Source organism: Centroberyx affinis, unplaced genomic scaffold (assembly GCF_046629955.1).
Source record: "Centroberyx affinis isolate AG114_WGS23_722 - 3 ecotype Tasmania unplaced genomic scaffold, CSIRO-AGI_Caff_v1 ptg000392l_1, whole genome shotgun sequence".
NCBI lineage: Eukaryota > Metazoa > Chordata > Actinopteri > Beryciformes > Berycidae > Centroberyx > Centroberyx affinis.
The window spans coordinates 98,105-216,842 of NW_027279060.1; the positions used below are offsets into that span (position 1 = coordinate 98,105).

General features: G+C 42.3%; 8 protein-coding genes across 15 annotated transcripts in view; 3 read left to right on the forward strand and 5 right to left on the reverse strand.

Annotated features, from left to right (window-relative positions):
• creb5b (cAMP responsive element binding protein 5b) overlaps positions 1-17,359 on the forward strand; it is a 33,138-nt gene extending 15,779 nt beyond the window's left edge. For both annotated transcript variants that reach the window (XM_071516142.1, XM_071516141.1), the window contains exons 5-10: positions 51-177; positions 1,576-1,686; positions 13,548-13,871; positions 15,193-15,420; positions 16,045-16,153; positions 17,205-17,359. In XM_071516142.1, coding sequence (XP_071372243.1) covers positions 51-177; positions 1,576-1,686; positions 13,548-13,871; positions 15,193-15,420; positions 16,045-16,153; positions 17,205-17,359 — 1,054 coding nt within the window. The remainder of the gene's footprint in view (positions 1-50; positions 178-1,575; positions 1,687-13,547; positions 13,872-15,192; positions 15,421-16,044; positions 16,154-17,204) is intronic.
• Positions 17,360-21,921: 4,562 nt separating this feature from the next.
• Positions 21,922-28,853, reverse strand: cpvl (carboxypeptidase vitellogenic like). The gene is made up of 13 exons (XM_071516105.1): positions 28,724-28,853; positions 28,382-28,560; positions 27,796-27,914; positions 26,473-26,587; positions 26,240-26,298; positions 25,995-26,074; positions 25,825-25,891; positions 25,336-25,458; positions 24,800-24,931; positions 23,659-23,757; positions 22,826-22,999; positions 22,466-22,648; positions 21,922-22,360 (listed from the first exon to the last, which is right to left on the reverse strand). The coding sequence occupies exons 1-13, from the start codon at positions 28,726-28,728 to the stop codon at positions 22,262-22,264; spliced, it is 1,434 nt and encodes a 477-aa protein (XP_071372206.1). The 5' UTR covers positions 28,729-28,853; the 3' UTR covers positions 21,922-22,261.
• Positions 28,854-30,478: 1,625 nt separating this feature from the next.
• chn2 (chimerin 2) lies at positions 30,479-54,503 on the forward strand. 4 transcript variants are annotated; one of them, XM_071516068.1, is made up of 14 exons: positions 30,479-30,964; positions 39,687-39,725; positions 42,175-42,230; positions 43,203-43,234; positions 43,541-43,654; positions 43,857-44,127; positions 48,524-48,535; positions 48,701-48,784; positions 49,914-49,998; positions 51,565-51,738; positions 52,048-52,125; positions 52,584-52,721; positions 52,818-52,923; positions 53,112-54,503. In XM_071516068.1, the coding sequence occupies exons 1-14, from the start codon at positions 30,916-30,918 to the stop codon at positions 53,281-53,283; spliced, it is 1,410 nt and encodes a 469-aa protein (XP_071372169.1). In that variant the 5' UTR covers positions 30,479-30,915; the 3' UTR covers positions 53,284-54,503. The 4 variants fall into 4 exon arrangements, with proteins under 4 accessions (XP_071372169.1, XP_071372168.1, XP_071372170.1 ...); XM_071516069.1 differs by lacking the exon at positions 30,479-30,964 and adding an exon at positions 37,737-37,773; XM_071516067.1 differs by lacking the exon at positions 48,524-48,535.
• Positions 54,504-57,452: 2,949 nt separating this feature from the next.
• Positions 57,453-59,181, reverse strand: fkbp14 (FKBP prolyl isomerase 14). 2 transcript variants are annotated; one of them, XM_071516138.1, is made up of 5 exons: positions 59,108-59,122; positions 58,839-58,980; positions 58,321-58,472; positions 58,096-58,223; positions 57,453-57,967 (listed from the first exon to the last, which is right to left on the reverse strand). In XM_071516138.1, exons 2-5 carry the CDS (start codon positions 58,895-58,897, stop codon positions 57,809-57,811), a joined length of 498 nt encoding a protein of 165 aa, XP_071372239.1. In that variant the 5' UTR covers positions 58,898-58,980; positions 59,108-59,122; the 3' UTR covers positions 57,453-57,808. The 2 variants fall into 2 exon arrangements, with proteins under 2 accessions (XP_071372239.1, XP_071372238.1); XM_071516137.1 differs by having other exon boundaries at positions 58,839-59,181.
• Positions 59,182-59,462: 281 nt separating this feature from the next.
• plekha8 (pleckstrin homology domain containing, family A (phosphoinositide binding specific) member 8) lies at positions 59,463-70,947 on the forward strand. Its single transcript, XM_071516065.1, has 13 exons — positions 59,463-59,586; positions 60,073-60,189; positions 60,364-60,519; positions 60,659-60,780; positions 61,130-61,288; positions 61,404-61,444; positions 61,726-61,844; positions 64,980-65,325; positions 66,150-66,235; positions 67,908-67,966; positions 68,472-68,673; positions 68,774-68,835; positions 68,960-70,947. Exons 1-13 carry the CDS (start codon positions 59,547-59,549, stop codon positions 69,155-69,157), a joined length of 1,707 nt encoding a protein of 568 aa, XP_071372166.1. The 5' UTR covers positions 59,463-59,546; the 3' UTR covers positions 69,158-70,947.
• Positions 70,948-74,882: 3,935 nt separating this feature from the next.
• Positions 74,883-81,792, reverse strand: colq (collagen-like tail subunit (single strand of homotrimer) of asymmetric acetylcholinesterase). The gene is made up of 17 exons (XM_071516104.1): positions 81,696-81,792; positions 80,945-81,054; positions 80,464-80,574; positions 79,566-79,610; positions 79,332-79,358; positions 78,315-78,386; positions 77,972-78,034; positions 77,792-77,818; positions 77,622-77,666; positions 77,390-77,425; positions 77,221-77,301; positions 76,978-77,074; positions 76,182-76,312; positions 75,561-75,680; positions 75,263-75,389; positions 75,054-75,156; positions 74,883-74,952 (listed from the first exon to the last, which is right to left on the reverse strand). Exons 1-17 carry the CDS (start codon positions 81,790-81,792, stop codon positions 74,883-74,885), a joined length of 1,362 nt encoding a protein of 453 aa, XP_071372205.1.
• Positions 81,793-82,755: 963 nt separating this feature from the next.
• Positions 82,756-89,927, reverse strand: hacl1 (2-hydroxyacyl-CoA lyase 1). 3 transcript variants are annotated; one of them, XM_071516099.1, is made up of 17 exons: positions 89,707-89,927; positions 89,275-89,379; positions 89,139-89,179; positions 88,951-89,031; positions 88,786-88,858; positions 88,631-88,708; positions 88,365-88,459; positions 88,155-88,267; positions 87,373-87,508; positions 87,070-87,175; positions 86,699-86,782; positions 86,409-86,510; positions 86,099-86,253; positions 85,119-85,277; positions 84,920-85,027; positions 84,616-84,802; positions 82,756-83,810 (listed from the first exon to the last, which is right to left on the reverse strand). In XM_071516099.1, exons 1-17 carry the CDS (start codon positions 89,755-89,757, stop codon positions 83,778-83,780), a joined length of 1,707 nt encoding a protein of 568 aa, XP_071372200.1. In that variant the 5' UTR covers positions 89,758-89,927; the 3' UTR covers positions 82,756-83,777. The 3 variants fall into 3 exon arrangements, with proteins under 3 accessions (XP_071372200.1, XP_071372201.1, XP_071372202.1); XM_071516100.1 differs by lacking the exon at positions 88,951-89,031; XM_071516101.1 differs by lacking the exons at positions 86,409-86,510; positions 88,631-88,708.
• An 883-nt stretch (positions 89,928-90,810) lies between these two features.
• Positions 90,811-112,753, reverse strand: ankrd28b (ankyrin repeat domain 28b). Its single transcript, XM_071516120.1, has 28 exons — positions 112,603-112,753; positions 103,412-103,495; positions 102,714-102,792; positions 101,984-102,054; positions 101,682-101,882; positions 100,915-101,002; positions 100,269-100,411; positions 99,835-100,047; positions 99,198-99,276; positions 98,972-99,086; positions 98,636-98,718; positions 98,135-98,198; positions 97,977-98,045; positions 97,743-97,883; positions 97,438-97,549; positions 97,285-97,311; positions 97,047-97,121; positions 96,725-96,926; positions 96,512-96,599; positions 96,302-96,419; positions 95,263-95,482; positions 94,769-94,856; positions 94,591-94,674; positions 94,191-94,336; positions 93,989-94,071; positions 93,779-93,861; positions 93,525-93,616; positions 90,811-92,469 (listed from the first exon to the last, which is right to left on the reverse strand). The coding sequence occupies exons 1-28, from the start codon at positions 112,627-112,629 to the stop codon at positions 92,186-92,188; spliced, it is 3,159 nt and encodes a 1,052-aa protein (XP_071372221.1). The 5' UTR covers positions 112,630-112,753; the 3' UTR covers positions 90,811-92,185.
• Between the last annotated feature and the right edge of the window lie 5,985 nt (positions 112,754-118,738).

Below are 118,738 nucleotides of genomic sequence, written 5' to 3' on the forward strand. Positions count from 1 at the left end.
AGGCAATCTTAAAGTTCCTTGTGTGTGTGTGTGTGTGTGTGTGTCTTCAGGCCTGTCCCTGGCTCTCTGTCCTCACTACTGCACCTACGGAACAGACAGCGACAGCCACTGCCAGCCTCCATGCCTGGAACCCTGCCAGACCCGACCATGCCCGGCTCCTCCGCTGTGCTGATGCCCGTGAGTACACAAAGGAGCACAGAGTACATTCACTCACGGGCGCAGACGAAAACTCACACACTCGCACTCTCAAACGTATGTGACGACATACCAACCAATGGACATTCACACTTGCTACTGCACATAAACTACAATGATTTGCTGTTCTACCACATACTACCACGATTCAAATGATTTATCACTGCTTATCGAGATAGACAACTCTGGTAGAAGTGTAGGATTCTACCTCCGAGTCTAGAATATACACTTTATTGTAATTAAGCCAAAAAGATTTAGAGGAGCCATAGTGGGAAGCAGGGAATGATAACAACCCTGAGAAAGCTCCCCGTATCAGGATTCTAATGATACAACATATGTTCTCATTGTAACACAAGAAAGCCTGTGTTTATGGTATGGAAAAAAAAACTCCCCATGTTTATTAAATTAAGAGCTAAGCGATTTTGGGGAAGATTGACGGTTCAGGAAAGGGGTGCAGGTTTGGGTGATATTTTTACACAAAACACACTTAGTGCAATTAAGGCTGTGTGTCAGGTTCTAGGCCTGGGTCTCTGTGGACAGGGGGGGCTAGCGGGGGTCAGGTTGTGCGGTGGGGGGCAGGGGGTTGGGTGGGGGGGCTGTTCCCCTTGGAGACCAAAACACTGGGGGCCCAGAGTTCAGCAGCTTGGAAGCCACACCACCACCACCTCTCTCACACAAAGCCACAAGTTCTCTCTTCTATACTGCTCTGCTAACACCACTCGCACAGGTGACCTTTCACCCCTGTCAGCTTACCCAGCTGATTTCCTCACATTCAGGTCTTTGCTGTGGATCCTGTGACACATCGCCACACTGACCGGGGTCGCTCAGGAAGAAGGGGGCTAACGGCATACAAATGAAGATAGACCTAATGCACTCACACACTTAACTCACACCTACTCACATCTCGTCCACCTTGTTAACACATCCCACACCAATGAGGCCAGGTTTTGATGTGTTAGCCTGACTGACACTCATTGCACTATTATCAGACACACACAACCCGGTTGCACTGGCTTCCTGTGTTAAGTCCCTCAGTGCTGGCTTCCTGTTTTGGGTCAGCTCCAGTTGTCATCACACGGAGCTGTGCACAGGGCAGCCTGTCGTGTGAAATCAGGCTCTCGTGCTCTCTCATCTCATCGCTCACAGCCTCTTGTGCAGGAGGATGGGTCTGACACTTTAAATGCTTCAAAAATAACAAGCTGCTTTTGTTTGTGCGGACAGCTGTGATTCCCCCTCTAGATGACCATAAATTGCATAGATAATGACCATTCAGTACAGATATATATACAGTATTTATCGATTTGTGTTGTATGCGTAGTATGTCTATACTTGTGGGTATGACTGTTGTATCCACGCAGCCTATGTTGTTGTGGTTTTCAGATGGAGAGACAGATGTCCATGGGCTCCAGTATGATGGGTATGCAAGGCCCCGCCCACAGCAGCTCCTGCTCTTCCACTCACGTTCCCTCCATGCACTCAGAGGCCAAACTGGTGAGTATACGCATGTGTACACATAAATACACACACACATTCACACACACACACACACACACACACACACACATGCTTAATGTGTTGCAACTCTCTTTTCCACTGGGCTGTGCCAGCAAAGCTGTGCTCTTAGGTCTGTGTGGATTTCATCATTTGGGGTGTAATCAAAGCTATGTCTGAACCTGCCAGTGCAGTACTGGAGACTCTGGCTGGAATAAAGGGCCCTTTATGTGGTTGTGGCTGCGCTGCCCACCGACTGCCTGATGTATATCTTAATGTACAGAACATGTTCTGTAGGTCCTGCAACTTGTTAGCACTAGTTTAACACAGCAGGGAAAAAATCAAATGACCTCATCCTTCACAAAGCAGGCAGTTAGAGCAGTGGGAATGAGACAGGGCTGGGAGAGCAGAGAGACAGAAAGGAGACAGGGTTTTGAGAGTTAGAGGGGGATTGAGGATGACTGAAAGAAGGAAAAAGCTGAATAGGAGGAGACCTTTCACACAGTGCAACTTTGCATAGTGGTACATACTGCCTGTAACACTAATGCCACTGACTAGCAGTGTACTTCTGGCTAATGGCAAGTGGATATACAGTTACACTCCAGGCAACATCAAGTGATTAATACTGTAGCAGCATGACCGTCAATAAACCTCTGTATTTGTTTTTAAAATCAGTAATAGAAAATAACTGAAAATCGAGATGGCTACACAGAAATCAGAACAAGTGTCATGACTTGGATATCGAAAAATGACAAACCATAATAAAAAGCACTGGCTGTTCTTTGTGTTTGGAACGGTTTGCTGATAGCAGTTTGCTGGAGAGAGAGAGAGATCTTGCAGAGAGGGAAGAGGTAGCAGAGGTCATTGGAAGAGTTATTGCTCTGATAGAAGAGAGCGGGAGCATTCCCAGGGCACTTAATTCTCCCTCTTCCTCCTGCTCTCTCAAGATTGATCGTCTTTGTAGTCTTTTGAATCTCTTCAACTGTTCCTATGGTAACACGCTGGGGTAACACAATATTAGTGTATTAGGCTTATCTCCCCTCTGGCTGTCATCCAGACACATCTTACTCTTTTTTCTCTCCTATCTGTGTAATTGAATTGTAAATGCTCTGTTAGGCCTCCCATAAACATATGCAGTCGCTAAATGGCTGAAGGCCCCACTGCCCTGCAACTTTCTGGTTAGTTGACCATTCGAACACGATGCACAGCAACCAAATGGGGATCAATTGAGATTCTGCTCCCTGATGTCTGAATGCACTGATGGAATTTCATGATTGTGGACAGAAAGTGAGAGACTAATTGTGTTATCAGGGTGCGATCTCCACCGTGGTTTTCATAAGCATGGACGGGGTCTCTAATGTCTGTAATATCCGCGCCCGGGCCCGGTCGATAAATACGGCCTCGCTATCGGATGACTGGGCCGTGATCAGGCCCATGTGTCCCCTGCGACGTACTCAATCCGGCTCTAATCGCATTACCCCAACCATGTTGACTTTCCGCCAATGGGAAATCTCCGCACTGTAACCCCACACCCCCGAGGCACGGACCTGGACGCACTCTTCTCCTCAACGTTTACATTGTGAGAGCGGAGAAGGGGATTGAGTGGGACTTTGATAGACATGAAGGAAACAGATAGACAGGCAGAGTGAGGGGGAGAAGAAAGGCGAGAGAAGGGTATTGATGTGATGAGATACTAAGAATTGAATGAGAGGGAGAAGTTAGAAGAATTGTGTGTGCTTGACATAAAAGGGCCTAGTTTCTTGTGTGTGAATGTGTGACACTGCATATATGTACATGCATGTGTGTGTTTCTGTGCATATGTGATTGTGTGTGTGTGTTTTGTGGTAACTGGAGGCCTCTGCAGCTGGGTTAACCCTCCCCTGCCTGAGGGAGCGTGCTGCGGGCCCAGAGCCTGGGCTAATGAAGGCTAATTGATTTTGTGGTGGGCCAGAGCAGCAGGGAGGCCTGTCTCTGGTGTAAATAGTTAATGAGCTGAAGGGCTGCTGTGGCCCCTTGGGGACTCATATCTCGCTCTAAGCTCTGTGTTTGTGCTCTCTGGGCCAAGGACTGTATCTCTGCATCACTGCCCATCTTTGTTTTCTCCTATCTCCCATTTTTCTCCTTTAAGTGCCATCGTGGAAGTGGTGCAGCAAAGCCTCGCGGTGGTATAACAACCGACTTGTATGTTTTTCCTCTTTTGCTTTTGGTTCGTAGTCTTGGAGTGTTTTAGCAGTTTTGGTTCAAGTGGTTTTATTCGTGAAGGACTGGGTGCTCATGGTGCCGGGTGTGGTTGCGCTCTGTTGTGTCTGGGGAATAGAGCGGTGTGTGTTGTGTGTTGGAGATGGCGGGATAGTTGACCCTCGCAGCGTGGAGGAAACGCCGCGGAGAGGAGGCCAAGTTCCACAGCACGCAGGCCAGAGCATTACATCACTGCTCAGAGACAGCTCTCCACATACACCGCCTGCTACAGCTCTGCGTCATCCTCCTAGCATGGTGTCACATAGTTATACAGCCACATGCAAAAACACACACAGACACACACACACACGAACACTCACATACATAGAAACATATAGACACAAGTGATAAATAACACCGATACACGCACAAACACAACCACATACGTACATGTAGAGATGCACACACACACACACACACACACAAACACACACACACACACACATGCTGTACACACATATGCACACAGCACTGTATTCTACTCCAAAAACCTTTTTGCTCCGATGGTTTGATATCTTTGTTTGGATGATGAAAGACATTCACTATCCGTTTCTGGGAGAGGGGAAGCCCAAACAAGCCCTTATCAAGTTGGTTCTAAATAACGGCTACGGGTGCCAACTATGGGACATGAGTCAGCTCATGTGAGTGGGTCCCATTTCAAAGTGGTGCACTTTGGCATTTGTTTGGAATCCCTTTTATATGAGGTTCATGCTTTCCACATCCCGTTTGCCTGCTAATTTTAATGGATTTAAAGAGGTCTGGTTTGGTGCTGGTGTATGAAAATGTGTTATTTATTATCTCCCCAATTATCTATTGTTTACATTGTTACTAAGGACAATAAATTTGTCACTAAGCGTCAGGCTAGGTGCTGAGTTTTTTATGAGGTAAACAATACTATATGTTCCTACACTGCAGCTCTTTTGGCTGTGGAGCTGGCACTGGATGGGCGGATGACATAATTCTTGGCTTGCTCTAAATGTACTCCTTTTTACTTGAGGAGGGAAAAAAACAGAGCGTCTCTTAAAGAAACATTTCATAATACACAAGAGGACCAATAATCAAAGTGTTCCTAGAGCAATAATATAGCTTTTTTACATTTCATCTATACAACCCTTATTGTTCTAATGTTACAGTATAGTTACAGAATTGTACAGGTATAAGAGTTAATAGGTTTGCAGATCACCAAAGACCAAGTTTTACCCAAAGCGGTGAACAAGTTAAAAATGAGAAAGTTACATACACATTCTGGCCAGAAATGCCAAGCAAAAGAAAACTTGTGAAGCAACCATAGCAGTGCCAGTTTTCATCTCCACTGTGCAGTGATTGATTGAGCGATTAGCTCAGTATGAAGTCATTTGTAAGTAGTTAAACCATTAGAGTAAATGGTAACCCTATTACGTGTTCCATTCATTCTCTTCCCCTGTAGTAGAGGAGCACCTCTGGCTAAATCTCTCGTTGTGAGGAGGAGCAGCATACAATAGGAGTCTAGCTCCAGGTTTTGTAAGCAACATCTGTATGAATGGTGGCATTGTCAAGGGATGATGTCATTGGAGAGGGACGGTGAGCTAAGAGCACAGCTGAATCTGCAGGCTGTAACTGTGCTTCACTGAGCTCTGGAGTATAGGGTTAAAGAATGTATGAGTGTATGTCTTTGTGTGTGCTTGCATTTGTGTATGTGTGCGTGCTCGTGTGCACATGCATTTGTGAATGTGTGCGTGCTCTTGATTGTGTGTGCAAATAACTCTTAGTGTTTCTGTCTGTCATTGTCTTGGCGCTCTTTCTGCTGCTCATTGTATTGTCCTTTGAGCCAAACCCCACACATTTGGCAACTAACCATGAAAAGAGTATTTGAAAATACTCTTTGATACAAGTCTGGCATGAATGTGTGTTGATGAAGTAAACATGTGAGTGTGTATGTGTTATAAACAGCGGTCAAACTGGGACGCATGGGACACATGAGATACAAGCTGAGAATTGCTGAGATACGGTGTTACAAAGGGAGGAGGGGCGTCAGTGTCTTGGATGCGAAGAAAGTTTTTTTGATGATAAACATATGATGTTTCTCTCTATTGCCATGGAAGTGAGTGGTTTCAGTAGAGTGGAGTGCAGGGCTGAGGAGCTGCGGTATCGGTGTGTGTCTGCCAGTTTATCAGTGTTGGACCCAGACCAGAGAGAGGGGCCCCTCTCTTGCTCCCTCCAGTGTGTTGCCAATGCCAAAGAGTTTGGCTCTGTCAGATCCGGAGACATGTGCTTCTACACAAACTACAGCACATTTCAAACAGTATCAAAGCTGGCTTGTCCCCACCTTTTACCAGGGCATTTTCATAATAAAACGCACTGCTACACTGTAGCTGAAGCTCAATTTCACATGTCAACAATCAATGAGTGACTCCTCCCTTATTGCTTAGTTGAAATGGAGGTATTAGATAGAAGCTATACTGATAGAGTGCTATACATTTGCATTTTGAAATGTGGTGAAACAACTTTTACAATCTACATTTGAAGTTCACATAGGAATGATGATATAGAGGGGGTTCTTGGAAGGACTGTGTGTATGTGTATGTATGTTTGTATAATTATGTGGCTGTGTGTGTGTGAGTGTATTCTTATGTCTGTGTGTGTTTGTGTGTCTGTCTGACTGTGTGGGGTGGGGTGATGGGGTGGACTAGGGTGGCAGTCGTGTCGCAGTGTCGCATCTGTTTGTCTATGGATAACTGCGTGTTATTTTAGCTGTGCGGATGGGAGGTGTATGTGAAGGCCATTTGGTCACGGTTCAGGGCCTGTGAATGGGACGGGGCTCCGGCAGGGCCAGGCTTGGGTAAACCAGCCCCCCATCACCACCATGGGCCAGACTGGACAGTCCAGCCACCATGAGCCCCCCTGGAGCCCGGGTGGTGACTGAGACACTCGTTGGACTCCACATTAACCACTCAAACATTGGAAGAGTGATTGAATCAAGTCTGTTAGGTCAGAGATACTCCATTTGATAGATTGTATTTGATATTTCACCTTCTTTGGTGGAGGACTAATATAAATGTAATGTGTGACACTCACTATCACTCATCTCCCAAACCAATTAATACTAACATGCTAGACCCACTTCTGTTTTCTAGAACCCTCCTTTTTCTCCAAAGCACTATAATCACTCATTAAACAGACTTTCGGAAGGAGATGTACTGCTTCTCACTCTTTTTGACAAGTTGGAGCAGAAGAGGAATCTCATACCTGTGGCTGTCAGCTGCTCTTTTCTAACAATGTGTGAGGTTAATCCAAATGTTGATAAGCATTGCTTGAATTTTGATTTTGATACATGATAGGTGGGCACGTGTGACAGGACAAATTCTCAATGAAAACACAATTAATAGACAATTACAGAGGCTGAACAAATATAGGGGCTTTTGTTATCATAAGCATACTGGTTACAATTTACATAAATAAACATTGAGAGGCTAGGCAGTGAGAGGCCTGTTTCAGCCATTCCAAAAAACACAGGTAATAGAGGTCTGTTATTTTAAGCGTCTTTAGAATTATGTTTGATTGAAATCATCATCACATTACTTCTCTTTTAGTCATATGGTGATGGTTTAGTTTGCCAGTAGGTAAAGTCACAGGCTCTGTAGTTTTTGATGGCACTAGTCAATACATATGTTAGTGTTTATCATTTTACTCTCTCTCTCTCTCTCTCTCTCTCTCTCTCTCTCTCTCTCTCTCCCCCTCTTTCTCTGTGTCTCTCTCTCACTCTCAGGCCTCCTCTGTATTCAAGATTGTGGCGGTGGGTGTAGTGATAACCATGTAGGCTGCACTAGAGCAGGGCTTTACAAGAGAGGGAACAGTGGGGATATACAGACTGGAGTCAGAGGCCCATCCATTAACTTGACAGGGTGGAGAAGCTGCCAAGAGTATGAGCGCATGCCTTGGAGCGTGCTCCTCGGTGGGCGTGTGTCTCGCTGCGCCCACACCACCGCGGCTCCTCCGAGCACCACCGGGGCGTCTGGCCCTGGCAGAACAGCCCGTCTGTGTCCATCTCTCCATCTGTGTCTGGGACCACAGGGAGGCTCTGTTCGGCCCGGCTCTGATCGGCTCGGCCCCCGAACCCGAGAGAGGAGAGAGGGGGCGACATTACAGCCAAGCGCTCCCATCAGACTGTCTGCCTCGCTGCTCCCTGAGGAAATCAGTTTAACAGTCCCCAGCTCTTGGCGAGCAGAGGGAGAGGGGGTGGAGGAATAGGGAAGAGGTGTGTGTGAGAGAGGGGGATGTTACTGCCTCTCTGGGCAAGAGGGAAATCTAATAAAATTGGACTAATGGGGGTGTGGAGTTTTAGGGGACAGAGAGTGGGTTTTGCAGGCAGGCACTGGTGGGTAGTGGTGGTGGAGATGAGGAGGATGGAATTAGATCCACTGAATGTTTGGCAAAGCAGCAGAGCCAAACTCCTGCTTTCAACTGCAGATGGTGAACCCATGCCGGGTTTAGAGTGAGAGTTAGGGGGCCTAGGCCCACAAAAAATATTGCCAGGAAAGTTACAGCTTTGATTTATTATGCAATTAGAAATACTGTGCGCATACAGTACTATACATGATCACTGAACATGCTGTGCTAGCTCAGTGTTAGCAAAAGGCTGAAACAGACGGAAGCTTTAATGTTGCTCCATGGACTCTTTAATGTGAGGAGGAAGAGATGCTTCTCCATTAGAAACTGTGATCTTTTTGCTCTTAGGCAATGACTCCACAGACTGGTTAAATCTTCCTAAACTGCAGTAAGGCGCCAGAGGGCCACAGGTCCCCTGATAGCCCACTGCTCCACTTTTAAGGGGAATAAAAGTGCTCACCCTGACCTCGCTAGGTTTGATTTACCCATCCTCAGGCGGGCGTGGTCTCTTCCCTTTGTACCTGCTCCGTGCTCTCTCTTTCTCCTCCCAGGGTTAATAGATATGAAGTCATCTGGCGAGTAGAAACCTGAGTGTGTTTTCAGGATGTGCCCAGAGCACTCACAGGAACATCACTCAAAGGCCCCCGTGTCAGAGAGGAAGTCGCCATTAATAAATATCATTAATGGGTGATCACCTGGTAGCCCTGAAACCACATAAATGAGAGAGACCTAAAAAAAAAAAAAAAAGGAGAGGGAGTAGAGAGGTCAGGGGGCAAAGGTCTGAGAGGAGATAGCTGCCCTCTGGGTGAAAGAAGGCTGGATCAGGGGTTTTTTAACAATGGAAAATCAATAGGCTTGTTCGGTAGTTTCAGTACACTGACAGAATGCATGAAATGTAGTGTGAAATGCATGTGCTGACAGATATCGAGGCTGGTAGTTTATAGATTTATCCTGGCAGAAGCTGTCCATGTCTTCATGTTGCTAGCTATTCATCTTTTCTGCTGCTTTACTACACCACCAGTCAAACGTTTGGACACACCTGATTGGATGTACTATGGTTTTCATTACCTTAAAGCCATTTTGATCTAAAGGCTTAAATGCTTGAAATTAGTTCTTTAGACAAATATAAATAGTGAAGTTGATGCCTGTGTATGAATTTCTTTCCAAAGGCTTTGCCTTTCCATCAAGGCAAAGGGCGGCTACTTTAAAGAATCTAAAATATAAAATAGTTTTGATTTAACACTTTTTTTGGTCACTGCATAATCCCATTCGTGTCATTTCATAGTTCATTCATTTCATTCATTTGATGTCTTTACTGTTATTCTAAAATGTGAAAAATAGTAAAAAATAAAGAAAAATGCGTGTCTCCAAACTTTTGACACACTTTTGGTAGTGTATGTTGTTTCCTGTCTTAGAGCGAATAACCCTGCGGGACAGACAGTGGTAGGCCAGACTCTGTGCCATCCCCCTGTGCCACCGCAGGCAAACACCTGCACTGACTTAATGACTGTTTTCTGTGGCATCCATGTTGCCGCCGGAGAAACGTATGTGTGTGTGTGTTATTAGAGGCTAATGCATGTGGTGGTTAAATCCTCATGCTTTGCACAGTCTGGGGAAATACAACCATGTGTTAAAGAGGCATTAGAGATCCTGATGAAGGTGTTTGGGAATCACAGCCCGCTCATCATCGCCCTGCTAACGTCCCTTAGTTGCGTCACTGTGGTTCTGGATATGCCGACTTAAGTTTTGGCCGAGCTGGGTTGATCTGAGCTGTGTTACAACCCCAGATGGAATTGTAGCAGGCACTTGTTCAGCAACAGTCTCAGGAATAAGCTCATATCACGGTAAGGGTTTTCTTTCTCTTCCACTGCCCCCTTCACACCCTGTCTTTAGATGTGTACCTCATTCTCTAACTATACTACTTGATGTTGTATGTGTTGATATAATAATAATTGATATAATAATACCTGGCATTTATTTAAGGACTCCTCTGTCCTCTCTTGTTCTCCTTCGTTGATGTTCATGTGTCATGTGGGAGGGTTTTTGTTCCAGATATGCTCTCATATCTATCACTTCATCAGTACAGTTCAACAATGTTAACTTTAACCTGTATTGCATCGAATTTTGTATAGTGAAATTGGCACGATCTTAGCTGGTTGGGGAGCTGGTTGAAGTATTTATGGATTTATTTGCTTTCACATCTCATTGTCATTGTCCATGTTTTTGCCCTTTTTACTGTTTTTACTTTGTATCTATTGCGCGCTCAGCCGTACTGGTGGGGGATCCTTCTTTGAATTGGCCCGCCCAAGGTTTCTTCTATTTATTTCCTTTTAAGGGTCTAAGGGTCTAAGGTTTGTGCAGCCGCTTAGGCTTGGCTAGGCTAGGTAGGTTACGTAGGCCAGTTATGTCTTTCCAACATGGTATTTTGTGTCCTGTGCTTTGTTTGTATTGCATCATTTTGTATTGTATCATTTTGTTTTGTGATTGATTGTTGATTAGTTAGATCTAGGTAAGTCCTTTGAGACATGCTTGTGATGAAGGGCTATATAAATAAACTTCACTTGAATGATGGTCTTCTCATCATGCATGGTCTTTGTATTTTTCTTTACTCCGGTAGAGCAGCCCCAGGCTCTTTGACCTGCCTCAGTACTCTGACACTCCTGGGCCTCCTCTGATGCAGGCTAATTCAATTAATAAACAGATAGCACTGCTCTGCCAGCTGGATGCCTCTCAGAGACACTGATAAATGAGCACTTGCCGTCCCGGGCTGATGGTGTGTGGGGAGGAGACACTAGAAGCCATCTAACCCCCCCCGTCTCTCCTTCCCTCCCTCACCGCCCCCCCTTCACCTCCCTTCACCCTCCCTGTCCTACTCCCCTGATGCCTGGTTGGCAGGGAGTCAGGCAGCTCCAGCCCCAGCATCTTACTCACACACAGACAACATTAGTAGGGCTGTAAAACCAGAGTACAGAAGACAGCGGTAGATAGGCAGGCAGCAGATTCCTGTGGCCTCTGCTCTGTTTTCACATGATTGCCTGCTATGATTGAGTGGCAGGAGATAGTCAAACCCTGATTGGTTTTCTCTATCACAAGGGGGAGGGCCTCACAGCCTGTTGCTGACTGACAAGCTGAAGGCTGAAGGGAAGGTGTTTGTGTAGGCTGTCAGCCACAGATTTCATCCTCAGACACATGGAAGATGTCCTTGTCAACACTGGTGACTATTTGATTAATATCTCTAAGCTCTCATAAGTCCATTTTCTGCTTTGGGTGCGGGCCAACTAACTATGTGTTGTTTATTACAGGAATGAAAATGATGTCGTTTTTTTCAACATATACATTGTTTTTTTTATGTCATGTCCAGATATGCAGATACATAGATATGCAGTACAAACATTCAGTGCATATAAAGAGAGCTAGATAGATAGTAACAGCAGCCTTACAGTAAGTCTCAGATCTGCCTGGTGCCCTCAGCATGTCTTGGTATGACGTGTGATGCTGTGGACAGCTGCAGGCCTGAGGCAGCCCGCTGTGTGTTAGTCTAGGCTCTGTGGTATTTTAACCCCTGTCTCAGTGGTCACAGAGAGGAAGGGCCGTGGCTCCTGAGAGATGAGCTGCTGAGGCTGTGGTAGGGGCGGTTACAGGGTGCCAGAGTGTGATCAGGCAGAGTTTAAGAGTATCATAGCAGAATTAGAATGATGTTCTTTAGCATTCTTAATTAAAGACACAAGAAAAATGACATTATGTAACTCCTGAAGTGTGTTGCTGTGTCACTATGTCAGGCATCCCTTGGTATGAGAGGCAGAAACTCCGCTCAGTCAAAACAGGCTTGGCAGGCTGATGGTTTCACTGCACTGGTTTCTATGTGGCTCTCTGTATCATTTGCGCTATAAATGGAAAGCGTAGTGAAGACAACCGGGCTATTGAATCGAGTTCTATTTTCTAATATTTTCAGAGTATGTTTTTTTTTTTGATTGTCCCACTTCTTAAATGTTTCAGTGGAGCGTGCCTCGTCCCTCTTGGTAGAAAAATGTCCACTTGAGGAGGGTGTGAGAGAGGAGAGGAAGGCTGATGTTGTGCTCTGATCGTGGCCTAGCATTGGGATCCAGGCCAGCTGGCTGCCATTCCCTATGGGAATCATGAATGTGAAGGTTGTTAAAAGATATGGAGCCCTGGACACAGCCTGGACTTACTGACAGCAGCTGGGAGAAGGGGGGAGGGGAGCTCAGAGAGGAGAGCACAAGTGATCACTGGGAAAGAGAATAGAAAACTTTGAGGAATTCACAACAGTAGCCTTGAAATGAATGCCTTCATGTTTTCAGTTTGGTTGCCAACGTGTTTACTCAGTGACTACTAGGATAAAACCTGAAGAATTACATATTGGACATTGAGATTCGACTTAAAGTATTTTGTTTAAGTACTTATTCACATACAACAGCGCACCTTTTACTAACCAAGCTGTGCATTAATCAAAGCTGCCCCTATAGACTCAACACTCTCTCAACGTGTTATTCCTTAAGGTTGTTAAAATGAAAACGGAGTGATCACATGAAAGGGTGCAGAAATGACTTTTTTTTTATTATGTCTAGGTCTGTTTTCAACAGATGTAGCCTGAAGACATATTTTGGCACTTGTATGTTTGGATTATGATTTTTTCTGGTCTTGGGGTTGTTTTTAAGTGATGCCCAGAAAAACAGACTCTTGAGGAGAGGTGGATCTGGTAAACATGAGGAACACAAGCGCACCTTGAGAGAGCCTCTCTCTGGTCTCCCTCCCCGGCCGCTCGGAGACACCGGCTCAGTCAGTCCTAAGTAGACCACACGGTTAAAGCAACAAACCTCCTGCTGGGTCAACAGTGAGGGAGCAGTCTGAGGCTCACACCTTGCCAGCGGGCTCATCTCCTGGGCAGACATCCAGGCAGGGCTGCTGGAGAGACACACACTTTCACATGTGCTCAGGAGAGGGAGAGGCTATTAGGGATATGAAGAGGATGGGCTAAGGGGGTGTGGGGGGGGGCAATGAAAGAAGGTAAAGAAAGAGAATGACAGGAGTGAAGGAGAGACAGAGGACAGCCTAAGTGGCTTTGATCTGTTCTCCTGACATATAGATTTATGGAGCCATTCATCATCTCAAAGTCAACACATCTACCCTTACTGTAATGGCTGATAATCAGCACACTGATAGATGAGAAAATGTGCAAACTTTTTTTCCCATTCACAGTAAACGATGTTAAACCTGTGTCGACCCATTTGTCTACACAGAGGCTGAAGGCTGCACTTTCACACCACCCGGGTGCCATCGCCAACGGCAACATGAACTCCATGGGTCACATGATGGAGATGATGTCATCGCGGCAGGAGCAAGCAGCCCACCATCACATGCACTCACACCCGCACCAGCACCTGCAGGCCCCTCCGCATGCTTACCAGCACCATGGCCATCACCACCACAGCCAGGGCCACGGCCAGAGTGGACACCACCACCCCCAGGCACACAACCCCCATCACAACTCCCACAATCCCCACCTGCACCCCGGTCACCCGCATCAGACCTCGCCGCACCCTCCACTGCACTCTGGTTCACAGGTAAGCCATCGACATCCGCAGGACAGCAGCAGCTTTAATACAGTCTCACACCGAAGCCACAAGTTCAATAACACATAAACTGCATCAAAACCACTTGTATAGCCATAGGTTATATGTGCCATGACTAAAACAAGGCAGCAGTTTAGTGTCCCTTTGAACAAACAGTTTTGGAGTCAGCTATTATTGGTGTAGTGTAGAAGTAGGCTGAAATGATGCTTCAAATTCACTGTAAGGGACTGGTCAGACACATATTTCCCTCGCTGCAGCCTCACTGCCAAGTAGTTTCCTGGCAACCATCTCAAAGGTCATTTTTTCCTTTGAGGTTGGTCAGCTACAGGTCAGTGTCAGAGGCCTGCTGTGGAGGGAAAGGGTCATGAAGAGGCCGTAAAGTGTCCAATATAAGAGATTCTCAGGACTGTCTTTTGGAAACTATGCCCCACGCCCTTCTACGCTGCCAAGCTACCATTATGTGGCCACAACATGCTCCAGGTGTCTCAGACAGGAGGAGGTTTATAAGTGCTAGTCCTGCTGAAGAACAGACAGCCTTGGCTTAATAGCCTTGGAACATATTAGCTGTGAAAATACTCAGATTTTCTTTTTAACTTTACTCTGGATTGAAAGTATAAAACTATTTCTCACAACGTTAAAGACATCACAACGTGAGAAACTTGTCCTTGCATTGTCTAACGTCCTCTGCAATGCCGTACCTATTAGTTGCAGGACCATTCGACATCAAGAAACGCAATTCATGTTCCAAATGTACCATTAAGGCATTAAAACAACACTCACTGTATGCACAGCAGCCATTAAAGCGGCTTGTATTTTCCATGGTTCTCATAAAAATGGTAATGATCTGAAGGCTGAAAACACTTGACCTTGCCAAGTATATGTCAAGATCTGTCAGAGCGCGTACAGTTTTAGAAACGGGCTTTTGACTTTGTCTGGTGGTGTTAGTCTGAGTGGAAGTGGGCGGTGGAAAACTCCCTCCTGACACCTCTTTAACAAGGTGGGTAGGCCGGTGAATCAGCCCAGTCACTCACTCACTCAGTCACTCCTGACGCCCACGGCCCAGCTAACAGGGCACGTGGCACGACCAGATGTTGTTTTTAGGGAAGCTGCCAGACATGGCATAGCTGCAGGAGGTAATGTATAGGTGCTTGTTTGGAGGCCAGTGGAGCGGTGACAGTAGACAGGTGGCTGGCTCCCATCCAGGCCTGTCAGAATGGTTACATGTCTGGTAGATGGTGTCGGACTCTCAGGCTCTGTCCCGTCATCCTATCAGAGATCTGAACGACCCCGGTGTCCTCTCCCTGTGTTTCAGATGTCACCGGCAGCCCAGCAGATGCAGCCCACACAGACTCTGCAGTCTCCGCCCCCCAGCGGCGGGCGCCGCAGGCGGGTAGTCGACGAGGATCCGGATGAACGCCGGCGGAAGTTTCTGGAGCGCAACAGAGCGGCAGCGACTAGATGCAGACAGAAGAGGAAAGTGTGGGTGATGTCGTTAGAGAAGAAAGCAGAGGAGCTCACCCAGACCAACATGCAGCTTCAGGTAAAAAATGAACTTCAGGTCTCAGAATATTCATTGGGTATTTGGTCTCACCCTCTGATTTTCTGAACCCATACACGATCCCTGCTGCCACTCACACCAGTCAGCATGCATTTTTGAACCAGTCCCTCATCTGGAACTTTATTTGTGTTGAAAATGAAGAAAATGGCATTAAGTTGTCTGGTAATAGGTTGAAGTCAAACACGAGTGGCCACAGACTTCAACTTCAACTTCCATAGCTGAATGGGCTTCCACCGATATGCAAACAATCTAATACAATATAAAAGTATATTCTCTGAAATTCTGTTTTTTTATATTTTCACCAATTTAATGCTTGATAAACTGTCGATCAATGAATCATGTTTAAGATAAAGAGCTCATCTCTTGTATACTGTTTGCTCTTATATTAAACCTAGTTGTAATAGGAATGCACAATGATTATAGTGAGGTTTTTAATAAAACGCCACCAGTGATTTTACTGTTCAAATCTGCTTAGTGCAATAACACTAGTACTGTAGTTATTAAGTAATTAGTGATGATAGATTAGTCTGCCTTAATCATGGATTCACTGGTGCAAATTGTGAAAATGGTTCTGTGTTAATGACTAGGATTTGTCTTGCATTTCAGAATGAAGTCACCATGCTAAAGAACGAGGTGACCCAACTCAAGCAGCTTCTCCTCACCCACAAGGACTGTCCCATCACCACTATGCAGAAAGAATCCCAAGGTTACCTCAGTGAGTAGTTCAGACACGAACACACATGCACACACACTCAAAGTTTTACCAAAACACACCTTCATCTGTGTGCCTTATCCCTGCAGTGCAGATAGCACTGCTATGGAAATGCTTGCCAGTTCTCTTGTTAAAGGAATGGTATAAACTCTGCAGACTGAGGGAGTCTGACGGACTCACAGTGACTGCTAAGACTCCTCACTCCCATGTGCTGCTATCCTGCTCCCATGCTCGCTACAAGACTCTTCCCTTGATATGTGGGTGTTGCACAGCCTAGGCAGACTAGGCTGAACCCTCTGGAAGTGGTGTTGGGCCTGGGCTGGGAGTTGGTAGTCTGGATCTCCTATGAGGCCTGTTTTTCCATCTGACTGTACCGCGGCGCACGGAGGCTGCGGAGTCTCAACGTGAGAAAGACGTCACAGGCTGCACAATGGCGTCCAAACTCTCATGGACGTCCCATGGATCTCACTGATTATTGGACTGTTCCTCGGCTCGGCCGCGCATGACATCAGAGCCCCACCCTCTGATACGGATACAAGTGACATTTCCATGTAATTAGGAGAAGGCACCTCCCTGTGCGGCTTTAGCGCAGGAAAATCAGGCTCACTTCCCCTTTGGCTGAATGGCTCTTTTATAGAGGAGAGAGCCGACTCCCAGACTGGGCCGGGAGAGACTTTCATTGATGAGTCTAGCCTGTGTACAGATGTCACTTCCAATGTGTCCCGAATTCATCAGGCATGTTTACGGAGTTGAATGATTCACTTTTCCATTTTTGTGTTATCCATTAATGGCCTGTTATGGGATGCCAGGTGAGAAATTAGGTGTAAATTCAGTGTGTTATTTGTACAGGGTGTTAGAAATCTATATTTTTCTGCTAATAAAGCTGCGTTTTTACAATAATCGGTTTTGGTGTGTGTTTATTTTGATAGAGCTTTTATGTATGGCTTGAAGGCTGTATCCAGGTCAGAGTATTTACACTCACACACACACACAGGCACACACACACACACACACATACTGTCCATCCTCAATAATTTGTCTGCTGTCCCCTCAGGTCCAGAGAGCAGTCCAGCAGGCAGCCCGGCCCCAGCGTGCTCCCAGCAGCAGGTCATTCAGCACAACACCATCACCACCTCCACCACGGCTGTAGGGGGCAGCAGCGTGCACGGACAGCCCAACCACCGCACAGACATTAACCCCATCCACTAGAGACAAGAGAGACTAGAACCCAGGCTGGAGCCCTGATTCCCCCCTGCTCTCTGAGGGCTGCAACCCCCCCCCCCTCCCTCCCTCCCATCAAGAGAAACCTCTGAAGCCTGCAAGGCTGCTCTTTATACAGTAGCTATGTATTTTTATAGACGAACCCTATTATTAACGCATAAATGTTCTATGGCTTGTTGTCTCTCTGTTTGTCTATTTTTTTTTTATCTGTGTTCTTTTATTTGTGCTTAGCTGAAAGGGAGTTTTGCTAAAATCATACAGCATTGACATGTTAATTTTTTTTTTTGGAATGGTACAAAACGGGCCGCTGTAGTCATGGCACCGGAGGAAAGGGACATTATGTCATCTCTGTGAGCAGGCCGTACATCTCTGTGTGACTGAGTTATGACTGAGTTACTCAGTAGTCATATCATACTGTATGTATCACATATGAACAGTCAGGGTGGGGGTCAATTCATGAATGAACTCATTAATTTCAATTCAACTGAGGAATTGGAATTGGAATTTGAAAAAACCTACAGGAAACAGAATTGCAATTTAGTTTTTTCTTACCACATGCCTGAGATTACACATAGTGTTATATATTATCAATACTGAATATCATAATATGTTAAAGGTACCTGTCAGGTGGTATTTGATGCATAACATGTAATCATAATACATACATTATGATTGAATGTATTTGATTTGTTTAACTGTCTTTTATTTGATTCATAATGTTTGATTTATAGTATTTAGTCAAGACAAACTCTCTTAGAAGTGGAATTTGTTTCCTGTCATTCTAATTCAGTTCCAATTCTGTTTCCTTAGAGCTGGGTGACATTCCAATTCCAATTCCAACTGCAGGAATTGAATTGGAATTTTCCATGCATTCTCAGTTCAGTTCATGAATGGCCCGACCCTGTGGACAGTATGTAGCATGTGTGTCATACAGGATATGTCATGGCAGATATACATGATCAAACTCTCAGTACATGTTGCTGCCTTTGGGTTGTTTCTGAAACCAAGTCAAACTGTTGCCATGATATATTTTGAAGACCGGAATATGCAAGCAGGTATTATGATCTTCTTTTTTTTTTTTTTTTCTAGAAACCTATATGACTGTTAACCTTATCCCTGTCAGTGGTATTCAGAGAGTGTTATGAAATATAGCATGATAATGAAAGTACCATATGATCAAATTGAAGCAATACATCCCAGTATTGATCATCCACTGTATGTCCACCTCATGATCAGCATGGCCAAGCCAATCTGGTCCCAAGGACATACTTTGCTGTTACAGCTATATAACTGTACACTGTGATACCAGTGAGGCAGCTCAGGAGTCGAAACAAACTCCTCCGCTCTCCAGGACCAACTGAAGCTTTAATGAATGAGGCCTCTTTTTGTGTGTTATTGCATCTAAGGATCCAATTTTTTGGATTCAGTGGCAGATTCCAAATGAATATAAAATTCCATTGTGTTTGTGTGTGTGTGTATGTGTGTGTGTGCATACTTGTGTTTATGCGTGTGGGCATACTGTTGTGTGTGCATGTGAATATGTACATAATGTGCTTGTGTTCTGCCTTCTTTGCTCTGCAGAACAAAGTTCAGCGGGCGTACAAAGAAAGAAGAACAGAAAGTTTGTGAGGAAGTTAATTGTGAGCATGATTTTCTTGACTGAGCGATTATCAGTGTGAATTGGAATGATTAGAAGAGGTTGTTTTTATCCCACAACTGGCATAGTGTTTTACTATTTCTAAAGAGGTGCGGTTTATGCCTATGCTTTCCAAAATGTCACAATGTGCCTGAATTTTTCTTAAAACCATGTGTTGGCTTACTATAGGCAAGAGAATGCCAGTTTTTTGATTACTTTAATTTTCATAATTTTTCCTTCAAACAATCAAGCCTGATCGATTGCTTTTCATAGATTCAGTGTACTATGAATCATCAAACTTTATTTGTTATTGGCTTTGTCAGGGATGTTTGCTGCAAGTTAGGGCGAAATCAGCTGACCGAGGAAAAAAAGACAAATTTTCCATTTGACCTCTGACCTCTTCATCAATCTTATCACTCTCTCTCTCTCTCTGTCTCTCTCTCTCTCTCTCTCTCTCTCAGGCCTCCTCTGTATTCAAGACTGTGCCAGTGGGTGTAGTGATAACCATGTAGGCTGCACTAGAGCAGGGCTTTTACCTTTTCTATCTCCCTTCCAGCATTCCCAGCCTTGAAACTTAATGCCTTCTTTATGTTGAACAGAACTCACCCTTCGTTTTTGGCCAGGAATGTCGGTTCGTTAGCATGACCATAATGCACTGTGTTTTCCAGTAGGAGTGATGAAACACACTCCACTGACAGGTGGAGCGATCACAGAGCTGTCTATGCACTTTGTCCTCTGTCATGCCAGAGGGTAGAATAGCCATATTAAGGTCTGAGTAATTCTCAGTGATCCCCCTTTTCACACACCAGCGAGACACGTACTGTCTTTGGCTTTATGGAGAGACTGTGCCTGACATGCATCACATGTCTATCTATATAGGAGGAAGGGAACCGAGGGCTCGCATCCTACACTGGAGCCGTTCATTGTAGGATGGGGCTCAATAAGGAACCCTGCAACAAATCAGATCTGTCAGTTAGTATGTGCCCTTTTGTCCTGATGAAATCCAAAAGCTCCAGTTTTGTCAAAGATGAAGGAAGCTTACATGTGAACTGGAAATGCTCTTTATTCTCTCAGTGGGTTACATCATAGTTTTGTAGAGGCTTTTGGACTGTTTGTGTCATGTCTTACCCCTGTGTCTGTGTGTACAGTATAGTGTGTGTGTTAATCAGAGAACGAAGAAATCGATTCTCTTCAAAAGGGCTTTCTTGTAGCAACCCTATAAAACGCTTAAACGAAAGCTTGCCTTATTTTTTGGTTGTTTTTTAAAGCATATCTAGATTATTAGACCATTCCAAATTAACCTCTTGCATGTGAAAATATGGCAATGACCTCAAAATACTTTCAACTGGAATCATCAGGAGGATGTTGCTATTTTAGAGTTAGACATGAGAGTCTCTAGTTTCATTTTTTTGACAGTGGATCCAGGTTGTGCATAAGGAAAAAAGATATTTGTCTACTGTATAGGCAGACGAACAGGACAGGTGAAAGTGCAGTGTGAGTGTGTCTGTGTGGATTTGTGTGAGAGGTGGAGAACAATTCCTACGCATTAATGATGTTATAATTGTATCATTTTAAATCTAAAACTATAAATATTGTATAGAATGTCATTCATTTCTGTAATCCTGTACATGTAATGCAACCACCTTTCTTTTTGAAGGGAGTAAATGTGTGGTACATGTTTGTAAATAATGTTTGCATAGCACTTGCTGCCTTTTGTTGTATGTCAAGGCTCATTTCAGCGCTTAAATACATTGTTTATATGTAATGAATTGATGAATCCATTCTTGCCTGCATAACTTTGTACATTTTTGTGTCTGTAATGACATTGTCTCCATTTTGTTTTGTTTTGCATTTGTACAGATGTTAAATATCACTGCAGCTACATTATGGTATGAAAATAAAGCACTTGTTCTGTAACATAATACAACTAACTGATGTAACTTGATGTCTATTAACAGAGTCTAGACGTAATGTATTTGAAACATTTAAACACCAAAGCAATAATTTACTGTGGAGATAACCAGGGTGCAAAAGTGAACCAAATGACCTGAGGCATTTAGAAACTCTGACTACAGCAAACTCATGTTCAAATCAAATAATCCATTGTGTCCCACTGCATGTCCTTGAACCGTAAATGCTCATTAAATAGTTAGATGTTTAAAAGGCTTAGAATACTCATTAATTATTGAAATGTCTAGACAGCTTGATAGTTGCCTAATGAAATAACATGGCGGTTAACTTTGGTACACAAACATCTCTGTGGCATTCTGTCAGAGAGCCAAATCGCTACAGACAATCGCAGTGTGTGAATCAAATTTTAGCCGCAAGAATGAATAAACAATTTAGGAAAGCATTTTGTAAGACAAAAAGATTTAACTATCTGATGTTGCAATGTTCACAGTGGTGGCTATATTTTCTTCAAAGATGTTAATGATAATTCCTAAGGACCTGAGTTCTCAGATGATCAAAGATTTAACGGTGCAAACCTCTTAAACTGCTCAGAATGACAGCTCCAGTTTGGTACAGTGCTGATCTTTTGAGTCTGTCTTTTGTAAGGAAGTTGGTATGAAATTAAATTTAACTGGAGCACAGTGACCTCTAGTGCACATCAATGGAACCACTAAACTTGGCATGCAGACTTAAGAGCAAAGGGACTTTCATCAGACTTTGGAACGATACCTTAAAGGTTTTTCTAGATAATACAAACAAAACAGTACTTTTGGAAAGGAAATGGAAATCCCCTAAAACAATAGGTGTTGCTATACTATGTTATCTGTAGCAAAAAGCCACAGAAATCACTTACAGAAAGGTTATCAATCCACAAAACCATTGTAATTTGCTCCTCACATTAAGACACAGTATCATATACAATGAAACATCTTTATGATTAATGTAAATTCTCTGGGCACTTAAGGTTTTTCAAAACTTTTATTGGCTTTACATGTAATCTTCAAAAATATACTGATTGTATGCAAAAAAAAAAAACTTTTCCCAAACAATTCTCATGAAAATAAACAAGAAATTAATTCATTCTGAAAATGTACAACTTACCATTTCATTTGCAGTGCATCAGAGAACAGTTACATTGTTACCAGTCCTATTGAAAAGCAATGCAGTTAATCCAAGAGTGTGCTGATTTAGAGTGGTGATGACAATCAACAGTCTTTGAAATGAGCAGTCACTGATCAAGAGTCTGCTCTGTAAGACAGAGGTGATCTGATCAAGTGTTTCAGTGCAAATCGCAGTGCAGCGCTTCAGTTCCAGCCTTGTGTCGAGAGGAATCTGTCAATCATATCGAAGGACCTCTCCGGTTGGTCATAAGGCAGAATGTGTCCTCCCCCTCGGATGATTACCTGCATGACAAGGGGACAGATAAAAGATTTTAAGCTGCCTTTTGTGGCATATTTATCACAATTTCAGGAACAGAATTGTTTCCACTGTCCCAAATATCTGCTTACCTGGTAAAATTCTCCCACTTGTCTTACATAACCCGCCACCTCTGTGTCAGTGGGCTGAACCTTCCAGTGGAAGCGAGGGGCCGTTTTGTAATCAGCAGCCCCGGTCCAGTTGACAGTGGGCAGGAACCTCTCAGTCAGCGGGGCAGCGACGATCACATCCAGCTGACCACTATAGATTAAGACCTGGACACAGAGAGGGCCCAAGGAAGTCAGGGGGGTTAGGGAGGGACAAGCGACATGCGTCACTTCAAATGTACGCAAGACGAAGACGCCATTCCACTCTCATCTGTGATCACACTGTTGTCATTGTGTGTTGCGAAGTTAATATCAGCCACTATATGCCTTCCTACATCTCCTCACCCTGTATTTGTCCATCAGCACCCCCAGCCAGGGCTTGATGCTCTTCATGACATCCTGCAGGAGGTGTTTCTCCACCTCCGAGCCGTCGTGGAACGTCAGGTTCCCCACATGGATGGAGCGCCGCACCTCTGCCAGAGTCACAAACTGGGAAAAGTACTCCTGGTCCTCAGGCTCCTGTAGTGCAGACGGAGGACAAACCAGCATGTTGTGTATTTCTCACAGACAGTCATTGGTAATAATTACTTCATTTGTATAGCATTTTTCTAAAACCAAGTTTAGAAAGTGCTTCACAAAAAAGACAAACAAAAGTCACACAAATGAGGCTGCACAAGCAGCAAAAACAAACACATAGCCATAAAGGTGATGGTGGGAAGGTGGAAAGGTTCAACTGATATAGGTTTTTAAAGTCCAATACCAGTACTGCTATTTTTGTATTGAAGCTGCCCTTAGCCAATATTTTGTGCCGATATTCAAAATCTATAAAAGTTGACAATTTTCATGCCAGAAATGACAAGCACTCAGTCTTGCCCCCAGGACTGTATTCTTGTCAGGGTGGAAAGGTCTCAGACACTGACTGGCCAATATCCGACATTTAATAAAAAGCCCATATTTGCCCAATATATCAGCAAACCAAAATATGAGTACTACCCTAACACAGATCCTAGTTACCGTAGAGGGTGGGAGAGAGGGGTAAGATTATACCAACAAGCCAATATATATAACAAGGTCTAAATCAATGGTGAACATCAACAAGGAAGGCAGATATGGGACAGAGGTGGATTAAAGGTGGTCAAGGCTTGAGCTCAGAAATAACTGCCAGTGTTTCCATGTACCTGACATGACAGGTAGTTGAAATAGTTGGTGCAGCCTGTGGCATTTTGGAAGAAGGAGGGGTACGGCTCCACATCACCATTCAGCAAGCTGTCGAAAACCTGAAGTGCAAGGAGGAAAGCATGCATGTAAGAGACATACAACATGGTTATCTCAGGCCACATTCACCAAAAACATTCTTGGACTTTGTCCTAAATTCCAATATTTGATCATTTCAGAAAATTCTGATAAGAAAATGCCATCTATGGCATTAATTCCTTGGGTGATTAAAAATTGGGTGGTTACAAATTTGTTTCACTTTTTATATATATCAAAGAAAATAAGTCAAAGAAATAATGTACCGTAAAACTTCAATTAATAGCCCAGCTTTTACTGAACTCAACCGGCCTACATTTGGGACAGGCCTTTAATTCCTTTCGCACAAAACTCTTGCTCAGCAAAGATGGGAAATACTATAAAATTGTTTATTTAAACCAGTATGAATATTACTTGTATAAAAATTAGGCTAGGAATAACATATCTAGGCCAACCTCATGCACTGAGAGAGAGAGAGAGAGAGAGAGAGAGAGAGAGAGAGAGAGAGAGAGAGAGAGAGAGAGAGAGAGAGAGAGAGAGAGAGAGAGAGAGAGAGAGAGAGAGAGAGAGAGAGAGAGAGAGAGAGAGAGAGAGAGAGAGAGAGAGAGAGAGAGAGAGATGTATCAAAAATACCGGTAGCCTACCTTAGAAAGGATGAAAGCCGCAAAAAGTTTATGGCAGCAAGAGGTTGTACTTTTTAACGGAGAAATGTCTTGCTGCTGCTTCTCCTGAGTTTTGTTCAGCAAATTTGACAACTGACAGCTTGAATTTCAGGTCGTACTTTTTTCTCTGTGCCGCCATGGCGATCAGCAAATGTGACTGACGTTTGAATGCAAGTAAAAAAAATAAAATAAACTGTTTCGCAGCGTCAATGGCAACCGGCTTCTAATTGAGACCAGCCTTTATTTGTCAAAACGTGTAGCCACACCCGGCCAGTAAAAGGGACTCGGTGTGTAATTGGGACTCAGCGTTTAATTGACGTTTTATGGTAAGCCACTGATTTTGATAAATGATAACTTGGATTTTAACCTCTTATTTTTACACACAGAAACACCCGGTGTCTCCTACCTCAAAAGCCTCCACCCACTTCTGCTGCTGGATGAACTGAACCCCCAGGTCTGTCTGCTGGACAACATACTGTCTCTGGAGCTCATCTATCATGCCTGTCTGGTACAGGAACTCAGCATAACCACCCAGCATCTGAGATGGAGGAAAAACAAAAACAGTCAAGACTGTCAGGGAGAAAAGTGCTCATTTTTCATCACACATCTACATTATATTAACTAGTTACTTTATTTTAGTAGGAGGAAGAATGCCCTCTTGGATTATGGATTTTAGACTATAGTTACAAATGTGTATTCTTTGAAAAGTATACAATACTCACAAAATCAGGAAAAAGGTTAAAGGTTGCTGACTAGCTCCCTGGTTACCACAAGAGCTAGCATAGCAACCAATTCCATTAATAGAATTCTCATTTGTACAGTTGAAACATACCTTTGATGCATCAGACTGCTTGGCTGAGGCTAAACACTGTATGAAATTTGTTCCACTATGAAACATCAAGCAGCTGTAGTTTATAGAATGATATAAAATGACACACATACCACTTCTGGATCACAGAGCCCGTCCCCAATGGCCATGCCCTTCAGGTTGATCTTCACCTTGGCAGTGGGGTTGTTTTTATGGATGTAGTAAGTAATGGCAGGAACATATTTCCCTGCATAAGACTGCAAGAAGAGAGAGAGAGGTTTACACGGGTGATGGCAAAATCTTAACTATGCTGGTTGTTTTAATTCAGGAGCCATCGGGTCTTCTTGCAGAAATATTTTAAGGATTACCTCCTTTGCCAGATGCTATGAAAAAGTGTTTTATGTCATTCTTAGCATTTTTGTAAACACTAATTAAAACGTGGTCATTAGGTATATCTAGGGGTCTTACATAACAAAGATTTCCTCTAATGAGCAAAAATGTGGGGGGAAAAAATGTCATTCTACTGTATGCTTGGAAATGAATAAACTATTTGTGTAATCCTACTTCTTGAAATCCTTAGACAATGTTAATTGCAAAGCTTAAAACGAAAAACCAAAGCTTACCTCTCCAGTTGCATAGAACTCATTGGACTGATACTCAGGAAAGATCTGGAAGAACTGAGTTAACGCACTAAGGAAGAGATATGAACAAGAGAGTTAGTGGCCCATATAACACCAGATTTACTGACACATATGACAAGACTTAGTTTGAATAAGACAGCAGTTTGTGTTACCTGTACAGGTCTCTGCCAACATCATCCTGGTTCTGAGCAAAGCCTCTGTCATTGTCCGTGAAACTGAAACCTGTTCCAACCTGGAAAAATAAATACTTGACCTCAGAATCTTGTCACTAAATACCCAAGTATGTATTCTTAAAATGATCTATGGTGGGCTGAGAAACTGTAACCTTGAATGATAAAAGTGTCTTATGTAATCAGTTCACACTTTTTTTGTTTTTGGATCAATAAGCAATACCTACTGGATTGTCAATGTACACAACTGAATATCTGGATGTCCATGGGTAATCCCTGAAACTGACTGCAAAGAGAGAAAAGATAAGTAGTTAAAACAAAAGGTAAACAATGCACTCAAACATAAACTATACAAGGCTCATGCTGACATACACGTGTAATTTCTTCCATTAATAGGAATCACAATGCATTAAAACAAGGCTTGCTCATGTGAACCGCTGAATGGCCAGCTTGGTTTTACCAGTCAGGTTCTTGTGCACCACATAGGGTCCGTGTTCCACAAAGAGACCAAACATGGAGGTGCCACCAGGCCCGCCTTGCAGCCACAGCAGGACTGGAGCCGTCTCAGGTCTCTCCTGCCGGACGGGTCAGGACACAAAGTTAGGATCTGAGCACCACCTTGTGGTGACTTTGCTTCCATGTTTAAAAAAAAAGTTGAATACCACTGAATTTCAGCTTGAAATAAAAGGATTTTGTTCACTTGCCCTACGACAGTTTCGTCTGTAAATGCAAAAACATGTTCATCACTGCTTACTGCTCACATCCTTGACATTCAATTGGCAAAAATTAACTGTGGCTTGGTGAAAATAACTTGTTAGCAGAAATTGTTTGCATTTCACAAACAATTTTTAAATAGATTTTTTTAACAACAGTTTGTATAATAGAATGCCATGCATATCTCCAATGATGTCACGTGTCACAAAATATGTTGCAATAATGTGGGTCATGTATTGACTTTCACTGTGTATTGAGAAACAGAAATAAAACAAGACTGAACTTCTTCTATTTCGAGATTGTCACGCGTCTTCACATTAACAGGAAGGATGAAATAAAGTGACTGACAGTATTCAGAGTGATTTTCCCAGGATAGATGTAGGTTTTTGTAGTTCCAAACTGATCACTGCTATAATGGGAAGCTCATTTGTATTTAAAAACTCAGACAAACATTTTACAAGTCCACAAAATCAAGTCTACCATTCAATACCAACAAAACGTCATGTGACTCTACTGTACCTCAGTATGAAATTACAGGTTAGAGTCTTGGTTACTGATTAATAGATTTGAGAGAGAAATGTTCAAGTTCAAAAAAATACATTGACGCTCATAAGAACTACAAATTCAGCGGTATTCCTCTTCAATATGGTAAGATATATATTGTAATATAAGCTACAATAGGGCTATATGTACAGCTCCAGTGGCATGTACATGACCCTAGAAGGAGAAGATAACATCTCATGGTAAATACTTCCATGTAGGCTTTGGTCCACAGAGACTCAATATGAAACCCAAAACAAATTCAAACCTCATAGCTAGCATTCCTTTAATGCAGCTGACTAAGATGCAAAATAGACATGTGGTTCAATTCCTTATCACATGTTGACTGAGGAAGTGAAGTTGGACTCCAAGTTAAATGAGCATAAGAGTGAATATATATGCTCAAAGGTCTGGGTTCCATGGTCCAAAAATGAAGCTCAGTGGTTCAATCTATCTGTGGGTCTGACCTGAAGAAGTGTGGGAACCTAACTTCTGGTGTAAAGAAGAGGCTTGACTGGAGGTGGAATACCTGTGCAGGGAAGAACCAGAAGTAGAGGTTGCTGTTGTATTTCTTGTTGACAGTGAGGTATCCAGCGTAACTCTTCACGTTGGCACCAGGTAGAGGTCCCACAAGACTCAGTTTCCTGGCTGAAACAATAAGGTGTAACTCCATAAACAATGAAAACACCCATCCCCCCCCAAAAAACAAGCATGGCTAAATCTTGGCTCAGATACAGACAACACTGTAGCCTCTGAATTCTGATTGTTATAAAATTGTAACTGAGCCATGCTGATTGCAGTATTGTAGTAATCATTTGTAAGTAACACTTTTATTTGGATAGTCCAATGTTAATACTCAACTATCAGGTGACAAAAAGATGTTCAGTAAAGTGTTACTTGCCTATTTGCTGCATATCTATAGACTAACCATGTAACTGTAACCCTGACTTTATGCTAACCTCAGTCCCAACCCAGACACTCAATAAACAGACTACTTTTCACACATCGACTTTAGTGACACATAGTCACTTGACAGTAAGTTGAGTATCAGCACTGGACTATCCAAATAAAGTGACCAGTTTGTAATGTACTGGAGGGTGACGGTGCACTCATACCTTCATCTATGGCGCCCTTCTCCAGGTAAGGAGTGAGGAAGAGGGGTGAGCCGGGGTCGGCTCCGTTAAGGCCACTGACACGACGAGACTTGCTGCAGAAAAACCCCGAGCAGCCCCTGGACTGTGCAGACTCCAGGCAGGCCCACAGCAAAAGGAAACTCAAAGTTTCCCTTAACAGTCTGCCGATATAACACGTATACATATCAAGCTACAGGCCCGGTCACTGATTTGGAAAGTCTCATACATTGCAAATCAAATTTCAAAACAATGCGACCGCAAACACACGAGGCAGACAACAGATAAAAGGAGAGCGAAACCTTGCATTAACCTGACACAACTCACCTCATATTTAATGTTTTCTCTTTGGTGATAGACGTATATATTAGCCAACGAGCCGGTAAAGGTCTTTTAAAGTTGCTCAGCTGAGTAAACGGATGGAAAAGTGAGCAGCTAGTGCTTAGTCACATGATCATCTGTGAGTGGATCATGTGGTATCAGTGCCTGAGCTGAGGGGGCGTTCAACCCTCAACGCTGTCTTACAGACGAGCCAAGGGGCGCCATGGCTAACTTGGTAACTCCTCCCAAGAAGAATGTATCTTTACCTAAAGGCATAACCTTTGTAGAAGTGCAAAGTGTTTCAGATTTGACTTGGTAAGTAAAGTACTTGCTTTATATTAAAAACAAACGCACTATATATCAAAACCCAAGACTGAACATGTATGCTTGGAGCTGAGTGGTTGTCAGGAAGACAAGCATAAAACCAGGAGACATACTAATGGTTTTGTCTGGCTTGACTTTATTTAAGTAGCTAATCTGGAGGCCAAGCAGGTGTGTTAGGATACACCTTGGGTAACTTGTCTGATAGAAAGACAAATATTGTCAGATATTGTTGTTGCTCGGCTACAAGCTGCAGATTTGCATTCGGCAGGGATTTTGGTTAATGGTGACAATAATGTAATATATCACTAGGCTATATGCTATTGTTTGGCATCCCACGTAAATAGCTATATTGCTGTATGTTTGACTTAGTTATCACACTTTTTTGTTTTTAATAAATTAAGTCATCAATTAGGCTACATTCCTGCTGTAGATTTTCTCCTCTTCATTCTACTACCATAGCACAAATTAGCACTGTGCTTCTTGAATCTTGAAGTAAAACATCAGCCAGCAAAAACTGATTTGTTATGGGGTCCATTGTGTTGTTATTTCCAGCCAAATTATAAGCACTTGAATGTGTGACAACTTCCATTTACGACTTTCGATCTCCGGTGTAGGAGTTTACGAGCAGCACGTGAAGGCAGCATAAGACAGCGTTGAGGGTTTAAACACCCTCTGAACGTCATGTGCAATCCTGTTGTGCGTTTACGTTTTCGGTTGTCAGAAGATATTTTTAACCACAAAAGATCAGCAACATCATCAGCAACTCAGGCTACTCAGCATTTTGCATGGTGATGCTCGCATAAGCTATATTTACATGGACATGTGAGGATCATTAGCCTACCTCAGTGTTTTTCTGATAATATTAAAAGTGAGTCTAATTATATTATAGACTACATAAATGGTGGGGCATTGTGCTTACAGCATTTGGACTAGTTCACTTGATATTATTATAATAGTAACGAATTATTCTTATTCTTACCACATTTTTAAGATATATTACATCTTCTAATTGATAGATCTAGACTGTTCCTTGAATTCTGTATGAAACCCAAAGCCTGTGTGTGGAGAACTACAACAGACAGGTTCAAGTCAAATGAGCCATGGTCTAGCCCAAACTTGAGGACCCAAGTCTGATCAACTTCAGGGCAGGACCCTCATCTTGGGAGTTGTTTGGTATTAGGCTATATGACTGGATTAACTGTGTACCCTAACGGTGGGGATGGTGAAATTCTTATAACATTCTCTCATACGGTACTTATTCCTGGTTTTGCTGGGGACTCCCTGGACCCTCATCCAAAGCGCCCAAGGCCACGGCGGGTCCCCGTACACCAGCTTGGGAACCCGCGGTCTAGCCTGCCTCCAAACTTTCACTTTAAGAAGGCGCGTCTACGCTGCAGTGTAGTGTGTTTATTACAATCCTTAAAGTGGCACATGGAAACCATACTACAGCCGAAGTGTTTTTCATTTGTACATGGCATAACAAATCTAGACGTATAGCCTCTATGTCGCTTCTGTCTGGGGGAATGGCTCGGAGAAACGCAGCCGGGGAACACGAGCAGAAGTTCACGGTAATGTTCGTGTAGGTTGCCCGACTATTTTTATCCTTACAGTGGCGATAGCACCTATATGCGGCAGCTTAGGCTCCTGCGCGGCGCACAGGGAAGCGAGGGAAAGAGGAATCGGAGGAATCAGAGAAACGGGTCGCGGCGGGCTTGAGACGAGGCGAGACATGAAATAGTCACCGGCACGGTAGTGTGGAGGTAGAGCAGAGAGGGACGCACAGGACGTGAGTGAAATGGAAGCTCCGCCGGGGACGAGCCGCTGTGAGCGCACCTTGACCGAACGGGAGTAACCGAGCCGTAAAACCGACTGGGATGGCAGCATCCAGCAACTCAAGCCTCTCAGGTTCATCTGTCTCCTCTGGTAAGAGTTCAAGTAACCTGTACGGAAACTATACACTGAAGCTATACAGTTAATATAATAATAATAATAATAATAACAATAATAATAATAATAATAACAATAACAACAATAACAACAATAATAATAATAATACATCTTATTATTATTATCATTCATTCAGTTTTCAAAAGCGTTATCGTTTTTCTAATAAGTGCAAATGTATGGTAATGTATGTCATAGCAGCAGCGCCTGCTCATGAATCAAACTTTTCTCATTATCTTGCTACTTTGTACCATATAGCCATCGCCCAGCATGCGCTCACCATAAACAACACATGCACCCGGAGGACTGGCTGCCTGGCATTACTCTTCTTCATTTATATTTTTTCTTCTTCGTCTTCATCGGCGTCTTACACGTGTCCAGTGAACATTTAGCAAAAAAAATACAATTCAAGTCGCTTTCAATGACTCATGATCAAACGATTAAAGATTAAGTGAGAAGCATCAATTCCCTACACTGCGTCTGGATGCAGCGGTGGAAATGTTAGAGGGAGTGAACGCCTTTCGTGCGTGGAGGGATTACAAGGTTGTAAGATGCAGCCTGCATGAGGTTTGGTTTGGATATTGTCATTAGATTGCCAATCATCTCCGTCATTTCCTTGTTGACTTTCCACTTGGCAGGCTTCAAGGTAGTAGTCTACCATTTTCCAAAATGCAGCCCCAGACTGGCACTTGTTGTGACATTTAGAAAATACTTATCCTATTATTTCATGGTCTAGTGACATAATACAGTGCATGCTGCTGCAGTATGCACAAAATTTAAAATTCGATTTGACAATAATGAGGTATTGTGAAAATGTGAGTAGCACCTATTATATATTTGCAAAAATTTCAGGGTACAGTTTCCACAGAATGTGAACTGAAAATGGGATTGCAGCTGTTCAAACAAACCCAGAATGAAACAGCAGTTCCATGCCTGCTTCAGTATACTCTATTCTGTGTTGATAAAGCCCGTTGCTCATGTTTGCCAGGGTATAAAGTACAAACTCCACTATCACAGTGCTGTTTGATGTGGAAGCCCCACCAACAACCAGAGAGAGGGGTGTGTGTGTGTGTGCATAAGCGAGAGAGAGACAGAGAGAGAGAGAGAGAGAGACTGTGTGTGAGAAGAGGGAGGGGGAGGCAATTTAATACTAGACTTACACTTAGGTCTAAGTTTTCTGTTTCCACTCAATATTCTACCATCAACAGTCACCGTTTGAAAATACGTAGTGGTATTTTTTCCACCTAAACAACACATTAAAAATCTAAATAGAATACTGCATTCACAAATGTATGCACGGTAACGTTATACGTAGGTTTATCACATGGTGAATGCATAGTACAGGCAGTGTTTATTTTATTTTCCTCTGCATCCCAACCACACCACACAGCCAGAGTCACATTTCCCAAGGTACTGCCCAATGGGAGTGACAGACAATCGTTCCAAGCTGATATAGCCTGCGGAAACCACATGCTTCACAAAGCATTATCTCATGTGTGTGTTGCCGAAAGCAGTGGATTTACTGTTTGACCACTGCTGCTTTAAGAGGAAAGTCTTTTCTTTCTGTGGCGTGGAGGGTTGTCATTACTGTTGGGCTCTCAATATAATTATCAGAGGTTACAAGCTGTGCTGCTGCCAGGGATAGAGTGGTTGTCACAAGGGTATCATTATTTTCATGCAGAGCTTTTTGGCAGTCAGACACAACATTTGAATAATCTTGTCTATGAGGCATGTGACTCAAAAATGAATCCGTGCTCAAATTCTGCTCCATATTAGTCCCCCTGCTCCGGCTGCTGACAAAATGCTCTCGGTTTAGACATCTCAGCTGCTTCTAAAGATAAGTCTATCTAGCAATCTTGTTTTGCGGCTTTTCTTTGTGAAGTATCTGGAGGGGAAAGTGAGGAGATAAAGTTCATCCAAGTTCACTAAGGGAAATATGTGAATAATCATTCACTGATGGCAAGCAGTGATCAGTCGGGATGATATTACACTACGGAATGCTATTACACTGTGGAAGGAAATACTGATTTATTTTATTTACTGATTTACTTATTGTGCTCCTTGCAACAATATTACACCAAAGGGAACAGACGTAAGCGCGCGAACCATTTCATAAATCTTCACTGTAGATACACATAGTCTATAATATTACTAGCTACAACCTTATTACACAGGAGATAGAGGCAAATAATTGGTATAACCCTACGTTCTAGGCACTAACAGCTAAATAAAAAGAGATAAGCTGTAAGGAAAGGAAAAGATTGCCAAATGATTGCAACATATGTGTTGCAATCTTTTCCTTTCTCTGGAAAGATAATTTGTGGCTATTCTTCTAGATCTGGGAGATTCCTACACATTCTTGGCACGAGTGGGCACAGAAACATGTACTGTACCAGTACGGCATTCGCCAGACAGCTCCTGGAAATAAAGCTTTGAAAATAAATTGAGGGATAGAGCATGAAAGTATGCCTTCTGCCCTAGGCCTGAAATGACAAAATTGGACAGGGAGGCAGAATTACAGCCATGTATTACAGTCTTGCACAGTGAGACACACTGCTCCTCAGCAGGATCCTACATGTGTTTTCTAGCAAATGCTGTTGTTCCTCCCAAAATCCTAGGCAGCATGTATTACCTCTGCTTCTATTTGTGTTCCTTTCCTATGTGAATCATTTAGAACTGGATTAGTGACATGTATACTGAGTGACTTACTGAAATAATCTGTTTTACAGCCACAGAGTGCCCCAAGTAACCAGTGCTGCTTGTGCATATGCCAGTAGTCTATCCATTATTAATTACAAGAACGGGTTCTCTCAGTGGCAGCCACTGGGCAAGGTCAGAATCCAATTACCAAATAGTGTTTTACTTCCTCTAAACTAACCTACAGGTCTTGTTAACCACTGAACATACAGCTGCCCTAAGGGTCTCCTGCCCAATAGTACACAACCAAACACCAGTCACAGAGGCTCTCTCATACCTGTCACATATTATCTGGTCCATGGATGACTAAGAATGTGTTGAAATGCTTGGTTTGGACCAGTGTAATACACAGATGGCCTCCCTGCAGGAGCTCTGCTGCATCCCTCTGACATGATGGTCAGGTGTGTGTGTCTGTGTGCGCGCGTGTGTATGTGTATGTGTATGTATGTGTGTGTGTGTGTGTGTGTGTGTGTGTGTGTGTGTGTGTGTGTGTGTGTGTGTGTGAGTGTGTGTGTGTGTGTGTGTTTGTGTTTCTTGTGTGAGGGTATGTGTGTGTGTGTGTGGCTGTGTGTGTACACTCGATGAGTTCTATTCCAAAACGCTTGGTCTCCATTTTGGAAAAAAAAACCTCACTGTAGTTCATCATTAAATTTCACTAAAATGAAATGTTGAGTAAAATTGTTTCAATCAAGGAGGAATTAAGTTACCCTTTAAAATGTTGATGCTATCAATGATTTTGTATGTGTATATGTATTAAAATGGTCAAGTTTATTTACAGCCATTAATCACAGTTACAGTCTCAAAGGGTTTCACAATTTCCACATTATGAAACAATATGAAAATAACAACCTGGACCCTTAGTGAAAATAAGGAAAAACTCCCACAAAAACCTCATGTGAGACCCTTGCCAAGGGTCTCACAGAGAGGGATCCCCCTTCCAGGACAGATCAGACATACCATGTGCCAAGAGTGGGCAAACAAAGTTCACAAAATTGATAATACAGCAGTACATGAACAAAATACACAGAATAAACACAATAAGAATACTTGGTTGAAATGGGGCATCAGTGCCAACTTGGTCACCATTGTTACTGTCGTCATCTAGGTCATCATACAGTAGGAACAACAACTGGTGACAGGGATGCTCAGCACCATCTCAGTCACCATGGACAACAACTATCACCAGAGGCAAGGACCACAATGTATGCCAATGCTCCCCAGCCACAGTCACAACCCTGAAATGAAAAGCGATAGGAGACGCACCCATACACACAGCAGACACATACAGACACGCACCAACATGAATGAGCAGCTGCACATAGACTGGGAAAATAGGACACACCAACTAAATTCCCATGGGCAAGAACCTGCACTAGTGCTAACTAACTAGATCAACATTGCTCAATGAAGAGACTGAGTCACTAACAGGTATTGTGCAAACCTAAGATTGGCCAAATGAAACTAAATTGGTTTTTAGCCTGGATTTAAAGACATCTACTGTATATTAGACATCTTCAATACAAATGTTTACAATACAGTTAAATGCACTAAGGTTTCTGTGTCTGCATTGTTAATGTTGGTTGAATTTTTAGTAGTATCTTCGATGTGCGACTCAAACGAGAGTATTGAATGTAACACAAAGGTTGTTGAAGTATCAAAATTCAGAGTAGTTTTTTCAAACAGTTACCTGTACCTAAACATCTCTGTTTTGTTGGCATCGAGGAGCAGGAAGTTTAGGGACATCCATCATTTGACTTCAGATAAGCGCCTCTAAATTTAGGAATTGGGAGCAGTCATTCAGTTTAATGGGCATATAGAGTTGAGTGTCATCAGCGTAGCAATGAAAATTATTTTTAATGAATTCACTGAGAGGTAGCATGTACATACAGAATAGCAATGGGCCCACAACAGCCTTGTGGTACGCCAAAGTCCACATTACAGTACTCATATTATTGTGGAAGGCGTAATGCATTGAAAGAATGCAATGCATGGATTGGATATAAGCCACAAAAGCACATCCTCTAATACTAATGTAGTTTTCAAGACAATCTAAGAGCATGTTATGGTCAACCGTATCAAACGCTGCACTCAAGTTGTGTAGTAATAGCCCTGAGGTTGAATCAGAATCAATAGCAATTGACCACTTTTATGAGTGCGGATTTGGTAGAATGGAAATACCTCAAACCTGATTGAAACAGTTCAAATAAATTGCCATTGGACAGGTTATCAGGCTGGCTACAATCCTTTTGAGTATTTTGGGAAAATAATGGAATGTGAAGGCTAAAGTAGACACTGAACACTAATAGGTTAGGCTAAGCCAGCGGCTATGCTAGCGGCTAAGCAGGACGACCAGTGACCAGGTGGCACTGGCAACTGCTGTGTGGGACCTGATCACCAAAAGCCAAACAATCAAAAAGCCCAAAATAAACCTGAACCTAAACGCTGAGGTTGATGCTGACAGATTAGGTTAAAACAGCTTTGCAGCTGTAAAACGGTGAGACTAGGCTAAATTGACAAGAAAGTAGTGTTAGCTAAACTGCTGGGTAGCACCCAGGCAACCAAGAGACCCAAGTTAAACCTAGATCACAACCTAAAACTTACAACCTGAAAATGTAACAATAAAAAGTGCCAATCAAACAATGAAATGTAGCAAAGCCTAGGGAGGTGGACTTTTGTTGATTCACCAGGTGGTGAAGAAGGTCTTTGTCACTGGCTGTGAGATTATTTGGTGTTTGTTTGGTATTTGGCATGGTGGTTATTTCATTTCGAAATGGAACTGTTCAATGTGTGTGCATGTGTGTGCGTGTGCTTGTGTGTTTTCATGTGTTCCTGTTTGGTCTAGCTCTCCATATGGATAGGATGACATGGGCTCCTTTTCAAAGCATATGCTGTGTGTTGCAGGCAGCAGGTATTTGGATGTGTTGATCCAACTGTTTACGTTCTCTAGTAGCATCTGGTCTCTTTCATTAAAATGAACTAAAATTATATTGCAGGCATAATTCTGTGTAGGTCACAAATGCTCTAAATTTGTTGTGCTACTCTCAGCCATTACTACCTCCACACAAGCAACTGTTCATGTGCTGAAGTAGAATTTTTAGTGCACAGACTCTTGAGCAGAAGTTATCTCAAGGGATGAAGTCTTAGGCAAGCTTGATCTTTATTCATCACATATTCTCTTTGTCACCAAAGCAAACACCCGCCGGTAATTATTTTATCGAATGTCTCTGACTGGTGAGTAATGGAGGGCAACACAATTAATAGCTGTCTCTTCGGGGAAGAACCCTCCAGCTGTTCCAGAATTTGAAATTCCCCCTGATCAACAGACATAGCACAAACTCACTGCCACTTTGAAATTCTTTTTGATGTCCTTTGCATTTGTGTGTGTGTGTGTGTGTCCGTGTCCGCCCATGTGTGTGTGTGCATTCATGCTTGGATGTGTGTGTGTGTGTGTGTGTGTGTGTGTGTGTGTGTTTGGTTGTGAGGGGGTAGGCATGGTGCAGCTTTATGTATTTGCATGTATGTGTGTGTATGTTTGTGCAAGTGTGTGCCAGTGTTTGCATCAGAACCAGACCCACCCCAAGATAAAGCTGCTGCAGAATTCCAGACTGAGACGGCATTAGTTATTAAAAAGAATCAGATTGAAAAGAGAATATTTGGCAGCCAACCAGATGAAATCACATTCTTTAAACAAGCCGCAGTAGAATAAATCATTCAGATTGTTGCCAGTGCAGGGGTGCAATGACAAAGCTCCAGTGTTTCTGAGGACAATACATTTTCTCAGGCAGTTTGGCCACACATCAGCAAATTGAGCCTGAAGGCTAATCAATCGTATGTGAAGACAGACTTTCTCTGGAGGCGTTCCATTACAGTAAGAACATTTGCCCTTAAAACATCCCCTTCTCAATTGAGCTATCACACTTGTCCATTGTCTTTTTTATCAGTCAGTTACATAATGTATTTGCTCTGTAATAAATTCAACTCTTGCTGAAGTAAGAAGTGTATCTTCATTAAGACAAGCAGTCATGAGCTATTGGTGTGTTTACATGATGATTTTATGATCAGCCTCCTGTCAAGCTCTTCTTCCTCTGCCAGTGAGCAGAGAAAGCAGCATGGAGAAAAGATAGTGTGAGTCTGCAGTCTGTAAGTGCTGTCAGTCAAACAGACTGAAATAGGCCAGGAATCTATAGAGACTGGCACTGCAGTCATTAAGAGAACGAGGCTTTAACACTCATGCCATGTATGAGTCACATTCAGTGTATCGCATTCTGCCCACATCCAACAAGTGCCCATCGGTTTCCATCCACCTCATCCCTTCCCCCCTCAGGTGTGCTTTGCCCCGGTTTGCACGCAGTCCCTCCAGACTGTGGGGTGTGGTGCTGATCTGCTGATGAATGGACAGCAATGTTTTAAATGAAGAGTGTGTATCCTCTGGACCAATGTGATTCACTGGTCACACAGCCAGTAACTCCACCTGTCAATTGAGTCTTCTGGCAGAGGTGCTGGGTGATATACGGGAGTGCTGTGATTCATTGGGGACACAACCCGTGGCCTTTACCTTGATGATATTACACCAAGCCTCTGAAAGACTGAGGAAGCCTATGCACTTATAGATAGTTATAGATGCAGATATTGTGTGCATTTGGCATGTAAAATCTTCTGCCTATGTGAGCTATGCCTCTGGACCAGGCATAAAGATGGCCGTCTCCTTGACTGACATCATTTGGTCCTTCCAACCCATCCCACAGTGCAATGCACACTGACACATGTAGCAAGTAATAATCTAAATTAAAAATAATGTAATAACTTGTCAAAATGTAATAAAATGTTTCTCTATATGGGTCAAAATTGTTTCCTGATCATGTAAAAACATCACATCATTACATTAACCAACAATTATTACTTGAGGAGGGGATTATTACTTCATAAGGGGTGTACCATGTTTTTTACTGATGAGGTAATAATAACATTGTAATGTAATAAGTCAAGTCATTGCTGTCATCTAATTATTATGAATTGTAACATGATAAATCAACATTATTATTACATCATCAGTTTAAAATACACCTTTTATGAAGCAATAATATATATAATAATATAATGTAATAATGTTAATGTAATACATTGCCGGATAATGTAATAATATTACAATATTACATAATAATGTTTAATATTACAGGCAATTTATGACGTTAACAGATTTTACTAAACTTTAGACTCATTTAGTGGGACATTTTTATTACATTTTGGTAAGTTATTACATTATCAGTTGTTACAGGGTGTTTGCCTCATTACCTCTCCTGTTCTTTTCAAACTGGTTTAAATGGATGTTGATATGTGGACTGCTTGCACTGTTGGATGGGTATGAAAAAAGTATTGACATCTCTTTAGGATGCCACAGTCTTCCTGCACCTCTGTCAATGATCAGATACAGAGGTTCGACCACATGTCAGTGTGCATGATGCCAGATTTAGACTGAAGAAGTTCCACTCATAACTGTAGATATTCCAGGAATGTGATCACAATCACCTAATCAGACATTAACAATACAATCATAAAAACAAATTTTCCCAGAGGAAAATCCCATGGGTGTTGAGTATTGTATTTTCTTTCCTTAATTTAATTGGGTGTGTTTGTATTCTTATCAATTAACACTCAGAATAGAGTTGTATGTTTTAGGGAACTTGCCAGTGGGCAATATGGATCTGGTGTGTGCCAACGGGATGGTAAGTGAAACAAGCGGACATCTGTATTGATTGTCCTTGAATCAGGGGCACTGAATAAAAGTGTATTCACTGGTGCATCTCAAGAGGCAGCTGCACAGTGGGAAGCCCTATGCATAATTATAACAGGGAAATAAACAACACTGACATAACCATGGTGAAGGGCTCACAGTCAATCCACAGGGAAGGGAATAAAAATGGAGATTTTAATGAGAGAAAACAGGGCACAGTCTATTAACACTGTGGTTCATAATAGAAATTTTCTTTGTTGTTATGGTTTTCAGACCCCGAGGACTACCAACCACCCATATGGAAGTCTTACTGTAAGTACCTATTAAAATATATGTGCTGATTAGGACTGTCTAACCCTGACTTTGGCCTCTAGTGTGCTTGTCAAAATAATGGACAATTTATGTGTGATCTATAAAAAACATAGATACGTTTTTTCTATACATGGAAGAATTGAATTTTGTAGCATGGGATGCAATTTGATATGCTGCAGGTACCGAAAGGCTAATGCTACACACACACAAGCACAAAAGGCACACACAGACATACACTCACTGAGTACTTTATTAGGAACACCATACTAATACTGGGTAGGTATCAGCTTTCAGCTCAATGTCAACCGGCTACCAAAGTGACATCCGCCTCATGGTTTGACGTGTTGCATTCTGAGATGTTTTCTGCTCACCACAGTTGTAAAGAGGTTATCTGAGTTACTGAACTGCCGCTCACTGGATGTTTTTGGCTTTTCGCACCATTCTGTGTAAACTCTAGAGACTGTTGTGCATGAAAATCCCAGGAGATCAGCAGTTTCAGAAATACTCAAACCAGCCCGTCTGGCACCAACAACCATGCCACGGTCAAAGAGATCACATTTTTTCCCCATTCTGATGTTTGATGTGAACATGAACTGAAGCTGCTGACCTGTATCTGCATGATCTTATGCAGTGCACTGCTGCCACATGATTGGCTGAATGGATAATTGCATGAATAAGCAGGTGTACAGGTGTTCCTAATAAAGTGCTCAGTGAGTGTATACACAAACACACCTACCCACACATCTCACTCGCGCACGCACACACACATGCACACATACACAAAGCAGCAAATTCCAGATCTCTGAGGAAAATAGGTTACCATAAGCCAGGAAATAAGATTTCTACCTGTAAAGAGGCTCAGCTAAAACGGGGTCTTCAGAACACCCACCTCATTATAGATTGCTGTGTTACAAGGGAGGAATTGGGTTGAGATTATATGCATTGCATCTGCTAGAAATGTTGGAGCAGAGCACAAATCATATATATTGGAGAGTCTTTTAATTGGTTACAGCTGGTTTTACTCTAATAATACTCCACTAATACCCATTATATTTTATAGCTTTTGTGTACATTTTTGTCTTAATGGAATGGTTTTATTACATCATCTTACAATAATGCTGGATCTCTGATGTCTCCGATCTACTCCTGACTCCTCTGGTCTCTGACTGAGGTATTTTTAGAGCTCACTATGTCATGGGAATGGAAGATGTCCAGGTCTTGCTGGTTGACTTAAGTCACCCTGACAAAATACGAAAATTCACAGTCAGGAGCCTTCCTTCCCCCGCCTGGAGAATCTGCTGTGGTTAAGACTTAGCTCAGCCTCACACAGCGATTTGTATGCTGTAGTACCATACGATAGGGAATGCACAGTGGTGTCCTGTGCCCAGTTATTGGTATTGAGGACACTCCCTTCGTTTTTTACTCTTCCATCCTCATCCACAGGGTCATGAACTGCCAAATCCCTTAGGAAGAAGTATCAAGGAGGGGTTCATTATAAATCAGTAAAGTTATTCTATTAATAATCCAGGATTTTTATATAGAGACTGTTTCAAGGCAGTATGCTCAGTTTGTAAAACGACAGAGAAATTTGCACAGCTCCAGTTCTAGATGCCTGGAGGATAACACATGAAATGTAAAAGAAATCCTCACACAGCTGCCGATTCCACTGTTGTGATAATATTTCCATCCTGAATTGGTGAAGTATGTACTGTAGGCGTAGGGAAGTATACCATTGTTTATATGGCCTGACAGAGATCCAATTCAGGATTGAAAAATGACATTGAAACAGTGGAAACAGCAGCTGAGTGTGTTGGCTTTTCTCTTCTATTTAATTACTGATTCTGATATCATAATTCTATGAGGCTGCTGAGGTGCTTGTGGTGATTTTTCTGCATGCCGCAAATTCCTCAGTTCCATTTTCACTGGTTCCACTGATTTACTTTGAGTTCTCCCAACACTTTAAGTATGCCTAATCCATGTAAGCCTGGTTGTGCTGCATGTGTCGGGGTGTGTATCCCTGTGTTCCAGTCAAAATGAATAATGTACACTGTGAGCATCGTAGAACAGGTCCACCGCTGTGAAATATGTCCTCATTCACACAAAGGGATTCCAGATGCATGGCTCCTGCCATGTAAACCACTAAGTGGTTAGCCACACATATCTTAGCTAATGGCCTCTGTTGTACCTTGGCGGGGCAATGTCAGAAACTGGACTTAAGGAGATTAAGCAATGAGGTGGAGACATACTGTGTGTCCAGTACAGTGTCCTGTGTATGACCCCTGCACTGCATCATTTGGTTTACTTCCTCTTTGATTGTGTACTGAGCATGTTTTTTTGGTAATGAACTACAACATGTATGTAATTGATGTGTTTACCGTTTGCACTGAGCTATGCACATAACTCAGAAGAACAGAAAAGCCCCATTAACATCCATGTATTTCTCTAACAGTGTACCAGCTACAGCAGGAGGCCCCGAGGCCAAAGAGGATCACGTGTCCTCAGGAGGTCAGTACATCTGTAAACAGGCGTGCTATAGGCTACAGTGTATGGCCAAAATCAAAGACACAAACATAAAGTCCTGTGATAATGAAGGAGGTTCTGTGGGAAATTACCTGGCATATTCTAATAACATAACAATTCTGAGTGAATACCATCTCATGATTTATTATGTTTTTTGGCATTTCCACTATTTGGACAGTTGACAGAGAAGGGATGACATGCGACAAGAGTCTTTTGGATTATTTGAACCCAGCAGGTCATGTTATGTGGTATGCGCCTCAGCCAGCTGAGCCACCAGTTCACCCCATTTTTTTTTTTTTTTAAGGGAACAGTGTTTTCCAGGATAACAATTCTCCTTTCAGCAAAGCAGAAGTGGTCACCCAATAATTTGAAGATCACAAAATGATGTTAGACATATTGACAATACATTTTCATAAAACAGTTATGATCATAAGTGAGATTAAGAGTTTCTACAGTGGCATCTGAGATGGTGTTTTCTACTGTTTTTGCATAGAGGGCCTGGATAATGACTTCACTTCATTATGCTAGTAGTGTTTAGCACTGACTGTGCCCTTTACAAGATGACTTGATCAAAGCCATGCCAGATAAAGCACATATCATTACAGTGAAGGATGTTTTTATGCTGGCATTTCCATTAGAAAGGGTTTTGTTTTTGCCCAAACCCTGTGCAAGATTTCCAATGCAGATACACTATACACCCACAGTATGACACAGTGGCACACTAAATATTAAAACTTTGCAGCTGGCCATCAATCACCAGTGATTTTTTTGCACTGCCTCTAATCCACCTCCACACTCTGTGGGCTGGCTTTGTGGTTTGGTAGCTGACAGAGATAATCTGTCCTGTGGTGTAGAGCCCTTTATCTTTCACACAGGCTGTAAGAACAATTGGCAAGGCCATTTAAGTGAGCTTTCATATCATATCACTCCAGCCAATATGTCTTCTCTGCTTTACAGATGGAGACCAGACCCAAATATTATGGCAGAGAGTGAGTGTAACTTAATTATTGTCATTATTTTTATGCCTTTTCCCAATATACCTGTGCTGAGAGTGGGTGTGTTTTATCATAATTGTCTAGCATTAGATGTGGTTAGGGTTTTTAAGACTTGTGGGTGGATGGGTGTGTATTTGTGTGTATGTCTGTGTGTATTTATTTGCATGTGTGTGTGAGAGAGCTCTGATAAGATGCTCTGAATAAGAGCGTGAGCTTAACACCTAAAATGTAAATGTGTGTGTGTTGAGAGAGTTATTTAAATGGATACAGGAGCTAAAGCAACCATGTCGTTTTTCACAGATTCCATGGCATGATCTCTCGAGAATATGCAGATGAGCTGCTTGGGAGAGCAGAGGGTGCTTACCTCATCAGAGAGAGCCAAAGACAGCCGGGGACACACACCTTGGCCTTAAGGTACTAACATCATCAGTATGCAGCACAGACTCCCTTAAAGGTCTGCTTCATCATCAGCCCACTCGCTCGTTCAGCCTCTAACTTGTACTTGTGCTTTCAGTCAGTCAGTCACTCACTCAGTCAGTCAGTCAGTCAGTCAGTCAGTCACTCACTCTGTCACTCCACTCACTCACTCCCTCCATGTCTGTGTATCCCAATCTAGGTTTGGGCACCAGACCCTGAACTACAGATTGTTTTACGACGGGAAGCACTTTGTGGGGGAGAAGAGGTTTGAGTCGGTGCATGACCTGGTGACAGATGGCCTCATCACCCTCTACATCGAGACCAAGGCAGCAGAGTACATCGCCAAAATGACCACCAACCCCATCTACGAGCATCTGGGTTACACTTCGCTGCTCAAGGACAAGATGGTGCACAGGCTGAGCCGGGGACGCACAGAGCCGCGCAGAGTCACCTTCCAGAGAGACGACAGGGTGAGTCCACATTCAAGCTTGACTTTTACTTTAAGTGTACTTTTTGGGCAACAGGGTGGCCTAATGAATAGGGAGTAGACAATCTGGGTTCAAGCCCCCATGTCAGCAAGCATCCACCCTACTGAAGTGTCCTTGAGCAAGACACTGACCACCCACCAGTGTCTGACCTCCATGTGTATTTCCCCATTATTACTTTTATTACTTTTCCCCCATTATTACATCAAAAAATAAATAAATAAAAAAAATATTGCCTGAAATTCATCATTCAATATCTCTAAAATATAGAGGAACCGGTTTGGAAAATTGATATAATTTTCTCAGCCAAGGACCTCAGTTATCCTTAAAGTTCCATAATTTGTTTTAATTATTTGGTACTATTAACAATTTTACAAGAGTAGGTGTTGCTTTTTTCAAATGCTGGCTCATTTGGACCAAAACTGTTCAAATTCATTAACATTCCAATATGTGCGAAATAGTATTACACAGTAAGATTAGCATGCTTCTGGAGAGGATACTTTCTCCTGGGAGTGAGAGCAAGGTACATTATCCCCGCAGCCCCTGGGTGTGTTCGCTTCTGCCATGCTTCATTGCCTCCTCTGAAAGGTAATGATGACCAAGGGGACTGGGACTTTGCTCTGCCTGCCATGCGTATCAGACACTGATCTTGGGTGAGACAAATTGCACATTGTAGTCATTTGTTCTGATGAGCTGTTGTTGAATGATTGTCTGTGAATGATTTACCAGTGAAGAACGTGTATGTCTGTTTTCTGTCTGGGGAAGAAACATAACTATCCCTCCACTAGGTGGCAATCTAAACTACAATTGCTTCCCCTCTCTCTTGCCTGATGCTGGAATTTAGATTCACAAAGCTCTTATTATTAATAGATGCTAATGTTTTCTTAGCCTTTTCTTCTGCAGAGAAAATGTCTTTCATAAGTTGTACCCTTTATGTGTCTCTCAGCTTGAAGAAAAGATGTATTGCTTAGGGGATATTGTGTCTTCAACATGCCAGCTGATAGTTTGTCAGCTTGACAGTCAGTCAGTGACAGAGACATGACAGTTCTGTCAGCAGGAGCATCGGTTACCGCAGTGTTATCATCATCAGTCTTCAATCTGGTCTTTGTGACTTGAAAAATTAATGCAGGCATTTTGGACCTAATGGCCCGTAGTCTGTCTGGTCAGTAGTCTGTGGACTCTTGGAGATTCCAAATGAGCTTAGTACTTCACATGCCACTAACAACCTCTAGGAAGAGGCCAAGGAGCAGAGACCTGCCCTCATTAGTGCCCTAAGACATGCAGACTAACCTACATTTGCTTAACACACAAAGTTCTAAGCTTTGTCAAATAGTGAAAATGAGTGTTGCTCACTGTTTGTTTGCAGCAACGACACTAGGATTTCATTTCATGGACTGCAAACTGCAGTAAGCTCCCTGTGGCAAGTAAAAATCTGGAGCATGGCTCTAGTTAAATGTCAGATTGTCAGTTATCTGTGTGCTTTTGTAAAACTGACTTCACTGCCAAGCATTATACACAATAATCTGAGTCAGTGACAGCTCTGATGATAGCAGCCTTTGCCAGGCAGTGTTTGAAAAACACCTGCCAGTCACTTCCAAAGAAAGGAAAAAAAACAGAGTTCAGTATTTCTGTCCTCCCTAACATTATGTGCTAAGAAGTGGAGACTGGGTCCAATGGCCTGAAGCTGTGGTTTCTCTTAGAACTTCATGTTTACCAATTACACAACCACACCCTCAGGCGTCAGAGGCACAGTAGCTTCACTGTATAGTCAGCTTTCACATGTATTTACTTGGTGTCAGGTTGATACCTCCGTATTGCTATGAGTGCAAAGGCTTGTATGAGTAAAATTCTCCCAGAAGATGTGAGAGGTGCTTGACTCAACCCGTATAACAACCTCCTGTGTTTCCTTGTCTTTTCACATGCCTCCCCTTATTGTGTGTGCCGGAAGTGCCTCAGTGGCCAAACCTCACACTCGCCACACTGGTTTGATCTCGGCGGGGCTCTGGATACAAGAATGTGATGAATGTATCATCAATTAGGCTGGCCCGGCTGCATAACCTGGATTTTTTTAAAGAAATGATTGTTTGTTAGGATAATTACCTGTCCCTCTCCCTGGAGCTTCCTGCAGTAAACATGCAAAAATAGTCAACAGCTATTCAAGTCTTTCAGTTGTAAAATGCAAAAATGCTGCTCTCACAGCGTTGTAAGCATACATTTCCAATAGCAGACTTTTAGAAGTGATTATTTATTTTCAGCCTCAGAAGACAGATCCGTTCTCAATGCTCCTATTGAAAACATTTCACAAAGGGGCTGTCACTTCCAGTTTTTAATAATGCACAATATACTCTCACTACTGTGCTCTTCAGAGAAAGTCTATTTTTCTGTTTGCTGTAGATGTTGTTAGGGTTGTTTTGTTTGGGAGATGTGCACAGTGCTGTCCTGCTGTTCTTACTGTGTCAGTGCCCACTGAAAGACTTGTGCTGTTTTCCCATGATTCCAAGCACTCACAACAGAGTCTGCTCAGCTGTGCTCTCACAGAGCTTTGTGGGAATAAAAGAGCCAGACCATTGAAAAGAAAGCAGGGCTTGTAGTCTGACCACCTTTTGTGTCCTTTCTTCTCAGCCCTTCTTTAGGAGACAAGAAGCCATCTGCCTAGGGACAAAGAGCACAACCCTCCTCTCCCTCCCCTCTCTTTATGTCTGTTACACATTCTCTCAACCCACTTCCCTTTTCTCCTCCCTCAGAAGGCTAAAATATCTCTCAGTGGCCTATTCCTCATCCGTCTCCTCTGATTTAGCTGTGGAGCTGGTATGGTATGGCATGTGAAGGTCCTTTCAGAGGATGTCGACCACAATGACAAATGTCCTCACCTGTCCTGTCACTCCCTCAGCCATCACTTGGTTTACTGTTGCTCTCAGACAGCAGTTTCTATATTGTTGAGAGGTGGCTGGTACCCAAAAGGCCCAAAGCAATTTTTTAACTCAGCTTCTGTGTCTATCAGGCTTGTAAGCTGCCAGTCCTCTCATTTTATCTCAGCTTTGCAGTTGCCCTTTGGGTCTTTTGCTCTCCCCTAGAATTCCGTTCCAGCACTCTACTGTCATTACTCTTTATCATCCTTTCATTATCACAAATCCAACACTTACTTGCTTTCTGACCCTTTCTCGTTATTTCAAGCAACAGTTTCCCTACTTTGTGACTCATTTTCTCTCCTGTATTCTTCATCAAATGTTACATATGTCTTTCCATTTTCAGGATTTGCTATCTGCAGTTTTGCAGTTTTTGTCCAATAGTTAGACATAATATATTGCAGGTATTTCTTATCTGACATGCAGTGTAATGTCGCATGTATAGTTTGCAGTGTTGTCAGTGTCCTATTGTCCCTCGGTTCAGAGTTTGTTGATTAACTAGATGACCAGAAACCCTTTTAGTCCTGCTGACTTGATGTTTACAAGCAGAGCTAATAGGGACAAACACAGCATGGACACGGCAACAGCCCCCCGCTGGCAAAATATATTGCTACAGGCCTGCAAATGAGCTCCCCATGGGATTTTACTTGGATTTGGGCACTGCAGGATTATGCCCTGACTAAGGATTATGGCGGTAATCCCTACCAATCCCAGTAGATGGTCTGGTTCTCTTGGTGGTCTGACAGCAGAGTGATTGGCGGGAGTAGTCTGCAGTCGGAGTGTCTGTAGGCTCCAGTCTGTACGGCAGTGTGGGGAATTCCACCAGCAGACTGACATAGCTGGAGGTCAACATCTAGTAGATTTAAGAGGACACAGCCGTGGCTCCGGCAGGCCAAAGAATCTGGGTCTGGCTTTGAGCAGACGTAACAGCAGAGTGACCCATGTAGGAGACCTGGTGCTGACTGAGGACTGCTGGCAGTAGAGTATTATCTCCAGTTAAGTGAAGTGGAGTGTGTCCGGAAGGCAACGTGCTAATGGGAGTGTGCTCTGTGCTATAGAGAGGGTGTCTGGACCATTGATCCTGCTTTAGAGAGCTGTTGAGCTGTGTGAAGCGGTCCTGACAGCACCCCGCCTCCCTCCTGGCCCCTCCCCACCAGGGACCCTGTTCTCTCTCTTCCCTTTCTGGGTGTGTGAAAGAGGGCCATTGTGTGAGGCACACTCCTGCCCTCGGGCCGCCCACTACCAGTCCCGCTCCCCCCTGCTCCTGCTGCTCGCTCCTGCCGCTGGACTCAGATCAGATGCAGAGCCAACCCCGTCCTGGCTGTCATCAGTCGCCCTCCTGGGTCAGAGGGGAGTGGAGCGTAGCTGCCGTGTCTGCGCTTGGCTGTTGCCGGCAGCGTCTGCTGCACAGCACTCTGGTCTCCCCTCCGCACCTTTCCCCAGAGGAGATGGAGAGCCTGTGGGAACCTGACCAGACGGCCATGGAAGTAGAAGACAGCCGAGGAGGTTTAGGAGCGGAGCTGATAACCCACAAGGCTAAAAGACAGGAGAGGAAGCGTCAGGAGCTGCTGGCTTTGGCTCTGGGAGTCAAACTGGGGAGCAAGGGAACACTTCTGTGGAAGCCTATTAAACTGTTGGCCTCCTGTCCACAGATCTCCTCCCCTCTGGTCCGGCGGAGTGCCTTGAAAGACAGCCCGGAGAAGCAGTGCTCCTATGAGAAAATACACAACTTCAAGGTGAGCAGCTGTTTATGTAACTCAAAGGATGTGGTGAGGGCCAGGAGAGACGTTTGACGGCTTTAAAGGCACTGTGTTCACACCTTCGTTTGAATTTTTTTTCCCTCAGGAAATAATACAATTTCAACACAGTTTTCCATTAGTTCTCACAGGACTGTCTGAAATGTTAAAACAATCTCCAGAAAAGGGGCATTTACAGAAGTGTTTTTTCCTGCCTCAAAAGTTGTGAACAGTTTAACTGTGTGCTTGTCCCAGAGAGCATAGTGTGTTTTTATCTTGTCATGAGAACACATACAGCTGTCACCCATATGCATTGAGCATGTCTAATGAATACACTCAACCCATTAACAGCACAACACATTGATCATCATTGATTTTCAAGCTCTTAGACTCCTTTTTGTCTGATGCTGTTGATTTTATAAAACCCAGTTATAGAGTTGTAAAGTATTTTACAATCAATTGTCTGCTCTCAGTGACATAGTGTAAGTGCATAGTGCAAAGTGGAATAGAGTTATTGTGCTGTAAATATACAAAAGAGAATTTAAGGCACAGGGATACTTTGCCTCTGGGCACCTAAACATTCTTGTAATTGTATCTTGGGTTTCAGTTAACCTGCAGGTTAAAAAGGGCCCCAGCTTTTTGTACGCTTCCCCTTTGAAAAAGAACAAAAACTATCCACTCACCACCTGTTGTCTGCCCTCTTCACTCATCAGTCTACTATATCCTAATGAAAGTGTGTGTGTGTGTGTGTGTGTGTGTGTGTGTGTGTGTGTGTGGATATCCCCCCATGTACCTGTGTATCCAGATTTTGAGGGTGTACAGCATGTGTACATCTGTTATTTTGACTTGTCGGCTTGCTTGTGGGCATGTTTGCATGTATCCAACTGCCCAGGAACAGATGCCAGACACATTATTGTAAATCCCTTAATCTGCCTTGTATATACAAATACCCACATTTGGCTGGGGGTCCCATCCACTGTAGCCTGGGATCAGAGGGTAATCTCTATCCAACCCATCTAAAGTGAGGTTCTCCTGCTTTGACTGGACATAGCAATGACTTGCAATGCTTTCAGTGTGTTAAGGACAGTGTCTTTGTGCCTGTGTATAACCATATTGGCTCTAACCCCAGGTACACACGTTCCGAGGGCCACACTGGTGCGAGTACTGTGCCAACTTCATGTGGGGCCTCATCGCCCAGGGTGTCCGCTGCTCAGGTAACCATCCTCATCCTCAACCTCAAAACTGCTTTTACTGCACATGATCCATCTGCTTGGACTATCACACAGGTCATGGATTATGCAAGAAATGTATGATCTATGACTAACACTGTCCTGTCATGGATGTTTCAACTGCATAATATGAAAATGGTTTGTTCCATGTGAATTAGTCCTAATCCCAAATCCCTTTTTACGGTCCTTTAACATTCTTCTGTGACACCTGTGACAAACTAGTTGAGCTCCTCCTGTCATTAACAATCTATAAACTGATGCCAGAACTTATCAAAGCACATCCTTGAGAAGAACCCAGTCAGGCAAAGACATATTATACCTAGAACTGAAACTGCAGCAGTCTTTTTGCACTCTCTTCCCCTCAAGAATATTTAATTGCAGTGACACTGAAATAAAAGAAAATAGATGTTACATGTCTGCTATTTCCTATTTCCCTTTTTTAACTAGTTTTTCCCTTTTAGCTGCAAAGGCCTGACATGTGATGCAGTATGTTGACATCATTTGTACCATTCATTTCAAGTTATGCTTCTCTGCCACAAGTTCAGCATCATGGTATGACATGATTAAAGATATGCTAACTTTTTATACACAGAGTTAAGGAGGTTATAGAGCATCTCAGACACCATACACCATAAAAACAACAACTAAAAAATCACTAAAACTTACATACATCAAATAAAATGACTGAGTGCTTTAGAAGTATGATAAAGCACTGGTCAAATCCGATTGATGACTGAATATAGCAACAGAACTAACTGATTGATCGCATATCACAGTTCACTGGGGATTTCAAGTTTTCATTGGTCACAAGATTCTTTCATTGCGCACATACAATTCTGACACCGCCATGCCCGTTGAGAACTTGCGTTCTCCTTAAACAGAGTGTTTGTTGTTCAGGCATTTGCTATGCTGATAAGCCTCAGGCAAGCATTGGTATCATCGGATACCTCATGTGCTATGGGAAAACAGGAGAGACTTCTTTGTCCTCTCTGGCTCGCTGTCTATCCTCTATGTTGTCTTATCTCCTGCCACACTCTCTCTGGCAGTGTTGACTGAGAATGAAGACCCCAATCAGCAGACCAACATTAACGTGGCTCAGGCAGTAAAAATGCCAAGTCTGTGTGATGAACGATTCAGCTGGATGCTCTGTTTGAGTCAGACACCCGCTTCTCAAAGCCTTCATTCCTGCAGCATCTCCCCTGTTTGCCTGCTCTATCTTTATCACGGGGCAGCGCTGCCTGCCACACAAGTAGGCACTCTCACACACTCCGCTCTCACCAGCTGTCCAGCACCCTCGATGTGACTAAAACTACAACAGTAACACCCGCCCCCGCCAGAGCCATGTTCCCTGTTATCCACCCTTGGCGCAGTGCACCGAGACAGCCAGGCTAAGCTGCGGCTGTACTGTCTGACAGTGCAGTTTATCACTGTCTTTGGCAAGCCTTTTCAAATTGCTGTCTTAAGCTTGCTGTGATGGCTGTGTTATCATCAGTCCGAGGCTTATCTCTCTCTCTCTCTTTCTCTCCCTCACACACACACATGTAATGCTAGATTGCGGGCTGAATGTACACAAGCAGTGCTCAAAACTGGTTCCCAGCGACTGCCAGCCGGACCTGCGCAGGATAAAGAAAGTGTTCAGCTGTGACCTCACCACGCTCGTCAAAGCTCATAACACAACACGGCCCATGGTGGTGGACATGTGTATTCGAGAGATAGAGCTGAGAGGTAAAACACAAATCATCAGTTGCTACGTTTTTTTTGCTTTCAGAGCAATTAAAATATGCAATTTAGTTAGTAAATGCTCATTTCAAACATTCAAGTATTCTGCTATTCCTTTTGCAATGATGAGAAATGTCACTGTACTATTTGTATGTGTATTTGGCCTCTGTTTGCTAGAATAAAAGCAGTGATTGTTGATTGATTTGTTTCCCTAGAGCCATTCATTTTTGTTTTACATCTATTTATATAGAATGTAGTGTAAGAGGAAAAACAAGCCAAAAAATTGAGACAAGCTTCCCAATTTTTCGCTTGCAGGTCTGAAGTCTGAGGGTCTGTACCGAGTGTCTGGCTTCTCAGAGCACGTGGAGGATGTGAGGCTTTCCTTTGACCGAGGTTTGTTAAAGTTAGCTTTCTTTGCCCCGGGGTCTGGGTCTTTGGGTTCGTAGGTTCACAAATTTAAATAAAAAGCACATTGCAACAGGATTGCAGCAGTCAAGGACAATACTGCATATGATTTTGTGAGTTGTCGAGAAGTTGAGAAGTCTATTTACTCTTTGTGGACAACCACATTGGAATTTTAAAAAATGCAGAGCTCAAGACATATAAGACATAAAATAAATATGATGAAACTATACTATATTATAAGAAAATATGGTGGGAAAGCACTGTGGGTAGACCATAAAACAGTCCATAAAGTGCAAGTGCAATTTAATGGTTAGATCTATTGTTTATAATGTGTTTAGTACTTGTAAAGAAACAATATAGTTAGAGAGTTATACAGTGAAATCCAGCTTTTCAGTTGTAGTACAAAATTAAATGCCAGTCACACGTTTTCTGTTTCTCATCGACAGATGGTGAAAAGGCTGACATCAGCGCCGATGTCTATGCAGACATCAACATCATTGCTGGTGCTTTGAAGCTCTACTTGAGAGACCTGCCCATTCCAGTCATTACATTTGACTTGTACTCAAAATTTATTCAAGCTGCAAGTAAGAGCGCATCAACTCTGCACCATTCGCTGCCATTACTTTGTTGCTTCTCTGCGGTGTCCTGATACTAACTGTGTTACTAATTGTGTCTTGTAGAGATTCCAAACGCTGAATCCAGACTGGAGGCCATCCATGAGGGTTTGCTGCAGCTCCCTCCAGCGCACTACGAGACCCTGCGCTACCTGATGGCACACCTCAAGAGGTCAGTTCACAAGGAGAAATGTAATGGTTCGGTTCATTCTTTTCATTTAATACTCCTGAGGCGAACCAACCCAACAAGAAAAGCAGACATTTTTCGAATGTTTGAAAACATTTGAGGGTTTTTGTACTTTGATTTGTACTTGATTCGTCTCTCCTTACAGACTCTGGTTATTTTCTTGTCTTTTACAGGGTGACAATGTTTGAAAAGGACAATTTAATGAATGCTGAAAACCTGGGGATTGTCTTTGGGCCAACGCTAATGCAGCCGCCGGAACAGAACGCCTTGGCAACGCTGAACGACATGAGGCAGCAGAAACTAGTAGTGCAGCTTATGATAGAGCATGAAGATGTCTTATTCTAAGGACTGGGGCATGTAGGCCTTACATCGGAAACGAAGGACAATTATTTATTCTATCAAAGAGGAAATTTAAGCCACGCTGATTCTAATGAAGTGTCAAAATTGTTTCTGTTGTAATCAAATCGAACTTGAAATGCTTCTTTCTCGCATGACTGTTTTAGTTGAAGTCGGCTTAGTGTTGACGTTATGTCTTGTTACTGTAAGTTTAGAGTTTTCATACTAAGCCAAGACCATCATTTTATATTAGGAAAGACTCCAGTGTTTCTAACTACCTACAGTGCTGTTCCCTCATAACTTTTATTTGAATAGTGTCACTACCAGGTGTAGACTCAGTCATGACGATAACTTTGTGTGAAATCTGCTTCCAGGCAGAATGTCTTCGATGTGCGGGCACACAGTGTTAACCTGTGAAGGCCTGGTGCTGTATAAACCAAGCCTCATAGCAGCAGATTTAACGTTCCCATATTGACTGGTGCATTTTGTGTGCATAATGTGTTGTTTGTGGGAATGCAGGTTAAAATTTGAATCAAAGAATGCAGATCCTTTCATCTGAGATCAAATCAGATCATTTATTGGTCAATATTTTTAACCGTGTGTACTAAAAAACGAGAGATGAGACAACTGGTAGCTCATGAAGCACTTTTTTGCAAAGAGTGTAAGGATTTATTTTGTAAAGATGTTTTATTTTTGTCTTTTATTCTGCATCATGTGTTTTTGTCACTATAATATATATTGTCAAGAGTGTTATTTGTTAAATCGATGTCTAAATACAAACCTGTTCACAAAAGATGTAGAGTCAGACAAGTTACAGTTTAAGGATCCATCATTTTCATTTTCAACACATTCAGTGACTATTTTGGTGAGGAATACATAGGTGGATTTACTATTCACAGGTCATATTGTAGCCTCTGAAGCAGATGAGTGGAGCTATATTGTACACCTATTGGTTGCCAGTTTTGCCAAAAGGGTATTTCAGTTTACAAGCTGTTCTCTGGGATATTTTCAACTAAAAAATAAGATCTGGGCCCAATATTTGTTTTTTTTTATGCCAATAACAGCTCGGTGCAGCTATAGTTGCCATTAACTCATTAGTCATACTGTAGCTGTACCAAGCGTCTTCCTTTCACAGTTGATTTGATGTAATTAAGTAAATCCTTTCTACAAATCCATTTTATCAAAATGTATTTTTGTGATGGTTGCAATTAAGATTGTAATTTATCAAATGATGATTTATTAAAGGATGTAAAACTTCCATTTAACATACTGTGACCTATTGCAATTTCTCAAAAGGTTTGTCTGCATCCCACACCCAGAGAGATTTAACATGACCATACTGCACTGTAATGCCTTGGGAAGTGGTTCAGGCAGAAGAAAGACTAAGTGTGGTGCTAGCAGTGATTGTTTATGAGTGGTTGTTGCCATAATGTTGCCAGGTATTTTACCAAGAATGCCATATCTCTTAACTTGGCCCCTCCTCCAGTTTTACCTGTAGGTGTGGTCAGGGAGGTGGAACTTTGCCAGTTATATAGACTGGATGTATGAGCTGCAGTGGAGAGAAAAACAGTGGTGTTCTTTGTAAGAGGAAATATAGCAGTCCTACAGTGCTTGGATTCTGTCTCGCCACTTTCATGGCGCCCTCAAAGTCTGGAATCTGTTCTTGGGTTTCAGAGCATTCACTTGAGCAAATTACATCAAAATGTAATTTGAGTGTAGGCTGAGAATGTCAGGGCAATATCATAAAACAATAACGGCATTCTTGCTCACACCTTTCTTCTTTTCTTTATTTAAAAGAATTTTGATGGGATTTATTACAGTTTAATCAAGTGGTTAAATAAAGAACAACTAACAAGCAACCAACTAAATTTAAATGCAGTTCAAACGTGTTTCTCTGTACTATAGTATTGCCAACTGTGGTTTCAACTTAATCCTTGTAACTGCAGGGTTGGCATTAATTTGGTGCCATTTGGTGAGGCTGTTCAGGCCTGTGAGGCACAAAGCCAGGCCTGCTGAGGGAGGAGGAGGATGGTGTAGCTGTAGACGATTTCCACAAACATCTATGTAATGGAGTTGTCATTACCTGTCTGGTTTACAGGGTCTACCTCATCAGAAAAGCATGCTGATGGCAGTGACATGCCCTTGGCAGCAAGCCTTAACTGTGGAGGGAAAAACAACAAGAGGAGATTGCAGAGAACTGTGGAACTAAGTTGATTCCCAGTTAAGATTCACTGAGTAAACATTCAGGTGAAACCTCAAAAGCCTGTAGGACTTCCTATATTGCTGATGCTTCACAGTTGTTTTTATGCCTCTTGCCGTAATCCTATTACCACTTTATCTAGCACCATCTTATCCTTATAGGGTAATCATTAAAGAATGAAAATCAGTCGATGAGGGCATTGAACAGCAACCAGAAAAAAACACCAGAAATATGTATTTGCTATTCATGAGTCTATGTTGAATTGTTGAATTAATTCAGTTTTGAAATGTGAAATGGCTTGCCATGAAGGATCTCTCTCTCTCTCTCTCTCTCTCTCTCTCTCACACACACACACACACACAAACAAGCACACGTGCACAGACACTGTTTTGTGGCACATTTGTTTACATTTTATTGTGTCACATTCACATAAGCTGAAGGAAAGCTGATACATTGTTATTTATAGAGATTATTATTTATATAGAGAGAAGTTAGAATGAAGCAACATGGCAGGATTCCATTGTAGCCAATGTACAGAGATGAAAATATTGATTCATTTTGTTTTAGGTGATGAACAATCTCAGTGCCTCAGTGCCTCTCGTATAAAAGTACTACACTTCTCATGACTGAATTATCCATGGTTATATTATTAGGATTATGTTATACTGTAATTAGGAAAATGGAACTTACATTTTCTGCTCTTCCATAATTCAATAAGTCACTTCTAGCTTGACCTCAAGAAAATGTAAGATTACACACTGCTCTGCTGAATGTGGTCAGGAATGAACCCTCCCTCCCTGGTAATGTGTCTTACAGCCACACACGGCCTAATTAAACACAGTCATCTATTACATAATGCTAACAGTTTAAGAGTCCATCTCTCTACTCCACAAGAAAATCCACCCTGACACAGAATTCACAGTTTACATTGTTCCAATGATCTTGGACAGTTCAGGATTTGTGAGGATGAAGAATTCATTTCCAAGAGACACTTCCTTTCTTTCCCTTTCAAGAGACACTTTCTATAGTTACTCAATGGAAAACGAATAGGAGGTTGGCTGGATAGGATGTTTGTTACAAAACACAGATGATTGTACTAGACCTGGAACAATTCAGAACCAGCCAATATGCATCTACCTCGGGAAACTGCTGCGGGCAAAGTGTCCTTTCAGTTAGTCTCTTATTCAGAGTTGGTGGAGTAGATTTCTATCAGTATCACAAGGGTCACTTGGTGACCTCAGACGTCTTTCGCTCTCTCTTCTCTGTCTAGCTTGTTCACTAGAAATTCAAAAATCCATTATCACAAAATCTTTTGTTTTCTACTCAAGGTTCAACATTCCAGTTATGCAGATTAACCAGAAAGGAACATAATTTTGCATCATCTTGCTTTAGGATACAGTTGCTCTGTGCACAATGAATTCTAGAGTCAAATATCATGACCTTTGAATACTGTTTTTGTGTGTATGTGTGTGTGTGTGTGTGTGTGTGTGTCTGTGGGGGGGGAGGGGTTGTTTTGTTTGTTACTACTAGAGGAACCTGATGATGGCTGACCGCTCAAAGAAGTTAAGAAAGAAATTAACTTTGATAAAGGCACACCTTGCAATATTTTGGTATGTTAGTCATCAGTAGTGACACTATTATACATACTTTAGTGCAACTTCTTCATTATTCACTATTTATAACATGTAACCAAATATGTGAGTAATATGTGAATACACACTTTTTGTTGACTTTTTCTGCCACAAATTGTATGGCATCTATAAACTGAAAGAGGCAGACCATTTACAAGAGGGGGCTGACAAGCTTGTGAACATTATGATACAAAAGACAAGAACAAGAGCGCCCTCTAGTGATGAATTCAGACTTGTATAGAAAAAGCACATCAGTATCACCCCAATGCCAACTGCATACATAGATTCCAAAATGATAAAAGGATAATTAACAAGTTTTGTTTGTTTTGAAAATATTTAATTCAGGCTGGCAAGCAATTTGACAAAAACTACAATAATGTATAATACATCTGCAGCAAAATCATCAGAGGATGTGGAATGGAGAGATGCACCTAAAGACTGTCTCTGAAATATGCATGTACAGTATCAACAGTTGACCAAGAGTACTATAAATGAATAAAATGATTTACTGCAGATGAAATGACATAAAATGTAGTTGATGTATTACAGAGCAAACAAAAGTAACAAGCCCTCAGTGCAAGGTATAATTTACCAGTTACTACTAATTTACCAGTCAATTCCTGTCTCCGTATTGGATGAAATGAACGACACAAACATGTAAACATTCTGAGTAGTTTGAATATGAGATGAAACCTGCTGTCCTCTAGAGTTCATCATGTTTGTAGGTGAATTCCCTGGCAGATATGAAACCATCATTATCTTCATCCTCCTTTATGAAGATGTCATCTACCATCACTTCATGATGCGTGTCATTGGCTGAGTATCCGTGTCTCTCGAACTCCTTCCTCAGGTACTCTTTAACCTGTAGTGCAGAGAGAATATAAATATTATTCACAAATAACACCATTGCCAATATTTATACATTTCTACTACAAAAACTGTGAATAAGGCAGTTCCTTTGAAAACAACAGTCTCACAGATCAGACACACCTCTAGTCTGGAGAGCTTCCAGTCGTCATTGAGATCCATCTCCTGGAAAGACTCATGTGACCTGGGACCATTTCGGATCTCCATGACCTCAATGTCAAAAATGAGGGTGCTGCCTGGAGGGATCTTGCCTGTAAAAAAAAAAGAGGCACAGATATGATAGATGCAGCAGAGAACATCACATATCTCCTCACTGAGCTCCACAACCCCTATCATGGCTTTTGTTACCTTTTCCTTCCTTCCCATAAGCCAGAGATGGAGGGATGGTCAGCTTCCTGCGTTCTCCTGCGCACATGTCTTGCAGACCCTTATCCCAACCCTGCAGCACCTCTCGGATCCCAAGAGTAAACCACACTGGATTCTTTTCCCCATGGTGGCGGCTGCCAAGAGTCACACAGATCCATCACAGTGTTCTTTAAGACAAAAAGCCCAGTGCACACTTATAACCAACAGGTTTAACATCAGAAAGCAAAGGTCCACTGATTGCCATCTGATGTATTTCATGCAACTGTAAGGAGAGGTCAATGGTTATGGGTTAAAAGTGGGGTAGCCAGTTACAAACAAGGGACCGATTGTTAGTAGTACAGTAGGGCTAAAGTACTGTGTAACTCATTAGGTACAAATGTATACTGAATTTGATACCCATACAATGACCCTACTGAAAGCTATCATTAACGAGGAGGAAGACAGTAGCGAAGAGGCGCAGCAATACACGAAGCATCATTAGTGCTTCAATTTAGATTTACCTGGAATGAAACATGGTGCCATTACTCTCCAGAAATCCCTCGAAATGAACAAGAAGCATGTCTCCATATTTTGACTTCCGATAGCAAACAAAAGGTTTATGTATAACTTCAATTTTCACCTCTGGCTCAGGAAGTTTTCCCCCTGTGACATATACAAAGAGTGAGGAAAATATCGAACATAAAGAAAGAAGGATCATTTTGATGACAACAACAGCTCACTTGCTACGAAAGCTGCACAGGGCTAACTTATACCATGCCCAATTACATACAGTGCCAAAAATAAATCCATGTTACTCAGCAAGAATGCCAGCTACGTGGCAGCCAACTTCCAAAATCTGCAACAAATGTGTCCACTGTTCAGCCGTGGGCCCTCCTCCCTTTACGATTGGACATAACTTTTCAGAAACCCCGCCCAGTGTCTTCGTTGCCTCTGTTTATTGGTCTTCATATGTCTCAACCAACGGAGACACGCCCACAGCCCCGAAATCCCTTTGATGCAAGCGGGAGGAACGTCGGATTCTCTCGTGATCGCTTGGAGCCCAATTCACGAAAAGTTTACGCACTTTATCTTCGCAGTTGAAACGTAAAGCCGAGGACGTTACTCCACAAATCTCACTTGGGGCCCAATGGAGTCATTGCAATCAGCTGGGCATCATATCTCGTTATGAAAAACAACAAGTAATGAGCGACAAAACACATAAGTAAACAATGGAGGGAATACTGTACAAGTGGACCAATTACATAAGTGGTAAGTAGTCCCAGTTGTCGCCTCTAGCGCTCGTTTGGAGTCAGCTAGCAAGCCAATGTTAAAGCGCACTTGTGTTGAGTTTGTGATAACGTTAACACCAGCAGCAGGCTAGGTTATCAAGCTAACGTTAGCTAACATCAACGTTCAGCTATCGGAGCATGGGTATAAGTAACACTTGAGATATACTAGCTTCTCTTCTACTCTATTAGCTACGTGATGAATTGGAAGCTACTACTGACCTTATCTATGAAATCTTCAGAGCTAACGTTAGCTAACCTAGCTGCCACCATCTGTCACTAATCGCACTTAACAGCTAACTGGTTGTAGCCAACGTTGGGTAAATAACCTAATCCCAAATTTATGAAGGTATTTTATGTTACCTAATGACTGTTGCTATCTATTTTTAATATATGTGTTCGAAGATTATAAGTAAAGTCTTTAGCTATTGCAGAGTACAGTAATGATATTTTGAAATGACTGTTTCAGGTTGGCAACCTCGTTGGTTTGTGCTTGATGGGGGAACTCTGTCTTACTATGACTCTCAAGAAGATGCCTGGAAAGGATGCAAAGGCAGCATTAAAATTTCAGTTTGTGAAATCCAAGGTTGGTAGCCAACGATGTTTTGTGTGGTGTGTTTTAATGTTGGATTTTCATGTGTAAAATAATTTTCTCTTGGCTTTCTGAAGAGAGGAAGTTCTGACATAGGTTTCCAACAAACTATCAGATATTACAACTCTATTGCTTTGCATTCTCTCCTTGTCCACTGTTATGTTATAGTTCATTCCTCTGACTCTACACGAGTTGACCTGACCATACCCGGAGAGCAATACTTTTACCTCAGAGCCATCAATGCAGCAGAGAGGCAGAAATGGTTGGTGGCCCTGGGAACAGCCAAGGCTTGCCTTACAGACAACCGAACAAAGAGAGAGAAAGGTAACTTTATAGCTTTGGATGCCAGTGACATAGCAGGGATTGCACTTTTAAAGCTACCATTCTCTATAAAAATGTAGCTACTCTCTCTGTACTTCCCAAACCTTGACTCATTTGCTCATCTTATTCTTTGCTGCTACAGAGCTCCAGGAGAACACAGAGGCACTGAAAACTAAGATGTCTGAACTTAGATTGTACTGTGACCTTCTCCTCCAGCAAGTAAACAAGATCAAGGAGAATGATGAGCTAGGAGACTCAGCAGAGGTAAGGTTAAGGTTTGGATGAGGTAATGAAATAAGAGAAGCTGCCATTTGTGTGAAACTGCAGTGTAGGGTAACTCATTTGCAATTACAGAGACATCACATTGTAATGAGCTCCTGCATGTAAATAGACCAGGTCTTTACTGACAGGGAGCAAATTGTATCACAAATGCATTTTCAAAAAAGGTTGACTTTCAGATGTTTGCTTTGTACCAGCAGATTTTGTTGCGCACTGTCTAAATTACATCCTGATGTGTCCCTTTACTTATGCCTGACACTAGTCGGGTTATTCAGGAAAATGTTTTGATATGTGCCAGTGTTAGAGGATGTGTATTTTTGTGGGCCCTTTCCAGACAGGCATAGGCACTGGAAACATGGTGAAGTCTACATGCACCACTTTCCTGAAGACCCTGGAGGAGTGCATGCAGATAGCAAATCGTACTTTCAGCACAGATATGGTAACGCAGAGCCCACCAGGATCTCCCCCAGTAGCAGCCATCAAACCTCAAAAGGTACGTTTCTCTCTCACTGCCTGAGTCTAAGCAGATAATGCAATCTAGTATAACCAATTTTTGATTGTTTCCAAATACCAACGCTAATGTCATACTCATGTCTTTTTCTCCATAGATCAAACCCATCAATCAATTAAATCAGAACTTTGGAGAAAAGTAGGTTGCTTTGTTCTCAACAATTCTGTTGTCTTGCTGCACACTGCTACTTTTATACTGTCATACAATTTTTTGGGCAACATAGATGGGCAATGCTCTAAGCAGCACTCAACAAAGTAAGAGACAGGGTTAAATATCTTTTCAGATGTTTTCTTCTGACAGTGATCCTGTTATTAATGTGACATTGCTGAGGCAAGTCACTGGGCACTGTTGCCCATTAGTGTTGCCCATAAGAAGTGCATCTTTGTCTTCAGAATTAACATGGTAGCCTCACATTCCAGACGGAGAGAATCGGGTGAAATCTCAGGAGAAACAATGGCACATGACAACCAGAGCCTGGACTCTGGAGCCGAGGGACCAGATGAACCAGATGGACCAGAAAACCAACCATCCCCAACAGGTTAGCTATCCACACAATCCTCACATTACTTTCTACAGTGTTCCTTGAACTGAAGAGCATTACTGCACTCCATAAAGAAAAATCCATTGCAGTCAAGGGCCACACAGCACAAATGGGGCCTGGCTGTTGTGTGTACATCGTCTGAACTGATGTGGATAGATTAATGCCTTTTAGAGAGTGGACAATGATGGATGCCCAGTTGCATTATTGCATTTCCCTTTGCATTCATTCAATTAACAGAGCCTTCATCCAGGGGCAGCAATAGCTGGTGATGGAAAATATGTCCAGCCTATTCCAATCAGTAGTGTTTTGGCTTATTTTTAATAAAAATAATACTTCATTATTAACACAAAGAGAGATTATAAAGATGAGTATAAACTAAATGTATAAAATATTAGGGATATTTATGAAGTACACTGATGGGGTGAATCCAGGTAAATGCCATTATTTCCCTTATTAAATCTATAGATACACAAAAGCACTCACATCCAAACTAATACTAGGTGCTGGACAGAAAAACAGTCAATTATTACAAGATAGAGTCCGCACACTAGAAATTGCTCCAATGGTGTTCATTACCACCACGTGACGTTTCGAGTGCAAGCTCCTCTTCAGACATGAGTGCATACAGAGACACACCTTACAAATGCCTCTTACAGGGGGTCACCTGACAGGTCACCTGATTCTGGGTAGATAAAAACTTACAGTGAAATGCATGTAAAAAGCATGTAAAGAATCCAAATAGTGCAAAAATAGTACATACAAAATATAAATGAGAAAAAAATCTATACCAGTCACAAAGGAGGAGCTGTAGATGAAGAGAAGCAAACAAGTTAGAGAAGGTTTTTATGCTTTGAGACAATTGTGATGTCGGTTGTGCCAAAGGGTCTGAAACTCATATCAATATCAGGAAGATGTCCCTGATATTTTGTATATTCAGTATATGTCTACTCAAAATAATCAACAATCTCCACAAAATACCCCATAGTGAAAATGTTTTAGTTTGGGTTTTTTTTTTTTTTAATTAAATGCAGACATATCCTATTTAAGTAAGTATTCAACCCCCTGAGTCAATACATTGTAGAAGTACCATTTCAACTGCGAGTCTTCTTAGACTCAGCTTGGCACATTGGATTTTTCTCCCATTCTTCCTCGTAGAATTACTCAAGCTCATTCAAGTTGGGCACAGAGTGTCTGTGAGTGGCTTCCCTCAAGTCATTCCACAGATTTTCAGTGGAATTCAAGTTTGAGTTTTGGCTTGGCCGCTGAAGGACTTTCACATGTTTTCACTTGTTCTGAAGCCATTCCAGTGTTGACTTAGCTGTATGCCTTGCATCATTGTCCTGCTGGAACATAAATCATTTTCCCAGTCAAAGGTCTTTGGTGTTCTGAAGCAGGTTCTCCTCAAGAATTTGCCTCCATTCATTGTTCTCTCTGTCCCTACAAGGTGATAAGGTTGGTGCTGTAACCACCATGTTTTACAGTAGGGATGTACGTTGGGTGATGAGCTGTGCCTGGTATCTACCAGACACAGCACTTTGCATTGTAGCAGAGGAGTGGCTTCTTTTTGGCCATTCTGCCACACAGCCCAGATTTGTAAAGAGTTGCACTGACTGTTGTCCTTCCAGCAAAATCTCCCATTGCAGCCAAGGAACTCTGCAGTTTTGTCAGAGTGGTCTTTGGGTTCTTCGTCACCAACCTGACCAAGGTCCTCCTTGTACAGTTGCTTAGTTTGATCAGATGAAAAGAATCTGAAAAGAGTCTGGGTAGCTCCCTATTTTTAATTAAGAAAAGAACATGCACATCCAAAAAGGTCAACACAGCTGCTGGGCAGGAAAAAATAACAATGAAAAAGTAGAGTGCACAACTGCAAATCAGCTCCCAATGATTTATTAACCGACTGACATTTCTGAGGAAGGCCAGGAGGCCGAAATGTCTGTTAATAAATTATTGGGAGATGATTTTCAGTTGTGCAGACCTTTTCATTGCTCCCTGTTTTTCCATTTCCTAAAGAATAAGCCTACTGTGCTCTTTTGAATTCCCAACACTGAAGATATTGTTATATAACCTTAATGTGCCTCCTTACAATTCTGTCTCTGAATTCTACAGACAGTTCCTTGGACTTCATGGTAGTTTCTGCTCTGACATCACTTGAATGGGCCACAGTTGGACTCCAGCCATGTTATAGAGACCTCAAGAACTATTTCTCAAATCCATGAATGCCAAGTCAATACTTGTGTCCATGTGGAGAGTGATCTTCCTTGTTTTGGAGAGAATTAACTTCTCAAGAAAATGAGCAGAGGAGCATCCTTGCAGTTTGAGATGATCTGTGTGCTTGATGTCGCACGCTCAAACAATTAAGAGACAGCTGTTCATTTTCCCATGTATTTCAACCAGCTCTGTACAGTAGACTGTTGTGCTGTGTGGACATGATGAGTCATTCTCGCAATGAATCTTGGGGCTTCCCATTTCTTCCCAGTTCCTGTTGGCCAAGTCACCATCCGATGCATTCTTGGCTTGCAAGTAAAGTTCAGGGTCTTTATCCATCTTGCATTCTTTTGTTTTAGAATTGTACTTAGGCTATGGGAGCAATGGGAGACACAACAATGCACAAGATTGCAAATTAAGAAAGACCCAAGAACACTCAAAGGAATTTGGATGAGTCTTAACTCTGTGTGGAGTGTCACTGCAAAGAGGTTGAATATGTATTGACTCAAAACATTCCAACGTTTCATTTGTAACTAATTTGTAAGTTGATCAGTGACAAACAATCCTGAAAGTTTACCTTTCTGCATGGGCCATTAACAAGAAAATGTAATAAACAGTGTGTAACTTTTTTCTAGTGTCAGATAAGTTTATTGAGACAGATGGGCACAGCATTTGCATGATTTCCCTTGCCACTGTATAGAAGAGGATATAATGAATGCACATAATAGATGTACAAGTCCTGAAAGTGCTGCTTTCACAATATGTTACACCCAATCTGCTGACAAATGATAATGGTTTAGTCTGGGCTTTAGACTTGTCATTGGCAAACATTGTCTTCTGCAATGTGAAGATAGACCTCTTGACTGAAACCTTATTGCATGTATTTATTAATCTGTGTATCATATGTCTGTCTGCGGCACCATACAGAGAACGATGCAGCCAATGGCAACAGCTCAGCCCCTGAGGAGGAAGTCGGTCTTGCTCCCCACACTACCCAGAATACCTCTGAGACTGAACACTACGACCAACCAGCAGAGGAGGAAGAGGAGAACGACGCCGACGATCAAGAGGAGAAAAAACAAGAGCAGAAGCACAACGTGGACCAAAGCCAAGAGCCCGACAAAGAGGAAGTGAACCCTGTCCAGCCTCAGCACCAAGAGGAAGCTGCTCCCGACCAAGATGAGGCCCAGCATGAAGACCAGCCTTCCCAGGATTCAGTGCAGCTGGAAGAGACCGAGCAGGTGGAAACATTCTTCAGCACAATGAGTCACAGGTATGAAAACGCTACTCAGGAAGGTCACATCCTTTAGGACACAATAGTTACTGTATGAAGTGACCGTCTTTGACATTTCACAATAGACAGAATTAGGACCAACCAATCTAAGTTACATGTAATACAATGTCTTTGAGGTACTCCACTTCTGCTACTTCTTTTCACTATACTGCACAGTTATTTACGTTTCATTTAGTTTGTGGAAATATAATGAATTGTATAATAACCGTTTTGCACAGGATAAATAACAGGTTTGGATAATTTTAAAAAGAATCCATTACAAGATGTCATGATAAGTGTTTTATATTAGTGTGTTCTCTCTTGGTCACATGACAGAGATGCCCTCATCTGATGTTTGGGTTTGTAAAGTTTTTTTTGTTACCATTTCACTCTTTCTTTTAAGCATATTTTACTTTCAGTTTTTTTTTTTAGAGACAATGAAAAGTGTTACTGAACAAATAACTGTGTGAATTATCAATACTGTAATGTTCACATGTAGGATATTGAAATCATTGTCTCACTCAACCAGTATTAAATTGCAAGATGAAGAATATTCTCATTTTTGAGTCAGCCAGTGGAAAATAGATGGGACAGCTGTTGAGGGTTAGTGTAGCAAAAATGACTCTGTTCAGTTGTAGAAAATTAGCCCACTAGTCTCAGGTATTAACAGGCATAAAACTGCATGACTTTGTGTGAATCATTTCTCTGGCTTGGTTTTGATGTTTGTACCCGTTTCTTTTTTGTTTGATTTGATCAAATAAAAGTTGAAATGGCAGACGTATCTCTAATATATTCTCCTGTTTGAATCTGTTTTACCTTTTTAGATTTAGTGATATAAGATTGGACGACGACAATGGTATCCCTACACAGGATTTTTTGGACTCATGCTATGCAATAGTGCCTGTATTAGGTAGGCCAGTCACTTTCAGTCTCTCTTCATCTCATTCCGCCTCTCTGCTCCTCTTTTTCACGATGCCCATCTACATCTACAGTCATTTCACCCTTAATGGCTTTAATGAGGAAAAGCAAAGCTATTCTAAAAATGAATCCCCTTTTCCTGCCATTTGGGCATGCTCTGTCATTCATGAGGTGGCTGCTATCTGTCTTGCTTCATTAACTATTGTTCATTCATGCCCTCATAATTTTCCTTCTGCACCTTTTATCTTTTTTAATGGTTTTGTTCATTCTTTGCAGCTTACTAATCAATTATCTGAAAAGGTTTGGCATCATGATCAGCTCATACATGTTTGGGTGGCTGTGTGTGTGTGCGTGTGTGTGTCGGGGGTGGAGGGTTGCTTAGGCCATGTAGATTTCCCTCTGATCAACTTGGAGTATAAGAGTACTACACAGGTGGTCACTATCAATATCACAGTGTAAACAAATGCAAGACTTACTAAGACTTACTTACATTCACATCTCTTGCTTGCTTTCTTGTAGCACCCATTTTTGCACAAGTTGGCAATCGGTGCCAATTTGTTCAGTTTTAGTAAAGATGGTGATGGGGAAGTAAGGCTGGGGACACACAAGAGGATTATAGGGCAGATTGGCCCATCCCAACAATCAGGGGGAAATTGTAATTGGAGGCTTGGTCAGGACTGATGGTTGTCGAAGATTATCTGGTAATGTGAGAGGTTTACATATTCAGTCTTTACCTGCCTTGATCGGCTTGCGGACTGATCTCAGTTGCTCCCAAAGTATCAAGCATTTGATATCTTCGACCCAACATCTGCACGGGTCCTGATCAAGTCCTGTAGTGTGTGTGGAGCACAGGTTTAATCCAAGAGCAGAGACCACCAATAGCCAATGAGAGCTGAGTTTACAGTGAGGTTAGGCGGAAGTGTGATATTAAAGATTAAGAATTCATTATAATAAGTTATACCAATTAAGGTCCTTGAAATTAAAAACTTTAGGCATCCCTGTCCTACAATGTAAGTGACTAGCCTAACTAACATTAACCTTTTCTGATGAAGCCTGCTCACAGCCACGTTGACGGCATCTCTCCTGTCACAGCTTGACCCAAAATCTGTTCTCTTTTTTTCAGTGCATATTAATGCATGTTGCATTAATGTGCACATTCATCATTCATGCATGTTGGATTGCATGAGTTCTGTGAGATTGAAGGTCCTTATCTCAGTGATTTCTCAGGAGTCAGCAGGTCATCTCAGTTACGTCTTTTTAGTGTGTGATACTGCATTCTTGCTTAATCTTCTAGTGTGAGCATACTTTAACAACTGAGAGACAAAATCTGTGAAATCCTTGGTTATGTGTATGATGCAATGCATTTTCAAAATTTCGATTTTAAGTCTTCTAGTCTGCCCCCAGCCGAAATTGTCTATTTTCCATCTCATTTTACCTAAAATCTGCAGTTAAGAGGTGAAATTACTCTTATAACTTGTAACACAGGATTTTACCGCCCCGTCCATCATTTCTTAAATCACCCATGAGGCCAGCTACATCGTTCATCATTGTTGTATTGAAACTGTAATAACAGCCACAACATCATAAAGGCTTTGGAAATAGGACACACAAGATGAGCATTTTAATTAGCAACAGAGAAATGACCATGGATTCTCTCTTCTCAGACAAGCTGGGGTCCACAGTGTTTGCACCTGTTAAAATGGATTTTGTTGGAAACATCAAGGTAAGTGAATGTCAATGAGAGGATGTCTTTAAAATAATTTACTGTTAAAAAAAAAAAGTAAGACATGTTTCCTTCACAAATGGCTCTAAAACCTGTGCAGTACATGAATGTACATGAAAACACCCAATCAGTCAACATTTGTAACAATTTGCTGTATGTCCACAGGGGGGCTTTTGTTTTATTTGATACTTTTGCCACTTTCTGACTTTCTGATCTAAAATTAGACACTTGATGTACTAGCCAGATTTCACGCAAGAACTTGCTCAAGCAATATACATCATTGTATCAAGTGACATTTGAATGTATTGAGTTGTTACAGGGTATAATTCATTATTTTGATATATCTATATAGTAATAATAAATGAGAGTAGGAATGATGGCAGATTATAGTCACTTTCCTATCTGCCATCTGCCCGTTGTAAAAAGAAACACAACATGATCACAGATCACAGAGAACGTTTTTCAAAGCAGAGTCACTACATCACCCTGTCCGTTGTTGCTGTAGAAAATTCACCAGAAGCTCGTGTCAGACCCCGAGAGCTTCCCCACGCTGCAGTCCATAGTGTTGCATGAGGTCCAGACAAACGTGGCCCAGGTGCGTAACTCGGCCACCGAGGCTCTGCTGTGGCTCAGACGGGGCCTCAAGTTCCTCAAGGAGTTCCTGTCAGAGGTCAACGCAGGAAACCAAGATATCCACGGGGCCCTCAGTGAGTTTGATCAGACATACCTGCACTCAAACACATGGAACACATTCAAGATAATGTTCAGTGTCACATTTCCCCATGATCACTCTTCTCTTTCACTCAGACACTGCGTATGGAAAGACTCTTCGGCAGTACCATGGATGGGTTGTGCGAGGCGTATTTGCTGTAGGTATTACTCACTTGCACCACCGGTTTCTCAGATATCCCTTTTGCTATTTTTCTTCTGTTCCCCTCCATCCATGCTGGCAGGCGTGACCATAGCGTGACTCTTTTCCCCCCGTGTCCCCAGCTGGCCCTGAGAGCCGCCCCGTCTTATCCAAGTTTCACCGCTGCCTTAGTGTCCAGAGAGGGCGACGAGCTGAAGGACGGCTTCACCAGCGGCATGCACAGGGACCTGGGCGTCTACCTGCCGGCTATGCAGAACCAGCTGGCCATCCTAGACGCCCTGTACGAGGAATACAGCCTGGAGTCTGATGAGGTGGTGTGAAATGTGAACACGCTCAAACAGAGTGGATCCAACTTCAAGGAAGGAGCCTGACCCCGCAGGCAAAGTAGTGGCTCGCTACTGAGAGAGGCGCTAGATGCCAGGGTGCATCTTGGGTACAAAATAGTGCAAGCATGTCCAGTGTGAGGTGTTTCTTGTACTTGTCAAACTCTACAGGCAGTAGAGGGTGTAGATTTGAAGGTGTTTTCAGGTATGAAAGTCTGTTTTTAGGAGTCTGCGGGGGTGTAAAGCAAGCATTAACAGTTTACAGACGTTATGGTTTGATAAAATATAGTTTCCAGGTCTTGTTAAAAAGGCCGCTATGGAATTGTCCAGAATTATGCAGACTCCAACCATAATGGTTCATGGTGACATTTGTTTTTGGTGCACATTTTGTCACGGTATCATTGTGGCTTTTTATGTACTGTATGTGTTTTTAAAGTACAAAAACACAGGGTATTTGGCATTAGTAACCATGGAAGATGATTTCCGATTCCCCTTTGGCTGATGAGAAAGTGAAGAAATTTTTATTGTCCCATTTCCTTGAACTTACAGGGTGATGCTTGCTACTGACATAAAGCAATATTTTGACAAAAACAATGTCGGAATATTGTTAGATCACCCAATACATGCCTCGAGGAGGTGATGCAATTGCATAATGGGTGTTTTCGTACAATAAGTAAATTTTTGTATCTTGCACTGACTGTTGAAGTTGTCTGTTGGGATTCATGATCAGTACAGATTTTTGTTTCAATCCCTCAAATTCTAACCTAAAAACCGTAGTTTGACATTGTTTTCCTCTGTTTTACTTTACTCATATGTCATAAGCTATTGCTCCAGATAGACTTTCCATGGGACCAAAAAGGAACTGTCATGAGAATGGCATTAGCTTGTGCTGCCTAACACAACACAGAAGAAAATAATGATGTAATGTAGCTGTCCAAGTACTGACAATGGCTGAACTGAATAGCAGCATATTTATTACGACATCCTCTGTTCAAACCTATGCATAGTTTGCATTCTCTATGTCTATTTATTAACTCATAAGTTAAAACGTTCACATTAATATAATCAGGATCATTTAAGTCAAGCTTTTATGTGAAATATATGGACATTTGCATCCATAGAGCATGGTTATCAGTTGCATGATTTTATGTATAGAGTAACATAGGCGCCAATGGAAATCGAATAAAGACCAGGGCCTTGAATTAACTAACTGTATTAACAGTCATAAGGGAACAGATTAAGGTCATAATACATTGTTTCTCTCTCATAATGTAGTACAAGTACAAGTGTCTGCTCTTATGACTTACCGCTTCACAGAATGACAGCATTTCATCCATACTCATCTCATCCATACTCTATTCTACATAAACATGAGTGTCGCTACCAGCTTACAGTTAATCTGTTATGATGTCGATTCAACAGTTAAAAAAGGGGAGACAAGAGTCCAGTCCCCAGGTTAAGTGCAGCCATAGATGCGCTCTTGCCATAGATTCACTGAGCCATTCGAACAAAGCAGGAGCATCCTTCATAGGGCTTTTTACCAGACACACAACATAGTATTTTTAACAGTATTCTAACTATTTGAGTTTGCAGGAGTGCATACATTAATTTCTTGTACAATAACAAATAATTTGTAGGGGGTTTACATCAGAGATGTGCAATAGGCAGTTTTCCTGTTGCATATCATTCCCAATGTTAATCCTGAAAATATGCTATTGTACCTTACTAGGTTTTGATTTTTTTTTTCTATGAATGTACATAAGATGCTATTTGATTTTTACTTAATAAACATAATGAAATTGCCTTGATGTGTGTTTGATCCTATTTTTGTCAAATATTAATGAATTTTTTGTCATATATTAAGTATCACTTTTGATATGAGCCTAGAAGTAAGAGTTACCATGCGGTACTTGTTAGAGCTGAACAATTAATCTAAAAAATTATGAATTTATGCAATTTCCAAATTGCAGAGGCTGCAATTAATTGCTTAAGAGAGGCGTCCAAAATGGATTTCTAAACAAGGTATCATACTCTAACTTAGTAAATCCTGCATCTGACATCTATTTTTCTTATCATATATTTATCATATTTTTATAATGTATTTTTTATCATATTTTATTTTACAAAATCACTTTCCTTAAACAATTAAAACCTTAAAGAGCTAAAAAGATTATGACAAGAAAAACTTTAGTTAAGTTTAAATCGCAAATTCAAACTGTCAATATCTTTCAGCCTTAGTACCTTTTCACTGTACCATTCTCTGCCAACAATACCCAGGTGCCTGATGACAGATAGCATTGCCTACAAGTATAGTATGTGATCAGCAACCCCCTCACTCCTCAGTTTCACCTCAAGGAAACACCATCACAGTAATACACAAGTGAGCAGTAGATTCTAAATCTGTGCAGGAGTGCCAGTTTGTCCAACTGACAGTGGCATTGAGCTTAAATAATACCTTTGCATACCCCATTGTGTGTGTTAAATGAGTGTTTTGCATGTGTGGCAGTGTGTCCCCTGCCCGGCCCACGGCACCCCACATGCCAGCCATTCCTCTCTATAGGTCAGGGATTTTCACTGGGCCTGAGCTGACAGCTGGGTCCCTGCCCGCTTCCTGCCCCTGAGGCCTCCCTCGCATCGCCCCGTGTGCCACAGTGGTAACGCTACACCACCCAACCTGCACTAAAATAACCCCTTTTCACTCGAAAACTCAGCTGTCGGACTTCAGGCCACCAACGTCTTGCTATGAAATCCTGGCGAGAGGTCAAAGTAGACCCCGCTCTCTGCAGGTTTAATTGTCAGTCAAGAATGGGAAAATTGAACAGGTATGTTCAGGACAAATGGCACATCAACTGGTAAGTTCATTTGTCCCCAAGACAGCTGTTTGAGGTTCCCAAACTGCACAAACAGAATGAAAACTTCATCCATCTGTGTACACCTCAGGTCTCTTCATTATGGTCTCTGTAGAATCAGGTTGACTGCTGCATCTCCAGTGACATTTAGTGCGGTACAGAGACATCCTTGGCACAAATCCGATTGGCCTGGTCAGGGGAATGTACATGATAGGATAAATACGCCAAGGTAAGCTTTTACTTGGGCATCTCAGCAGGCAAATTGTCCTGATGTGATTTGGAAAAGAAATACGGCATGCTAATAGAGTTATATGGTAGCCTCCAGCCTCAAACATCTCTCCTGCAACCCTGGCTGGCTGCCATGTCTCCAACCCGTATCACTCTGCCTCATCTCCAAGCACAGAGTCAGCTACGAGGGGCTTCGTCGAGACAGAATGAAAATCTGAAAACCCATTGCTATGTCTGAGGATGTCGACACAGAGAGAGAGAGTTCACTGTGTGGTCTGTTTACTATTTGGACTAACACAGCACTTTGCGGGGAGCTGCTGACAGCATCTTTATTCTGCTTGATGGATGTCTGCTTTTTTGTAACAGTGAGAGCCTGACTCTGAAAGAACATCAATAGCATCTCTATCACTGTCTGTTGGCATCCTGCACCGCTCCCAATCACTGTCACTGCTTGCTCACCAAAGGACAAGAAGCTAAGCTGCTGACAAACCCCTGACCAAACTTTAAAGCTGCAAGAGAGAGTGAATAGCCTTGGATGGTTTAAATTTTCTCATTTTATTTTCAGTTCTTTTTAAAATTATCCACAACTACTGTATAAAGTATGTCAGAATAATGAAATAGAATGAGCTGTCACTATCCCAGTCACATTGCGTACTATTTTCTATAAAGCCTCATGTTACCACATGCATGTTATGTTTCAACATTGTTGTGCAGATACAGACACACGATACAGCACAGTAGCATAGGCCACAGAGAGAACATTCAACATATTTTTCAAAAGGTATGGTATTTTGGCTTTGTGTAGACCTACTTCATAACACACAACTATCATATAAGGTCTGACTGTACTGTGTTTCTTACATACAGTACTTACAGCTACACTCTGGGGAGAGCAAGCCTGACATTTCTTAAGACACCTGCCACGCTGATGAATGCAATGATGAGTGTTACATTTATAAAAACCATGTTTGGCAAAATCAGAAGCATTTCAAACTCATGAGCATGGTATCACAGGCATGCGGACACAATATTGTAACAGTCTTTATCTTTCAATTGCTTGTTTGTACATCCACTATTACAGAAGAATCACTTTATAACACCTTACAACCTCTAACCTAAGTACGGCTGAGAAAAGGTCTCCCTTGGCACTGCGACTATTCATACAGTAGCTTATGGAAAATGTCAGCTTATATCAGCAAAGTCATTTACACCATTGGTGCCCAAGACACAGCAGACTACATCTATACTGTTAAGTTCACTGTTGAGAGTTTATCTGTTGTGGTATACTGTAAGACAGAAAGACTGGATAATGAGGTATTAGAGTAAATACAGTAATGACCAGAAAACAGAATGTGGACTGGAATTTAATTCCTCCCCTATAGCAGCTATAGACTGTTCCAGCCTTTCCTGTGCAGTGAGAAAATTAAGAACGTAACAGTTTCAAGCCTTCACATACAGTATATTTCATTTCTCATTGAAGCACAGGGAAAGGACCTCCTTCCTACCTATAGGACTGACGCACACCATCGATATATATATTAAAGCTCTCGTTTGAGTTAGTTGAGTTGGAGTTACCTATGTGCCTCAGTGTACAGTCACTGCCATTTCATTTACAAAGAGTGTCATGGAGGATGTCTGTGAAATGTGATGGTTAGAGCTACATTACCTGTTGGTTCCTGAGTAGTTCTTGGATATGTCAGTATGAAACCAAGTTGACCTTGTCCAGACTCTGAATGCCCCTGTCAAGCACAGTACCACCACAAGCTAATGGAGCCAGGTCAGCCTCTCTGAAGGTTCCCAGGAGCCAGGAGACTTGGGGTGGGGCTTCCTGGTAAAACAACCTCACTGAAATATCACCAGTCTATACTTCAGGCTTAATCAGTGAAAAGGGACTGATGAGGCACTATATCCACCTCTATCGCCATCCCTCTCTGTATCTTACTATACGCCCGGTTGACAACTTCACATTTACAGCTGAAGATGTCAAGGTGATATTGAGAGTACACAGCACAAACCTTGTTGTGGCAATAATAGGTATAGTGATAGGTTACATGCTTGAGTAGTGACAGCTGTTGTCATGGTCTTAGTAATCCCAGCCTCATGCAAATGCTGCACATTGTCGCTCACATTGCAGTAGAAAACCCGGGGGCCTGCTTCCGGATGTCCTACTGCCTCTCTTTTCAACAGTACTGGATCAATATTAATATGCCTCTAGCCCAGCCACTACATGCCTGCAAGGTCTCCCATTGGCACTTAATTAGGTCCCTGGGTGGCTGTCATACAACCATCACATCCAGAGGCTGATTCTGGTCCAATCAGGTATGGTGAGGAGGCCAGTCTTCAGTCCTGCTTGTTAAGACAGAGTGCAAGTGTCCTGTGCATTTCCTATGTATTGGGCGAAGGTTTAGTCTCCACTGCCTGACTCTTTAACCCCTGGGAGCTACGTGGCATCTCAGCAGCGATACAGAGGAGTTATATATGTGTTTTGTTTTTCCTTTCATCATCGATTTATTTGCTGCCTCTTCCCTCAGAGTCTCTTGCTTGTAGCATTATTGTTCTGTTTTTTTTTGCATGAAAATATTCCTGTTTAGTGTCAAGCGAACAACAAGACACAGAGGATCCCGCTGCGTCGTCCAGGTTCCTCCTCAGGTGAAGTACTTGCAGTTTGTGGAGTCAATGACGCAGTATGGCGTGCACCTGAGGCGCCCATATGACCTGCACATGATAGGAAATACAACCCGTGGGTAAAGTAAACATGTCAACACTGTTTTGTTTTCATACAGCAGACAGTTCTGACGAAACAATTTTGAGCTTACCCTGGAAGATATGAATTGCATGTCTGGTAGCCAAAGTCTTTTCCATCACACTCCTCGGCCCCCTCATAGCGATATCCATCTCCACAGTAGGCGTGTTTACACTCTGTGATGAGGGGAGAGGGCAGGGGGAGAGGGGTCATGTTATACATGCACAGCAAAGTATATCTACGGAGCTATTATGGGCCATCTGACATGGGCACATGACTTACTGACGCAGCCGTCAGTGACTACTCTGTTTCTGTCATCACACTCCTCCCCGTTGGAAATCTGCACTATCCCGTCACCACAGTAACCTTCCTCATCGGGGGCGTTTTCCGTGGACTGGAACGGCGTCAACTGGAATGAAAAAGTCTTTTACGGAGTTTAAAAACTTGAAAAGGAAATGTTAAAAAAACAGGAGGCTGCGTGAAACGTCACTGCTGCTGTGTGTGAAATAAAGCACAGATGATTTGTGAAATAACTATTCAGACAAGCTTCTAGATTTCCTTTTGCTCCATGCAGCGGTACCTGAATTGGCAGCCAGCCATCAATGTCTTTGAAATAGAGTGATCTCTGGTCTTTGCGGAATGCCAGAGCGTTATCTGTGTGAAGACGCTCCAGTTCCTCCTCACTGCTGACCACAAATATCTTGAGTGAAAGGCAAAATGATGGTGGTTTGTTAAAAGGAAATTTGCCCTGTCATGTTTTCAATATTTCATGAGCCTAGAATTCTGGGTATAATATAGATCTGAGGTATTGAGCATCAAAAAAACATACTAGCTGTCAAAACTGTAGTGTATCTTTTTAAATATTATACCGCCATATATAATAACACCCCACCACCACATAATATAACACCACACAAGCATAAAGCTTAAATAACATTTAGTGACATAGTACCATTAAATAACATTCAAAAACCATGAATATGTGAATAACTAATCATTTTAATTTTAAAAACTCAGATAGAACCGTATAATTCCAAGCTTGCGATTTGATAAAAAGTTTGTTATGCTTTTAAATGATGTGTCAAATGATTGTGTACTGAATGTACAGGCCACATAACTAAATTACACATGCACTGGGTAGAATTATGATGATACATGAACCTTATTGATTTAGATTGTAACAAGAGTGTTATTTTCTCACCGCTGGCACTTTGGGATAGTTGCCTCTGGTGTTGTGCTCATCAAACGGAGAACTACTAAGAGAGTTGCAGCTACACCTCCCAGGAGGCCCAGGCAGGCCGCGCTCTCCCTTTGCTGCAACCATATAAAGTCCTGAACAAGCACAGACACAAAACAGATTATTGTATACAAAGGCTGCAAAAAAAGGCGACCAGAGGCTACACCTGCAGTCCTAAACAGCAGAATATTGTTTACTGAGGCAAAGTTCAGGGTCCAGTCCAGAGTCACAGAGACCGATATAAATACCTCCAAATCTCATGAAATGTTCTATCCTGGACTCATCTATCAAGAGGCAAACACAATCAACTTAATTTACGCAGAAACCTGATCAAGATATCAACTGTCACTTTAATTACGTGGTGACACAATGTTTGTAAATCTGTAAAGAGGCTCACCATCTGTGAATCACTTTTAGCTGCATGATGTCATGGTGCGAGCATCCCGTTTCACCTCGGGAGATTGGGTTTCTCTGGTGCTAAATAAGACTACTGGTGTTACCTCTTACACCGCTCTAATGTGTGCTTCCTTTTGCTGACATGGAAGGTTGTTACTCCTCACACCAGCAGCACGGCTTTTCACACGCTCCCGGACACCGGAAAATGTGCCGAGCCACGAACAAACCAATCCCTCCGCGATGGACTCGACGCAAACTCATGTCCTGACCACACATCCTCAGATGATCCTCTCAGAATACTGCACGGCAACCAGTACTCTCAAGTGTTTTTGAACTCTGTTGGAAGAGCTAAGAAGGTTTTCACCTGTGCTGGGTACACCAGGGGGACCAGGGTGGCCGGCGGGTCCTTGTGGGCCTGCTGGTCCTAATGGGCCAACACGCCCTGTGTCTCCTTTCACTCCCTGCATCACACGACCAAAAAATACACAGGATAGATACATTTACAATGTCTTTATTCAATATTTCAGAGATCGAAACATTTAATAGTACTGTAAAGCAGTACTGTGGAACTGCAGAATATCACATCCACGTAAACCGTCACCCTCACCTGTTTCCCTCTCTTCCCTGGTCGGCCAGTGGGCCCTCTGTTTCCTGAGATTCCAGGTTCACCTTTTGGACCCATTTCACCCTGCACAACAAACCAGTTCAATTAAGCATTCAATTCATTGGTCAGCTACAAGCTCAAAAGTTCCTGCTTGCTTGAATGTGTTGCTCACTTTCTGTCCAAGCATTCCTGGGAAACCCATTGTGCCCTGGGGATAAAGAACAGTAAAAAATATCAACTGAGATTTCATGTATGCACTGTACAGCAGCTAATTTAACATGTGTTATTACGCTAAAGCAATTCTGGAAACATGATGCAAAGTATTGATGTTGATGCAGAATTCATGATATGTAGTATTGATCTAATCGGTTGTGTTGGACTAGTATATGATAAACTCTGCCCACCTTGTCGCCTTTCATTCCACTCTCACCACGATCACCTCGGGAACCCTGATGGGGCAGATTACAGTGTATTACACAACATATACTGTTTATTAAAATCCAATGTTAATCAATAAATCTTAACTTAGTGTCTCTTGTCGTACTGTACAATGATCATTAAGCCAGTCACATACCTTTTCCCCTTTATACCCAGGTAAACCCTGCAAATGAAGATCAGAAATTAAAAAGATGAATCAAAGTAGTGTGAAGTTGGAGCTGAATGTTTTTCAGGACCTATGTAAAAGCGAAAGAAAGACAAAGACACACTTGTTGTTCATACTTCATTTCTCCCATCTTGAAATGTCTCCACCTACCTTAGGCCCAATTGGTCCTCTTGCTCCGGGCAAACCCATCAGCCCCGAGTCTCCCTTCTCACCCTGGCACACAGCAACACATCAGGAATAAGACAAAACTGGTTTCATTTTTAGAACTCTACTTATTTGTCCCAAAATATCCCCCAGTCCCAAAAAAACAAAAGAAGGGAGCTTGGATGTTAGAGGACAGAGTGGGTGACAGCTGGTATCTCGCTGGACTTATCAAGTGGGAATTAGGCAAATCATAACGACACTCATTTACACCACCTTGTATCTATACTATACTGCTATCTTATCATGTCATATATTATATCGTCTACATTATGAGATAGGACTTACTCACTTTGGGCCCAATTGGTCCCTCCCATCCAGTTGATCCCTGCCTCCCAGGGAGACCCATAAGACCTGGCCGACCCTGATAGGAGACATCAATTTAAACATCACAAACCTGATGATCTGGGAAACAGAAATACCTGACAGAACACTGATGAAACCTTTGCTGCTGCCACAACTGAAGTAGCAGTTAACTGTTCCTGAAATCAGGACACTAAAATAAGTGTTTATGCGGGAAGAGATGTGCAAAATGCAACCCAACCAGAGGGCCTCTTATGTTCATTTACTGCACAAATAGAAAAAAAAAACCTCAGTGCAAGATTTGCAGGATAAGCTGACAGCCTGCTTGCTACAGTATTTATCAGACACTAGTACAGCTGCACATGTAGAGGCAGAATGACTTTAACGAGCCCTGTCACTTTGCTCTCTTTAATTAAATGATGGGCTGTATATAGAACAGGAACCAGTGCTTGTGGGAAATAAAATGATTTATGACCCGGCTGAAGCACTAACTTAAATTGCACTGCAGTGCTGCAAAGCTGCTCAGTCAGGCCACCAGCCAGGGAAGCTCTCCCAATGGACCTCTTTTACTGCTTAACCACAGCGACTGATCATTTAGGAGGTCACTTCTCTTCCCACTGTCCTCATCAAACACTGTCTCCTGACTTTCCAATAAAGCTGTGTGGGCCTGTCCTCCCATTCTAATGAGAGAAGGAGGGCCATCTGACCGGGAGCCGGGCTGCTGGATGTCTTTCAGGGGTCAATGGGGGCGGCCATTAGGTTAGAGGAGGCCTGAGGTAACTCCCTGTATCAAAACAGCCCATCTCAGCAGCTCTGTGTCCCTTGCATCCTCTCAGCGTCTGCAGTGCCTCCTGTCAAGGTTGCACTTGCTCACAATTTCATAATTGCATAACCAGGCGCTGGCAGCACTCTGAGTTACAGCTACCAGGCAGGCTGAGGCACTGTATCTCATTTTTGAGTAAATCCACTTAGCGGAGAATATGGAGTGATTAATGGAGACTCTCACCTTTTGCCCAGGTCTTCCGATTTCTCCCTGACAACATGATGTGGAGGAGGGGACAGAGACAGGAGACATGTAAATTGCATTTCCAGCAAGCCTCTTATATGACAGTTTTGAGTATCAGGTCAATTAGAACTCATTTTACAGGATTAAGTGTAGTTTTTGAAAAGTATAATAATCCACAAAGTAGATGAGATTAGAGCTCATGGGGGAGGTAACTAAATAGCAATAATTGTTTACCTTTTCTCCTTTGGGTCCTCCTATACCAGGTAAACCAGGTGGACCCTAATGAATGTAAAAACAAATATATATAAATCACAGAGATATCTTATCCATCTAAATTAGTTTTATTGTCCACAACATCCCACTAGAAATTCATTTTGGTTCCCCGAAGCCCACATCTGCAGTTTCAATTAGCTAAGGGCTGAGTGGGCACTATTGATTTAAAAAGTGCCTTGTGGGCCTCTTGATATACTGAATCATCGCTGCAGCCCAGCTGGTGCTGGAACAGCCTGAGACAGGCAAACAAAGCAAACACATCAACAATCATTTGATTTTGACAAGTAAAAATGCTTTTAACTTACAAAATGTTGGGAACAGTGGGGACAGTTGTGTTCACAGTCACCTTTTGAACCAAAATGTCCTTAATTCCTCCAATTCCAAAGTACACAAACACATGTACACACACTTGTGTTGCCAATCACTGGAATTTACGCGACCCGGTATGCCTTTCCAGGCAGACAAACTCTTTGGACAGTTTCTAAGAATGATGTGTGGCGCACTGGCAGGCAGTGGAAAAAGGCTATTTGTGTCTCAGCTAAATGTAGAGCGTTAATGGGCTGCTGTGTTGCAGGGGCCAGAGAAATCCCCATCTCCTACTCTGCAGGAATTCATGCATCTCAAGTTGGAAAGAAGAGGGGGGAAATACGCTGCTGAAGTACTAACTCTTAACACCACAAAACTATGCAGATCCAAAACATTAAACAAAAACAGTCTGTGATTGAAAATCAAATCTATTTACAACACATTGAAATGAATTGATATACATTGTTATGACAACAATACTTAAGTATCATATCAACAGCACATTATTAATGATTGGATCAAGCATGATGTTTGGGATGGGTCTGGTTCCTACCTGAGGTCCAGGGGGACCAGCAGGCCCAGGAGCACCTGGGGCACAGGTATGACCTTTGTCCTCATTGTTTGTGTCTGGTTTACCTCCATGAATAGATGAGATGCCTTCATTCTGGAAACAAAGTTAATCTTTTACAGCTTTGACAAATGTTTATTAGATATAAGACAGACAACAGAATGTCACTTTTCTGAAGAGAGGACAGTGACACAGTTACGTTGACTGTTGATATACTATAGGTGGCACAGTATGTCAAAGAAGTTCCCTTTTGAGTTATCATCCCTTCACTGCCACAAAACACTTCACAACCCATGGCATAAGACCTGTGAAGAGATTTCCTCCCGCAAACGTATTCTATCATCTGAGCGTATCAACACTCTAATTTCAGGGGGCCAGGGAGCAAGTGTGTGGGGCAGGTTGGATATCACCCAAGGACATATCAACAATCTATCCCACAAGGGAAAGTCACATGACTTCGACTCACATGAGTGTGGCGGCGCCAAAGTGAAGGGGGTGGAGGAAACAGGGGGGGTGGAGGCGGACTCAGTAAACAGCATGGGGTGAATCTCCTCTGCTGCTCCTGGGACCTGAGAGCTGCAGGGTGTACACATGGTCAGTCGCATGGTAATGATGCCGGGTGTCAAAACTATGTGACAGTCACTACAAAAGAGATCATGTTTATCTGTTGTCTTAACTTTTGCAACGATACAACTGAATCTCTTAACCTCTGCATCAAAATTATCTTTAACATGCATGGGCTCCAACATACTGTCTAAAACGACTGATTTGCACAAAATGGTCAAAATAATGTGACACATTGCAAACAAGTACAGGCTTTACCAGGCATTGATGCATACAGTAAACAGTAAAACCACAGAGGTTAGAAGAAACAGGGACAGAAAACGACAGGGAAACAGGTGCAAACTATCAAATCATGACACCAGTCCAGGAGAGTTCCTAGTGCTGGGTACAGATATGAAGAGCCCTGTGCCTCTCACTGAAGGACTGCAGACAGCCTCGCTATTTATAGAGGCATTCCCAGTCTAAGTATAAGCAACAAGAAAATAAACACAAGCGTGTTTCAAAAAGGGCAAGGAGTTCATCATCAATCCAGAAACTAGCCATTTATCCATCTATCCATCTATGTCCATGCTTTTGCAACCACCACACACACCTTTGCATGCATGTATGTGTATGTAAACACACACATAGACTCAAGTGCAATATAGCCTTACCTGCTGGGAATGAAAGAATGCTGTCCAGGATGGAGGACTGAGCCAAGACATAACAAAACAACAGTGGAAGATACAGTCCGAGCGTTAGGAGAGTCATGCTGCTCCAGATAGTTGCCTGACTTGGTGTTTGTGAGCCACAGCAGTGGACTCCCCTCTCACGCTGCCTCTCTCTCTCTCTCTGTCCTCGCGCTCAGCTCCCCTCCCTCTCACTCCTCTCCCTTACGCCTCTAGGAGCGGGTATGCCAACCAATGCCCATTAAATCTTTCCTCTGCATCAGTGTGCGCTAAAATTACAGGAGACAGCCTGCCAGCTGCTTTGGGTGCCAATATTAGATCCTTACTACTGCAGGGGGTGCCTTTGTTTCCACTCCTCTAAGCACCGACTAACCCACAGCAGGCTCTTCTACACCAGCTTCAAACGGGAAGGTGGATGAAAATGACCGTCCATTTGTAGGCCTACATCCTGAGATAACTTTAACAACATTTATAAATGTCACAGTATTCTGCATAGCTCTGGACTGCTTTAGCTGAACATGAAGAGAGACTATATCTATATCTATATATAGACTATAGCCTATATTTTTCCGTGCATTATGCAAACCGTGTGCATCGTGATTAGTCCGCGCCAAATTAGCTTAATTGGCCAGTCTGTCCCGCAAAATTAATTGTTTGCATTTATGAAGCGGCTCCTCATCTTGGCATTAAAGTAGGGGAGTAAAAGAGCTTTTCCCTGGAAACATGGGCCTTTACCATTTTCAAGAGCAGACCGACTGCAACATTATGAAATGTATCACACATCTTTTCACATATTGCATAGGCTACACATGCATACATGCAAATAAAAAGAGCGTGCATTGGAAGTTTTTGTCCTAGTGATGTCTTTTATCGGCCAATTGTATTGGATTCGTTTAATGAATAGACTAAATCATTTTTTGCAAGTAGGCCTACACGGTTTTTTTCCTCAACATGAGCTTCCACCTTACATTTAAAAAAAAAAAAAAAAGAAGCTTTATAAAGATTCTGCACATGTAACTGAAGTTTATTTTTTGTAAATGTTTATTAGATTAAAATAGATTTATTAAACTTTTACATCTGCGAAACAATCACACATGTGAAACGTTGGGCACAAAAAACCATTTCATTTAATTTGAACAGTGAAAAACTTTTTTGAAGTGGAAAACACTGCAAATCTATCTTTTAAGATGGTGGATTTGTATTTGGAAATGGAATCTTAAAATACCTGCAGGTGGTTCCATTCACTCTCATGTGGCACGATATAATTGCTTTATTTTAAGGGAACCATACATCTCATTTAACAAATTGAGAATATGGATATTTAGAAGATATGGTTTAAAAATGAAATATTGATCAGCCCATCAATGCACTGTATTTTAGCTTTCATTGACAGCAAAAAAATGCAATATAATGTGAAATATTCCACAAGCCTAAATCTATTAAACATGAATTACATGGCCAATTTATTCATAGACTATTCAAACCTTCAATGTATTAGGATTTTAAAAATATAGATATGACATTATTGATCAAGATTATAATATGGGTTTAATTTATGCTAGAAATCCTTTTTCCACTTTCCACAAGTATCTCTGAAAAGGTTTCAAATCAAAGGAAGGTGTTATCACAGTATTATTACAGTCACTGCCTGATGCAACTGTAATTCTGAACACAATTGGCAGGCACTCTCAGAATTAGAACATTTCAACTGCAAGTTGACCATAAAATCCCATCTCTCAATTTCCCAGCATTTTAATAGTCTGCACTCAAAATGCTTTTAGGATGATGAGCCATATAAGTTAATTGCCCTACTCATTATGTGGAACAGAAAAACGTTAATGCAAAATAAGGCAGTTAGTCAGTTAGCCTATATGTAAAAACTTTTAATTGTGGTATTAACTATTTAGGAAATTGAATACTACTGTGTAGTAAGAATTAATTAAAGCATTTCATGGAAACAATCACAAAAACAAGAGCAGCCTATATTCTCCAGTGTTGAGTTTCATGAATCGTCACTGCTCTGCTCTGAATGTGCTGGAAGAAGGAGGGAGATCTCTCTCTGAACACTTATAGGTTGGAGCGGGTGAGCCAAGGGAACTCCTGGAAATACAAACAGAAAAGCATAAATATCATGCCTCATTCTGAGGAAAGGTGCCACACAATGTCACATCTGTGAGTCCAATTCTGCGTGCTTTTCAGTTTGTTTTATTATAAGAGAAGATGATAACCCTCTTGTATGGGCAGGGACCTAGATATACTGTATGTTAAAATCTGTTCAGCCTCCACTTTCAAAAACTGAATTTGTGCAGGCAAAAGTAGTCGTTTGTCTTCAGCCATCATGCAAAAGTCATTCACATTCAGCCTGACAGATATAAACAACATTCAGGGAACAAACAATTGTTCAGTCAGTCCGGTGGTTCCACAGAGGGATCAGGCCTTTCTGCTGGCCACAGATCAGCTCCAGTGTTCGCACCATGGCGCTTCTCTCCATGGATACAATCCTCAATACAATCCTCAAACATGTCTGCGAAGGGGTTGCGTGGATACATTCAACATAAACACAGAGGGCCGGGCTTTCTAATTATGGGGACCCTGAAATAGAAAGGTCAGGTTGGTGTGAGGTGGAGGGATTGTCTGTGGAATACAACAGTTCTGCGCTGCACCTGGAGCCAGTGGATTACCGTTCAGTAAGGCCTGTCACTCATGCGGCCCTGTGGCCCTGTGAGGAGGAGAGCAGCGCTATGCAGGGTAAACACCGCGCTGTTTGTTGCCCTACACTAATCACGAACCAAAGCACTATTTCCTTTAATCACGCCTGGCTTTACTGTTGCCACGGCCAATGTCATTCAAGCTCATCGCCCGTCTCCTTTCCGTTTTAATTTTTCGGAAGCCGATGGTTAGCTACCTGTTGTTTTCTGTCGGAGGCCGGGTCGATGAGCACGTTGAGCAGACTGGGCCGCTCCCAGTCACTTAGGCTGAGCTGTAACGCGCTGCGCAGCTCCTCCGCCGTCCTCACTAGGAACCCTCGTCCGCCAAAAGCAGTCATGACCTCATGGTAGCGCGCCTCAGGTAGGAGCGTCACGGGTGGGGCTCTGAGGAGCAACACAGCAACACAAGATACCTTTTTTATCACATCACAGCAGGTTAAGTCGAAGAAACCCATGACAGTCATTGTGCTATGATCCTCAGCCTCATACTGTGTGACTCACATCGTGGTCAAATCTCCCATCTTTGCCATTTCTTTCCATGTCTCGGGATCCATGCCACTGTATATCCCATTGTTATTAACTACAATGATGACCACAGGTAGATTATACCTGTAACAAAACAGGAAGAAGGTGAATTACTGTTGTGCTATGGAGGCTGAGCTGTGCGTATAAATGATAAAAAGAGAGGAAACAAACCAACCTGCACATGGTCTCTACCTCCATGCCAGAGAAGCCGAAGGCACTGTCCCCTTCCACACACACTATCCTCTGGCCTTTATTCTGGCTCTTCTCCAGTGCTGCTGCTGCTATGGCAAAGCCAAGCCCAACTCCCATTGTCCCAAATGTGCCAGCATCCAACCTGCATGTACAGAAACCAACCAAGAACCACAAGAAATTAACAGACTTAAAGTAGATCTCACAGACAACTACAGTAATGCTTGACCATGCCTACCTGCTATAGCCAAATTCAGGACAACATTTGGGCATTGGCATTAAAGGGAATACAACAAGCCAGGTTCATTGTTCATTCAAAGATCCACCAGGACTTCCTCCAGAGGAGATTGTAGAATACTCTTGCATCATACAGCATTTGGCTAATCTGCCTTTTCTTTTAAAGCTGCTAGCCATTGGAACAACCTTTCAGCTGAAACTGAGAGTGGCACTTCCATCAGCAGCTTCACAGCCAAAGTGAAAACATGGCTTAAAAAGCTAGGCAAACATGCAATCAGTGATTTCATGACTCCAACTAGTAGCCTAGTTGTAATCTTAATGCCTAACTGTAATTTTAAAGCATCATATCACTATATGCATAAGCCTGTTATCCAGACACTTTTGAATACCTCACTGTCTATTATTTCCTATTTATGTTATGACATGTGATGTATTTGAATTGTTAATACTAATGTGTATTGGAAATTGTGAAATTGTATTTATAGTGTTAATTTGTCTTGTCATGTGTGGCATATGTATGTAATTAATCGTAACTGTAACCTGCCAAGATGACTGCAGAAGAAAATTAGCTTAAGCTATATCTGGTACAATACATCAAATGGCAACAGTTAAGTTAAATATTGTACATGGTCCCTTACAAATAAATTAATAAAGTGATGACGACCCAGCTGGGTGGAGGATATTTGGTGAATTTGGCCTTTAACCTCTGCTTTAATGAGCAAGCCTTGCCTGTGTCGAGGAAGGTAGTTGTGTAGCATAGTGCGTCCAATGTCCATAGTGTTGGCCCCCTCACTGACGATAACACAGTCGTGGGGCAGCAGCTGGGAGATGTGGTGGAACACTGTGTAGTAGTTCATGGGCACCACCGACTGAAGAGCCAGTGCCTGGGAGAGAAAAACCAATACAGTTACATCAAAATATATCAAATACATTGTTATTACATTATCATCATATTACATATTGATAAAAACCTGGTGTAACTACTGTGCCTACTTAAAGTAACACATTGTAGGCTTGCCATAGGTGTCTCAAAACCCACCTTTGATATTTTTGCATTGGCAGCAATCTTCTCCTTCAGTGTGCTCCACCACTCTGTATTGGAGGGATATTTCCAGCCGTCTTTACGGACATATTCCAGCAACTGAAGGAAATAGTGACGAATTGATAATAACATAACCACTCTCCACAAATAAGCACAACTGTTCAATTGCAATTACATCTTCAATGCACATCAAGGATCTTATTATGACAGAAGCAGACAGACAACAAGGAGAGAGATGAATCAAATATGTGTGGGTTGGATTACAGACCGTGTTGCAGTGAGCGTACCTGAGAGACAATAGCATTAATGTCACCAAGGAGAGCAACAGCAGGCCTCACGTTGTTCCCCATCTCCTCAGCACAAAGGTCAACCTGCACACAGAGTACAACAAAAATAAAATCTTACTTACTACATGTGTTATGTTGCTCCAGAATACTGGAGGCAACTGTGAAACATTCCAAATATAGAAATATAGAAATGACCAAACCTAACAGGACTGCATTTCCCTGACAACATTAAGGAATTACCACACAATACCGGAAATGGACATCAAAAACCCCATCCTCCAAGACACCAGCCTCCAAGGCCCACAATGCTGATTTTACATGAATCAAAGACACTTGGAATTCAGAAACCCTTGGCTTGACCATTTACATACCTGGATGACTTTGAGATGCGGGTCAAATCTAGGTGGGAGGCCAAAGTGCAGGATCCAGTTCAACCTGGCTCCAAGCAGAACCACAACATCAGCCTGGAGCAGAGCTCTTGGTGAGAGGAACACAGGCAGAAGAGGAGGAGGAGGAGGAGGAGGAGGAAGGGCGATGTTGGGTTGAGTTAGGAAGTAAAAACAAACAGCAACAAATTTAATATAACACGGTACATGATGCTGAAAAATGAAACTTTACTGTAAGTACTGAACACATAAACCAAGTTTGTGTGTAGTCGTGGAGGGGAGGCTGACCTGGAGCGAGCAGCAGCCACACAGTTGGGGTGGTCATCAGGCAGCACCCCTTTCCCCATGGGGGTGGGCAGGAAGGGCAGGCCGCTCCTCTCCACCAACTCCCTCAGAGAAGCTTCTGCTCGGCCATAGGCGGCTCCTGTTGGGTGAGAGGTGGAGATTGAGTCACATGACCTGGACTCGAGTCAGACTCAAGTCACAATTTTAATTGCTTGAGACTTGACTTGATGCATGAAGAGAATATTTGAGACTTGACTTGACTTGGGTTCTGGTGACTTGGGACTTGACTTTGATGACTTGAACAGGTTTCTAAAGTCTTGACAAAAGATCTTGCGTATGTGAAAATTACTTAGATTGAAAGTTATGAGATTTGTTCCATCAGACAACTAAATTTAAATTCTGTTTTCTTAATTTGTATGGAATTATTGAATTTATTCAAGTTGAAACTGATCAAACTCATGATGCATTTACCAAGTTTTTATACTATTAAAACAATATTGTGTTGAAGTCCTAGATATTTTGTTTTCTTTAAGATATTAAATTGATACTGGTACTGATTTGTTCTGATTTGACTTGGTGTTCTACATTTAGACTTGGGACTTGACTTAGGACTTATTCTTCAAGACTTGAGACTGACTTGGGACTCGAGCAAAGTTGAGTTGGTCACACCTCTGCCCCTCTGATATGCCCGGTGTGTTGTACTGATGGAGGGAGGTAAAGGTTTCTAGCCCATTTCAAGTGATGATTCCAAGAGAGAAAGGACAGTCTTTGATTTTTGATGTTACCTTTGCCAATGATGACTAAGGGCCTTTTAGCTCCTTTCAAGACAGAAAGCGCTTCTGTGATCGCCGTGTGATCAGCCAAACTCACTGGAGGAGGTGGACAGCAGGACACCACTCTGCCAGGAGAAAGGCATTGCTTTTAACACCTATAATCATAAAACTGCCACTACACAGAAAAACATGTGTTACAAAACAAGAGAAAAGATAACAAACCTGACATTGCTCCTGTTGACTTTAGCGTTGACCATGTCACCTGAGATGTCCACATAGCAGGCGCCTGGACGCCCGTACATGCTTGTGCGGACTGCCTAGCAAACAAACACCATAACACTTATACATTTGTGTAACTATCATCTTATTACACAAAATGTCTTGCACTTTGGGTCTGTCAAATGAATAAAGGAAACTGTTACCAAGCTGCAACATAGCAAGTAAGACTGATGAAGTAGTCCAGACAACAGGCTGTTATGTTATGCTACCTTTTCTATGACTGAGGGGATGGCCTCCAGACTGCTGGGTCTAGCAGAGAACTTGCTGTACAGCCGACATGCTTCAACCTAGCAACAAATTACAACAATTTCAATTCATGCTCCTTCATAGTGTGAAAATCCACATAGTGGCCGGCGCACATTACCTGAGGAAACTCTTGAAAGGCTCCTGTTGTTTCTTGGTTTTGATCTGAAGATCCCCCGATGACAACCACTGGCCTGTACAATGATAAAACAGTATAAACTTTATGATCCAAGTCCACAACTAGCATGTTAGAATTGCATTAAGCGATAAAAACAAAATCAGTTACCAGCAGTTCATGTTAGCATTGGCCATTCCACCAAGTGCATGGATGAGTCCGGGACCAGACACAACCAGGCAGGCACCTGGCCTGGACACAGATAACCACAGGAGACAGCGACATGTAAGTGATACAAACTGACACTTAACTGCTCAGTGAACGAGATGATTCAGTTAGTAACTGATAGGTGAACAAACCGTCCAGTAAGGTATCCAATAGCAGATGCTGCATAGCAGGCCTGTTGGGTGGCAGAATTCATTTCATAGAATTAAAACTCTTTTTTAATGAGTGCAAATAAATACTAGTCTTTAATATTGTAAACAAGTATTTTACCGCTTGTTCGTTGCGCATTCCCACATACTTGATCCCAGCTGCCTGAGCAGCCATGGCGACTTCAATTATAGGAACACCAACAATCCCAAACATATACTCCACATCCTGCAGATAGAGATCACTGCTGGGATTACTTCTCTTTAATAAAACAACACTGAACATTTACTTTACTAATCCTTTTGTGGAAGTCAGAAGGTAAATAACGAGCCTTTTCCCTAACATATCAAGTTTATCAAAGTTGACATCGCTGCACGTGACCTTTGACACACTTTTTGGACCCTGCGCGCCGTTGATGTTAAATTTCAATACTGCGACCATGTCTATGACTGCGAGAAAGTCATAGAAACCAGCAAGAAAGTTGACTAACATTGTTTTTTTTTAGGTTAAAACGCTTGAAATGAAAATATTCTCAATGTTTTCAAACGATCTTACCTGAGCTTTAAGAGCCTCAGCAATCAACTGAGCTCCTGTGACCTCCTCCATGGCTGTGCAAAAAGGATACTGTAACTGTTAGAGCCAACACGAAAGAGACGCTTGACACGAAATGTTAGCCTACTGTATTCCTGTAGTGCTGCAACTGTCATAAACTACTGTAGCTACCCATTAACTAACATGTTGACACTGTGTTGTCTCCTAGAATGCATAACCTGACCTGTTACTATCACTTCCGGGTTGCAAGCCAATCACGTGTAGCACTGTGTTCGCGTTAACCATTCATATGAGAGAAATCAACATTATGGAGAAGAAGGGACCACAGAAAAATCGGACACAGTGACAGTCTCAAAAGTATGAATCCTTCTTACTTTTGACTAAAACTTCGTTATCTAAACGTCAGGTAAATATTTTTGCAATGACACAAAAGTTTACCAAATTCTAATTTAATCTCACATCTTAAATTGTGTTGATTTCCAAGAGGAATGTGTGTTGTGTTGAATCCCATTTGTTTCTCCTCTAGTAATGCTGCGCTTTTATATACTGCCACCACACTGTCATTACTTCATCTGTATTACTAAAATCAATACTAGCCACGTTAAATTAAAATCCTAAAAGCTATTACTAAACGGGGGCAATTCTTTATTAATTAAATAGTTACAAATTGTATAATTACTACATATGTATAGCGCTTTTCCCAACAAAGTGCTGTAAAATAAAAAGACCTATCACATTAACAACTATCAACTGCTGCCTCCACTTATCCACCCCAGCAGACCAAATATTGCTGGACTATGTAACTGATATTATCATTACAGCACAAACTACATAATATTTACATTATGTTTGAGGTTTGACTCTTAAGTGCACCATCAAATTGAAGCCAAAGACACCTTATACTGCTGGCTGCTTAGATATCACTCAGTTCAATTCTACTATATTGGACTTCAATCATATTAGTGCCTGGGAATTAGCTTTCAGTATAATATAGGCAGTTAATTATGTATTTAGACATATCAATCTGCCTAATGTGTGCGATTTATTTTGACATTGTTAAAGGGAATACTCCATAAAAGACTCATGTTCATTATTAAATAACTCATTTATTTATTACTCATAAAATATACAGCAATCTCAGGTACTGAAAGAATTCATGGGAGCATTGAATTCACAGTCATAATTTCTATATACATGCTAGTTTCATCCCTCTTGAAGAAAAATCAAGGAAAAGAAAAAAATCATCTCCTTTTCCACTTTGATGAAGCTAGCAAATGTATTGTACATATTTCCAGTTAAAATGATTTTTTTTAAAGACAAAACCAGGGAGTTTTGAATCATGTAGGATTGAGTGGTTTCTTTTTTGAAGTTAAAGCAAGCAAAACCTGTCAAGGAACATTGACTAATATAAGAGCAAAAATATCATTCTAACAGAAAAAAATCAAATGCTGTCCTACCATTGGTTTACAGTGTTTCTTCCTCACAAAGCAAGGCATGCTGAGCCTCACATACCTCCGTATTGGATCAGTGCTTTTTACAAATGTTGTAGTACTTACCTAGTGTGCATCATTGTTTACTTTTACAGCTGCCCCTACAAACCATCTTTTCTCAGTAACTAATGAAGGCACAGAATGATGACTTATAAATAGAACTGAAAGTACACAAATAATTTATTTATGAAAGACTAAACCGCAATGGACAATTCAATATACAAAGGTAAGGTTGATCAACTTAAAAGTAACCTGTTGCACATACCAAATATTTTTAAATTACTCAGGTCAGTAAATATGTTTTTTTTTCTAGAGGGCAAGGAGTTTAAGACATGAATATGGGTATATTAAAACTTTGATCTTAAAAAATAAACGATTTTCCCCCTATATGAATTACAGACTTGGAGGATAAGTGCGTTCTGACGGTTGTAGTGTGCGGATATCAGCCTCCTATAGCTCCTCACAAAAATTACAAAAATGAAACCTGGCTCGTTTTTTTTGTCAATCAATTAACCCAGAAATTCTCAATCCCATTTATACAGTTAAAACTGGCTTAAAATGCTTCCACATCTTTTGGTCCCTGTCGGTTTTGCTCTCTGTGAAGTGCTACTAATCCCTCTTCAACGTGTTATTGCCGTAAAAAGATCGCAGTCCGCCCAACACGTACAGTTTGTAGCACTCAGGAAGTCGGTGTGTTGGTAAAGCAGCAGGAGGCTGGAGTCCAGTATCTGCTGGAAGGACACCTGGTGCTGGACGAGGTCAGGATGAGTGTGGGCCAGCCTGCTGCACCTCCTCCCTCTCTTGCTCTCTGGGGGACTCTTAAGGCTCCTGTGTGGGCTTGTCTCTTCTCCTGCCCTCCCAAGCTGGCGGTGGGTGATTTTAAGACACAGTGTGTGTGTGTGTGTGTGTGTGTGTGTGTGTGTGTGTGTGTGTGTGTGTGTGTGTATATGTGTTTTATGCATCTGTCGCTTCCTTCTGCACCGGGCCGGCCCTCAGTACGTCTCTGAATCCGAGTCGTTGAGCTCCTCGTCCTTGTAGAAGCCGTCGTGGTGGCCGATGTTGTTGAAGCTGCAGTAGGAGCTGTGCTCGCTGCGCAGCACAGGCAGGCTGTCGAAGGTGACGCTCTTGGAGGGACTGGTGGTGTAGTGGTTAATGGCACTGAAAGGGAGGGTAGGTGCCGGGGCGCAGGGGGACACAGGCATCATGGTGGCTAGGATGAGGGCTAGGCAGTCTGCCACGTCTTTGTTGGGGGCACAAGCCAAGGCGGGTGTGTAACCTGGAACAATGACAGTGTACCAGTGAGAGTGACATACTCATAAGAAATTAACTTTTTTTTTTCAGAAGGCATTTTTTGCTCCCTTGATCTGAATTTGATGCTTTTCAGTTACCTGGTCCTAACCAGAAATTTTGACTCTTTAATGTTGCCTACAGCGATTTCTTTCTAATCCGTCATGTCATTATCGAAAGAGAGAACATGTAAAAAATCTTTTTAATAATAACATGACCAGCTCAGCTTTCAAACAAGGCCATGTTCATCTACGGCCGTGTCCAATGCTTGGTCCAAACGGGCATGGTCCAAACAACGGGCATCAGTATTTATGTTTGCATGCCGTTGTACATCAGGTAAACTCCAGGTGCTTAGCGACTTAATTATGCTGCTTAGCCTCATTTGAGCGACATATCTGGCAACCAATGAAACTTAACGCTCAAAGGTTGAACACATTCAGATTAGAGCACATTGTTCAGCTCCGTCTCAGGTTTCAAGACCTTCCAGCTACAGTGGATGGGAGGTCTAGCTCACTAGACAATAATGATGACCATAATGTGCCACAGATCATAATGTGCCACAGATCATGAAGTACCACATGTCCTACACTTCTTTCCCACTGCTGGAAACTCGCTGCAGGCCTTACAGAACAGGATGGTGCCGTTTTCCCCACTCTCTGTCCCCAACCAGTCCATCTTCCACCCCTCCGTTGAGTTTCTCACCATATTGGTAATTTTATTTTTCTTAGCGCAGTGGTTTGTGTTGGGTTGGCATTTTCTTGTACGGCTGGCTGCCTGCTGTCAAACATTTTCTACTGCTTCAGGCTGTGCACTCGGTTGGTTTCTGATCAAAAACCGCTGCATTTTTTTTTTCACCCGGAATGCACCGGAAAGAATCCCCCAGTCAAAAGCTCCCACAATATACCCTACGGTGGCCTGCAGAGGACAGTGGTCGCTTTCAGGAGCAACCATCAGCACTCGAGTTTTACTGGCATGGCTAAAATCAATCCTGATGTTAAATACAAAGTGATGATAAATAGTATACAATGTTTTCATGAATCTCACCATTTTCATCGACTGCAAGTACACTGGCTCCCTTCGCAAGCAGTTCTTGCACCACCACAGTCAGACCATTTCTTGCAGCCACGTGAAGAGGCCTTAAGGGAAAAATAAAACAGATATACTCACATGAAAGTCAATATTCTAAAATTGATATCACTACAGTAATAACCCAAGACGCCAATAGTAAACCACCAACACTACCAGTCCACTGTATCACACAGGGGATATGACACTAATGCAATACAAGTGATACATACGTCTGTAAGGCGGCGTTAGTGGCATTGATGAGGTTCCTGTCTGTAATCTTCTCCAATATCAACAAGGCACTGGTTTCATGTCCCTATAGAAAATAAGTCAAATACAGTTAGAAGAATATAAAAAAACAACCAAACAGCTTAGAAGTATCCAATTGTACACATTAGCTGCTGTAGAATGGGACAACAGCGCCATCAAATGGCAACACACACCTTACTGCAGGCAAGATGAAGTGCAGTGTTCTTCACCGCATCCTGCAGAGTGAGATCTGCTTTTGCACTGCTCACCAGCAGCTCTAAACAGGGAGTGTGAGAAAGTGAAAGAGATAGTTGAAGTCTATTCTACACTGCACAGATTATTCCATCCCACAGTGATATTTTCCAGTCAGGTGGTAAGGCAGCGGGGCATTCGTACCGACAGCGTTGGTCTGGCCATTCTCGGCAGCCATCATGAGTGGGGTCTTCCCTGTGGCATCGATGCTGTTGACCTGAGCGTTGTGGCCCAGCAGCAGCTGCAGACACTCCACATGGTCAGTGAAGGCTGCTGCATGCAGGGGGGTCCTGCAGAAACAACAGGAGCAAAGGACTCCTTTTCAATGAGGCAATCTTTTTTGAGAGACCAGGATAAACTGATTGTGACTTATGCACTCACTAGAAACAGGAGTGCTGGCTTCTAAGTAGAGCTATTCCTGAACCTATAATTAATCATTCAACCTATAGAGAATATGGACTTTTAATTTACTAGACTAGTTGCCCAGTACCATTTGCATTACAAAAATGTCTGCAACTACTTTTTTTGTAATGAGTGTGCTAACCTGTTTTTAGTGTCTGTAGCATTGACAATGGCAGGGCCCAGAGTATCTATCAGCATCTCAGCAGCACCTTCATTGTCATGGATCCTACAGAAGAGAGAGAACACCATTATTTTATCTGCTAGAGGTTGCTCTGTTCTCAGATGCGGTTATTTAAATGGAACGCAGCCGGGGATCTTACACAGCACAGTGGAGGGGGCTGAAGGAATTGCCCTCCGTCTTGTGGAAAACTTCCTGTTCCAGCAGAACCTCCACACACGTATCATGACCTAGAGGACAGAAAGCGTCAACCAGGGCCAGATTTTGACAATCACCGCTCTACAAAGACATTTTTCCAACTAAAACATTTTTCTAAATGTAAAAATTGGATGCACAAGAAAATGTATAAGCATGAGCTATGAAAATTGTAGTTGCCCGTGCCTACTTTGAATCTCAACTTGCACATGCTCCTTTGTCACTATTGTAGCAGCATGCCTATCTTCAGGAGCATATGTTACTAATTTGGCACCACGGTGGAGCCCTGGCTACAGTAAATATAAAACCGTAGGGACTGACTCTATGAACTGTTATATGAGCCGTTGATTTAGATAAAAATATCAGATGTACAATTTCCATAGATCTATGTTTTTAAGCTGTCACTTTATTACAAATATCTCTAAACCATAGTCTCTGTACCATTGTAGCAGGCCCAGTGCAGAGGGGTGTAGCCTTGGTTGTCCGTAAGGACAGGAAGTGTTTCCACTGATTGGGCAGCATGCAGCAGGCCTCCCAGTACCCCAATGTGTCCACATGCCGCTGCCAGGTGGACCGGGGTACGCCCTTTACAGTCCCGCACCAGGAAGTTGGCACTGTGCTGAAGCAAGGCCTCGACACATTCCTCGTGGCCAGTCACTGCCTGAGGACAGACAGGAGGGGATGTTAGTGTCACTATTGATGACTGATCATACACTGAATGGCTTCTTTCAAATTATTTGATTAGAAAAACTTGAGTATTGGAGTTTATCTTTGTTAGTTTGGTACTTTAATGGTTAATCTTACATCGTCTTTCATCTACTCACCATACCTGTTCTAAAGCCTAAGGTGACTGCTAATTAGTTCGCTAGGCAACTACTTGCCACAGGCAGGAAAAACAAACTTGTTCACGCATCACTACACCTTCATCTCTTGGTTTGCTCAGATTAAGCACACAATGTCACAGAAACTGATAGAGATAATAATAACAATAGTGATGCACAATGAGCAGCTAGAGGCAAGAGAGCTGTATGTGCGACTCCAAGAAAAAAAAAAAAAAAGAAGGTGACAAAAATTGCTTCTTTTTTTAAACCATGTTAAAGCTATTAAACAGTTTTAATAGCTGTAATTAAGTCTTGAATCTGATGATTTTGATTAAACCAAAGTGTGATTTTCTCATATATTGTAAAATTACATTTTTAACAAATAAATACTTTGTTCATAAGACCTTGTTTTATACTGTTAAAGTGAAGAAGAAAAATAAATACATAAAAATTTCACACTTACGAGTTCAAATTTCGTTTAGTTGGCAAAATTATATGATGAGTCAAAATTTAGGCCATTGCATTGCATATGTTTTTATTCGAAAAGTACAGTTTGGTACTACCGGTATCAAATTAAGGTACCGGTATCAAAAACTGTCCAACAATACCCAGCCCTATGTATGTGTGTGTATGCAAGAATGGCAAGATGATCTGCTTACTCCTCTGTGCAGAGCCGTCCTGCCCCACTTGTCTTTGGCTTCTACACTGGCTCCCTTATTGAGCAGAGAATACACACAGTCTGTGTGTCCGCTTAGCACCGACAGCATCAGAGGGGTTCTTAGAGACAATAGGCAATAACGTCAGTCATTAGCTTGCAACTTTATTACAAGTAAAAAAATAAATAAAATTCACAACCAGTTTTTACTTACTGTCCGTTCCCATCTTGAATGTCAACCGCACTTTGAAGATCAGCATTTCCGATCAGCAAACGCAAACATTCTGAATGGCCATTAGTAGCTGCAGGAATGAAGAACACTCCATTAGCATTACTCCATTATTTTGTATTTGACTCAAAATCAAATAGAGGCAAACAATTGTGCCGATTACAGTTTGAGCGAGCTATCAAGTTCCAGGTCCAATACCTGCAGCGTGGATGGGGGTTCGCTTCAGGGTGAAGTCTTTGACCAGGATGGAGGCTCCCTGGTTGATGAGGACGTCCACGCACTCCACATGGCCCTTGAAGGCAGCCAGGTCTAGAGGTGTTCGCCCCTGGCTGTTCCTCACATCCAGATCCAGCAGAGACTGTACCAGCACCTCCATAGCATGGTGGTGGCCATGGTATGCCTAAAAAAAGAAAAACAAATCTGCAGCATGAACACGTTTACATCAAAGATAATGACAATAACTCATGTACTCCTGACTTGGTAGCCAACAACAATGTACAATGGAAGCAGTATTACTCACAGCAAGGTGCAGGGGGCTGATGGGGGCTCTGACATCAGAGTCATTCAGGATGTCTGTCCCTGAGGTTTCCATTAGCTGGAAGAATCCGGTACATAAATTACAAACTCCTTAAAATGTGGTTACTAGCTTAGCCTTGAAGCTCAGTACAATAGATATAAATGGAATTGTGACCCATTTACATAAAAAGCTACAGATACACAAAGATACACAAAGAGGAAAGGGTACAAATTACACTCACCACGTCTAGAGGTGTTTCACTAGCAATCTGTAAAAGAATATGGCAAAAGTAGAAATGCATCAGAAATCATAACAATAAAGCATATGACTGGACATTTCAGTCATAGGAGGTGTTGAATGTCACACGGCTTGTACTATGGGGTGCAGTTCTCACCAGCTCCAGACAGAGGCGATGTCCGTACGCAGAGGCATAGTGCACAGCATTGTAGCCCTGATTGTCCCGGATCCCTGGATTTGCATCATTTCGCAGTAAATATTCCAGGCACCTGTAGGCACAACAGAGAGGATGCAGTTAAGAAAATAAAAATTGACATTTGAAATGATACATCAGGTCCTGTCACTCAGTATAACGTATACTGCAAATGAACTTGTATGACATGCAGACAAACCCTCAAATATCGCCCTCTGCTAAATAACAACCACCTTGTTTATCAAGTCAAATTATGGAAGTATACTGACTTTCCATCTGTGTCAGAGGCAGCAGCGTAGTGGAGAGGAGTGCAGCCCCGCTCGTCCAGGTCATTGACGCTGGCCCCAGAGCCCACCAGAGCAAACAGGCACTGGTAGTTACAGTTGGCAGCAGCGTAATGCAGAGGGGTCCTGGAAAAGCAAACACACTTCAGTTCACTGTTCAAATTTGAAAGTGACACTAGGAGAACACAAACTCTAGATCCACTATTCAATGCTACAGACCTGCCAAAGCTGTCCTTTCTGTTGAAGTCTGCCCCCGTGTTGAGGAGAAGATTGAGACATTCCAAGTTTCTGAGAGGTTAGAGACAGAATTGTAGGGGGAAGGTTGAGATGAACTGGTATTCTACTCTTAACAAGACTTTTGACTGTCCTACACTCACCCTCCAGCAGCTGCAGCATGTAAACAGGTCCTTCCAAAGTCATCAGGAGTGTCAATATCAAAGCCTGCGTCAGAGTAGAGGATTATGAGCACCACATGACTCACCTGAAGTGTAGGTCACACTACATCCATCAGTCACTGAAGTTATGCTCTAAATATATGAAGGTGTTCAGGGACTACAGATGGAAATTAGCTAGCAGCTAAATCTGGTACAAAGCATCTTCTCTCTTTGTTTGAGATTAATGTATTTTGTACATGGTCCCTGATACAAATAAACTCAATAAACTAAACTAAACTAAAGGCCTTTTGGATACCAAAGTGACACCTGGTCCAGAATGTTTGCCATTTCAAAACATGCAACCAAACTACAAATGAAAACAATGTATGAACCAAAATATCCAAACTATTCAAATGTAAGACTTATTTTTTTGTAGGGTAACTTGTTGAATTATTACTACAGTTGACAGCTGTATAATATGCAGAAAGTTGCAGAGGTGTGCACCTGAAGACAGGAGCTTCCGGCAGCAGTCGGAGAATCCACTGAGAGCAGCCAGATGTAGTGGGAACATACCATGAACCCCTCGTCTGAAACAAGACACAATCATATTGATTTATCCCACTATCATCCAGACATTAACTCCTCTGCATAGTGAAATCCACACTGGCCCTACATGGAGGCTAGGTAATTCCTGTTGACAGTACAGAATCGCCTATATTAGTTACATGACATTCAATACATGTCTGCTCTGCAAAGGTATTAATGTGCAGCCTCGCCAGAATGTATAAAAGCCGGAGTACTGCTGAAAAAGGGCAAGTCACAGCGAATGGGCCCACTCACTTAGCAGTGTCAGCTCCGTTGGTGATGAGGGTGTTGATGAGGAGCTCGTGTCCGTATCGAGCTGCAATGTGCAGTGGTGTGTTTCCATTCTTATCTTCACAGTCAATCTCAGCACCTACAGAAACACCAAGCAAGCATTTAACCAGTGATTCCCTGAGAAGCACTTAGTTTTAAAGTCCAACGTGAGAAATAAAGTGAATGAGGCCAAATCTTTAGAGGAGCTTACCATTCTTTATGACTGCTTGAGACCTAGAAAACCTCCCATGGATGGCTGTCATGTGGAGGGGAGTCTTACCATCTTTACTCTGGAATGGCACAGAAACACGCTGATATGATGTGGGTCATAATTATGGCTCTCTCCAACTATAGATTATCTTAGTCAACCAACAGGCTCAGGATTTGAATAAAAAATAAAAGTGCATTTCTGACTTTATCCCCTATAAATAAAAAAATAATTAAAAAAAATAAAAATAAAAAAAATCTCAAGATCCTACCCAACATATCTGCGAATACTGCCATGTTGTCAGGAGATGCACCAAACAATTTGGGGGAAATTACTTTTACATCATGAAAAAAGGCTAAAAGTTCTGACGTACATGAAAATATGACTGTTTTACCTCTAACATTGGTATTAGTATTAGCAAGTATTTTTTACCTCCCTCAGCCACAAATGTTCATTTATTCCTTAATTTTTTTTCAATTATTGTCTAGTAATAGTAACATTAGTGTGATTAGTTGATGGTGTGTAACCGTGTTAGGAAGAGGAGGACCTGTTATTGGGCAGCAGCTCTCCTGGATCATGGTGAACAACCACTTTCCATTGAATCCATATTAGAACAGCGAGTAGCAACATCCTTGCTCACCTTGATGTTGACGTCCGCCCCGTTGCACACTAGCAGCTCCAGACAGAGGGCCCCGTGGTGCGAGGCGGCGGTGAAATGAAGAGGAGCGAAGCCCTTCTCGTTCACCTGGTTGACGTTAGCGCCGCACTCTATGAGCTCGTTCACCACCACGTCCTGCCCGTTGTAGCAGGCCACATGGAGGGGCGTGTTGCCATACGCATTAGGCTCATTGATCTGGACAGTCAGATGGAAATGAGGGAGATAAACAGAAAGTGGATATGACTCCATCCACTCCATCAACAAATACTGCACTTTGCACTTTTACTCCCATTACATGCAGTATAAATTTCTCGATTTTTCGTGCGTTATTGCATTTCCATTGTTTCCTAACCAGAGCATGTGATCCAGCAATGTCTACTTTGTAATGAGAGTCAGACAGTGTGGGTGGGACTCACATCCACTCCCAGGTCTAGGAGGTATTTGACAACGCTGATCATGCCGCTGGAGGCTGCAGCATGTAGAGGGGTGTAAGATTTCTTATCTTTGCAGGCCACCTCTGCTCCGTGAGATGCCAGGAGCTTCACCACTTCTATGTGCCCTAAAGACAAAAAGAGAAAGATTTAACTACATTAGCATACAGTATCAAAAACGACATCAAATACTTGATTGGCCAAATATATATCCACATTCTTCCAGTATTCTTACATCATAAACCAGTCTTGGATTTATAACCACGGTGAGAGATTAAGGGCATAGTAAGGATATAGTTGGAATTTGTTTTTTATGCTGACAGTAGTGCTTTTAAAATGATAGTTTTTTCGATGCATTCCGGTGAATGAAAGCACATCTCATTATGCAAGTGTCAAATATTTTGTGTGCAACAATCTGCTTTTTTTTAAAAACGGAATCAAATCACGCTCCCTTGATTTCCTCAGACAAAAATCCATAAACAAGAAGAGAACAGGTACAGCAGTATCAAGAGGCATCTTTTTTCCAATACTCAGTCCTAGACACATTCAACCATCATAAGTTGAGAGCAAATCCTAAAGTTATTTGGAAAATTAATAGTGTGATATAAAATCCCTGTGGTGCATTTATTACCCATGTAAGCTGCCCAGTGGATTGCACGGCGGTCCTTCTTGTCAAAAGCATTGATGTTGGCTCCTCTGGAAAGCAGAAGCCTCACCATCTAACAGCAGTAACAGAAACAAATAACCATCAGGGATGGGGTCAAGGGCAGCAGCAAGCCAAACACTATTGATTCTAGGTTGCTGCTTCCAATTTACACTGCCAGAGCCATAATTCATATATTCACATTTTATACCGTTGGAAAGCCTGTTTATTTCCCTTTTAAATGGTGCCTCATTTGTAAGGAACATGCATTTGTGGGATGAGCAGCACAGCTGAGTATGTGGGTTGCGCTCATGAAAAATTTGCCAAATCTTCTCTGCCAATGCCAAACATGTAAGTTATTACATTGTATTATCAAACAACAACTAAATACTATTACTCAAGTGATTACAGTGCTTCTTCCACTATAATTCTACTGAGACTTATAGGTGAATGTTTTTAGGCCTAAAGGCCCATTCACATCTAGAATGACAACTATAAAGATAACTACAACTATACAAATTACTTAAATCGCCCTAAGTAAATACAATGTCTGTGCTCTCACTACAATGATACCTATAAAAACATCCAAAACATTTTCAACCAATCAAATTAAAGGAGTGGGAGAATTAGGCTGCTTGCTGCTTTGTTTGCTGAGGAAAGTATCACAGATATGGTTGTAGTGTCAATGTTTGAACAACAGTGTATCGTCATAGTTTATGGTTGTCTTTGTAGGTGTGAACGGGTCTTAAAAGTACCTCCAGGTGACCGCTGAAGGCTGCGTGGTGCAGCGCCGTCCGGCCTGCTCTGTCTGACACATTCACATTGCTAAGCAGGGGGACCAGGGCTTCAGCGCAGCGGACAGCCTTATTGGCTGCGGCTATGTGAAGCGGCGTCTGCCAGTTCTTGTCTCGGGCGTTTACGTCTGCAGAGTGTTTCAGCAGCACCTGGACAGCCTCCTGCAAGAAGACAGGACTTGAAAGTTTAAAAGCTAAGCTGTTTAGAATTGCAAGTGTGTGAGGGTGTGGGATAGAGAACGCAGCGGTGCAAATTCACATACCTCACTGCAGGAGGCCACGGCCCGGTGCAGGGGAGTGAGCCACTTGTTATCTTTGGCATTTACTCTGGCTCCTAGAGGAGAGAGAACACCAACTATAAGACCATTTATTGAATAAAAACTTGTGACAACTATGGAGTACTGTTCTCTAATATCTCCTCCAGCATATTTGTACTTCTATATAGAAAATACAGAACGGGAAGGGGTGAACATAGAGCTGGCTGACAATAGTGAATGTAGATGCATTCAATCGCTCTTAAAAAAGGGGAACTCCACTGAATTTCAGATTTGAAACAAACAAGCTATTATGCTCTTGGACAGTTTGATTAACATCAATGATCATTCACTGCTGTCTCCAATAGCCAGAAGAGAGTGAGGCGTTTGTCAGACCTTTTAATCTGTCGTGTAACACAGATGTACAACTCCATGGAGAATAATATGGAAAACGTGAGTGACGGTGATTGCGATAGTCATGAAAAACTATATTTTCAGAATTTGCATGCTAAATTTGGCTGTATCTACAGTGTGTTAACCACCTTGCAAACATCTGAACCATTCTGAAGCCCAAATGCTGTGACATAAACCAAGCATATCATTGTTGACCTTTTCTGTGATTGAAAAATACTGATTTCAACTGTCCCAGACCACAAGAATACCATTAATTAATAAATTGAGTGGTATTTTGCCTTTAATAGCTGCTTTATTTAAGTCCTCCTCTGGATGAAAACCTTACCTGACAGAATCAGCAGCTCTATAATTTCTGCATCTCCAAGATAGGCAGCAGCATGCAATGGAGTTCTCTTCTCATTGTCCTGTAATGAGCAAACAGAAAGACAACACTACTGTAATCAAAACAAATAGTTTGCTCTTGTTTCTTATTCCTCTCTCTCTGTTTTTTTATATGGGAAAATATGATGCGGATCTGTTGTAACACTGAGTCAGACTTTCAACTCACATTTTTTTTTTTTTAAATCACTAACACTACGATTCCTGACAGTATAATGCTGGAAGGAAAAACAAACAAAAAAACACTTGTCCTTTTAATGTTACAGCCAGGCAGCCAGCATTCATGGCAAAAAGTGGGTTAAATACAGATTCAGCCGCTTGAAAAGGCTTCCAGTGAAATTCAAGCAAGTATAAACCAGCCTTATTTTGAAACAAACAAACACCCCCTCTTACCCAATAACAGAGAGGAATGCAATAAAATAAGCAGAGCCAGATCACGCACAAGCGACGGGAACTCTAAAAATCCAACTGTGTGCTGTTTTGTAATCGTAATCTATAAACTGTAAGAATTTGTCAGTATCAGGCCTTCCAAGGACAATCATACATTAGTGGTTTTAAATTCCCAGTAGAGGGGATCTTCTTAAAATATAATGGAATAATATGAGGAAACAGATGGGGAGATTAATATGGCCCTATTGGGATTACCTGTGTATTCACATCCTCTTTTTTGAATATGAGGGAGCGTACTTCATCTGGGTCCACATTGAAAATAGCTTTCAGCAGAGCAGGCTGTAAAAAAGATATTGAGTCAAAATTAGTTTCAAGACTTAAAGCTCTTCTGTCTTACATGCATTACTTTCTCAGATTTGCATAATTATAACCAGTAGCCTATATAATAAAAGACTAATGAGTGAAAACCTTGATCATGAGACTCTAAAGACTGAAACAGTAGAGGCTCCACTTCAGAAAACAATAACCATGCAGAGACCTCAGAGACAAGAGAGATTTCAGGATCCTCGTCCTCAAGAAGCACGATACACACACGACTCATTTGCTAAGAGAACACACAATCATGTTTAGGCTAGTAAAAAAAATGTCCATTAATATTCTTGTTTAAATCCTTGGAAAGGCACAGACTGCAGCATAGCAAAGCAAAAAGTGGTTTGTGAGAAAAAAAAGAGACAAATACTCTGGTAGCAGGGCTGGTGCAGACATTCATTTGCACATTTTAACAAAATGATGACTCCACATATCACAGCATGAAGGAGGCAGACTATCTGCATTGATTTATTGTCAACTGCTTAGCTGCCACAATCTCCTTCTGTTCTTTGTTTATTCTGTTGCCAGGAAAACTCTCTATATTTGAGCATATCACAATCTGGGAATGAATGAAATCCAACCATATGATCCAAAGCAGAGTATTGAGATGGTTGAAGTCCTAAAGCTCAAGGTGAGATCAGCACAAAGACCAGACCTATTCCTGAGACAGTGGTCCATCTTCTTTTTTCCTCAAGACATAACTGAAGCTTAGCATGACTAACTCCTTGTCTGCGTCTTCAATGGGAAAAAAAACAAACTTCCACCACCGGCCTGGTTCAACACATCCAACATAACAGAGGGTGGGAAAGATGATGAAAATCAAAGATTTCTCAATTCAAACTCTAAAATAGAAGATTTTGGGGGTTCTTCCTAAAGTCTGACTCGCCTCATGGATCATGCTATTCCTGCCCAGGCATCTTGGAAGGTAGTTAAGTTGGCTCCACCCAAGACCCTCCCATCTCAAGGGTGTATGCACAGAGAAAGTATCACCATGTACTTTACATGATTAGTTTCTATAGCCTAATTACATACACACATCTTTTCTTGTCCCATCTTTGCCCTCAAAACAGAGAAATATCTAAATCTAAACATTATGAAATCAAAATGCACGGTAGCCAACTAAAGCCACACAATCCATATTAGGAAACCGAGCCTCTAAACGAGCCGTTTGGACTGTAACTTTGTGGCGTCACAAAGGTTCGCTCATTATCATTTTTGTAAGAAATAATAGACTAACAGAGCGTTTTTTTCAAAGCGGTTGCCAATGTTTATTTACCGGAGAGTAAATTTACTGGATAGTTTTCCCTTTTTTTAAGATCTTCTTAAAACCAGTTCAAATAAAAAATAAAATAACCAATAACCAAAATAACCAATTTCATCCCCAAATAAGTCTGAATAGTTAAAAAAACCTCTTTGTCTTGTTGCCATTGTCTTCCTTAATTGGAAATCCAAAATGTTGCCACACAGCAGAGTTAAAAGTTGACAGGAACACCTGCACCTTAAGTCCATCGTCCATCATCTAGAGTATTGAGCTCAGCTGGGCTTACCGGAAGTGTAATGATCCAAGGTAAAACCTGCTAGCCTTGCGCTCTCAAACAAGGGAAAACACACCATTCTGAATGTAATTTTCCAGATATTAGAAACAAGCTGAAATCACAAACATTTTTTCAACTTTACAATGTCAAATACAATATATTATCAAATTATACGATAAAATTTGAATAAGATCAAATTTTTGTATTATAAAATTTTGTATCACACTGAACTTCTCTAGGGCTTTTGAAATGCACTTGGAAACGATGTTGAAATCGATGTCCATGTCATTTCTGATGAACAGTATGATGAAAGCTTCCTGACTGAGTCTTCATGTGTCATGTTGGCCAGCTCCACGGCTTCCCTGTCTGATCCACCATAACACCAGCAGAGAGGGCCGAGTCTTTGATCAAGCAGTTCTCCATTGCCTGTGGGAGGAGGCTGGCATGGATGGGGAGCGCTCTGAGGGTAGGGGATCCCTTCCAGAGGCTGCGACTGGTTACCCATGAAAGAGCCAGATGGAACATTCCTGGCTGGCTATAAAAACTTAACTCTTCCCTGACTTCATCCAAATTGCCGGAAAAACACTGATTCTGTCATTTAGGAGGGCTTCGGGCTGCAGAATTGATCACATAATTGTAAATCACGATTTTATATTTCCATGATTCATAATCTTGCAATTTGGTGATATTAAGGTTTTTGTTATATTTTCAATTCCCCTGAAACTCTAGGTGTGGTATTACTGCTGAAACTATTAGAGTCGGTTAATTGATTAGTTGATCGACAGAAATCAGGGGCCAAGTAGGGCCTGTCTCATGAAGCGAGTTTAGTGGGTTAACGAGCTAACTTCAGGCTTAACCCTGGCTTTTCGGCCTCACGAATCGGTGGCTCACTTTATGGCGGGGTTGATCACCTTGGTAACCTGTGCCAGTGCAGGTTATGTTCAGGTTATCGGATCCAAACTTGCAAAAAGCCTGTCTCCTCACCAATCAGCTCTCAAGACTTTTTAGATGCTGCTTCTTTGAGAAATAGGTACTTTGAATACTGCACTTAAAAACATGAGAAATACTGCACTAAAAAAACATGAAAAATTTAACATGTTTAGGTGCAAAAGAATAATAAAATAATTTTGTTTCTTGAAACAAAATAATTATAATTAAAACTGCAAGCAGTGATGAGCGGGCCCTCGCCTCCGTGTGCAAGTCGGGGTGTGTCGCAGCCGCGGGACATGTAGACGTCCTCAGGCCTGGACTCTTGTCCCTCATGTGAAATCCGGTGCAGATCGGACAACGTACGCTGAAGTTCACACAACTTCCTGTCGCCAGTAGGCGGCGCTATGGCTGTAACCGAATATCGGCACGTAGACGCGTTCAGGCCGGGACTCTCATCCGACATGTGAAGTTTGGGCCAGATTTGACCACGTAGAGTCGCGTTACAACCCACTTCCTGTTTGGTGTCGCCAGTAGGTGGCGCAATGCCTATGACTCCCAATCGGCCTGTAGATGTCCTCAGGCCTGGACTGTGGACCAGCATGTGAAATCCGGTGCCGATCGGACGACGTAAACTGAAGTTAACGCAGCTTCCTGTTTCTAGGCGAAACATCGAAATTCGCCGCGCCGCCATGGCAACGCCGTTCGACGAACGCTCCCGATCTTCACCACGAGGCGTCATCAAGGTCCTATGGCTTTTCTGACCACATTTGAGGTGGATCTGGTCAACCCGCTAGTAGTAGCACACCCCAGTATCAAACATGTCATTTCCCGTCGCCAGTAGGTGGCGCTATGACTATGACAGAATATCGACACGTAGACGTGTTCAGGCCGGGACTCTCATGCAGCGTGTGAAGTTTGGGCCAGATTGGACCATGTACAGGCCAGTTACAAGCCACTTCCTGTTTCGTGGCGAAACGTGGAAATTCGTCGCCTCACCACGCCCACGCCGTGTGACGAAAACTCAAGCTTTTGATAACTTTTCATCGTCCAGCTCTTTTATACACGCTGACCGAGTTTGACGCGGATCCGATCATTCGCCTAGGACGAGTTCGTTAAAGTACGACCCCTGCAAACGGCCAAAAACGCCCCAAAATGTCGCACTCAATTCAAAATGGCGGACTTGCTGTCGGGTTTAGGTGCATGGTACCTACGGACTTTTTTTTAAGTCTGGACACGATACACGTGCCTACCAAGTTTTGTACATCTAGGACAAACGTACGGCCGTGAGTATTTTTTTGAAATTTTGTAGGTGGCGCTATCGAGCCATTTTGCCACACCCATGCGCGAGACCCATAAAATATATAATTTTTCACCACTTCTGACACGTGTGCAAAGTTTCGCAACTTTCCGAGCACGTTTAGGCCCTCAAAAGTCCGATTTTTTTGTCCGTGTAAGAAAAATAATAATAATTAAAACTGCAAGCAGTGATGAGCGGGCCCTCGCCTCCGTGTGCAAGTCGGGGCGTGTTGCAGCCGCGGGGCATGTAGACGTCGTCAGGCCTGGACTCTCGTCCAGCATGTGAATTCCGGTGCAGATTGGACAACGTACGCTCAAGTTCACACAACTTCCTGTCGCCAGTAGGTGGCGCTATGACTATAACCCAATATCGGCATGTAGATGTCCTCAGGCCTCGACTCTAGTCAAACGTGTGAAGTTTGGGCCAGATTTGACCATGTACAGTGGCGTTACAACCCACTTCCTGTTTCGTGTCGCCAGTAGGTGGCGCAATGCCTATGATTCCTAATCGGCCTGTAGATGTCCTCAGGCCTGGACTCTTGTCCAGCATGTGAAATCTGGTGCAGATCGGACGACGTACACTCAAGTTATGGCAGCTTCCTGTTTCACGGCGAAACATCGAAATTCGCCGCGCCGCCAGGGCAACGCCGTGTGACGAAAACTCAAGCTTTTGATAACTTTTCATCGTCGAGGGCTTTTATACACGCTGACTAAGTTTGACGTCGATACGTTCAACCGCCTAGGAGGAGTTCGTTAAAGTACGACCCCTGTAAATTCACACAGCTTCCTGTCGCCAGTAGGTGGCGCTATGACTATAACCGAATATCGGCACGTAGACGTGTTCAGGCCGGGACTCTCATCAAACGTGTGAAGTTTCGGCCAGATGTGACCATGTACAGGCCAGTTACAAGCCACTTCCTGTTTCGTGGCGAAACACGGAAATTCGACGCCACGCCACGCCCACGCCGTGTGACGAAAACTCAAGCTTTTGATAACTTTTCATCGTCCAGGTCCTTTATACACGCTGACCAAGTTTGACGTGGATCCGATCAACCGCCTAGGAGGAGTTCGTTAAAGTACGACCCCCGCAAACGGCCAAAAACGCCCCAAAATGTCGCAATCAATTCAAAATGGCGGACTTCCTGTCGGGTTTAGGCGCATGGTACCTACGGACTTTTTTTTAAGTCTGGACACGATACACGTGCCTACCAAGTTTCGTACATCTAGGGGAAACGTACGGCCGTGAGTATTTTTTTGAAATTTTGTAGGGGGCGCTATCGAGCCATTTTGCCACACCCATGCGCGAGACCCATAAAATATATAATTTTTCGCCAGTTCTGACGCGTGTGCAAAGTTTCGCAACTTTTCCAGTACGTTTAGGCCGTCAAAAACGCGATTTTTTTGTCCGAAGAAGAAGAAAAATAATAATAATTCCTTCAGTTTCAATAGGGCTTCGCACGAAGTCGTGCTCGGGCCCTAATTAAAACTGCAAGCAGTGATGAGCGGGCCCTCGCCTCTGTGTGCAAGTCGGGGTGTGTTGCAGCCGCGGGACATGTAGATGTCCTCAGGCCTGGACTCTTGTCCCTCATGTGAAATCTGGGGCAGATGGGACAATGTTCGCTCAAGATCACACAACTTCCTGTCGCCAGTAGGTGGCGCTATGACTATAACCGAATATCGGCAGGTAGATGTCCTCAGGCCTGGACTCTAGTCAAACGTGTGAAGTTTGGGCCAGATGTGACCACTTAGAGTCGCGTTACAACCCACTTCCTGTTTGGTGTCGCCAGTAGGTGGCGCAATGCCTATGACTCCCAATCGGCCTGTAGATGTCCTCAGGCCTGGACTCTGGACCAGCATGTGAAATCCGGTGCCGATCGGACGACGTAAACTCAAGTTAACGCAGCTTCCTGTTTCTAGGCGAAACATCGAAATTCGCCGCGCCGCCATGGCAACGCCGTTCGACGAATGCTCCCGATCTTCACCACGAAGCGTCATCAAGGTCCTATGGCTTTTCTGACCACATTTGAGGTGGATCTGGCCAACCTGCTGGGAGTAGTACACCACAGTATAAAACATGTCATTTCCTGTCGCCAGTAGGTGGCGCTATGACTATGACCGAATATCGGCACGTAGATTTGTTCAGGCCGGGACTCTCATGCAGCGTGTGAAGTTTGGTCCAGATATGACCATGTACAGGCCAGTTATAAGCCACTTCCTGTTTCGTGGCGAAACGTGGAAATTCGCCGCCTCACCACGCCCACGCCGTGTGACGAAAACTCAAGCTTTTGATAACTTTTCATCGTCCAACTCTTTTATACACGCTGACCGAGTTTGACGCGGATCCGATCATTCGCCTAGGACGAGTTCGTTAAAGTACGACCCCTGCAAACGGCCAAAAACGCCCCAAAATGTGGCACTCAATTCAAAATGGCGGACTTCCTGTCGGGTTTAGGCCAGGGCACCAAGAGGCTTTTTTTTAAGTCTGGACATGATACATGTGCATACCAAGTTTCGTACGTCTAGGTGAAACAGAAAGGTGGGGGCTTTTGTTTTGAAATTTTGTAGGGGGCGCTATCGAGCCATTTTGCCACGCCCATGTCCAAGACCCATAAAATGTCAAATTTTTCGCCACTTCTGACTGGTGTGCAAAGTTTGGTCCGTTTTCGAGCACTTTTAGCCCCTCAAAAATGCGATTTAAGAGTCAGAATAAAGATAATAATAATAATAATAATAATAATAATAATTCCTTCAGTTTCAATAGGGCTTCGCACGAAGTCGTGCTCGGGCCCTAATAATAATAATTCCTTCAATTTCAATAGGGCTTCGCACGAAGTCGTGCTCGGGCCCTAATTAACGGTGATTTAGCAAAATCATCAGGATTATCATTTTTGCCATAGTCGAGCAGCCCTAGGTGGCCTAAATCAAAATGTAGTGATTCATATTTCTCTGAAACATGACACATGAAGGCACTGCCCGTCACAAATGTGAACATCACTGATTTCAACATCAATGTTTGCTTTTTCATTTCAAAAGCCGCAATCAAAATGTTTTGCATTTGTGTTAGCAGCTAATCTCTCTCTGCATACAATATTTTCTGTGAGCTGGATTTTTTTCCTGCTAACAGTCACAGTGATGTAGCGTGCAGACTACATGTGTTCCTTAAGACCTCATCCCTCACTGAACCCACCAGGCTGTCCAGCTAGCTAATTAGCTAATGTACAGCCATGTAGCTTATGAGACTGCACAGCCAACAGACGCAGATTCAACATTGACAGACATCTGGTTTAGGCTATATGGCTTTGTTTGATCCACATACTTAACAAATCATTTTAAATACAACTAGCTATGCTTGGATCTACCTAGCTGAAGTTCACTGTGTCTCTGTACATTGCATGTTTCTGTTTCATAACTCACAAGCACAGAATTATCCCCTGTCATTCACATGGTACTTTGTCAGGCTCTATGAAATTTGAGCATAGAGCCAAGCACTCTCACATTTAGCTGATGGAAATGACCTGAATATCCCACAATCTCAAGTTTTCTCTCCCAAGACTTCAGACTTTTACAGATAAATTTGGCTAAGCCTGCATGATAATGGATTTAAAAAAAGGGAAAAAAATCTATTGCAATTAATTTGCTATGCTGCAATCCAGTAGTCAATACTGCAATTTAATAGTTAGTCAAATAATTGTACACACCTAAGCGTGACGTAGGTGGAGTTGATGAAGTTGTCCCCTTAAAAGCATGTTGTACCCAACAAACAACACAAAACAAATCTGAGCCATATGACACATTTTATCAGCTTGGTGCTCAAAAAGTATTTATGCTAAGTGAGAGAAAGAATTCCATTGCCATCTAGGGAGCTACTAGCTTACAGTAGCTGTTGAAAACTACAGACAATCCCCCCATTCTGTTATTAAAATGCCCATGAATATCTGCAGGGCACAGTGGAGGTTAGACTCACTGGAGACAAATTCAGGGTAACAAGTAGGCACTTGTGCTTCCTACATTGTTTCATTTGGATGATCTCTGAATCCCCAGCAGAAAAAAGCAAAGACAAAGCTGCATTTTGTTGTTTGAGTTCTCCAGTCCTGCACCAGTGTAGGAGATTTTCTATGCTTCTCAAGCAGCACGACTGTGCACCTCCTCATACAATCCAGCCTAGTTAATACCATCACCATGGAGACAGCTCTTTGGCAACTCCACTCGCTCACTGGAGTCTAGGCACACGATCATTCATGCACACACACAATAAAAGACACATGCACATACATATGTTACAAGAATAGCAGGCTTGTGCACAACACACACCATCCTTAAATGATAACAGAGAGCTATTCCCGTTTTTATAAGTAGGTGTCAAGTGCTAAATATATAGTTACAGGACACATGTCTAAGGCTAATATTGTGTCATTTCATCTCACACATCCACTGTGACCTTCACAGAGCCATATCAACTGAATGCTTTCCATTCATATTGTAAACATAAATCTACAGCATTTTAGGATTCTCAGTCAAAATAGTTTAATTGTCAGGCCTACTTACAAGGGTAAGAACCAAAGGCCTGTGATCAAAAGGACATACCTTAACTATGTTACAGGTATATTAGCACTCTAGGAAACGAAATCATTGAACTATCGAGATGGAAACTGCACAAGACACAAACAGCAAAGCTCTTGGCAGATCCCCCCCCACGCCACAACACAGTGCCAGTGTTCAAACTAAGTTCATAAGTAGGTGGATCTGTGTATGATAAATCATAAGAATGAGCACATTTTACATGATTTGTCACAGTACAATCAACAACGCACACAAGTTATTGTGCTTATTATCTAACCAATATTACATTTTAGAGACTTTGTGACTATATCAAGCCCACGACCATTATTAGAAGGCGACTACTGAACCACAGTTTCGTAGTGTTTTATCACATAATGCTGGCTAGATACTTCCCAACTGTGTAGCAGCCGGAGCTATAACGTATCACGCGGGCTCAGTCTAATTGCTGGAAATGAACACTGTTACATTAGCTGGTTACTACTAAACAACCCCCTACTAAGGTTAACAATGTATTTATGTAATTGCGATGCTTCTTACTACTGCAACGAACATGACTGTAAATGTGATTCAACAGCAGTGTAGCTTCCACCGTATATGCGACGTTTTAACATCTAACATGAAACGCTTCATGAAATGCTTCCGTTTCAGGGAATAGTTGGGGAGACTCGAGTTACATCCCGCTGGCGTTGTTGAAATCAAGGTAGCTAGCCAACCAACGTTAGCTGAAACTTAGCTTTTGACACAATGATCACTTACCTGGTCTCGGATTTTGAGAACCACCATATTTCAAGGGTTTTAACTGTTCTCATGCAGATTCATAAAAGGATATCCGTCTCACTCTGAATAGCGGGGTTTGATCTACGTTAGCACTCCCGCTGGTTTGTTGCCAGTTACTATGAGGCCTAACGTGACGCTAGCTTAGCTATCTTGCTAGCTTCCCAACCTGATGGCATGAAGCGGAGGAGCAGCGGAAACTCCATAACATTGCCGCCACCATACTTGACCTCCCAAGAAGATGCAATTCAATAGGCCAAGCGTGTTCTAGAATTCAGCAACGAGGTTACTGGTTGGTTGTTCACTGACAACTCTGTCGCAGACGCATCATTTTGCGCTGATGTCTACGTTCATTTCATTATAAAATTATTTTTTTAATGCATGTGGATGACAGACTTTTAGCTGTTTATCCTACATGGAATTACTTGACTTCACCATCATTCATTACAGTAGGCCTACAATAACTCTGCAGCCATTTGAAGGGTCTGGCAGATGTTTTGAATGAATCAGTTGCTGAAAAAATATGACTACAATGAGCGGTGTACCTATAACCTGTGGGCTTTTTTACATATCCAGAATGGTTATTGAGCATGCATACAAGTTCCAGTAACCCAGTGTTTTGTATTCTTCCATTCACACCTGGAAGCTGCCCAGTATATCTCCTGTTGGCCGCAGCAGCTCCAGTGGAGCAAGTGCCAATCAACAGGATTTACAGCGTTCAATTTCTTTGGCCATATCTTCCCAGGTAATTCGAACCAACGGCCACCCGCCCGATCACTAACGCACTTTCAAGAAGCTATGCTGACATGAAACAAAAACCGTGCCCTCACAATAGTAAAATTACACGCTCCCTAGAGGCCAATACATGCAAAGCAATTTGACAGTTTTTTTTTGTTTTATACTGGATAATATTCTAACCCATTTAGTGCAGATAAAAACTCCAAACAGCCGTCTGAATAAATTAAGATATAGTCTACTGACACAGACTCACGACCTAAACTTTAATAGGCTTATACATCATATAGGCTAAATCAGTCTCTTTATGAAATGTTTCCTTTTGCTCTGAGACCACAAACGCCATAACACGGAGAACAGTAGCAGGAGAGGTAGAAAGTTTAGCAGAATGCACAGTTGTCATAATCTCCTCCATGTCAATGTCTTGAGAGAACAGTTCAGCCTCATTGATAGTTAGCCTAAGGAGACACATAGGCTACATGTACTGCAATAATACTGTATAATCTAGTATATATTCAGTTGCTCTATCTATATTTCCACACAGCCTGTCTTCATATTCATATCAAGAACATTGTTCATCCTACCCACTTAGGTTACTTTCAGCTTCACAAATCGTAATGTAATCATAAGGGGATTCGATTCAGCTGAGTAGAGATCCTTATCCGCATATAAAACACTAATTGAGCCTTTGAGTATTCAGTTATTTAATGAATATTCATAGAGACTCAGGTCAGGACGTGATAGTGATGGTGGTGGTGGTGGTGTGTGTGCGTGCGTGCGTGCGTGTGTGTGTGTGTGTGTGTGTGTGTGTGTGTTGGGGGGGGGGGGGGGTACTGGTGATGATGATGATGATTCATAATTTTTTACAACAAACACAAAGGCTACTGCTGCCTATTCAAAACGTCTGTTCATGGTGAAAACACTACAATCTTTCAACTATTCAGAATCTGCATAATGCATGATGTGGATTGTCAGTGATTTGAAATACTTTGTGCTGCAGGGAAATGCGCATGTAGTGTTTTAATGAATTTCTTAAAAAACAAAAATGTGTCAATTAAAAGTTAAACACAGAGTGAAAACAGAAACATACAACAATATTAATTAGAATACATACGACACTATAGATTGCCAAACAACAACATATAATAATGAGGCCTACATCTTTTGTTGACACAGCTTCCACGCTCTCTGCCATTTCCCACGTCACATCTCCGCAACCTGGGTAAAATGCCATTTTCCAAAACTTGCCTTGTTGAGTTGTCTATGTGCTCTTAAGTCGGTATGCCGATATTTTCGAGAGCACTTGAAGGCAGCATCTGGTCCTGCTACCACGGACCGTGAACACAATTCGCTGATTGGTTGTGACGCTGAAAACACCCATGCGTTTGTCTGGGAGGTGGTGCTGGATGGTTATCATGGCTCAGTGGGCTAAATTATGCCTTAAAACTTGTCTTCAGGCTAAGGTAAGCTTTGTGTACCTGAAGGGGAAATCCAGAAATTAAAAAAAAAAAAAAAGAAAGAAAAATATTGTCATTGTAGAGCAACTTGCTATGGCCAATGCGTCCCCCTTTTGGATTTATGCTGATTAGCCTACTGTTGGTGAACACTTTGGACAACAGCAATGATGAAAATAAAAATCTTTTTTTGGAAACGACCATGGTGCGATGTTGTGTTATCCTTGCTTCACAAAGCCACAAAATGCCGAAATGCTAAGCTAAGTGTGGCTAGCAATTTTTCATTCAGCAGTTTTCATTGCAGCTTCAAAATCCATTAGCATAATAGATGAACCCACAAAAGTAAAAGTAGTCAATATTTGCATTGGACATAGTTAAAGGCAATCATTTTACACTCCATTCAGTTTCACATTAGACCGAAAGGGGACGGGATCCAGAATTCCTTATTTGGGCTGAAAATGATGTCGCTCTGGAGCAAGACTCTGCTAGCTACTGTACTGTGCCTGGCCAGGCGCGTGACTGTTTGTTAGTCATTGTCAGTGAAGAAAATATAGGAGATAATGAAGTAAATATAAGACTTTTGGACCCACAGTGCAGTTGTTTGGCTACAAAACACTTTGATTACAGTACGTTGCATGAGCTGTTTGGGGAACATTTGATGGACATTTCATGCTTTTTTTTTGCAGCTGGCTGTTAAATACTTCAACAGTTTGGGAGAAGACTGAGATGAAACTACAGGGGCTAACTCACTGTGTGTTTGGTGGTCCAACGAAGTTCGATGGAGTTTTGACTGACGTGGGTGAGTAGTTAATGACTGAATTTTCAGTCTGGGGTGAACTATTCCTTTAATCTGATGATGATTTGACAGCACCTCCTACAACTCAGAGCAAGTTGCTCCCACTAGGCCTACACCTTCCTTGATCGCACCTTTGTCTGCCAAATGCCTCTTGGACAACTCCTCTGGTTTTATTGTAAGTTAATTAAAATATTGCACTAGACATGACATTGCAATGAAAGTAAGCTTGAATTCCCTTCACTCCCCAGAGTGTGATTTCTCTGACAGATTTAAAAAACGCTCAGTTGCAGCTGAGGATTATAGCAAACAGGAGTTCAACAAGGGGTTAAATACTGGTTGCCGTGAAGTGGAGAGTTGTGTTGGGAAGCTGAGCTCAGTATGATGGTTCACTAATTCTCCAATGTGAGGGTTCAGATAACGGTCAGACCGCTTGCTTGTCCAGACTGTAAAGTGATACTATCTTGATAACTGTGCATGCAAAACTACAACACCTAATCTACTGTTTTACAAATGGCATGAGGGAAAGAAATGTATGAATGCCTTTTAGCTTGGAGTTGGATGGCTGTTTTAGAGAAATGTGAGTATTGAAAAACGAAAAAAAGTTTATGATTTTGCTGTAAATCTCACAGGTGGGTGGTGATGGATGAGGCCGTGTACGCAGGGATTACACTCCTGATTTTATCATGACTTGATCGTCCATATTCTCCTGAGGCCAGTTCCTTTATGCACAAAAGCACTCAGCAGTTTTACATGTTGGCAGTTTTAAGTGCTTAATTGCTATGCACGTTTATTTTGGCTTTTGTCAAGCATATTTGCTTCCATGTCGTAGATGAACTCACTTATGGGATCAGATTCCAAATCTAGCATTTAGTTCATGCCAAAGTAAAACATACACTCACCGAACACTTTATTAGGAACACCATACTAATACTGGGTAGGTATCAGCTTTCAGCTCAATGTCAACCGGCTACCAAAGTGACCTCCGCCTCAAGGTTTGACGTGTTGCATTCTGAGATGCTTTTCTGCTCACCACAGTTGTAAAGAGGTTATCTGAGTTACTGTAGCCTTTCTGTCAGCTAGAACCACTCTGGCCATTCTCCTCTGACCACTCTCATCAACAAGGCGTTTCCGTCCACAGAACTGTTGCTCACTGGATGTTTTTAATTTTTTCGCACCATTCTGTGTAAACTCTAGAGACTGTTGTGCATGAAAATCCCAGGAGATCAGCAGTTTCAGAAATACTCAAACCAGCTCGTCTGACACCAACAACCATGCCACGGTCAAAGTCAAAGAGATCACATTTTTTCCCCATTCTGATGTTTGATGTGAACATGAACTGAAGCTGCTGACCTGTATCTGCATGATCATATGCATTGCACTGCTGCCACATGATTGGCTGAATGGATAATGCATGAATAAGCAGGTGTACAGGTGTTCCTAATAAAGTGCTCGGTGAGTGTATATCTTCAACCTTACTGTGCAGTATGATTGCGGTATAATACTGCCCTCTAGTGACTTTTCCATCTACTACAAGCAGGCTTTCAAAGTAGCTGAGGTACATTCATTTGATCATGGTCTTTACTGAGAAGTACAATGAAAGAAAATTCCTGTCAACTTAACACTTGAGTCAAATTTGTGTGTTAAGTGTTAATATCAGTTAGTGCTGTCATGTAGGCATACATATTGAAGACCAGGAGAATTTGAGAGGATTATTGACTTTTGTGAACTGTGTAACCTGTGTAATACCTGTGATAAAATTAAGAAACATTTGGGTTAACTAAAAAAATCCTTACAGCAAGTAGTGGTGGTTTCAGTTGCTCTATCTGTGCAAGATTATAAAGTCAGTTCCTCTTTTGGGTATTTAGTAAACAAAAATCAGGGAGTGATAATGTCCATGATGATAAATAAAAGCCCATGCATTAATAATGACAATAATAAGGGTGTCTGGTGCTTGTGTGGTTGGATCTCTTTACTCGTGGAATGTTACAGCCACAACAGCTGATGATGCAGGACAGTAATCTCCTCTGGATAGTGGAAATACCGCAGACAGGACTGGCGGGGATGACATTGTGGAGGAGTGCCAGAGGCTTGGACACAAAACTGTCGGTTTATGGTGTACACAATGGACTGGTTCTCTCACAGACGCAAAACCAATACATGTAGAATCCAAGTGGCACAGAGCATTTCAGGAATGACAAAACTGTTGCCATATATCACTTTGGTATATTTGACTAATGGGGGAAATTTGTAAAGGCAACAATCATGTCTAATGTTGGTTGGAAAGTTGGTTGATTTTTGCAGTAGTTTATTCAGCTCCAGGAGTATGGATATAATTAACAAAAAAATACGGAAAATTCAGTGACTATCTGCAACATCCCTGGTCATGAATGGTATGAATGTTACAGCATTAAAACACTAATAGCACAGACACACTGTGGAACATCCCGTTGAATATCATTAGATGTCAGACAGTTATCCCATTTGGTGTTGATTTCTTGCCACTTCCCTCCACAAACACGTTAGCAAATCCTTCACCGTCCTGAGCAGGTATCTGTCTTAAGCTGTCTGGCGAGGAACAGAGACCTGTGATTACTCTCTGATGAATGTGCATCTGTTCCATTAGGAAACACAGCAGCAGTACAGCAAAGCAACCCAGTTACTTTGTGAGAGAGGGAGGTAGCAGGAGTCTTGTGAAAGAATGTGGGTTATGCTCACCAGGGTAGTCTCACATTTCAAGGCATCGCATGGAAAGAGAGGGGAGAGGGAAGATGTAGTGGCAGCTATGGTGCGCTGATGATTTTGGGTGGGTTGGTCGCCTTTGCTGGAGGTAATCCTCCTGGATCTGTCGCTAAGCTTCCCGAAGGCCTCAGTAACCCCAGCTGGAATGCTTTCTCACCGGGGAAGCTGTACGGGAGAGGGGTTCCCACAAATTAAATTAAGAGGGGGAGAAACAGAGGAAAAAAAGGGAGTAAATGCATTTATGGAGAAAACAGATGCCCTCTCACATGCCCCCCTGATCTCCACCTCTCTCTAAAACAGCAGTCTGACCCTGTTTTTAAACCCTTCTTGTTTACAGGACTTTCTCCTTGTGTGTGTGTGTGTGTGTGTGTGTGTGTGTGAGAGAGAGAGAGAG

What these genes read in the sequence shown, in the direction of transcription:
- hacl1 (XM_071516099.1), bottom strand. Translation starts at nt 89,757, where the DNA reads ATGGAGGAGGTCACAGGAGCTCAGTTGATTGCTGAGGCTCTTAAAGCT. An exon ending in CTGAGGCTCTTAAAGCTCAG is followed by an intron (nt 89,380 to 89,706) that starts GTAAGATCGTTT and finishes CTCTATCTGCAG; the next exon opens with GATGTGGAGTATATGTTTGG. An exon ending in AACTACCTTCCTCGACACAG is followed by an intron (nt 85,278 to 86,098) that starts GCAAGGCTTGCT and finishes CTGTACATGCAG; the next exon opens with GTTGGATGCTGGCACATTTG.
- cpvl (XM_071516105.1), bottom strand. An exon ending in TTGTGTACATTGACAATCCA is followed by an intron (nt 26,075 to 26,239) that starts GTAGGTATTGCT and finishes TTATTTTTCCAG; the next exon opens with GTTGGAACAGGTTTCAGTTT. An exon ending in GGCTCTGTGATCCAGAAGTG is followed by an intron (nt 24,932 to 25,335) that starts GTATGTGTGTCA and finishes CCTCCATCTCAG; the next exon opens with ATGCTGGGTGGTTATGCTGA.
- plekha8 (XM_071516065.1), top strand. Translation starts at nt 59,547, where the DNA reads ATGGAGGGAATACTGTACAAGTGGACCAATTACATAAGTG. An exon ending in AGCTAGGAGACTCAGCAGAG is followed by an intron (nt 60,781 to 61,129) that starts GTAAGGTTAAGG and finishes GGCCCTTTCCAG; the next exon opens with ACAGGCATAGGCACTGGAAA. An exon ending in TTCAGCACAATGAGTCACAG is followed by an intron (nt 65,326 to 66,149) that starts GTATGAAAACGC and finishes TTACCTTTTTAG; the next exon opens with ATTTAGTGATATAAGATTGG.
- fkbp14 (XM_071516137.1), bottom strand. Translation starts at nt 59,035, where the DNA reads ATGATCCTTCTTTCTTTATGTTCGATATTTTCCTCACTCTTTGTATAT. An exon ending in GGCACCATGTTTCATTCCAG is followed by an intron (nt 58,473 to 58,838) that starts GTAAATCTAAAT and finishes GACTCTTGGCAG; the next exon opens with CCGCCACCATGGGGAAAAGA. An exon ending in GGAAGCTCTCCAGACTAGAG is followed by an intron (nt 57,968 to 58,095) that starts GTGTGTCTGATC and finishes TCTGCACTACAG; the next exon opens with GTTAAAGAGTACCTGAGGAA.
- ankrd28b (XM_071516120.1), bottom strand. Translation starts at nt 112,629, where the DNA reads ATGGTGGTTCTCAAAATCCGAGACCAG. An exon ending in TCCTAGACCTGGGAGTGGAT is followed by an intron (nt 100,048 to 100,268) that starts GTGAGTCCCACC and finishes CTGACTGTCCAG; the next exon opens with ATCAATGAGCCTAATGCGTA. An exon ending in AACGGAGCTGACACTGCTAA is followed by an intron (nt 98,719 to 98,971) that starts GTGAGTGGGCCC and finishes GTCTTGTTTCAG; the next exon opens with ACGAGGGGTTCATGGTATGT.
- chn2 (XM_071516068.1), top strand. Translation starts at nt 30,916, where the DNA reads ATGGCAGCATCCAGCAACTCAAGCCTCTCAGGTTCATCTGTCTCCTCT. An exon ending in AGGTTCATCTGTCTCCTCTG is followed by an intron (nt 30,965 to 39,686) that starts GTAAGAGTTCAA and finishes TATGGTTTTCAG; the next exon opens with ACCCCGAGGACTACCAACCA. An exon ending in CTGATGGCACACCTCAAGAG is followed by an intron (nt 52,924 to 53,111) that starts GTCAGTTCACAA and finishes TGTCTTTTACAG; the next exon opens with GGTGACAATGTTTGAAAAGG.
- colq (XM_071516104.1), bottom strand. Translation starts at nt 81,792, where the DNA reads ATGACTCTCCTAACGCTCGGACTGTATCTTCCACTGTTGTTTTGTTAT. An exon ending in AGGGACCAATTGGGCCCAAA is followed by an intron (nt 78,035 to 78,314) that starts GTGAGTAAGTCC and finishes GCTGTGTGCCAG; the next exon opens with GGTGAGAAGGGAGACTCGGG. An exon ending in CCCTGGTGTACCCAGCACAG is followed by an intron (nt 76,313 to 76,977) that starts GTGAAAACCTTC and finishes GTGCTTGTTCAG; the next exon opens with GACTTTATATGGTTGCAGCA.